Source organism: Hirsutella rhossiliensis (genome assembly GCF_020360975.1).
Source record: "Hirsutella rhossiliensis strain HR02 chromosome Unknown scaffold00002, whole genome shotgun sequence".
In the NCBI taxonomy this organism is placed as follows: Eukaryota; Fungi; Ascomycota; class Sordariomycetes; order Hypocreales; family Ophiocordycipitaceae; genus Hirsutella; species Hirsutella rhossiliensis.
In genome coordinates, this window is record NW_025408668.1 from 4,026,649 (window position 1) to 4,148,544 (window position 121,896).

At 53.8% G+C, this 121,896-nt stretch overlaps 28 protein-coding genes across 28 annotated transcripts; 16 read left to right on the forward strand and 12 right to left on the reverse strand.

The window, feature by feature from the left end:
* Nucleotides 1-24,142: 24,142 nt before the first annotated feature.
* HRG_02017 (uncharacterized protein) lies at nucleotides 24,143-25,933 on the reverse strand (the record flags this gene model as incomplete). The annotated part of the gene is made up of 2 exons (XM_044860488.1): nucleotides 24,143-24,252; nucleotides 25,486-25,933. The coding sequence occupies 2 exons, from the start codon at nucleotides 25,931-25,933 to the stop codon at nucleotides 24,143-24,145; spliced, it is 558 nt and encodes a 185-aa protein (XP_044724121.1).
* A 3,023-nt stretch (nucleotides 25,934-28,956) lies between these two features.
* HRG_02018 (necrosis inducing protein (NPP1) domain-containing protein) lies at nucleotides 28,957-29,732 on the forward strand (the record flags this gene model as incomplete). Its single annotated transcript, XM_044860489.1, has 2 exons — nucleotides 28,957-29,177; nucleotides 29,231-29,732. 2 exons carry the CDS (start codon nucleotides 28,957-28,959, stop codon nucleotides 29,730-29,732), a joined length of 723 nt encoding a protein of 240 aa, XP_044724122.1.
* A 6,516-nt stretch (nucleotides 29,733-36,248) lies between these two features.
* HRG_02019 (uncharacterized protein) lies at nucleotides 36,249-36,581 on the forward strand (the record flags this gene model as incomplete). Its single annotated transcript, XM_044860490.1, has 2 exons — nucleotides 36,249-36,415; nucleotides 36,503-36,581. The coding sequence occupies 2 exons, from the start codon at nucleotides 36,249-36,251 to the stop codon at nucleotides 36,579-36,581; spliced, it is 246 nt and encodes an 81-aa protein (XP_044724123.1).
* A 1,251-nt stretch (nucleotides 36,582-37,832) lies between these two features.
* HRG_02020 (uncharacterized protein) lies at nucleotides 37,833-38,987 on the forward strand (the record flags this gene model as incomplete). Its single annotated transcript, XM_044860491.1, has 1 exon — nucleotides 37,833-38,987. The coding sequence occupies one exon, from the start codon at nucleotides 37,833-37,835 to the stop codon at nucleotides 38,985-38,987; it is 1,155 nt and encodes a 384-aa protein (XP_044724124.1).
* A 10,414-nt stretch (nucleotides 38,988-49,401) lies between these two features.
* HRG_02021 (uncharacterized protein) lies at nucleotides 49,402-50,037 on the forward strand (the record flags this gene model as incomplete). The annotated part of the gene is made up of 1 exon (XM_044860492.1): nucleotides 49,402-50,037. The coding sequence occupies one exon, from the start codon at nucleotides 49,402-49,404 to the stop codon at nucleotides 50,035-50,037; it is 636 nt and encodes a 211-aa protein (XP_044724125.1).
* Nucleotides 50,038-50,284: 247 nt separating this feature from the next.
* HRG_02022 (peptidase of plants and bacteria domain-containing protein) lies at nucleotides 50,285-51,118 on the reverse strand (the record flags this gene model as incomplete). Its single annotated transcript, XM_044860493.1, has 1 exon — nucleotides 50,285-51,118. The coding sequence occupies one exon, from the start codon at nucleotides 51,116-51,118 to the stop codon at nucleotides 50,285-50,287; it is 834 nt and encodes a 277-aa protein (XP_044724126.1).
* A 1,014-nt stretch (nucleotides 51,119-52,132) lies between these two features.
* On the forward strand, nucleotides 52,133-55,599 carry HRG_02023 (protein STU1; the record flags this gene model as incomplete). Its single annotated transcript, XM_044860494.1, has 6 exons — nucleotides 52,133-52,600; nucleotides 52,675-52,793; nucleotides 52,863-53,759; nucleotides 53,817-54,108; nucleotides 54,209-54,249; nucleotides 54,300-55,599. The coding sequence occupies 6 exons, from the start codon at nucleotides 52,133-52,135 to the stop codon at nucleotides 55,597-55,599; spliced, it is 3,117 nt and encodes a 1,038-aa protein (XP_044724127.1).
* A 1,165-nt stretch (nucleotides 55,600-56,764) lies between these two features.
* On the reverse strand, nucleotides 56,765-60,662 carry HRG_02024 (rhoGAP domain-containing protein; the record flags this gene model as incomplete). The annotated part of the gene is made up of 6 exons (XM_044860495.1): nucleotides 56,765-56,911; nucleotides 56,964-57,097; nucleotides 57,157-58,956; nucleotides 59,019-60,293; nucleotides 60,482-60,512; nucleotides 60,585-60,662. 6 exons carry the CDS (start codon nucleotides 60,660-60,662, stop codon nucleotides 56,765-56,767), a joined length of 3,465 nt encoding a protein of 1,154 aa, XP_044724128.1.
* A 3,907-nt stretch (nucleotides 60,663-64,569) lies between these two features.
* On the reverse strand, nucleotides 64,570-65,263 carry HRG_02025 (uncharacterized protein; the record flags this gene model as incomplete). Its single annotated transcript, XM_044860496.1, has 2 exons — nucleotides 64,570-65,090; nucleotides 65,152-65,263. The coding sequence occupies 2 exons, from the start codon at nucleotides 65,261-65,263 to the stop codon at nucleotides 64,570-64,572; spliced, it is 633 nt and encodes a 210-aa protein (XP_044724129.1).
* Nucleotides 65,264-66,147: 884 nt separating this feature from the next.
* HRG_02026 (chromosome segregation during meiosis domain-containing protein) lies at nucleotides 66,148-68,519 on the forward strand (the record flags this gene model as incomplete). Its single annotated transcript, XM_044860497.1, has 2 exons — nucleotides 66,148-66,393; nucleotides 66,456-68,519. The coding sequence occupies 2 exons, from the start codon at nucleotides 66,148-66,150 to the stop codon at nucleotides 68,517-68,519; spliced, it is 2,310 nt and encodes a 769-aa protein (XP_044724130.1).
* An 835-nt stretch (nucleotides 68,520-69,354) lies between these two features.
* On the reverse strand, nucleotides 69,355-72,840 carry HRG_02027 (translation regulator (Cya5); the record flags this gene model as incomplete). Its single annotated transcript, XM_044860498.1, has 1 exon — nucleotides 69,355-72,840. The coding sequence occupies one exon, from the start codon at nucleotides 72,838-72,840 to the stop codon at nucleotides 69,355-69,357; it is 3,486 nt and encodes a 1,161-aa protein (XP_044724131.1).
* Nucleotides 72,841-73,765: 925 nt separating this feature from the next.
* Nucleotides 73,766-74,248, reverse strand: HRG_02028 (uncharacterized protein; the record flags this gene model as incomplete). Its single annotated transcript, XM_044860499.1, has 1 exon — nucleotides 73,766-74,248. The coding sequence occupies one exon, from the start codon at nucleotides 74,246-74,248 to the stop codon at nucleotides 73,766-73,768; it is 483 nt and encodes a 160-aa protein (XP_044724132.1).
* A 2,784-nt stretch (nucleotides 74,249-77,032) lies between these two features.
* Nucleotides 77,033-77,707, reverse strand: HRG_02029 (acetyltransferase (GNAT) domain-containing protein; the record flags this gene model as incomplete). The annotated part of the gene is made up of 1 exon (XM_044860500.1): nucleotides 77,033-77,707. One exon carries the CDS (start codon nucleotides 77,705-77,707, stop codon nucleotides 77,033-77,035), a length of 675 nt encoding a protein of 224 aa, XP_044724133.1.
* A 1,068-nt stretch (nucleotides 77,708-78,775) lies between these two features.
* On the reverse strand, nucleotides 78,776-80,623 carry HRG_02030 (FAD binding domain-containing protein; the record flags this gene model as incomplete). Its single annotated transcript, XM_044860501.1, has 3 exons — nucleotides 78,776-79,753; nucleotides 79,814-80,152; nucleotides 80,195-80,623. 3 exons carry the CDS (start codon nucleotides 80,621-80,623, stop codon nucleotides 78,776-78,778), a joined length of 1,746 nt encoding a protein of 581 aa, XP_044724134.1.
* A 757-nt stretch (nucleotides 80,624-81,380) lies between these two features.
* HRG_02031 (phosphatidylinositol 3- and 4-kinase domain-containing protein) lies at nucleotides 81,381-83,866 on the forward strand (the record flags this gene model as incomplete). The annotated part of the gene is made up of 6 exons (XM_044860502.1): nucleotides 81,381-82,039; nucleotides 82,100-82,664; nucleotides 82,728-82,885; nucleotides 82,987-83,296; nucleotides 83,351-83,628; nucleotides 83,686-83,866. 6 exons carry the CDS (start codon nucleotides 81,381-81,383, stop codon nucleotides 83,864-83,866), a joined length of 2,151 nt encoding a protein of 716 aa, XP_044724135.1.
* A 3,762-nt stretch (nucleotides 83,867-87,628) lies between these two features.
* HRG_02032 (methyltransferase domain-containing protein) lies at nucleotides 87,629-89,380 on the forward strand (the record flags this gene model as incomplete). The annotated part of the gene is made up of 11 exons (XM_044860503.1): nucleotides 87,629-87,639; nucleotides 87,695-87,806; nucleotides 87,882-88,043; nucleotides 88,330-88,415; nucleotides 88,478-88,530; nucleotides 88,594-88,659; nucleotides 88,732-88,890; nucleotides 88,954-89,047; nucleotides 89,103-89,172; nucleotides 89,269-89,282; nucleotides 89,347-89,380. 11 exons carry the CDS (start codon nucleotides 87,629-87,631, stop codon nucleotides 89,378-89,380), a joined length of 861 nt encoding a protein of 286 aa, XP_044724136.1.
* Nucleotides 89,381-91,175: 1,795 nt separating this feature from the next.
* On the forward strand, nucleotides 91,176-91,781 carry HRG_02033 (yqey-like protein; the record flags this gene model as incomplete). The annotated part of the gene is made up of 1 exon (XM_044860504.1): nucleotides 91,176-91,781. One exon carries the CDS (start codon nucleotides 91,176-91,178, stop codon nucleotides 91,779-91,781), a length of 606 nt encoding a protein of 201 aa, XP_044724137.1.
* A 487-nt stretch (nucleotides 91,782-92,268) lies between these two features.
* HRG_02034 (endoribonuclease l-PSP domain-containing protein) lies at nucleotides 92,269-92,710 on the forward strand (the record flags this gene model as incomplete). Its single annotated transcript, XM_044860505.1, has 2 exons — nucleotides 92,269-92,372; nucleotides 92,434-92,710. The coding sequence occupies 2 exons, from the start codon at nucleotides 92,269-92,271 to the stop codon at nucleotides 92,708-92,710; spliced, it is 381 nt and encodes a 126-aa protein (XP_044724138.1).
* A 105-nt stretch (nucleotides 92,711-92,815) lies between these two features.
* Nucleotides 92,816-93,886, reverse strand: HRG_02035 (sulfur transport domain-containing protein; the record flags this gene model as incomplete). Its single annotated transcript, XM_044860506.1, has 2 exons — nucleotides 92,816-93,659; nucleotides 93,741-93,886. 2 exons carry the CDS (start codon nucleotides 93,884-93,886, stop codon nucleotides 92,816-92,818), a joined length of 990 nt encoding a protein of 329 aa, XP_044724139.1.
* A 1,195-nt stretch (nucleotides 93,887-95,081) lies between these two features.
* Nucleotides 95,082-96,255, forward strand: HRG_02036 (zinc-binding dehydrogenase domain-containing protein; the record flags this gene model as incomplete). Its single annotated transcript, XM_044860507.1, has 2 exons — nucleotides 95,082-95,140; nucleotides 95,223-96,255. The coding sequence occupies 2 exons, from the start codon at nucleotides 95,082-95,084 to the stop codon at nucleotides 96,253-96,255; spliced, it is 1,092 nt and encodes a 363-aa protein (XP_044724140.1).
* A 294-nt stretch (nucleotides 96,256-96,549) lies between these two features.
* On the reverse strand, nucleotides 96,550-97,515 carry HRG_02037 (KRR1 small subunit processome component; the record flags this gene model as incomplete). Its single annotated transcript, XM_044860508.1, has 1 exon — nucleotides 96,550-97,515. One exon carries the CDS (start codon nucleotides 97,513-97,515, stop codon nucleotides 96,550-96,552), a length of 966 nt encoding a protein of 321 aa, XP_044724141.1.
* Nucleotides 97,516-97,917: 402 nt separating this feature from the next.
* Nucleotides 97,918-98,458, forward strand: HRG_02038 (ribosomal protein l11, RNA binding domain-containing protein; the record flags this gene model as incomplete). The annotated part of the gene is made up of 2 exons (XM_044860509.1): nucleotides 97,918-98,052; nucleotides 98,123-98,458. The coding sequence occupies 2 exons, from the start codon at nucleotides 97,918-97,920 to the stop codon at nucleotides 98,456-98,458; spliced, it is 471 nt and encodes a 156-aa protein (XP_044724142.1).
* A 2,319-nt stretch (nucleotides 98,459-100,777) lies between these two features.
* HRG_02039 (kinase) lies at nucleotides 100,778-104,744 on the forward strand (the record flags this gene model as incomplete). Its single annotated transcript, XM_044860510.1, has 7 exons — nucleotides 100,778-100,835; nucleotides 101,016-101,275; nucleotides 101,363-102,704; nucleotides 102,768-103,360; nucleotides 104,276-104,503; nucleotides 104,600-104,658; nucleotides 104,720-104,744. The coding sequence occupies 7 exons, from the start codon at nucleotides 100,778-100,780 to the stop codon at nucleotides 104,742-104,744; spliced, it is 2,565 nt and encodes an 854-aa protein (XP_044724143.1).
* Nucleotides 104,745-105,833: 1,089 nt separating this feature from the next.
* On the forward strand, nucleotides 105,834-107,260 carry HRG_02040 (glycosyl hydrolase family protein; the record flags this gene model as incomplete). The annotated part of the gene is made up of 3 exons (XM_044860511.1): nucleotides 105,834-106,014; nucleotides 106,120-106,937; nucleotides 107,123-107,260. 3 exons carry the CDS (start codon nucleotides 105,834-105,836, stop codon nucleotides 107,258-107,260), a joined length of 1,137 nt encoding a protein of 378 aa, XP_044724144.1.
* Nucleotides 107,261-108,463: 1,203 nt separating this feature from the next.
* Nucleotides 108,464-109,335, forward strand: HRG_02041 (ras family domain-containing protein; the record flags this gene model as incomplete). The annotated part of the gene is made up of 3 exons (XM_044860512.1): nucleotides 108,464-108,493; nucleotides 108,630-108,897; nucleotides 109,019-109,335. 3 exons carry the CDS (start codon nucleotides 108,464-108,466, stop codon nucleotides 109,333-109,335), a joined length of 615 nt encoding a protein of 204 aa, XP_044724145.1.
* A 665-nt stretch (nucleotides 109,336-110,000) lies between these two features.
* On the reverse strand, nucleotides 110,001-111,099 carry HRG_02042 (uncharacterized protein; the record flags this gene model as incomplete). The annotated part of the gene is made up of 3 exons (XM_044860513.1): nucleotides 110,001-110,025; nucleotides 110,072-110,615; nucleotides 110,676-111,099. 3 exons carry the CDS (start codon nucleotides 111,097-111,099, stop codon nucleotides 110,001-110,003), a joined length of 993 nt encoding a protein of 330 aa, XP_044724146.1.
* A 555-nt stretch (nucleotides 111,100-111,654) lies between these two features.
* Nucleotides 111,655-114,153, forward strand: HRG_02043 (ATPase family associated with various cellular activities (AAA) domain-containing protein; the record flags this gene model as incomplete). The annotated part of the gene is made up of 3 exons (XM_044860514.1): nucleotides 111,655-112,099; nucleotides 112,232-114,035; nucleotides 114,087-114,153. 3 exons carry the CDS (start codon nucleotides 111,655-111,657, stop codon nucleotides 114,151-114,153), a joined length of 2,316 nt encoding a protein of 771 aa, XP_044724147.1.
* Nucleotides 114,154-115,034: 881 nt separating this feature from the next.
* Nucleotides 115,035-117,927, reverse strand: HRG_02044 (component of IIS longevity pathway SMK-1 domain-containing protein; the record flags this gene model as incomplete). Its single annotated transcript, XM_044860515.1, has 6 exons — nucleotides 115,035-115,930; nucleotides 115,991-117,307; nucleotides 117,364-117,416; nucleotides 117,468-117,552; nucleotides 117,616-117,727; nucleotides 117,811-117,927. 6 exons carry the CDS (start codon nucleotides 117,925-117,927, stop codon nucleotides 115,035-115,037), a joined length of 2,580 nt encoding a protein of 859 aa, XP_044724148.1.
* Between the last annotated feature and the right edge of the window lie 3,969 nt (nucleotides 117,928-121,896).

The window sequence follows — 121,896 nt, forward strand, 5'->3', positions numbered from 1 at the left end:
ATAGTATATATATAAGCGTACGCCGCGCTATAAAGGTAAGGGCGCGCTCTCTTAACTATAGCCTTAGGTTAAAAGTCTAAGTAGGCGACTATTATATTAACCCCTATAGCTACCTTTACTATAAAGGTAGGCTATAGGTCTTAAGCGCGCCGGTAATAATAAAGGCTATAGCTAGGGCGGCCCCCTTAAAAGTTAAGGAGCGGGATAAGTTAAGAGGGTAGATTATATAAATAATCTATAACTTAAGCGTAATTAGCTATCTTAGCCGCGAGGGCATACTAGTAGCGTTTAGCTAGGACTTTTACTAGCTACTTATAATACTATACGTCTACTATTTTCTCTATAACTATAATATCTATAGCTACTTAAAGATATAGTAAGCGCTTAAAAGAGGGCTATTAAAGTTACTACTAGTCCTTAACTAGTTCTATATATATATATAGATAGACTTTATTATAGACCTCCCCTTTATAGTAAGCGGTAACTATAATCTCTAGGTAATTAAGGACCGTTTAAGTAAGGAGGTAGTATTAAAGCTAATACTATCTATAAAAGTAAAAGCTTATACTAAGCGCTTTCTTTAATACTACGCCCGCTTCTATTAATAGCTAGCCTCGATTACTAGTAATAAAGGTACTAATTAAACTAGCCGCTTTTAATAGTACCTTTATAAGCTACTCTAAGTTACTTAGTTACTAAGTATAGCCTACTACCTATAAATTAATAAGGGGCTTAAATGCCTTAACTAAGAAGTATAAGCTTACCTTTAAAGGGTAATAGCTTATAACTAAGTAGACTAAGATAAGTAGCTTCTTATAGCCTAAATAGCGCTTAATAATAAGTCGAACTTCTTTATTAATATATCCCCCTTCCTTATACTATATAGGTTTAAACCGCCGTTAGTATAGCCTATTACTATAGATATAAGCGCGGAGCGCTACCTAGCTAGCTCCTTAAAAGGTAGGGCGTCCGCCTTTATATAGAAGCTATAATAAGTTATAGAGTTTTTTTAAATACTTAATAGCGTTTATAGCCTAAGACTAAGAGCGGTAGGCTAATAAGTTAAGGGATCCTATAAATAGGTTCGCGGTAAGGGATAAGGTCTAGCTAGACCTCTATAACTATAGGTTAACGAGGCTAAAGAAAAGGCTTAACTAGCTATACGCTAAGTATATAGTAAAGAGGGTACTAAGTTTATAAACTATAAAGCTAGAGGGGCTGCCCTTTAATATCTATAATATAATTAACGTTAACCTCTTTTATTATATTATTATAGACCCCTTACTAAGCTAAGAGATAGTAGATCCCTAACTAGCTACTATCTTAGTTAAGGGGGAGGAGGAGTTTTTAGTAAAGGAGTTATAAGTAGCTTATTAAAAGAATATAGGCCGCGGTAAGAAGCGCGAAGTCCTCGTTAAGTAGCGCGGCTACTAAGACTTAATATAAGAGCTAGCTTTTAAGTTTAAGGGCGCGGTAGCTTTAAATAAGTTTAAGGCCCTTTATAAGCTAGTAAAGGAGAATAATAGCCTAGCGAGAGAAGCTACCCCCTTAGCGGTAAAGCGGCTAGTACCTTAAGATATAAAGGAGACTATACCTTACCTTTAAGGAAGCGGTAGGGTACTAAGCTTATAGCGGTCGCTATATTAATATAGGCTATAAGTATATATTATAGATACTATAACTATAAATAATAAGTAGGGCGTACTTAGGTTAGCGGTAGTATAAATAAATCGTATTAGCCTTTATAGGCGTACTTAAGGGCGTATAAACTAAGCTTAGTAGGCCTTTTTTTTAGTAGGGTCTTAACTACTAAACGGTTATCCTTATCCTCCTCCTTATCCTCCTCCTTATCCTCCTCCTTATCCTCCTCTTTATCCTCCTCCTTATCCTCCTCCTTATCCTCCTTCTTATCCTCCTCCTTAGTATAAAACGTAGCCCTAGCCTTAAGGGCGCGGATCTAGCCCTCTAAGCTACCTAGCTAAGCGGCGACGGCGGCGGCGGCGTTAAGGATAGCGGCGGCGGCGGCGGTGCTAGTAGTAGTAGAAGCAGCGGCGGTAGAGGTAGCGGGGGCGGCTAGGGCGGCGGCGACGGTGCCCTTAAGAGAGAGAGAGTTAGCGCCGTAGGGAGTATAGGAAAGGGAGCTTATATACTTAAGTATAAGGGCGGCGCGCTTAAGGAACCGTAAATTATAGTAGGCGGTAGTAGTAGTAGTTAAGGCGCGCTTAGCCTTATTTTAGTCCTTACCTAGCTCTATAGCGCTTTAAGCCGCGGTAGTATAGGTAAGGATAGGCGGCGTAACCTTATAGGCGCGGCTAGCCTAAGCGTATAGGAAGTAGCTACCTTAAGGGCGGCCGGCTTAGTCGGCGTAGGGGAAGGACTATAAGGTATACTATATATAAGAGGAACCTTAGGTAGTGCCCTAGGCTATAGCGCGCTTATATTAGTATAGGGAGTTAGTAATACTTATAAGAATAAAGGTAGAAGGGCTTATAAAGGAGGGCGGTAAGGACCTATACTTATTATTATTATCGTTATTATTATTATTATTATTATTATTATTATAGCGGCTAGTAGCGGAGAGTATGGTAGGGGTAGCGGCGGCGTAGGTAGTAAATTTAATAGCTAAGAAGCTAGGTAGTAGGTAGCGCGGAGCGGCGGTAGGCGCGACTAGGGCGGCGGGGGCAGTAGGTATAGTAGTAGGCGAGGTAAGGGCGCGATCGACGAAGTCGTCGATCTTAGCAGAGAAGTAAGATAAAGTAAGGGAGGATATATTAAATTATTTAAATAACTAGTAAGGGTATAAGTTAGCTTATATATAAGCGGTAGTATATAGCTAAGCGCTAAGAGACTTATAGTTATAGTTATAGCTATTACTATTAATATTAATAATAATAGTATAATTAAAAGGAAAAAGTAATAAGGGCGCGCTAGTAGGTTATTTATATCCTAGCTACGCGCTAAGGTATAAGATTAATATTATAAGGGACCGCTTATAAGAAAAGGGGTAGGGACCTTATATAAGGGTATTTACCCTTAATATAGGTCTAGGTATTAGCCTAGACCTTAGCTAATAGTATTATAAAGTAAGGTAGGCTATATATATAAATATATATTTAATAGTAATAAGCGCGGTATATAGTTAGATCCTATATAGCTTATTATTATAATATAATAAAAGGCACTTATAGTATAACCCTTTACCTACCCTATAATACCTATTATATTTAGCTTAGTTTATATAAGTAATTAATATTAAGGTATCCTTATTAATATTAATAGTTAGCTATTCTTTTTATAAAAGGGTAGTAATCTTATTACTACTATATAGTATATACTTATAAAGCTTTTAGAAATATAGTATCTACTTATAGCTTTATACTACCTTTATTAACTAGCTTATATACTTACTATAGTTAGTAGGTATAATTATAAGGATAAGTAGCTCTTATAAGGCTAGCGTAATTAAGTTCTATAACTATATAAGCTTCGCGCTATCTTCTTATACTATAGTTCCCGCCGCTTATAAGAGCGTCTCTTTAAAGTTAAGGAGGAATTCGCTAAAGGTCTACTTATTCTTTTACTTAAAGGTCTATAGCTTATCCTATGCTTTCTCTTACTCTTATACGTTACTAAATATATATATAAGGTATTAAAAGAAGTCCTATAGGTCGCGTTTACCCTTAAGACCGCTCTTATCTTAGAATCTAGAGATCCGCTATATCTAAGGCTTTAGTAGCGTATAAAGGAGTAAATACTATACTATATTATAATAGCTATTTAAGCTTTATTTCTTATTTATTATAAACTTTATTTATAGCTAGCTAAGGAAGAAGTAAAAGGACTTAAGCTTAATATCTTAAGTTAGCTAAGGAAGTAGCTTTTATATTAATAGTACTACCGCTATAATTAGTATTATAAAGGTTATAGGGGTTAACGCTAGTCTTATAAATAGCTCCCTTAGTATAGTAAGAACCTTATTCTTCTTACTAGCTATTATACTTTTAATTATTTCTAAGATAGCTATAATACTTTCTATCCGCTTAAAGGGTAGCTATTACGACTATAGCTATTAGGCCGCTAACGGTCGACCGCGTTAAGCACGTAATACGGTCTAACAGATAAATAGTTAGCACGACTACCTAATAAATATAGGATTAAGGGGATTATAGAAATCTAAGTAATCTAGGATTAACGAGATTACTATACTTTATATAATCTAACGTTAGGGATTATAGCTAGGACTATAATCTAAGGATAGTCTTTATAGGTATATATAGCTACCTACTTTTACTCCTTTAAATAGATAGCTCTCTAGCTTTTAATATAGATCTTTATTACGATTCTATCTTTAATTTTAATTACTTAGTTATAGTCTACGGTCTACGACCTCTAACTTATTACTAATATAATATACTTATTATTACTTAGACCACGCCCTATTATATCTATTAATATAAACCCCTTAATAGGTTTATCCCTTAGGAATAATACTAGTTATTATACGTTAAAAGCTCTTATTTAGTATAATACCGCGTTACTCTAAGTAATATTATAACTATTAATATACCTATATAGTAAGCTAGATTAACTAACTCTAGAGCTACTATATCGCCTTAGGATATAATATATAAGATTATTACCCTTTAATATAAGGTATAGTTACTTAGGAATAAAGGAGGTAATAGATAAGTTAAAGACCTTAGAAAAGTAGTTAAACGAAAATAGCTAGGACTATTTAACGGTACTTATAGCACGCTTTAAGACTTTCTTACCTAACTTAAGGCCTACTATTAGTTTTACCTTATTAAACTCTTAGACCTAGTTAAAAAGGTACTCTACGTAGGAAATTATTTATTTAAAACGGTACTTACTTAGTTTAGACCTATTATAAGGGACTTTCTTAATAACTAACTAGTATAATAAGATAACGAGATAAATAAAGTCTTTATTAGTTTCTAAGGATTTAAAGAAGCTATTATAAAGGTATTTAGAATAACTAATAAGGAATAAGAAGCCGAATAAAAACTTTAAGAACTCTAATAAAGGATCTTAGTATTAGATTATACTATAAAGTTCCGTTAAGTTACCTTAAAGCTTAATTAGGACGACGAACCCCTTATATTACGATTCTACGATAGGCTTAAAAAAGAAGTTAAGGACGAGCTTTATAAGGAAAATCGACCTAATAACCTCTTAGACTATATTACTATAGTAATACGAATCGACGATAGATAGTATATACGATACTAAGAAAAGAAATAAGGAAGAGGAAACTAAAACCCTTCTTATAAGAATAACTTTAACTAACGCGCTAACTATAAAAAGAAGCGCGAAACTCCTATTACCTATACTTATATAACTAACCTAGGTAGGATAGATCTAGATATAATATAGAAAAGTAAAGGAAAGTGTTTTAACTATAGGAAACTTAGATATTACTCTAAGGAATATAAATAACCTTATAAAGAAATAAAAGCTTACTATATACTAGCTTTAAAAGGTAAGAAATACTTAAACGCTATTAATAGATAGGAACTAAAGTATAAACTCCTTAGTTAGACTATATACTATAACTCTCGCGAAGAGAGATGCGAGAAGTATATATAAAATACGCGAAGGTGAAATTTAAAAGTATAGGGTCGGATAGGTAGGGCAGAGAGATTTAATTCTTACGGGGGCAGCAATAAAGGCAGGGGAGTAATTGTTTTATTTCCTTAATTGTCCTTCTTTCCTCTATCTAACGCCCCTCTTTATACCTATCTAGCATCTCAATTAACAAAGAAGATCCTACTTAAAGAAGCTATTAATATCCTTTCGACTACTAAGCTTTTTACCGGTTTTTTCCCCTCTTTTCTAGCCGTTGCCGGTATATCCGTCTTATCTTTCGCTACCTCTATAGGAAGCTATCGCTACTTCTGCTTCCCCTTATGCCCCTACCCTCCTTTCTGCACCTCTTTTTAGCTCCTTCTTTCTTCTTCTATACCGGGTGTTTTTAGCTTCCTTAGTCCCTCGTGCTAAGGGATATCTCCGAGAACTACGAAATCAAGCCACGCTTCGCGACATACCCCCTTAGCTATAGCCTGCCCCTTAAGGGCATAGCTAATACGGCTTCGGGCTAGTAAGCGTATAGAGGAGGTTCTTAGCTCTATACTTCTCCCTTTACTCGAGGAAAGCAGGGGCCCTTTCGGGTCCCTAGGCTCTTTTAGACCTACTTAAGGAAAAGGGGCCTAAAGAGGGGAAAGTCCTATAAGAAAAGGGGGAAAAACCTAATTAAAATAAGGGGCCCTCTAAAGGGAAAAGCCTCTTCCTTTTCTTCGGCTATAGACGTTACCTTCTCGTACGTGCTATTAGCTCCTCTCGTAGACTCTTAAGGCGGGCCTCTAAGGATAGCTTCTCTCGAACGTCTTCTAGCCTAATTTACTATAAGAAGACAGCTAGCTTCTACTTCGGTAGGGGCTTCGTAAGACCGTCGGCTTTTATCGATGCTGTTAGAACCTAACGGACGGAAATAAGTCCCCTTTAGACCTCTTAGCGTAACTAATGCTAGTAGATATCGATATACCGTAGCCGGGTCGATAACTTACTGTTTTCCGTAAGAATTCGTATAGTCTACGTGTTATCGCATTCTATAGCTAATAGGGTCGGAATTTATAGTCGTAACGATATTAGCAGCCGGCTAAGGAAAATCGCTTCTTTTAATACTTCTAAAAGAGCTAGTAGCTCTGCCTCCGTACTAGAAGTCGTAACGGTAGCCTGCTTCGAAGCTCTCTAAGCAATGGTTCCTCTAAAAAGGGATATAATATACCCTTATAAGCTCTTTCTATCTAAGGAATTATCTATAAAGGACGAATCGCTCGAATAGAAGAAGATTTCGGCAGCTAATTTCTTCCTTTCCTGCCCTCCTAGGCGTAGACTATATAATCTCGTTAAAAAGAGATAAAGGATAGCTCTGTCTACTACTTCTTAATACCTAGGGCTAGGATTCTAGTTATGCCTAGCTAGCCGGGAGACCGTAAAAGAGATATCCGGTCTAGTAGAAATAGCTAAAAAGCAGGAGCCTACCTTCTATTAATATTAGTGTTTCTCTTACTCCTAGCTTAAAAGGACGGATCAGGTAAAAGCTCTTCGTCTAATATAGGCGTAGAGGGAAGCTTCTTATCGAGGGAATTAAGGAGGAATTTATAAGCGACCTTATCGATATAGGCGTCCTAGGTAAGCTAGATAGTCCGTTAGGACCTATTCCGAAGGATTTATATCCCTAGGAACTACTTTAGCTCCCCTAGCTTAGTTATCTTATACCTTTATTATAGGCCTTATATAGCCTCCCTAGTAGTAACTTCTTCCTCTTTTAGGTACGCCTAGATAATATCGTCGACGTAGAAGAAGACCGTGATTTTACCCTTCTATATTATACACGGTTCCTAAGGGACTTTCTTAAAGCCTAGGGCTTCGAGGGAACCTATTAAATGCTATTGCTAAAGAAGGGGTAATCTTCGTAATCTATATAGAGCTTTCCTAAGCTATAGAACCTTTCCTAGCTATTAGAAGCCTAGTAGAAGGCGTATATAGATAACTTCTTCTTCCTTAAGTAGGCAGTTAATAAAAGCGTTAACTGTATCTATCTAATCGAGTTCGAGGTCGAATTCTACTACTATAGCTATAAGGGTCCGAAAAGACATCCCTGCTAAGGTAGTTGCCCTAGTAGGAAGATCCCCTTTTTCCTACTAGTTCCCGTAGATAACTAGCCGGGCTTTATACTTTTAAAGGAAGCTATATTTATTAGTCTTATAAATAAAGACCTACTTATAGCTAAGGACCTGTTTTCCTCTTGCCTTTTCCTTAAGGACTTCTTTAAAAGACCCTATCTCTTTATATAAGGCTAGGTGGTCTTTCTAGGCCTAGAAAAACTAGTCTCTAAAGGGGTGTTTTTCTAGCTGCTTTTAGTTTACTAGTAGGTCTAGGAGGTCTCTTTTATATACCTTCCTTACTAATATTAGCTTAAATAGCCGGCCTACTATAAACGCTCTATAGGAACCGTCTTCTATTAGCGTTAGATAGAAGTCGGAAAAACGATCGAAATAAGGGAGAGGTTAGTCTTCTTTAGTATCCGTATCGGGCCCTTTACCTTCCTTTGCTTCTCGAAGCAGGGATAAAAAGGCAGCCGGGTAATCCTTCGAGAGAGGTGCCTTTCCTACCCCCTTAGGGGTCGAGACGGGAAGACTAACAAAGAAAGCTGCTTCTAGATCTTCTTCTTATTCCGTAAGAGGAGGCGTAGGGGCAGGCGTATTCTAGCTCTACCGCTTTCTTATAGTCTCCTTCTTCGTCTAGATTATCTAATCTAGCAGCTTCCTCTTCTTCTTCGAAGTCGGTATTATCCTTAACTACTTCGACGTCGGTTTCTTCTTCTATTTCCTCGTCTAGGGCCTCTTCTTTAGACTATTAGGAAGGGGGAATTTAGATCTTCTAAATTAGCTAACGTTATAAGAGTAAGAGGGGCTATTAATCCCTCTTTCCGTCGAAGAAGCTAGATTCGTCGAAAATTATATCCCTAGTCGAAATAACCTTCTATAGAAGAGGAATCTAGATCCGGAAGATATTCGTAGAATTATACCTAACGAGGTAACTAATAAAGGCTCTAGGATTAAGCTTTCTTTTCTTCTTCCTTTTTAGCTATATATCGGTAGTTATTGCGTATACCTTATAGCCGTAGGCATAAAGGTAGGCTAGCGAGGCCCTCTTCTTCGTAAAGAGCTCGAGGGGGGATTTCTAGTCTATTCCTTAGGTCTTAAAAAGGGTCTCTAGGTCCCTATAGTCCCTTAGTCCCCTAGGGTCCCTTAGGGTCCGGTTCCGAAGGTAATAGGCGGTCTTAACGACTTCCCTCTAAAGGTCGTATAGAAGCCTTATAGTAAGTCTTATCGTACGGGCCCTTTCTATTATAGCACCCCCTAATCTTTCTGCCCCTCCGTTCTAGGCCTAGGTATTTAGTGCTAACGGTAGGGGTAAAATGCCCTTTTTTCGAAGCTAATTTAAGATATCCTTCGTAAATAGCTCTCCGTTAGACTATATCTTCTTTACCTCGTAGCTAAAGTAGGATTTTATCTAGTTAACGAAGTCCTAGAGGGCAGACTAGTTATACTTACTTAGGTAGGTCCGTAAGAAATAGGGGAAAACCATCCCTAAAAAAGCGTCTATAAAAAACATCACCCTAACGAAGCTTTCCTAGTCCTTAGAGACGTCGGTCTAGTCGACCTAAATTTCCTTACACGGCTGGTCCGGCCGTAAAGGCGTTCGTCTAGAAATTCGTCTCCTAGTCTTTCCTTAGCCGTAATATTCGCATTCGACGGTCTTTAAGCCCCTATTCGTACGCCCTATTATTGGCCTAGCTTATGCAAAGCTAGGGGCCCGGGTGACTAAGTCGTGCGTGCAAAGAATGCCGTCTCCTTAGGCCGGAAGAGGGTCCTTTAAACCTACCCTCCTTCGAGCAGGGAAAGCTAACTTCTTAAGAGATTCCTTCCTAAGGATAGGTCGGAATTCAAGAATAAATTAACCGAATTTCTCCTCGATAAGCCTAATAGTCTAATTCTTCTAGACTAGCCTCGTAGGCTTAGACGTCGTATCCTAGAAGATTCCTTCCTTTCGAAGAAGGCGGAAGGAAATCAGGCTCGTTAAAAATCGAGGGCAAAAAGCTACCCTTTTTCGTCGAAGAATTCGTATAAACCCGTTAGGTAATTTTATCGTGAAATTCACCCTTCCGTACCCCTCTATCCATACGGTTGATTCCCGGCAATAAGTATTCCTCCGTGCCTTCTTAAAGGACCGGAATCGTAAGAGTGTATTGCAGATATCGAGGAAGCACCGGAGTTAAGGATAGCTAATTTTCGTAGGGATAGTCAGAGGCTCTAACGGTTGGTCTTGGCCTTGTTAATCCGTAGGAAGACGAAGGCTGGATTTGCTATACTAACGATTTTTCCTCGAATTTACGGCTCGAATAAGGGCAGCGGCGTTAGTTGCTATTTCTTAGCAACCCGAATCTCGTCTATCTTCTTCTACAACGAGGGGTCCTCCTTAAGAGACTATTATACTATTTCTCGTAGCCTCTATAAAGGGTTAACTCCTTTAGGTCGGTTTTCCTCGAAGACCTGCTAGCAGTCTTCTAGCCGATAGGGCTTTTTACATGCTAGGTAGGTAGGTCGATTCCTCCTCGTACGTTTCTTCGAGGAATCCTCGTCCCGGTCTAAAAGGTCTGCTTAAAAACCTCCCCTTTTTAACCCTTATTGCTAATTTTAACGAAGAGGTTCGATTTCGACTAGTTCCCTAATTTTTCGACTAACGGACTAAAAGGTCTATTAGGGGACTAGTCGGGCCGGTCTAACTAACGGGACCGGGGCCGGGCCCGGAGTAAGAGGCGGAGCCGGGGCCGGGCCCGGAGTAAGAGGCGGAGCCGGGGCCGGGCCTACGGCAGCCGTTAAAGACAGTGTTAATGCTCTCGAGGGAGGAGGAGCCGAAGGAGCAACAGCCGCAACAGCAGCAGCGGGGGCCGCAGCAATAGGGGCTGCAGCAGCTATAGGTCGAGCCGTCTAGGTCGAGTGCTAGCCACGAAGGAATAAGACTACTTACTGTTGTACTCTAGCAGCCTCTTCGTCTAGTTCCCGGCTAGCTTCTCGAAAGATTATCGAGTAACCGTTACTAATAGGCTTTATTAGTAGAGATATATCCCGTAGCTACTAGCCGGAAAGAGCTTCTATAAGGAAGTATTAGTTAGCTTCCTCGAGGATTTCTTCCTACTTAGCTAGCTATAAAGAAGCTAGTAGGTTCCTAGCAGAAAAAGCTCCTAGGTAGGCCGTATAGGTCTTCCTAATACGGTCAGTTATATAACCTCTCGAGGGAGCTATTAAGGTCTCGAGCTTTAAAAGCCACTGCCTAGGAGTCTCTTCCTCTCGAAGAGAGATTAGCTTTGCGGCACTAATAGATTCCGTTATCGCTATACGAGCAGCCGTTAGTAGCTTCGTTTCGTAGAGGTATTCCTTTCGGTAACTCTCGTAGTCGCCTAAGGTAGCAGAAAAAGCTCTCTATTATATAGAGGTTAGCTTAGAGAAGAGGGAAGCTCCCTCTATAAAGTCCGTTGCCCTAGGACGAAGAGGGGGCTCGAGAGGGTCCTGCTTATTAGAGAAGACTAAATTATAGATAGTTCTATTTACACGAGCCCGTAGCTCCTTTACCTACTTATCCTAATCTTAGGGCTCTATAAGAATCGTCCTACGGACCGTAGGGACGGTAGAGGAGTCGGTTTTCGTTATCGTTGCGAAAAAGGGGGCAGAAAAGTCGGTTAAAAATCGGCTTTTCTAGTAAGAGGGGTAAAAGGGAGCTACGAGGGATATAAGAAGGGTGCCTTTTATAGCAGCCGGAAGGTATAGGAATACTATTCCTCCCGGGCTTATAACTCTCGCAAAGAGAGATACGAGAAGTATATATAAAATGCGCGAAGGTAAAATTTAGAAGTACGGGGTCGGATAGGCAGGGTAGAGAGATTTAATTCTTATGGGGGTAGCAATAAAGGCAGGGGAGTAATTATTTTATTTCCTTAATTGTCCTTCTTTCCTCTATCTAACGCCCCTTTTTATACCTATCTAGCATCTTAATTAATAAAGAAGATCCTACTTAAAGAAGCTACTAATATCCTTTCGACTACCGAGCTTTTTGCCGGTTTTTTCCCCTTTTTTCTAGCCGTTGCCGGCATATCCGTCTTATCTTTCGCTACCTCTATAGGAAGCTATCGCTACTTCTACGTCCCCTTATGCCCCTACCCTCCTTTCTATACCTCTTTTTAGCTCCTTCTTTCTTCTTCTATACCGGGTGTTTTTAGCTTCCTTAGTCCCTCGTGCTAAGGGATATCTCCGAGAACTACGAAATCAGGCCACGCTTCGCGATAATAACGACGAATATATAGTATACCTAAGCGATAAGAATAGTACTAGATAGTTCTTAAAGCTACTAAGGAAAACCCTTATAATAATATAATAAAAGGATCCTAAAATATAGAAATAAGTTAAATTTATAGAACTAGAATACCCTTATCTTAAAAGAATCTCCTAAGACTAAATTAAAAAGAATAGTAAACGATTCTAAGAAGATATATAAAATAAAAATCGATAATAATAATAGGCAGTCTATAAATAATATAATAAAAAAGATATAGATATAGCCCTTATACTTATAAAACTTAGATAGTAACCTAAAGAGGAATAATAAAGTATCGACGATATAAGCTTTAAAGAATAAGAAATAGCTAGAGAAATAAAAGATAAGAACGAACTTATACTACTACCCTTACTACTAAGGGAAAATACTACGATTAGAGAATATACTCTATACTTTAAAGAATTTAAAGAAATACTTAAAATTAGAACCTAATAAATACCTTAAATTCTTATAGAAAACTAATAAGCTATATTAATTTAATATTAACCGGTACTATATAAAGGAGACTATAATATAGCTATCGCTATAGTCGATACCTTTATAGCTTTATAATAAGAATAGTAACTATAAGGAGAATTTAAAGACGATCTATAAATACTACTTACTTATAAGTACTATAAGTATATTTTATAGATATTATACGTTTACTTAGATTATATAATATACTTTTAAATAAAGGCATAATATAATGCCTTCTTAGTTAGGTTTAAAGGATAAGTACTTTCGAAACCCTACCTAAGTATAGAAATAGACTACTAGAAAATCGATTAACGATACCTAAACAACTAAGTTATATTATTAGAACTTAATTATAGCACGCTACTTAAATGCCGCGATAATTACGGTTTATTAATAAGATGTCTTTTAAAGATATATAAAATCTATAAATACGCTAAAATAAAGGAATAGTATAACGCTACTTACTTTAAGGTATCTAAACTATTAATCTTCTAAAAACTTATATAATAAATTAAATATAATAAAGAAGATTATAATAAATATATATACCTAAACTATAGAGTTTATAAATATAAAAAAGCATAAGTATAGTATAAACGATATAACGGCGCACTAAAAGATTATTAGTAATATATATAAAGGCTATAAGCTATATTTAACTAAGGAAAAATCGATATAGAAATACTATACGAAAAATAAAAAGATATAGAATAAAAACTTAACCTTTAGTATAAAAATAAATATAATTATAAAGTATACTACGTAATTAACTATAAAGTAGTATAATATAAACGATATAGTATTAAGAAATAAGAAATCTTTAATTAGCTATAAGAAATTAGTCTCTTAAGCCTTAATATAATACTATACGATAAAAATATAAAGAAACGATATTAATAATAAATTAAAGAAGAATACCTAAATAAAACAAATAAGGACTAAGTAAAAAATAAGGTATACTATCTATAAAAGGGCTATAAACTAGCACGATATAATAAGATCTAAGGACCCTATATATAGTAACGGTAAGCTATAGCGACTAAATAGTATTAGATATCTAAATCGCGGGATATTATATATATATACTTTTAGACTATAGCGTAATAGGCAATTATATTTTACCTAGAGTCGTTAATCGTTACTAATTTATATAGAGATATAAGATAGATCTATATAAACTTATAAATATTAAAGGAGAGGCCTTAAACTATAATAACGGAATTATTAATATAGAGATTAATTACCTTGATATTAATATCTAGGGCTACGATAAACGAGTTAACTTTAATATTATAGATATTATAGAATATAAACTTATATTAGGACTTCTATAGCTATAAGAGAGCAACCTATTAATTAACTAGAAAACTAGCTAGCTATATTAAAACGAGGACGTAAGCTTCTAGGACTAGTAGATTTAGGAGAAAGTAAAATTTTACGATAATTTAGCTACTAAATAAGATAGAAGGGATAACTATTTAAGTAAATTATTATAGGCTTTAGCGATATAAAAGAAAATAGTAACCGAACTAGCGGATATAATAAAATCGACTAATAAGACCTACGTACTAACTAATATAGCTATATAACCTAGTATCCGATATAAATAAAATAAAGGATATAATATAAAGATCTAAAGAGTTATTACTACTTTAAGGAAAGACCTTAAATAAATTAATAAAGAGCTTAAGTTAAGAGAAACTAGCTCTTAAAAGAAAGAATAAAGCCTATAAGATAAAATAAAGAATATCCCTTAGGAATACTAGAAATATAATAAACTCTTTAAGAAAGAACTTAAGATAGGGTTACTTAAATATAGCTAATAGGACTATAAAATTTATCTTAAGGATAGAATAACGCCGACGTTCTATAAGATCTATAACTTAAACGAAAAGTAACTATAAACGCTACGCGACTACCTTAATAAGAATCTATAAAAAGGATATATATAAACGTTAATATCTAAAGTAAGCTACTAGTTATATTTATTTTAAAGAAAAATAGTAAGCTATAACTAGTTATCGACTATAAACGCTTAAATAATATTATAATAAAGGACCGAATACTATTACCGCTTATATTAAAACTATAAGATTAACTATATAGTAAAAAATAGTTTATAGCCCTCGACCTTAAAAGCGCCTATAACTTAATATATATAAAAAAGGGATATAAATAGATAATAGCCTTTAAAATAAAATTTAAATTATTTAAATATCTAGTAATACTATTTAAACTTATAAATATACTAGCTACCTTTTAATAGATAATTAATAATATCCTACGCGAATACTTAGATATCTTTATAGTAGTATACTTAGATAATATCCTAATTTTCTTAGATACCTTAGAAGAATATAAGGAATACGTTTATAAGGTACTCTATATACTTTAAAATATAAAGTTATTAGTTAAACTAAAGAAAAGTAAGTTCTATATATAAGAAGTAGACTTCCTCGGATATACGATCTTACTAAGAGAGATATAAATATAATAAGATAAGATTAACTTAGTTAAAGAATAGCTAACGCTAAAGAACGTTAAGGACGTATAAAGTTTCCTAGGATTTATAAATTACTACTAATAATTTATTAAAGATTTTAGAAAGATTATAGTACTACTATATAACTTAACGAAAAAGGAAAAAGAATTTATATAGGACGATAAAGCTAATAAAGCTTTCGATTATATTAAGACTACGATTACGTAAGAACTAGTCTTAACTACCTTTAATCTAAAATAATAAATTAAACTTAAAACTAATATATTAAACTTTACTTTAAGAGTATAAATCGGATAAAAAGATAATAAAGAAATACTATAACTAATTATATTTTACTTAAAAAAGCTATATAGCATAGAACTTAATTACCTTATCTATAATAAAGAATTCCTTATAATTATTTAAGCTTTTAAGGAATTTTAATACTACCTTCTTAAAAGTAAATATAAAGTTAAGGTCTATATAGATTATAAGAATATCTTATACTTTATAATAATATAATAGTTAAACGGACGATAGATCTAATAAGCCGAATACTTATTAGAATTCGACTACGAAATAATCTATAAAAAAGGAATAAAAAATAGTCGAGCTAATACTCTTAGTTAACGAAGTAACTACGATATAAAAGCACCTATAGTAAAAGGATAGCTCTTAGAAATTAACGAAAATAAGAACTACTAGTAATAATAGCTAAATATAATATTTAAAGTATAACCTAATAACTCGATATACTAAAAGATCCTAAAATAGATAAAAGAATATAAAGTACTAAACGGATATAATATAGGATATTTAAAAGTTCTAATATATAAAAATAAAATCTAGATACTACTAGAATTATAAGATAAAGTTATATAAGATATATATAAATATCTAATATATAGATATTAAGGAGTCTAAAGAATAATAAAACGGATTAAACGATAATATAACTTTTTATAGCTTAAAGAAGTAATATAATAAGTTATTAAAGAATATAAACTTTATATATAAAGTAAAGCTAAACGATATAAACTATATAGAGAATTATAACTACTACTAGTACTAGAAAAACTATAGGATTTAATAGCTTTCGACTATATTATAAAGCTACTACTATTAAAAGAACCTATAACTAACGTTAAGTATAATAGTATATTTATTATAACTAATAGATTAATAAAGTATAGATACTTTTTACTATATAAAAAAGTAAGTAATATAAAAGAGCTAGTATATATATTCCTATAAATAATTATTAGTAATTATAGACTACTAAATAAGATTATCTTTAATAAAGGAAGTATATTTATAGCTAAATCTTAGTAAGCTCTTATAGTATAATTAGGGACGAAATATAAGCTTAGTATAGCTTATTACCTATAAATAGATAGATAAATAGAACGACTTAACTAAACGCTTAAATTATATTTATAATACTATATTAGTTATAAATAAAATAATTAAGTTAAATAGCTATTAATAGCGTAACTAGCTTATAATAGCTTAGTTACGGAAATAACTAAGCTCTTACTAGTATACGCTAATTATAAATATAACCTAGAAGTATTTAAGGTTACTTAATAAGGACTATAAGTAAAACGAGCGATACTATAAGTAGATTAGCTACGAAAATTATATAAAGAAATATAATAAGAACTTTAATTCGTTAAAGAATAAATATCTACTTACTATAATTAGAAAAGATTATAGGGACTAATCTTTTAAGAGGGAAATATAGTCTACCTTATACGACGAAATATTAAAATAAAACAACTAAGTAATAAATTAGATTTTAAGAAACTTAGACCGTTTAAGGTCGTAGTTAACTTTTAAAATTTTAAAAGTTAACTACGAACTTTCGCTACTAATAATAATACGGATATACCTAATATTTTATATCTTATTATTAAAACTAGCGCTAAGAAACGCTAAACTATAGGAAAAAATCGAAGTCGACGACGATTAAGAATATAAAGTAGAATAAATACTAAATATAAGAAAATAAGGTTAGTAATAAGAATACCTTATTAAGTAGAAGGGATATAGACTAAAGGAAAATACCTAGGAACTACTTAAGCACTTAACCTACTATAGCTCTCTACTTTAATAATTTTACTAGAAGGTTTAGGAGGGATTAAAGGACTAAGATCTATAAACTCCTTACTAATACCGAACGAGGACTAATTCGCCTCGTTAGGAACGCCTAACGATTATAAGTTATTTACTACCTAATACTTATACGTATCGAGCGTAGGTAAAACGCTATCCTCGGTATCTACTTCTTAGATACTACGACGAAATAACTCGGAACTCTTTTCCTTTATATAATTCCGAATCTTCTAGATACGAGCTAAACGATTAATGGCGATAGATATTTACGACTAAAGATTCGCAAGCTATACCTAAAGCTCTAACAAGGCTTCCCTAGCTTCCTCCTCTTTAGAATATAGCCTACGCTACTCCGCTAATAATTTAGTTACTAAAAGAAATACGTTAGCTACTACGCGTAAAAAGAATTAGAAGATACCTATAAAAAGAGGCTACTAAAACACTATTATAATAAGGACGACTACTAGCAATATAATTATTATAGCGCGAAGAATTTTCGGCTATCCGATAATTCGTCTTCTTCGCCTTAAAGCATCGAGTATACGGTATATCGGTAGGATCTCTACTTAAGTCGATATATTTAGTAAGAGTAGCGCGCTTAAAGGCTTTTTAGGAACGAATTTTTAGTATACGACTAGATATACTATTAGTAGTATATCTTAAAAAGAGAAAAAAAAAGAACGATATACTTACGCATAACGTAATAAGGGTATATTTATATATAGCGGCTAAGGTAGCTATAGTAGGTCTTACGGATAAGACTAAAAGGAGGGGAGATATTATATTACGACTATAGCTACTAGGCCGCTAACGGTTAACCGCGTTAAGCACGTAATATAGTCTAATAGATAAATAGTTAGCACGACTACCTAATAGATATAAGATCGAGGGGATCGTAGAGATCTAAGTAATCTAGGATTAACGAGATTACTATACTTTATACGATCTAACGTTAGGGATTATAGCTAGGACTATAATCTAAGGATAGTCTCTATAAGTATATATAGCTACTTACTTTTACTCCTTTAGATAAATAGCTCTCTAGCTTTTAATATAGATCTTTATTACGATTCTATCTCTAATTTTAATTACTTAGTTATAGTCTATAGTCTATAACCTCCGACTTATTACTAATATAATATACTTATTATTACTTAGACCACGCCCTATTATATCTACTAATATAAACCCCTCGATAGGTTTATCCCTTAAGAATAATACTAGTCGTTATAGTAGTAGGGTACTCTTTTAAGGAAGTAGTACCCTTTTTAAGGAGATATCTATTAAATCTATTAGTTAATAGCTTATATTATTATAAAGTAAGTAAAGGTATATATATAAGTACTATTTATAGAATAATATTAATAAGCTATATAGAGCTCTTTTATATATAGCTAGCCTATATATTTATATATAGGATCTAGCCCTTTATATATAACTATATAGCTTAAGCTATAGCTTAAGCCTATAACCTATAATAGTTAAAAACTCTTATACTAGCTTAATTTACTATAAAAAGATAGCTAGCTTTTACTTTAATAAGGGCTTTATAAGACCGTTAGCTTTTATTATTACTATTAAAACCTAATAAATAAAAATAAGTCCCTTTTAGACTTCTTAGTATAACTAATACTAATAGATATTAATATATTATAGCTAGATTAATAGCTTACTATTTTCCTTTATAAGAATTTATATAGTCTATATATTATTATATTTTATAGCTAATAAGGTTAGAATTTATAGTTATAAAGATATAAGTAGCTAGCTAAGGAAAATCGCTTCTTTTAACGCTTTAAAAAGAGCTAGTAGCTTTACCTTTATACTTAAAGTTATAATAGTAGCTTATTTTAAAGCTTTCTAAGTAATAGTTCCTTTATAAAGGGATATAATATACCCTTATAAGCTCTTTCTATCTAAGGAATTATCTATAAAGGATAAATCGCTTAAATAAAGGAAGATTTTAGTAGCTAGTTTCCTTCCTTACCCTCCTAAGTATAGACTATATAATCTTATTAAATAGAGATAAAGGATAGCTTAGTCTATTACTTTTTAGTACCTAGGGCTAGGATTCTAGTTATACCTAGCTAGCTAAGAGACTATAAAAGAGATATCTAGTTTAGTAGAAATAGCTAAAAAAAAGAAAAAAGCAAGGAGCTTACCTTTTATTAGCATTAGTGTTTTTCTTACTCCTTAGCTTAAAAGGACGGATTAAGTAAAAGCTCTTTATTTAATATAAGTATAAAGGGAAGCTTCTTATTAAGGGATTTAGGGAGGAATTTATAAGCGACCTTATCGATATAAGCGTCTTAAGTAAGCTAAATAGTCTATTAAGACTTATTTTAAAAGATTTAAATCCTTAGGAACTACTTTAGCTCCCTTAGCTTAGTTATCTTATACCTTTATTATAGGCCTTTTATAGCCTCCTTAGTAGTTACTTCTTTCTCTTTTAAGTAGGCCTAGATAATATTATCGACGTAAAAAAAGACTATAATTTTACCCTTCTATATTATATATAGTTCCTAAGGGACTTTCTTAAAGCTTAGGGCTTTAAGGGAACCTAGTAAATACTATTACTAAAAAAGAGGTAATCTTTATAGTTTATATAAAGTATTCTTAAGCTATAGAACCTTTCTTAGTTATTAGAAACTAAGAGGAAGTTATATATAAATAACTTCTTCTTCCTTAAAAGGGTAGTTAATAAAGGCGTTAATAGTATCTATTTAATTAAGCTTAAGGTCGAATTCTACTACTATAGCTATAAGGGTCTAAAAAGATATCCTTACTAAGGTAGTTGCTTTAATAGGTAGATCCCCTTTTTCCTATTAATTCCTATAGATAACTAGCTAGGCCTTATACTTTTAAAGGAAGCTATATTTATTAGTCTTATATATAAAGACCTACTTATAGCTAAGGACCTATTTTCCTCTTACCTTTTCCTTAAGAACCTCTTTAAAAGACCTTATCTCTTTATATAAGGCTAGGTAGTCTTTTTAGGCTTAGAAAAACTAGTCTTTAAAAGGGTGTTTTTCTAGCTACTTTTAGTTTACTAGTAGGTCTAAGAGGTCTCTTTTATATACCTTCCTTACTAATAGCTATAGCTTAAAGAGCCGGCCTACTATAAATACTTTATAGGATCCGTCTTCTATAAGCGTTAGATAAAAATTAGAAAAACTATTAAAATAAAAGAGAGGTTAATATTCTTTATATTAGGCCCTATACCTTCCTTTACTTCTTAAAGTAAGGATAAAAAGGTAGCTAGGTAATCCTTTAAGAGAGAAAGAGGTACCTTTCCTACCCCTTTAAAGGTCTAAATAGGAAGACTAATAGAAAAAACTACTTCTAAATCTTCTTATTATATAGGAGGAGGCATAAGGAGGTAGGCGTATTCTAGCTCTACCGCTTTCTTATAGTCTCCTTCTTTATCTAGATTATTTAATCTAATAGCTTCTTCTTTTTCTTTTTTAAAGTTAGCGTTATCCTTAACTACTTTAATATTAGTTTCTTCCTTTATTTCCTTATCTAGGACCTCGTCTTAAGACTATTAAAAAGGGGGGATTTAGATCTTTTAAATTAGCTAACGTTATAAGAGTAAGAGGGGCTATTTATCCCTCTTTCTATTAAAGAAGCTAGATTCGTCGAAAATTATATCCTTAGTTAAAATAACCTTCTATAAAAGAGGAATCTAGATCTAAAAGATATTTATAGAATTATAACTAATAAGGTAACTAATAAAGGCTCTAAGATTAAGCTTTCTTTTCTTCTTCCTTTTTAGCTATATATTAGTAGTTATAGTATATACCTTATAGCTATAGGTATAAAGGTAGGTTAATAAGGCCCTCTTCTTTATAAAGAGCTTAAGGGGAGATTTCTAGTCTATTCCTTAGGTCTTAAAAAGGGTCTCTAGGTCCCTATAGTCCCTTAGGCCCCTAAGGTCCCTTAGGGTCTAGTTCTAAAGGTAATAAACGGTCTTAACGACTTCCTTTTAAAGGTCGTAGGGAAGCTTTATAATAAGTCTTATTATATAGGCCCTTTTTATTATAGTACCTCTTAATCTTTTTACCCCTCCGTTTTAGGCCTAGGTATTCGGTGCTAATAAAAGGGGTAAAATACCCTTTTTTCGAAGCTAGTTTAAGATATCTTTTATAAATAGCTCTTTATTAGACCGTATCTTCTTTACCTTATAGCTAAAGTAGGATTTTATTTAGTTAATAAAGTCTTAAAAGGTAGACTAGTTATACTTACTTAGGTAGGTCTATAGGAAATAAAGGGAAACTATCCCTAAAAAAGCGTCTATAAAAAATATTACCCTAACGAAGCTCTCTTAGTCCCTAGAGATATCGGTTTAGTCGACCTAAATTTCCTTATATAGCTAGTTTAGCTATAAAGGTATTTATCTAGAAATTCGTCTCTTAGTCTTTCCTTAGCTATAGTATTTATATTTAATAGTCTTTAAGCCCTTTATTTATACGCCTTATTATTAGCCTAGCTTATATAAAGCTAGGGGGCCTAGGTAACTAAGTCGTATATACTAAAGAAGGCCGTCTTCTTAGGCTGCTAGATAAGGGTCCTTAGAACCTACCCTTCTTTAAGTAGGGAAAGCTAACTTTTTAAGAGATTCCTTCCTAAGGATAGGTCGGAATTTAAGAATAAATTAACCGAATTTCTCCTTAATAAGCTTAATCGTTTAATTCTTTTAGACTAGCCTTATAGGCTTAAACGTTATATCCTAGAAGATTCCTTCCTCTTAAAGAAGGTAAAAGGAAATTAAGCTTATTAAAAATCGAGGGTAAAAAGCTACCCTTTTTCGTTAAAGAATTTATATAGACCTATTAAGTAATTTTATTATAAAATTCACCCTTCTATATCCCTCTATCTATACGGTTAATTCCCTAGTAATAAAGTATTCCCTTTTTGCCTTCTTAAAGGACCGGAATTATAAGAGTATATTATAGATATTAAGGGAAGTACTAGAGTTAAGGATAGCTAATTTTCGTAGGGGACAGTTAGAGGGTCTTAATAAGCGGTCTTACTAATCTATAGGGAATATAAATACTAGATTTACTATACTAACGATTTTTCCTTAAATTTATAGCTTAAATAAGGGCAGCGGCGTTATTAGTTACTATTTCTTAGTAACCTAAATCTTATCTATCTTCTTCTATAACGAGGGATCCTCCTTAAGAGACTATTATATTATTTCTTATAGCCTCTTCGAAGGGTTAAATCCTTTAGGTTAGTTTTCCTTAAAGACTTACTAGTATTATAATAACTAATAGCCTAGGGATTTATAGGCTAGGCAGCTGTTTTATCTTTTAGTCTTTTATTTCTTTAAGGAATCCTCGTCTTAGTCTAGAAGGTCTACTTAAAAACCCCCCCTTTTTACCCCTTATTACTAATTTTAATAAAGAGGTTCGATTTTAACTAGTTCCTTAATTTTTCGACTAATAGACTAAAAGGTCTATTAAGGGACTAGTTAGGTCGGACGGACTAATAGGGCTAGGGCCGGACCTAGAGTAAGATACAAAGCTAGGGCTAGGACTAAGGTAGCCGTTAAAGATAGTATTAATACTCTCGAGGGAGGAGGAGCTAGAGGGGCAGTAGTAGTAGCAGTAGTAGCGGGGGCCGTAGTAGGTCGAGCCGTCTAGGTTAAGTACTAGCTACGAAGGAATAAGACTACTTACTATTATACTTAAGCAGCCTCTTTATTTAGTTCCTAGCTAGCTTCTTATAAGATAGTTAAGTAACCGTTACTAATAGGCTTTATTAGTAGAGATATATCCTATAGCTATTAGCTAGAAAGAGCTTTTATTAAGAAGTATTAGTTAGCTTTCTTAAGGATTTCTTCTTACTTATCTAGCTATAAAGAAGCTAGTAAGTTCCTAGTAAAAAAGGCTCCTAAGTATACTATATAGGTCTTCTTAATATAGTTAGTTATATAGCCCCTTAAGGGAGCTATTAAGGTTTTAAGCTTTTAAAGCTACTACCTAAGGGTCTCTTCTTCTTAAAGAGAGATTAGCTTTATAGCACTAATAGATTCTATTATTACTATACGTATAGTAGTTAGTAGCTTCGTTTTATAAAGGGATTCCTTATAGTAACTCTTATAGTTACCTAAGGTAGTAGAAAAGGTTCTCTACTATATAGAGGTTAGCTTAGAGAAGAGGGAAGCTCCCTCTATAAATTCCGTTGCCTTAAGATAAAGAGGGGGCTTAAGAGGGTCCTACTTATTAAAGAAGACTAAATTATAAATAGTTTTATCTATATAAGCCTATAGCTCCTTTACCTACTTATCCTAATCTTAGGGCTTTATAAGAATCGTCTTATAGACTATAAGGGCGGTAGAAGAATCGTTTTTCGATATTATTATAAAGGAAGGGTAGAAAAGTTAGTCAAAAATTAGCTTTTTTAGTAAGAGGGGTAAAAGGAAGCTATAAGGGATATAAGAAAGGTACCTTTTATAGTAGCTAGAAGATATAAGAATTCTATTCCTCTTAGGCTTATAACTCTCGTAAAGAGAGATATAAGAAGTATATAAAAATATATAAAGGTAAAATTAAAAGTAAGGGGTCGGATAGGTAGGGTAGAGATATTTAATTCTTATAGGGGTAGTAATTATAGTAAGGGAGTAATTATTATATTGCCTTAATTATCCTTCTTTCTTTTATCTAACGCCCCTCTTTATATCCGTTTAGTATCTTAATTAATAAAGAAGATCCTACTTAAAGAAGCTACTAATGTCCTCTTAACTACTAAGCTTTTTACCGGTTTTCCCCCTCTTTTTTAGCCGTTGCTAGTATATCCGTCTTATCTCTCGCTACCTCTATAGGAAGCTATCGCCACTTCTACTTCCTCTCTTACCCCTACCCTCCTTTCTACACCTCCTTTTAGCTCCTTCTTCCTTCTTCTATACTAGTTGTTTTTCAGCTTCCTAGGTCCCTCTTGCTAAGGGATATCTCCGAGAACTGCGAAATCAGGCCACGCTTCGCGACAACCTTACGCCTATTATCATTCTTTATCGAGTATACTTGAATCCTATTATATTTAGTTAATGCTAGAAGTATCTTGCTCTTTAATCTCATGTCGTGGCTGCTAAGGTGTCACTGTTTATAGGCTTTTCCGTTCATCTTCTTGCAGCTCTGTCTGGTTAATCCAATAGATAGCCCTGTGTAGATCTTGACACTTGAGATGTGCCTTGACTTGCTTATCCGTCATGTCTGGGTTCTGCTTCATCATATTTTCAACAGGGTGGTGGGCAGAGTAAAGCTGCGTAACAGCCGGCCAAACATTCAACAAAAAGGAATAACCTGTCATCCGCGCGAATAGCATACTAACCAAAAGCATAAGTAGGGTATGAGTGCCAATGATTCCAATAACACCTGCAAGCCCTTTCCACCCAGTCGGCACGCTATATGCTTCCCAAAACTGCCTTTGTGATTTAGAGTAAGTATTAAACCTGGGTAGAGCATCATAGTAGGACATTTGGGCTAAAATTGTAAAGAGAGTTTGCACGGCAAAGGCGGCATTGCCTGTTTGATCGATTATATCCCAAAATATGTTGGTGTAGACCTGGTTGATAGAATTTCCGGCGTAGGACATTATGGCAACACCCTTCCAGCCTTGGTCTTCGTATAAACCCTTCCCAAGTGCGGCGTAAACTGGAATAAAGACCTGCGCGCCTTTTTTATAGTCGCTGGGTAGTAACTTTAACTCCATTCGACCCGTTTGTCTCGCCGAAGGGTTACAGTGCGTGCAATAGAGAGAGATAATGTCGCTTGTCAGGGCATTTCCAGTGCCTGGGTCAAACAGTGGTGTAGGCTCTTTGTATTTTTGGCTTGCAATCATGTTGGTGTGCCTTAGCTGAGGCTCGTCGACAAAATTGTGACAGGTTGTGGCCCTTAACGTCTGTGTTTTGTCTCTAGACGTCCACGTATTCCAGACGTTATCGGCAAACTGGACAAATTCGTCGAGAGGCCAGGGCTCCCAATACTCAGTGTCATCCAACTTGAATAACAAGGACCTATGCGAAAGGGTACCATCCAGCTCGGTTCCCTCAAGTTGTGGGAAACACAGAGACTGTACGCTATAGATATTGGTTTCGCCATAAGTCTTCACCATGGTGCAGCTGAAATCTCCCATACCAAGGCCAGCAGTGGAAGACTCTGTGTTGTTAGGGGCTTCAAACCCTGCAAAATATCCGCTGACAAACATGGTGGTGGTCGTAGGTCCCAGGGAATAGTTGACGGAAAGATTCCGTAATGTGGGACGAAGGCACACAACCTGAGAATTATATACTGGTCCTTGGCCGTTGAAGTACTTAAGAGCTTGACGATCTGCTATTGAAGCATACGGCAAAAAGGCTCTTAGTGATGGCCCTGTGTCCTGTACTCCTGGGGCAAATTTTGGACTACCGGCTAATTCTGCAAACCTCGGGAATATATTAGGCTGACTTCTCCAGTAGTCAACGCCAGTCGTCTCGTATGTTTTGTCGATGCCAGCAGGCACGGCCTCGTGTTTTGCTGCTGCCGGAACATCAACAGTACCAAAGTCGGCAAGCAGCAAAGTCGACGTAAAGTTTGATGCCAAAGATGTAGCAAGTACAAGGATTGCAAGAGCCCCGTAGCATAGCTGCTCAAGATCCCTAGGCCCAGATGCCAGCGGTTCCATCAGGTTGTGGGCACCACTGCTGACGCTGCGCATAATAGATAGGGCCGGCAGTTGGGGCAGGTAGACGCCGCGGTTCTCGATAATCATGGATGCCAGCATGGCCGTAATTAGCCCGCTCTGTAGGCTTATAGCAATACGGATAAAGATGGAGCTTATAGTGACTGTTCTGGTCGCCCAGCCACTAAGAACGATGGTGTTCCATAGTGAAGATGGCGGCTTGTAGTTTTTCATGGCGGCTTTTGAATCAACCCAAAAAAAAGACAAGAATCCAACAGAGGCAATAAGAAAGATGGTGCCGAGGCCGAGGATGCAACAGCCCCATAGGCCAATTGCCTGTATGGTAGTCCTTTGTGTGCGAGCAGCCATGGCTAGTTGAGTTGATCTCGTTGCTAACGATGAGATATTGCTAAAGACGAGACGACGGAAGCAGCTTTTCTGCTGATAAAAATCCACAGGCATCTGCTGCATCAAGGCTGGGTAGTCTATTAATGTCTATTGTCTATGACACCCAGCCCTCAGCTTGGGTGCCATCGAGTAAGCGGCCCCCAGCCGTGTTTTGCATCGAGACACTACTCCTTATTGCCATACAAGACCCTTCCGCGCCCTCGGCCGGTACATACCATAGCGTCTCCCGTGCCCTTGCAGCCTCAGCACCACCACTTCTTCGTTTCTCGAGGCACTGGCGGTCCCTAGAACGGACCAGTCTCTTGTACACCCTAGCAATGCTGCAAGGCAGCGGCGCAGCCGCCGCACAGCAGTGGCAGTGCCTTGAGGAAGTTGAGAAACGAAAGGCTCTTCCTTCCGCCCCCTTCCCCCGAGCGCACAGTCCACTAGACGGTCTGGGCCTCTTACGCCCCCCTGGGCCTCGATTTTCTCTGAGGAACGAAGACGCCAATAGTGGACGCCTCGCTCGTGCTACTGCTTGCTTCTGCCTGCACGTCTCCTGAGATGAGTATTCGAGACGACCTAGCCGTATGCTCAAGTGTGCATTTGCGCCACGGCAAGGCCAGATCTATAGGCTCCCAGCCAAGGCTACCGGGGATAGTTGCATTACTAGCTGCCAACTATTGCAGCCAGGTAGCATTGGCTCCCCCTATCAAGTTGCTAGACGAGCCGTTTGTGCCGCAAGGCCGCAGCTTAATGTGGTGCTAATGACGTATTATCGTCACACATCTGCACGCTTTAGGCAATGACTATATTCCGAGCTTCTATTCCTTGTGTTGATCACGGATTCTGGTCGACCGATGCATCCCGACAGGCGTCTAATAGTATGGGAATCTTGACATGCAGACGGACCTACCTATACCGTCCGACTCGGTGGCATGCGCTGCCCTGGCCACTCTTCTTCTCGCTCACTAAAAGCTGGCCGCTCTCGCAGGACCAGCGGCCTAAGAAGCAGTATTAAATAGCGTCTTCCAGGCCGGCTCGGTCAGTACGTGCGAAAATGAAGGCTATCAGAAAATCCAGTGAATGTTCCATGGACAGCTTGTCAGCTCACGAAAATAGAATTATTCAAGAGCATTCTCAGGCTAAACTAAGCACGCCGCTTCGCGTTGATATCATCTCGCCCGCGGGACAACCATCCTGTCACGCACCAGATTAGCATCCCGAAGTCTCGGCGGTGGGCGACCGTGGCGAAGCGTTTAGCAGATATGTATCACGGAGCAGACCCAGGATGCCAGGGAAGATCTATTTTGTGCAGTGAGAAGGGCAAACTACGAAGGTCGAACAGAGTCCAGACCAAGTAGGGGAGGCACGTAACCGTAGCCTGGTTGGTGCCCTGACAATATGGAAAGGCAACCCGTCAGGATTGGGCAGAGAGCTCTAGAAAACAAGATTTTAAGAAGGGGGTGAGACTCTTACTAGCGCTTACGAGTTCCGACAGTTTTCCTCATAATAGTCGACGCCATAATGAAACGACCAGGGCCAATGGGGCGGGAAGCAATCTTCCTCGACTGGCGCCTGAATAGGCTGTAGGGGCTTTTGGGGCCAGACGAACCGGGAACATGTTTAGCAGGGAAGTAGAGCGCGAGACGTTGGATCCTAGTAGTTGCCAGAGAAGGAGCTGTTGGCAGGCTATAGATTTGGAGAAGTTCCGAGCACCAGGGATCGTCTTCCCGCGCGACCCCATCGGACCGAATGGACAGGGATATCGTTTGCGTTGGTGAAGGATGCTTCTTCAGTCGTACAAGGACTCAGCTGTTCAGCGGAGCTGGCGATCCAGAAGGATGACATGGTGTGGAAACGAGCCTCGTTTCTAGTGCATTACAACCGGAATCAGGGAAAACGCCGGTCTTAAAACGGACCTTTGTTTCTCCAGTTCTAAAGGGGCTGCGGTCTATTGAAGTGGTTGGCTTCAAGGTGGGAACGTGGCCGGCGGCGCGTTGATGTCCTCTCGGAACCTTTCGTTCCTCGAGGCGACTCGCGCCTCGCAACGTCCCCTCTGCCAAAAGCGAGGTGGAGCATGCAGTGAGTGGTGGAACAGGCAGCAGTAGGCAGCAGCAGTAGGCAGCAGCAGTAGGCACACCCTGCTAAGAATATGACTGGTGACAGCAATTCAACCCGAGCTGCTGGCCAATTCCTTTCGCCAGGCACGCAACGTGGGCGAGCGGACGTCCGCAACCAGACACGGGCCGTCCCTAAAGCGTGGCAGAGGTTCAGAGTAGAGAAGAGGACACAGATGATGCAGGTCGGAATCTTGGTAATCGGAATCAACAATTCGTGAGGCAACCCAGTAAAACCTGACCGCCATACTGTACTGACCAGCAGTTCAATCGGCTCTCGCCTGTTCGCAGTCTCTCAACTTACGGGCAAGGCGTTCGCCCTAACGCAAACCTGCGTGCCTAGCTAGAATGAGCCAAAAGGAAGCAGAGCGAAGGCTAAGGCGGCCTCCTGTGCCCAGCCCATGGGCACCTATTATACCTCTCCATTGGATGACATGGTCGCCAAATGCTTTGTAGCAAATAGCTAGCTTTACGCGTCATCATCGCGCAAGGATGGCCAAGGGATCAATGGACAGGGCCACTTGCGGTAAGAAATTACGTCAATGTAGCTATGATAACTCGGACGGCAAAGATCAGGTTTGTGAGGAGGTTGAGAATCAGGAATAAAAAGGGCTGCTGGGCACCTTCGTTCTCTCCAGCTCATCGACACGCTATCGCCGTCTTCATCCATCACTGCAGATACAATCCAAACCGAGATTTCTTCACACATCGCTTATTTCCTGCAAGACACAGCACCGTCGGCCAGACAAAATGGTGAATTTCACCCATCTTGCCTTTGGCCTAGCTATGGCAGTTGCTCTTACGTCTGGCACTGCAGTCGAGCCCCGACTTGCCCATGATAAGGTCGTGGAATTCCCCCAGACAGTGCCGGACGATGTTACCGGCAAGCTTTACCTGAGGTATAAGCCATGGTTGTATATCGAGCACGGCTGCAAGCCTTTTCCAGCTGTTGATTCTCAGGGCAACGTTAAGTAAGTTTCCATGCATCGTTTTGTTGCTCTCTTCTAGACTAACGACTCCTAAGCGATGGCCTTGGTCAGTGCGACGGAAATGATAGCAATGAATGCGACTATGGCAAAGGCCAGGTCTATTCCCGCAGCGCTGAGAAAGACGGCATGTTCGCCATCATGTATTCTTGGTACTTTCCAAAGGACGTGCCCGTCGTTTGTTCAGGCCATCGTCACGACTGGGAGAACATAGTCATCTGGCTCTCTGAGAGAAGCGAGTCGGCTAAGTATATTGGCATCGCCATGTCGAAGCACGGCGATTACGTGCATTACCCCCAAGGCAGCCACGACGTTACCTGGGAAGGAGACAGACCCTTTATTAGTTATACTAGGGAATTGCTGTTTGACCACCACCCGTCAACCACAACTAAAAAGGGCGATGAGCAGCCATTGATTGCTTGGGAGAAGCTGACGAAGCTGGCTTGGGATGCTCTGCAAGCTTATAACTTTGGGGAAGCTAACTTGTCATTCAGTGACAAGAACTTTGATGGGTTGCTGACAAAATCTAAGATGCAATAGTATATACCTCAATAGTCTTTCTCTCTAGAGATATACAGATAACTTAAATTAGAACTGCAATGCCTCAGTTAATCTGTTACGGTGATTTCGTTTGACCAGACTGGACCGGATGTCGAGGTCGGATCACCTTGGTTAGGATTGTGTATTTTCTAGAAGAGTCACCACGAGATTTGCCACCGAGTCAATCCTTGTTTCCTGCTGGTGTCGCGTGTGGTTAACAGTAATAACGCTGTTTAAGTACCGCAAGCCTTCCTGGGGCTGAGCAGTATTGTTATCGAGGAAAATATCTTGATATACGATCTAAAGGTCCTCGTAGCCTATTTTAGTTTTAGATCTATTTCCAGCTGAGTGGGCCTCCTGCAGATCAGACTCCCCTTCTAGTCTCCTGATGTTGATATCCTTAAAAATATTCCCGTAGCTGGGCCGTACTAGGACCGGAGGCACCTGCTAGCTTCAATAATGACTACCTTACGCATCGACCGCTGGTTAGTATCTTAGCACTGCTAAATAGCCGCTCGCATTCATCAACCATTAGTAGAACAGCTAAAACATTGAATGCCATGCGTGCCAGAAGCATCAAAGGATTAGTTCTTACTAAGCCGGATAACATCCGTCTCAAGAAACTAATTGAGAAAGTCAATAGCAAGCAGGTCTATAGTGTAATATTAGGCTGTGGCCTGGTGTGTGGCTCCCGCCAACCTGTCGCCTCCCTTATATACGTAGCCAATTGAACTAACGGACGATTAGTTCAATCTCGTATCCTTTTGCCGTAACGGGCAGAAGGATTGCTCGGCGTCCCCGGGCTAACGTCAGTAGGAAGGCTACCCCTGGAGCCTCCGTTACCCCTGGAGCCTCCGTTACCCCTGGAGCCTCCGTTGGGGGCCCGATCCGTTACAGTCTGTTTTCTCCTTCCTTCTGCTTTCTCCTTCCTGAGATAGACAATGTTAAACTGAATAAAGCCGAAATTAAAGCCTGCATCTTGTAGTGCCTGTCTTAATACTCCTCTTACTCAAGTAGTAGTATAATATGCCAGTCTATCACATGGGGTATATCAGATCGTCACACCCAATCAAGGTTAAGGCGCTTACTGCCTACTGCCTGAGAGGCAGTAGAGACTAGGCGAGCTGCTGCCTGTAGACAGTAGTGCCACCCACTCTATCAGCCACCAAGAGTTCTTCAGTCCCCGATCTTTATGCCTGCTTTTGCTCATCCCTATTCTCCAGTGGATGGGAACTCAACTCGAATTTCACATACAATCGTTAGAGTTATCAGGTCGGTCATTTGGTTAACGCGTTTGGGGTTAGGTCGGTGCGGATCGAACCGAGTCGAGCCAGGGTCCGAGGCCTTCAGTGACCAGGGTCGTGCGTCGCGTCGAGCTAAATGGATGCGCGATGCTGCAGATGCTGCAGATCGTGAGGACGGTATTTGTTTTCTGTACGAAATACTACACTGTACACTTCACAAGCTGTCGGGCCATTCATTCATTCATTCATTCATACATGCTCAAGTAACCCGCGAAGGCGGCTTCGGCCCTTTTTCTTTTTCTAGCCGCGGCTGGGTGCGTCCTCAATGGCTGGGCTGCCGTCCGTGGAGTAGTATGTCGATCTGGTGGAGCAGCATCAGATGCTAGTATGCCGCGTGTGCCAGAGCGGCGCGAGGCCTGGAGACGGCATAGAGCGACGCTTTCACGGGCACGGCATGAAAGGCCAGCCGTTGGCGGATATCATAGGCTACTATGGTAGCATGGAGCTCGACAATCCATTGAATAGCTGTCTGCCAGTCGATGAGTTGGCGCTGGTGCAGAAGCTGCCACTACCAAGTATGTATGTGTGGCTATAGCTGCTGTGCTTGTCGCTTTCACACCATGTCGGCAAAAGTCGCTGAATGGAACTGGCAGACTGCCGGACACAGGTCACGAAGGCCGGCGATATGTCGCAGTTTAGCTGCAGACATGGCTGTTCGGCAACTTCGCGTGATACTAGATTGTTCGGGACAGCGAAAGCACGGGGGAGACTGCGCGGCTGATGATGGTGGCATACGTTACGTGGCTACTGCCGTGCGAGCGGATGCCTCGTCGCAAGTGTAAGCGTCCCGAGCCGCCCGAGGATCTGCTCGAGTTCATGTGGCGAGGCGAGTGCGGTCTCGACTGAGCGGCGTGCTGGCGGGCGTGACGCAGGCGGGGACCTCTCCCTTGAATCTCACCACCCACCATCCTGTCCGGGTCCGTTGTGATTGGTTGTTGCTTTGCATTTTTAGCCCTCCTATGTTGTGTCGTACGAGCTGCCTTCCCAGCCGCCCCCCAACCAGCCCAACGCCTCTTGTACAGTCCCCTCGCTCAGCTCCTCCGGTCTAGCCTATGCGGCCGTCATCTCCTCGGGGACCCGGTTGCCTACCAGGTCTCTCTTCTGCACCTCGGACACTAGTATGATGCCGTCTGGCGTCGGACACTGCGACAACTGTAAGTAGAAGCTGTATGGGTCGCACTGCGGGCGGGGGATTGGACAACGCGTCCGCCGACGTTTGTCGTCTTCGTCCCTCGCAAGCCCAGCTCTACGCGCCCCAGCCCTTCTGCCCCGGCTCATGTATCAAATGCTTAATCGACGACCAGGCCCACCCAAGAAACACATGAATTTGAAATTCTCTAAATGAAACCGAACAAAGACAGAGAAATCGTTTCTTGGGGAATTTCCCGTAGCGGAAGTGGCTTCAAGAATACGCCTCCTTTCCCGCGGCTTCCACGAAGCCGGAACTGGACGTCGAATGCCCCTGCTCAGAACTCACCAACCTCACCGGACACAGACGAAGAGATGCCCCTCCGTGGGGGAGAAAAGCAGAGAAACATATTTGACTGGTCGAGAGCCCCCATGGACTGTCATCGAAGCCAGGAGGCAACCGCAAGCCAACCCGAGAATGCCATCCGCGAAGTGCCTCTGGCGCAATCTCACGTGTGCCAATAAAGGAAAATACTGCAACTCTTCTCCATCCGTCAGATTGACCTGGTCACCGAAGCCTACGAACACATCACCTCATCTTGGCATCCGTGCTAGGTGAAATGTCGCATCCTGGGAGGAGCAATTATCATGGAGCTTCCAGCGTCACACCTTGGGTGTTCACTGTATAAAAGTGTCTGTTCGAGTCCAGAACCCGACGTCCAGCGTCCAGTGTTCAGGTCAAGCTTGTGGCCCCCGATCTTGCACCTTCAGCCAACACCCCTTACGCTCCTCGGAACTCGACACCAAATATCTCCATTAATCAAGGTCTCGATATTTGCTCCTCTATGTGTCTTGACACTTCTTGGCAGCGAACATGCCTCGCCGATAGATGCTGGCGGTCTCGCCAAGCACGATGGCCAACGCCTTGGCGTGGACAGCGTCGTGAGTGCCAACCGCCATGTCTGTGATAATAATCGCCTTGTCTCACATTGAAACCGGATCTGGGCCCGCGCCTTGGACGCTCATGTCTTGTCCACCGACTCAACCTGTGGTGAAGCGCGACGAGGAGGTTTAAGCCACTGCAAGATCGTCTCCGAAACCCGGTCCCGGTCGCCTTGAACACACAGTTCGGCACTCTGAACAGAAGGGATGAAGAAGAGCCTAGGCCAAGCAGCCTATTATCGAGAGTGTATTTCGCGGGTGCCTTGAGCGAACTACGCATGGCCTTGATCTAGAATTTACGGTCGGCGGCGATATAGAAAGAGAGTCTGGTAGACAGTCCGACGACAAAGACATATATTCTGACGGCTATCCACGAACTGCACGAGGAACGTAGCACGTGCGTTTTGGCTGATGGCCCGCGGCACGCCCTCCAGCCTGTCTCATTCCGACATTTGCCAAGCGGGCCAGGTAACTGGGGGCTGAAACAGACGAGTTATGCTTAAGCTGGGTGGCGAGACAGAATGGCATCATGCCAAGCGGTGTCTCAGTGGCCCGGCCTCGGTTGGAAAGGGGACATGGTGCTGTAGCGTTTGTGCGCCACTGGGCGTTGGTAAGATCTGGGCCAGGGAGCAGCATTTGTGCATGGGCTGGTACGCAAATGACGATGAGAGCTCCCGCCATGCCAAGATGAAATGAATTGGAGAGAAAGAGAGAGAGAACGTGGGCGAGGCTGATAGTTGTGCCTGTCGAGGGATCATCATGGCGATCCGGGTCGGCGGCTGCCTCAGTCAGGCCCGGCAGTGCGGATCGTCCAGATTATTAGCGACGACGCAGGCCAGTGGCCATTGATGCCGACGCGAGCAGTTTGCCCGTTTCTTGTCTGCCTGGCGATGTGAAATGGCAGTGTGCGTGTGAATGGCGGCATCACCAGCTTGCACTGGACGCCAAGTAAAGCCGCACTGTATTTGCAGGGGGCTCTGCGCCGCAAGTGGTGGGGAGGGGGGTGGTATGGAGTACCCCAGACACGGGCCAGCCCCTCGCCTGGGTCCCGTACCTGGTACCTGCATTTTCCAACAGGGGCCCGGGCCGGGGTGCATGCGGAGGCGGGCTTCTAGAAGGCGGGGAGAGAAGAAAAGAGAGGGGAAAGGAGGGAGATTCCCATATTGGTAACGTATGTACGTACACAGTAGTACAGTACGTATACAGTGCACTTCTTGCTTTCTTTTTTTTTTTCGTCTTCTCAACGTGAATGGATGGATGGCTCTCCCGTCTGTTTGCTCGTGTGACGAGTCGAAATGCGGAGTGACACCTCCATTTGGGGGCGGCCCTTGCGTGTCTCATGTAACGTGAGGCGCAAAATGAGGCTAAAGGCAACACAGTGTGAGACATGGCGACGGTGCTTCTTGTTGTTGTGGCATGGCATCAACAACCATGGAGACGAATTTCGTTTTGCTTCGCGTTTCTCGCGGCTTGTTCTTTTTGGGCCCGGGCTACTGCCCCAGCTTTGCCCCCTCTGGCAACAGGCCCCTCTTCCTTGCCCACGTGTGGGTGGGTAGAGGAGATGGATGCGATACAGGCACCAAAACAGGCTAATAAAGACTGACTGGCCCTCGCGCGCCGTGTTAGCCGATGGGCCGGCCCCTGTCTGTTCTGCTCCAGCTCGACCACCAACAATCCATGTGACATCTGCAGGACGGCGTCGTCATACATCCATGTATGCGGTGTGGGTGCATGTGCCGCTGCTGCACGAGGGCACCGTCTCGTCATGTCTTGGCATGGACAGATGGAGACGTCGTCGACGTGCCATCTGCCTACAGTGCAGTAATGCAGTAATGCAGTAAATGCTTGGATGGACTGGCGGCATCGTCTACTGTACAGTACATCGCAGACGTCGATGCAACCGAACTTGCAACGGAGGCCATGCCATATGGAGGTGGAGCCAGACCGCAAAATGGGCACCGGATCGGACGGCCGTCATTCATTCATGCACGCAAGGATCATCTGTCCAGGCGGGTCTCGGCCGGGTTTACCGTGTCGGCTTCCCGCCTTGAGGCAACCTCCGGAATCCGACCCCTGACGAAGACGACGGCGACAGGGGGAAGGGCAGGGCGGACGTCGGCGCCGACAACGGACCGTGGCATGAAAGAGACTCGTCGTGCCCGGAGATGAGAGAGTCGCTAATTACTAGTGGGTTGGCAGAGCTAGATGGACACAGACTTTGCCCTTTTGCTGCACAGGCAAAAGGCTTATCCCGTCGCACCCGGACTTCAAGCGGCGTCTTGACGAACAAATCTCGGTGGGCCCCAAAGCCCGTCGCCCGGCAAGGGAGTGGCGGCTGCAAAGGGGCCCTTTGTTTTAGTCGCGCATCTTGCTTTGCCTACTGTCGGCATGCTCGAGAGCTTGGATGTCTTTGTGTAAATACTGGACGCATCAATTACCAGTTCTGTCGGCGGAGACCGCGGTAGGTACAGTGTCTATGCACCGTGTCAGTCTGCACTGTCGCCGGCGCAATCTCCACCCCAGGACAGTGCCTTATGCATCAGCCGAACACTGTACGCGTGTCGGTGCAAAACAGGGGCATATCCAGCAACCCCAGGATCCATCCTCCTGTGGCGTCGCCGCGCCAGAAACCAGAAAATGGCTCACCTGGATTCTTGCGTGGGAGTGTCTCTGATTTGCGCCCGCGACGTGTTTTGGCCTGGCCAGAGCGACACCCTCTGGACCGGAGCCTGTGGAGAAACAAGGGGGCGTTTCTCCAAGGGAGCAACAGAAGCTACTTTTAGCCACCTCTGCAATTGATACTACGTGCCTAGCGACCTTGCCTGGGGTGGGTTCCAGTTGGCGAGGGAGCGCCGCCTGTGGGCAATCACTCAGAGGCTTGTGATGGTGACTGTGGCCAGGGTATAAAGCAGAGCCGTGGCCCCCGTCCGTCCGCCCTTTCGCTTGCCCCCCCTTTGCCTTTCTTTGCAACCTATTCCGCCTTTGTAAATTTGTCGATTCCTCTTTCTGCTTTCTCGTCCAGCCCGTCCGTGTTCAACTACAACCAACCCTCCTCGCGCACCAACACCACATCCACACAACTCTCGGGGCTCAGGACAAGGCACTTCTATTCTCCCCAACTAAACACCAAGCAACCGCCAATATGCCCGACTCGGCTTCCATCTCCTCCGCCTCCTCCACCTCGTCCACCTCGTCCGCTCCCGCAGCTGCTGCTCCTGCGAATGGCTTCGGCGACAAGAGTGGCATCAAGTTCCAGATCAAGACGGGCAATACCCGCTGGATCTGCACTCTGCAAGACCGCGGCTCATAGTACGTTTGCCCCCTGGCATGTCTCTGCCCATCTTTCTTCTCGCCTACTTCTCGACTTTACGCAGGTGCTAACAGCATCTTGTGCAGTGAGCGCATGAAGGCCGCCCGCGCCGCGTCGAGCTCGGTTTCGTCTTCCACCACGTCCTCTCCCCCCACGAGCCCTTAGACGCCAATGACAAAGCATGCACCACGACTTGGCTTGCAGGTGCGCGCCTGGCTGCTGCGACGATGGAGGCGGGGAACACGGAGACAAAAAGAAGGCTTGTTTTGGAGTTTGATGGCGCGTTGGGGCTCGCGGGCTCGGCGCTTGATTTTTCGGTGCATATGCGGGGGGGAGTTGGGAGCTTCAGCGGGCATCAAATAGCTCATAGCCACGGGCGGACATGGGTGTTTTTTTGCTTCAGCCATGGCATATTTAGCGACAGGTTAAAAAAGTAGGATGGCCGTCACATGTGCTTCCTTTTTGAGGTGCAGAGAGAATTTTTGCCTGGGCAAATGGCGCGTATAACAATGGCAAAGTTATAGTCTCAGAATATTTGGGTTGGAACGTTATTCTGGGATGCTGTGCTCCCGTGTGTCAGCGCCCGGGTGAAAGCAATGAGCATTCGCCAAGCCGGCCCGTCAGCAGCTGTGCTACCGGTGTTCTGTAATGGAATCCCGGGTCGTCCACGACCTCCGGGGCATCGCAAACCAGACGCTAAGAACGGCCGGGATGTGGGAGCCCCGGACCGGGCTCGGCCCCTTGTGCCCAAACTCCGGCCCCGTGTGCAAATTTTACTCCGCCGGCAATCTGGAGCGTCGGCCGAGACGGCACCGACGGAATGGAGCGCACTGCAAGTCTCCACCAACTTGCGTCGTCGCATTGACCAGGGGGCCTTTCCAGGGACGTCCGTGTTGTGTTGCCGGAATTGGCCAACAATGCTGCGGCCGCAGCCTACAGCGGGAGTGGGGAGTGATTGAGCGCCAAAGACGACGAGGCCAAAAGATGCAAGCACGGATATAGGCCCCCCCTTTCCCCCTGTTTAGTTTTTTATATGCCCTCGCTTCTCTAGTCTCTCTCCTCCTCTGTTGGGTTCGCCCCTGCCCGTTCTTTCTGCAGCCAAGTGTAATTATTACTTTTCTCGCTCACAAAGTCATTATTGAAAGTCATTATTTAAAAAAAGTCATTACTGGCTGATCATGTGACCACGGCACGCACGCGCGGCCCTGGCCCCCCCTCCCCCGCCGTCATCGCCTCTCCCAATCAGGCAACCCCTCCCTCGTTTCTCCAGCCGCAGTGTTTGAGGGCGGTGGCAATCATGACGACGACAACTCCTCGAGCCCTCGCCACGAACCTCTTGCTCTGACAGACATTTCCTTTTCTGGCCCATCAACAGGCCCATCAACCGGCCCGTCAACAGGCCCCATTCATCGAACCATGCCCATCGTCAACCACGTCGTCCTGGCCTCGGGCGCCGCCGTCGCCGTCTCCGTCGCCGTCGCCACCGCCGTCGCCATCTACGAGTCCCCCGAGCTGCGCCGCTACGCCGACGACGTCCGCCGCCGCATCGCCATTGCCCTGCATTCCATCGGCGACGGCATCGAGCCGCCGCACCGGGAGCCGCGCTTCAACCGGCCCGAGGACGCCGACGGCTTCATGCTCTCGCGCGGCGCCCAGCCCGGCGTCGACGCAGACGACGAGACGCGCCGCAGGCAGCGCGAGGAGCTGCTCTACTGGAACAGCCTGCGCCTGCGGGCAAAGGACGAGGACAAGTCTCAGGACGAGGCGCCCCTCGCTGCTGCCGCCACTGCTGCCGCCCATGTACAAAGGCCCTCCGCCGTCAGTCGGGGACCTTCTTTTGATGACTTTTTGCGGCAGGATGGTGATGCAGAGGACGGCACCTACGTCTTCAACAGCGGAGCCGACGCCAGACACACCCCGGCCGCCGGTCTTCGTCACCGTGGCGAGCCTGCACCGCGGGCGCTCGGCACATCGCTCTACGCCAACCCCTTTGCCGACGAAAACTGCATCGGCCTCGATGACATGTCCGAGATGGCGGCCAGCCACGTCCCCCCCGTCAAGGAAGAAGCCATGTCGGACATTTACAGCGCCACCACGCGCCAATCAGACGACTATCGCAGCGCCACCATGGAGCCCTCGCCCGTGCTCATCGACACCGCGCCCGCCCCGGCGGAGCCAGAACCCCAACCGGCTGAAACGCTGGAGCGCGTCCTGGCCGACGACGAGTACATGTCGGCCGGCCAGGAAGACCGAAACGAGGCCTACGCTTCGATCCAGGCGTGGGCCCAGGACTCGAGCCGCAACTTCTACTCCCCCCTGCCCGTGACCCCCGCCGCTCCCGCGTCCGAGCCCGAGCTCGTCAGCGACGGGCAGCTCACGCCGACGGACTCGGTGTCGCTGGCCGGTTCTGGCGAGGATATTGCCAACGAGGCGCAGTCGTCGCGGGCGGGAGAGACGGGGCGGCCTTACGATGTGTTGAGCGAGAGCGAGGGCATGCTGACGCCAGCCAGCTGGTCCGAGGTCGGCAGCGTCGTCAGCGAGAGCGAGGCCCACGGGCCCGTGCATGCATAGAGTGACGATTGCGGGCATTATACAGGACTCATAGCTGCTCATGGGACACGCACTCGGCGTTGGGGTTCTTTTACATTTTACTTGGCTATGGCGCCGCATGGCGTTGGAAACAGCAGGGCCTGCACCTGTTGATGTGCTTGGATATGGAACCCGGATGGTAGAGATGCACAGAGTAGTAAAGAGTGAATCTGTGTCGCCGTTTGCAGGCATTGGGCCACGATTCTAGCGAGAGATGGTTGCCCTAACCAGACCTACCTGCTTCGTATTTGCCAATACCATTACCTCCCTGACATTGGGCCACAACTTGGAGCCAGCATCGCCTCAACCATGACAGAAGTCCCCGGGCTGGTCCTCGGCGGCGTGAGCGTGCTAGCCAGCTTCGCAGGCGCCGTGGATATCCGGATACAAGCTCCTCGGCCACATCTTCACCCAGGACAACGGCCTTTGCTCCCTCGCCCAAGGCGTCGCCCTGATAAACAGCAATGTTCAACGTATGGGCGTCTTCCTCGGAAACGTCCTTGCCACAAGTCTCCAGGGATCCGCTCCGTCCCGCAGAAGCGTGTCAACCATGTTTTCTTTTGCAGCACGGAGGGAGCCTCTTGTCGTGAAGATATCGTGGGTGAAGCCGGGGCTCGCCTAAAAGGTCAGATGCCAGTACGAGAAGCCACGACAGCTTCCTTCGGCTCGTAAAGCGTAGTGGTAGACTCTGGACCAGCTATCTCAGGATACATCATGGCAACCGTTGACTCGATGTCATCGTTGCGACCCGTCTCCAGAAATTCGGTAGCCTCGTCGACTGATGCCAGCAGTTTGCCCAACGCCGGGTCCAGATTTAACCAGGGGAGCACCTGCAACGTCCAGCCGACATCCCGTACCCCATCTTTTCAACACGATACGCGTGCTACAACTCGCCACAAAGACCATGACACTGCTTCATCACCGCCCACTGTAAAGTCAATATCGAAATATCAGGGTTGTTTTCAATGGCCATCGCGATGCCTTCAGGTAGCTGTCTAATACCCATATGCGGCATCCTGCTCAACGTGTGATGATCTTTGGAGAATTCTCGATGCGACTGGCAAGGTGAGCGCGGGGTCTCGGGCTCTTACCGGTTTGCCATCGTTGATCGGTTACCGCTGTTCTATGTGACCAGGTGCGGCTGACTTGCATGAAGCCGGTTTGGCGCCTTGAGAATTGCATTAGCAGCCTAATAAGCGATATAAACCTGTATGTGAAAACAATCCATTCGGCTCTCCATATTGGTGCCTGGCGGCGGTGGGTAACGTGGAGGTCCGCAGTGTTGCGGAACCCCCTATTACGGGTTCATCACTCTGTGGTTATCCCTTTGACCTTTCGGTTCCGGGTCCGCGTTCGAGACGGCGGTGGTGTCTTGGTGATGCTGCACATAATCTTGAATTCGTTGTCGCTTTCAACGGCGGAGTCTCGTCGCGTTTATTGGGATGCCGTGCAACGATCGTTTCGTCTGGTGCCGGTTCCTACAAAGGCGTGGGGAATGCATGCACATATGCTCAAAATTGTATAGCCGTGGCTCGGTACGTCATGCAAGAGGAGCGGTTGGCTCGTTGGAAGACCCCTAAAACGGTATCTCGGCTCCGAAGTCATGGATATAATATCAGCAACTCATGTCTACTGATATTGGCCGGCCGGGCGATGTTAATCCGTTCTATACATGTACATAACGAGCAAGGTACATGCAAAGCCGCGCATTTCGAACTATATACGGCAAGGGGAGCAGCGGGTCAGATGCAATGACGATTCCAACCAAGGCAAGGATAGCATCCCCTCTCTGTGCAGGCCCCTCAGGCTCCGAGTTTGACACAGATATGCTTGCCAACCAAGATACATATTGTTCTGACCGGCGTTTCCGTACACGCAGGAAGACAGACAACAACCGGCTCCTGACCACCATCAGAGTCACGCTGATTGCTCACATAGTGGAAGCAAGCAGGCGAATGAGCCGTCCCTCTCACACTTGATCTCTCCCACTACTTCTAACACTCTGCGGAACATTACGCCTTCTTCTGCCAGCACCAACAATCCGGCCATGGCCATGACGGACCCAAATGGATACAGCCCCAGCTCAGCCCGGCATTCGAAAGCAGTTCAAGCATCCCGATGCCGTCCGTATTGCTTATATCCAGGTGTCATATAGCCATGGCCTTGCTAACCACCATCGTTTGTCATTGCCGCCTACCGGCAGAATCACATTGAGCCGACACGAAGTAGTGAAACGACCGTTCGCTTTTCACTCGGACAGCTCGCCATTGTCGCCCAGGCCCAAGGTTCAACTACTTGCAAGGATGCCAAGACCGGCTATCCGGTGGACATTCGCACGCTTGGCGGTAAGTTTCAATCGTTGTATGAAGGCTTCACGGCAAAATCAGAATATGCGAGAGTCTTGAAGGAAAACTGGGAAGCAGAGAACCCCAAATCCCCAAGGCACACGGATTTCCATATCTGTGGCCTGCAGCGGCTTTGCTCGCATCCTTTGGTCAACCAGTTCAATCGCACCCAGCATCGTCACATGAGTAGCTTCTCCCCTGGAAGGTGGCGGACGTGATATCTAGCTACGCATAAGCACCACAGCTTCTCCCCGATCATTATTCGCGCCCTCTGTATACAGCGCGGCGTAAACGATTCCGCTGGGATGTACCTCCAGATCTCATCTCGTTAAATATCGCAATTTCCTTGACTAACGTACGTATATTGAGAAATTAAGTGGGAAATAGGAGGAAACTATGTAGTGTCTTCACTTATGGAATACTGGTTCAAGCCAGCTATGTCTACATTCCTGCGCCATGGCCGTCCCGCTAACTATAGGTATAGCCATAAAGAGAGAGATACTGTGTCGGTCCAAGTCCACGAGGCTGCGGACGACTGTGCGCCATCTCTTCTTTATAATAATACGTGGTGAGACGGGCGTTGAACCCCAGTTACCGCTCCTTTCCCTACCGACCGCTGGAGCCTGCTCGCAACGCCCCTATCTTGTCCCCTAGACGAGAGAAGATTAGCTGTGGGGGAGGAACATGGGACGTGGCACGCCTTCTTTAAGCAAGGGGCATGTCTCGTGTCTTTTCCCCCGCCTCGGGGCTTGGCCGGAGACAATGCCATAGAACCGTCATGACTCGAGCCTGACCTTGGCGACCATGGGAGAGGTTCAATGACTCGTAGTCGAGCATAGGACGTCTTGCCGTCTTATACATAGTTGTGACGGTACAAGTGCACGAACAAGGTCGGGTGCGACTTGGGTAAAGTGATTGTCTACGAAGAGAGAAGGAGGTTCCTAAGGAAGACTCTGACTTTCGCTATTTACATGAATCAAAGTGAGACATTTCATAAAGTATGAAAGTCACATGATCGTTCCCTCACATGGGCCTCCCTTACTCCATCGCTTCTGATTCTTCCACGTCTTGCTGAGCCTGTAGGCGAGCATTTTGCACTTCTTGTTTCGTGGGTCTGGGTTTGTTTTTGCTGTGCTTCTCGAAGTCTCTGATGGCGATGTGAGCGTTGACGACGTTCTGTAGTGGTTCCCATGTTGCCTGCTCAAGGTCGAAGCCTCTCCATAGTATATGGTACTGGAAGCCTTTCTGTTTTGTGCGTTTCGAGTCCAGTATTGCTTCAATCGCCCAGAGTTTCTCCCTTGCATCTAGCGTTATTGGTGGGGCGGTGTGTTGTATTGGCCGGGGAGCGGGTCGTTTGGTGACGGTCGTAGGAGGTTGGCGTGGAATGAATTGTGAATTGAGTCTAATTCATGTGGCAACTTCAGTTGGTAGGAGTGAGGGTTGAGCACGCGCTCGATTCGAAAAGGGCCAATGAACTTATGATCTAGTTTGGGGATGGGTCTGGTCGAATCGATGTTGCGTGTGCTAAGTAGCACCATGTCTCCAACTCGGTACGCTGGCGCCGGTGATCTATTTGCGTTGGCGAACTGTTCTTGTGAGGCTTGAGCTGAGAGCAGGTTTGTCCGAAGTAGATCAGTGATTTCTTGCATCTTGGCGACAAATTCGTTCCCCGTTGCAGCGTTCTGCCAGGTCTTTGGATGCCGCGAGTGGTATTGCGCGAGGGGAACGAAAGCTCATTCGGGGGTGGTAGCCTGTGTTCGCAAAAAATGGAGACATTCCCGTTGAATCGCTAACAACGTTACGGGCTGCGAATTCGGCCAATGGGAGCCACTCGTCCCAGTCGTCCTGAGCAAAGCTAACATACTGGCGAAGGTATTGTTCGAGAAATGAGTTAGCGTTTTCCGTCTGGCCGTCAGTTTCGGGGTGATATGCTGTGGAGAGGCTGATATTGATCTGTAGGCGGTGGCAAACCGCTTTCCAGAATTCCGAGACAAACAGTGGTCCTCTATCAGATACGATTGAATCCGGTAGTCCATGGAGTTTCCAGACATCTCGTACGAAGAGCGTTGCCAAGTCATGTGCTTTCATGTCGGTCTTGCAAGGCGTGAAATGTCTGTCCTTTGACAGCCTATCGACTACCACCATGATTGCGTTGAATCCACGAGCTGTGCGCTGAATTGGGCCAATGAAGTCAACGGACAAGTCCTCCATCTTTGCAAGGGAACTGGGAGCGGTTTCAACGTCCCCTGGTACCGTAACCGGGAGGTCTTGTTCCTCAGGCATCCGTGGCAATTGCGTGTGAATTGTTTCGTATCGGCGCTAAGCCTTGGCCACCAATAAGAGCGTGAAATGAGTTCGTATAGCTTGTTTTTCCCGGGGTGGCCTGATTCGACGCTGTCGTGGGCGAGTTGAGTGAGAAGGGTCCGTAGTTCGCCTGCGGGTACGTATAGCCTCTCTCGGAAATATAATCGGCCTTCGTTTATCATGCATTCCGATAGAGAAACTTCCTTCGAGTGAGGAGTGCCATGGGGTTTGAGCATCTCGTCCCTGATTTTCATCCACCATTCGTCCTCCTCATAGCCCTTGTCTAGAAGTCTTGTGATTCTGTGGTTGATTGGTTCTGGCTGAATTTCGTCAAGAATGGCGGGACATAGTGCAATTTCTTGTTCCCAGGAGAGATTGGCAAAGAGTTCTGAGAGCTCGGGGTCAAGCTTTAGTTGTTCTTGTACGGAGGAGTCTACGTTGCAAGGCTTAAGCAGCGACTGTTGTTGGTACTGGATGCGGTCGTCATTTTCATCTTTCGGCAAGTCTTGTGATCTTCGTGTGAGTGAGTCAGGTTTTCCGTTCTCTTTCCCAGGCACTGACTTGATAGCGAATTGGAACTGTGATAGGAATTCGCTCCACCTGACTTGTCGTCTTGAAAGTTGCTTGGTTGTCATGAAATATCGAAGGTTGGCATGGTCAGTGATGACTGTAATCTGGTGGTGCGTGCCTTGGAGTTCGGGTCTCCAGCATTCGAAGCAGCGTACAATAGCCAAAAGTTCTTTGTCATAGATCTCGTAATTGCACTCAGCGGGTCGTACTTCTTGGACATGAAAGCCACTGGGTGTAGCACTCCTTGATCATCTTCCTGGGAGAGGATGCCCGAAGAGACAAAATCGGATGCGTCGCATTCGACAAACACTTCTCTTGCGGGGTCGAAGTGTCTGAGGATTGGCGCTGAAGTGAAGCTATTTTTGAGCATATCGAATGCTTCTTGGCACGATGAAGTCCAGTTCCATTTGACTAGTTTCCGTGTCAGGGCAACAAGTGGTCGTACGATGCGTGAAAATCCTTGATGAACCGTCTGTAGAAATTCGAGAATCCTAAGAAGGCTTGAACATCTTTGACGTTGATAGGGCCTCCCAGTTGATGAGACAGTCGACTTTCTCTGGGTCCATCCGTACTCCAGTGGTTGAGATGATCATGCCCAGATATTTAACTTCAGTAGTCTCAAATTCGCATTTCTTGACGTCAAGTTGTAGGCCTGCGGCTTCAAGTGCTTGAAGTACTGATTTGACGTGGAGTCTGTGGGTGGCGAGGTCGTCTGAGTAGATGAGAATGTCGTCGATGTAGGCTGTGCAATATCTATCAAGGAATGGGCGTAAGACTTCGTTGATTCGAGCTTGAAAGGTAGCTGGGGCGTTTGATAGTCCAAAGGCATCACCATGCTCTCGAAGAGACCATATCTTGTGTTGAACGCCGTCATCCACTCCTGACCCTCCTTGATGCGTATTCGATTGAACGCTGCGACGACATCGAGTTTGGTGAAATACTTGGCTTGGCTTAGCTGAGAAAGTGTCTCCTGGATTAACGGTAGCGGGTAGCGGTTCTTGATGGTTATCGCGTTAAGAGCTCGGTAGTCCACGCAAAAACGAAGGCCCTCCTGGCTTCTTTGCAAATAACACCGGCGAGGCCGCCGGTGAGGTGCTAGCGCGTATAAAACCCTTGTCAAGGTTTTCCTGAAGGAATTTCCGGAGGACGAGAAGTTCGTCTTGGGACATCCCGTACAGAGGTCCATGTGGTGGAGTCGTTCCAGGTTGAAGTTCAATTTCGTGGTCGCAGTCTCGGTGTGGGGGGAGTTTATCCGCCTCTGATTGGTCGAATGCCTTCAAGAATTCATGGTAGTGTTGTGGTACTTTTGTTGCAGGATCGATCAAAGTCTTGGGTTCGAGGGCTTTGTGAATGTCTTCGAGTGATGCCCTGAAAGGTACATATCGGCTGCTATTTTCCGGGAAGCTCGGAGTTCCTGTGTTTGTTGGTCCTTGGGGTTAAGGAGGTGATTCCGTCCTGTAGCTGGAGCTCTCGGTTCATCTTGTCCATGTCTGTGAGTGCAGAGTCGAATCGGACCCGTCGGCGTGTTTTAGGTTCTACGAAGGTGGAGGCTTCTGTGATGACCCCAAGTTCAGCCAGCCTTTTGTCGATCTCATACAGTGATAATGAGAATACGTCGACGTCGCGGTTTTTGGTCAGCATGTGGAATGCGGCTGCGCCGACTCTTCGGGGGATTGATGGGCGTGGCAGTATAGTCGTGGTTGCAGAACTTGACAAAGAGGGAGCTCCAGAAACAGGCAGTTGGTATTGTCCTTTCTCCATGCAGTATTTGCGGCAGTGATCAGAGTTGAAAGTGACCACATTCGTGCTCCAATTGACGATTGGGTTGTGATCTGTTAGCCAGGGTTTTCCAAGTATGACATTATACTTCCCAAGCTTCGTTACGTAAAAAAGCATCTTCTCCTTGTGTCCCTTGATGTCCATGTTGAGCTTCACCACATGAGTGATGTCGCCAGCCGAGGAGGGTCTTCCATCGACTACGTTCAGCCGGCGACGGTTTCGTAATTCATAAAGCGTGAGTTTGTTGGTGTGCGCGAAGGATTCGTCTATAAACCCCTTTCCGGTGGCACCTGAGTCAAGCATTGCTTCGGTTTTAATCGGAGGAATTGTCTTCGATTAGGTTACAAGGCAGTAGCAAATGAGCTTGGTTGGTGTCCAGAGAAGAGAGCAGTAGATCGCCCTTTTTCTTGCGTCTCCTGCGGCGACTTCCGTCGGAGACTACACTTTTTCCGTCCTCCATGGTGCGGTGTCGCAATTGAGGGAACGATGTTTGCCCGAGCTGCACCAATGGCAGAGTCCATGCGTTGTGCAATAGGCTCTGCGTGCCGCTCTCTGCTTCCTTTGGGGGTCTACGACCAGAGGCGACATCTTTGCCCCCCCGGGTGATGACGCTAAAATCCATTAAACCCCCGCCGTTAGAGGTCGTCGATTGTGGCGTGGTGGAGGGTTGTAAGGTTGCTTTGTGACTTGCTGAGTTGTCGGTGTTTTTCTTGAAGTAATTGGCATTGACTTGACGGCATTCGTTATCGCAGATACGGACAAGGTCCATAAATTGACTAAGTTCGGTAGGTGTATCTTTGCCCTTAGTGAGAGAAAGTCTCCAGATAACGTTGTCGTGGAGGGCACGTCGGAGGTGAGCAATGAGCGCCCCACTATCCCACTCGGTGAGCTTGGCGACGGCATACCATTCGGGGAGGAATGTCGTAAGGGATCTATGGCCTTGTTTCATGTCAAAGATTTTGAGTTGGGCGGTAGCTTTAGCGTCAATATCCCCGAAGGCTGACTGAAGGGTGCTTTTTATGGCATTGACATCGTCGAAGAGAACCACCCCATCTTTAATGTTGTAGCGGACTTGGTCATGTGCTTTGCCTTTAAGGCATGAGACGACATATCCCATACGTTGAGGTTCCGAGTTCCACCAATCTTTATTCATTTCGAGCTTCAACTCGAGGTGCTGGAGGAAATTCGGCAGAAGCGTGGGGTCCTCTCCGGTGAAGGCCTCAGGATCAGGGTGTTCTGGTGTGCGGTGTGAAGCTCCCTAGACTGAATGATCTTTAGGTATGCTTCATTTTCTGCCATAAGACGGGCGATCGTTGCGTCTCCATCACTTTTAGAAATGAGCGTGTTTTCTAGGCGGGTTTGGAGGTCCTCCATGTCCCTTATTGTCGTCGTGGTCGAGGCACGTAGTGAATCGATTACCGCTTGCATACTGTATGCGGCATTGCATACGAGGAAGACTTCTTTCATGAGACCGGCTGGGTTAGCAACAAAGGCATTTCGGAACGTTTCATTGGTATTGCTGGCGTTGAGGAGGGGCAGGGGGCACTCGATCGACGGGTGTGGGGCAGCGGTAGCCATTGGGTTGTTGACGGTGTGGTGGTTTAGGTGAGAATTTGGTTGCAGGGTGTTTTGGTGAGGTTTGAAAGCGACAAGTGCGGTTTAGAACTATCGAAATCAATAGTCACGTCGCGGACGGTGATCTATTGAGGAGGGGTAGTTGGTAGACAATATGTGACGGTACAAGTGCACGAACAAGGTCGGGTGCGACTTGGGTAAAGTGATTGTCTACGAAGAGAGAAGGAGGTTCCTAAGGAAGACTCTGACTTTCGCTATTTACATGAATCAAAGTGAGACATTTCATAAAGTATGAAAGTCACATGATCGTTCCCTCACAATAGTCGTCTAATCTATATTCAATTGCTAGCAACTACGTGCTATGGTGGGGCAGCATTAATCCCCCTCGAGGGCGTTTGACTACTTATACCTCCAGGCGCTTTCCTCTTCCAAGTCGTGCGAAGGATTATCAACCCCATTCGTTAGTCCCTCCCTTCCTGAGACTTTATATAAAAAGCAGCACTTTCATTCAGCAAAACACTCTTCACGGAAAGTCCGGCTAAACCATGCGCGCCCACGCTCTCTCCCGCCTCCTCCACTTGGCCCTGCCCCTTGCGGCTCTGGCTCAGCCTCTGGATTTCGAGGACGAAGGCCAAGTCGTCCGAGCGCCTGGAGTCATATCGATTCCGCTCATCAAGGCCGAACCGGAACAAGACACGGTAGCGCCTGGGACTACGAGGCAGCGCCGCCAAGTTGAAATCCAATCAGCCCGTAAGCTGTTTCGCCAGGCTTTGAAGCTTGACATCGGCAGGCCCCCCCAAAAAGTGTTCTGCGACATGGATACGAGCTTTAATTTGACAATGATGCTTGACACTCCCCCCAAGGCCACAATCGACCAACGAGCAGATCTGTTGCCTTTTACGCTTTTCAATCAAAGTCAAAGCCGGTCCCTCAGGCTTGTTGATGACCAGACCCGGCGGGTAGGCTATGCTGGCGGGCCCACGGCCCAGTATAAAAACTACGAGGACATAGCATCTGTTGAGTGTGAGTACTGTCTTTCTTTTCGTCTTGGTGTGAAGTTAAGCTAACGTGTACCGAATATTTTAGCTCGTCCCTTAGGACAGCTGTCCTTTGGCATCACAACTTTAGAAAATTCCGATAAGTATACAACAAGCGTGGTTGGTTTAGGCCCAGGCAGTCAGTTCGGGTCAGCCCTGAAAAAAAATGGCGTGGTCTTTAGCTGGGCCTTTGGTCTTGGCATGGGCGGTTACGTCGCGAAACCAGGCTCCATTCCATCCCCAGCTTTCATGAACCTCGGTGGCATTGACACTAAGAAGTTCTCTGGCCCTCTGAAGAAACTCAGCGGAAGCCACATTTATTCCAGGTTAGTTGAAGCGCCCTTTGCATCGATGGAGAGTGTAATATCTTATGCTGGTGCTTAGTTTTGTGGTGGCCCTCGACAAAGTCCTGGTGGGTAATGACACCATCTCGCCCACTCCAGTCTCCCGGAGAGAGCACGTTATCGATCCTGAAAGGGTTCTCTGCCTTTTCCATGATGACGTGTACAACGGAATTTTACGTGCATTTCCCGAGGCAGAACGATCAGAACAATCAGGAAACATCGGGTATACCGTTCACACCGTCGACTGCTCTTATCGAAAACAAGATTTGTCTGTTGACTTTGCATTTGAAGAAATCACCATCAAAGTCCCCTATGCAGATTTCATCCTGCAAACGGGGGACGAGTGCATCTTGGGTATGGGAATGAAAAGCAGCGGGTCTTCATGTACGTCCATCTCATCCCAGGACCATGACGCGTAAAGAGACAAGGGCTAATCAAAGCAATGGGTCGGCCAGATTTGGGTGCCCCCTTCATGTACGCTGCCTATGCCGTCTTTGACATGGAGAACCAAGTCATTCACCTGGCCGATGCCGCCAATTGTGGTTCTAACCTGGTGGCCATCAAGAAAGGCCCAAACGGCGTTCCCTCGGTGGATGGCGATTGCCCCCCCCGCACCTTTTCCACGCCCACTCCCGATGCTCCCGCAGCCAAAGCAACGCCGGATGAGGCGGCTCCCGCAGCCGAAGCAACGCCGCATGAGGCGGCTCCCGCAGCCGAAGCAACGCCGCATGAGGCGCAATCCGAAATACATATATCACTTGTGCAACAAGCCTCCAGTCCGCCACCCATCCAAGTTTTCAAGACCGCTGTCCAAGAGCACTGCAACAAGAATTCAGCTGATCCAAAGCAATGTATGTTAGCCTGCGCCGATTGTGTCCGTGGGTACGTGAGACGCTACCCTACCGCCGATAAATTCCCGCTCCACGGGAGTCTCTCCTGCGCGGACACATGGCAGTTCTGCTTCATGCGCAGCTTCGCGAACTGCCCCAAGCGTGCCATTGATTGCAAACGAGAGAATGGCGGCAAGGTGTCGCGGGATAACTTTGCTGCCATCGCTGAGTGTGTAAAGAGACGCTGAGGATTACCTTGTTGCCTGTTGGAGCTGGCCTTTATATTGTATAATATCTTGTCCACTGCATTCTGGGTAATAAAGCTGTTCTCCCCGTATCTAATAGCCATCGTAGTACTTGGATGCCTACAACACGGCATGTCTACTTAGGCAACCGTGGCCGCATGTGAAAGACGGGGACGCAAACTCGGCTCCCATTCGCAGTGACGGAAGGTCGACGACAGGTGCAATGGTGCGTCGGGCCAGTCGCCGTCGTTCAAGTATCAGGGAGATGGTCTTGGGCCTTGAGGCCGAGGCCGTACTCAGTCCACCGCTGTTGGACCGACATCTTGCTGAGGTGGTACCAAAAGGCAGCCTCGTCGTACCGGCACACGCGCAGTTTCTCATTGAGCCGCGGCACAAAGTCACCACCAAGGTTTGTGTCGAGATGGTCCAGAAAGTAGGCCGTCGTCTGGTAGCCAGCATCCCAGCCGCCGCCGCCGTCATGGTCCCTCGCCCAGTGAGGCGGGGCGAGGCCGCAGCGCAGACGCACCCAGTCGGCGACGCCTTCGACCAGGCCACCGGGGCAGGTTCCGAGGCCGTTGTGCTGGAAGCAGTGGACGAGCTCGTGGGTGACGACGCCGGCGACCTCGGCGGCGGCGCGGGAGGACGGGAGGCGGGCGAGGTAGGCGAGCGAGAGGTGCACCTCTTTGTGGTCGGCGTCGAGGTCGGAGCTGGCCGTGTAGGCGATGCCCGGCATTTCGCGCAGCACCAGCGTGACGGAGCGGGTTGGGGGCGGGTGAAAGGGGGTGACGTCGTCGTCGTCGTCGGCGGCGGCGGCATCGCTGTCAACGACGGTGGCGTGGTAGAGGAGGCGGGCGACATTGGCAATGGCATCGGTGACACAGGCAATGGGGTCAACGGCGGCGAGAAACACGCTGGTTCCCGGATGGGCGAGGTCGCGTATCTCGAGACGCAGCTTGGGCCGGCGAAGCAGTCGCCGTCGACGCTGACCATGGCCCTCGGTCGGCCGCCTGTCCTCGGCCGCCCCCGAGCAGGGACCGTCAATCTCCGGACGGTCGGCGGCGGGGCCGAGGACGGCAGTGGACATGGCGGGGACGAGGGGATTGGTCGGGGCGGGAGTTGTCGCCGGCGGGCGGGCCATTATATCGAGCTACGGAAGTGCACGTCGTGACTCGTGGACCAGCGCGGGAGAGAGGAGACAAGGACTCCCTCATCTCCGGTGGGAGTCTGATGCCAGGTCACCGAGCAAGGAAGAGTCCGACGAGGGAGCAAAGAAAGAAAAAGAAAGAGGCAAAAGGCAAGGCAAGCAAGAGACGAGTTGACTGGCTTGAAACGAGATAGCTTGATGGAGGTTGGTGATGACGACGGCTTACTCAGCCGATACAGGGGGCCCAAGCCTCGGTGGTGGAGCCCCTTTACCAGGGCTTGCCAGGGCAACCAAGCCCCACTGTACGTAAAAGGCATCCACCAATGAATGGATGCATGCATCGATACAGATACAACCTCGCCGTTATCTGGCAAAGTCTGGCAACACTTGACGCTTGAACGTTTTTTTCGTCTCCCGCACCTCGAGAAACAACCTTCCCCCCTCCACATCGTCACTGAACCATCATCATCCATCGTCCCTTTCTGCCGCCGCCTTTTGCCGATAGCTCTGCCGCTAGCTCTGCCGCTACCCCACGCCAGAAGCTCAGCGCAACAAGACGCGTAAAGCCGAGGGAGAGACAAAGGAGGCCGACTTCATCTCTCCAAATGCCAGCCTCGCCGCCCGCCCTGGCTCGTTGCCCAAGACTTTGACAGCCCTTTATTCCGCCTCGGTAAGCTTGCTCCCGCCTCCAACTCCAGCCGACGCGCCGCGGCTCTGGCCTCTGCCATCATGGCCCCCGTCTTGACCGTGCAGACGCCCCAGCCCGCGCCAGCCAATTGCTCCCTTCGGCCACGCCACAACTTGGCACCTCGGTCGCCCCGTTGACTGACCGTCTCAGCAGCAGCTTCCTGATACTTCTTTCTCCCCGCCAGGACGCACCAGCCGGCATATCGGCCGACGGCGGGACAACCAAGCAACAAGAAGCAGAGGAGGGGGCCAAAAGGGGGCGCAACAATGGCCGATACCAAGCTCACCGACCAGCACGTCACCGACCTGCTGACGGTCCTGCGCAGCGACTCGAGCCTCGACGCAAAAGTCAACCAAGTCACGGCCGTCAAGTCGCGCATCAAGCAACACAATGTCCCCGAGGCCGCCGTTCCCGACCTCTTCGACGCCTTGCGCGCCGCCTCCACCTCACAGCATGCCGCCCTCGTCAACGCCGGCTTCACCGCCCTCAACCACCTCCTCACCCGCCTCTCACGCCAGGAGCCTCGTCTGCTCGCCAAAGAGGCGCCTCGCACCTTGGCCCTCGTCGTCGACAGGCTGGGCGACCACAAGGACAAGTTCCGCACCCTCGCCTCCCAGGCCCTCACCACCTTCTTCGCCGCCGCCCCTGCCGATGTCGAGCGCGCCGTCAGGAACCAGGCCATGACCGGCAAGAATGCCAGGGCCAAGGACGCCGCCATGCACTGGCTTCTGCAGGTATGCCTCTTCCCCCTGCTGCCCCCGACGGCTTCCTTGGCGCAGCCGCGTGCTAAACCCTTGCGACTTGGTAGATGCACCAGGAACAAGGTCTTCAGTTCCGAAGCTACGTGCCCGTACTCATGGAGCTGCTCGAGGACGCAGACGGCATGGTTCGAGACGTTGCTAAGGGCACCGTCATCGAGCTCTTCAAGTGCGCTCCACCCCTCCCTCTTTGCCCAGCTCGCCCTCTCCCCTCAGCCACTGACACGCAGCGCGCCAGAACCGCGCCGAATACTGCCAAATCCGATCTCAAGCGCCAGCTCAAAAACTTCAAGGTTCGCCCTGCCATCGAACAGGCCATCGTCAAGGCGCTCGCGCCCGCCTCCGCGCGCCCAGACACCCCCTCCGACGCTGCGCCCCCGAGCCGGCCCAACCTGGCTGCCAGCGTCTCCTCCCTCTCGAGCGAACGTCCGACGACCCCGATGGTGGACACGCAGACCGAGCCCATCGAACCCACGTATGTCAACACCAACCGCGAGCTCGACGATATATTCCGCGGCATGGCATTGCACTTTGAGGGTAGGGAGACGGAACAGAACTGGATGAAGCGCGAGCAGGCAATGGGCACGCTTCGCAAGCTCAACGCCGGAAACGCACCGGCCGACTTCCACGATTCTTTTCTCACCGGGCTGCGGAGCATGCTCGACGGCATCATCAAGGCTGTCACCTCGCTGCGCACAAGCTTATCCAAGGAGGGATGTGGCCTGGTCCAAGACATTGCCATCACCTTTGGCCCTGCCATGGACAACATGGTCGAGCTGCTCATGCAGACGTTTGTCAAGCTGTCCGCGGGCACAAAAAAAATCAGCTCCCAGCTGGCGAACGTCACCGTCGACACCATCATCGGCCGCGTGACGTACAGTGCCCGCCTGATGCAGCACGTCTGGGGCGCTTGCCAGGACAAGAACGTGCAGCCAAGGATGTACGCCACCGGCTGGCTTAAGACGTTGATCAAGAAGGAGGCTCACCGCAAGAGCCTTGTCGAGCACACCGGCGGCGTTGATCTCATGGAAAAGTGCATCAAGAAGTGTCTCGGCGATGCGAACCCCGGTGTCAGGGAGAAGATGCGGTCCGCCTACTGGGCTTTTTGGGCCGTCTGGCCGGCCAGGGCTGATGCGTACGACGGGCCCTTATCCCATGATCTGCCACAAATCCTTGACTAACCGTGTTCCAGAATCATGGCCGACCTGGACCCAACTGCCCAGAAGCTCCTCAACAAGGACCCGAATAATCCCAACTCATCAAAGCAGGCAGCCGACCCACCTCGGCCCGGCCTCGGGCTCTCGAGAAGCGCCATGACGACGAGCAAGCCGAGCCTGCGCGAAGCCATGCTGGCACAGAGAAAGGCAGCCGTGGCTACACGGAACTTGCCCCCGCGGCCGGGCTCTGCCATGGCGCACCTCTCTCCTGTGCGCTCATCATCCAACTCCTCGATCCACTCCACTGCGGCACCCAAGCCCGCCGGTGTACGGGCTCGCCAGGAACCGACTGTCTCCGTCAACGCCGGAGGTATGTCGGTGGCTCCCATGCGGCCCGCGAGGCGAAGACCAGAGATGACCCGCCCAGCCACGGCCGGTCCCTACTCTGTCCGAGACCAACCAAGCAATGTAGAGACGGGCAGCCCGGAGAGTGTCAATTTCAAGTCATCCACGTCCAGGCTCAAGGAGGCCTCGCCGAGGAGGACCGCGCCGCGACCGCGCCCCGGACATGCTTCCCACGCGAGCGAGTCTGGTCCCATGTCCCCGGCAGCCCGCGCGGCGTCTAAGATTGCCTCTCCTCGCGGGAGCCCTGCGAGCCCGAGGGTACCGCACAAGGCAGTCGCGTCGCCCAGCCCCTTCAAGTCCCACGAGGACATTACGCTTGTCGTACCAGCCATGTCCAGCATAGAGTCGGCCACGTCACAGGAACCGGCGCCGATGGATGCTTCAGCAGAGCCACCCGCAGAGCCGGCAGCGGAGCCCCTTGCGGAACCACCCGCAGAGGCACAAGCTTCACCTGTGGGTGTCGCTGCAGAGGAAAACCTGCAGCCGGAATCCGAGTCCCCCCAACGTGCACTCAAGATATATGAGGATCCGTTCACCGATGAGCGGCAACAAACGCCGAAGCCTACATTAGCCGCGCCCGTCTTAGAAGACAAGCCTGTCAACGAGGATGCGGCCCAACTGCAAAAGACCAACGGTCATGAACCCACGGTAGAACAGGTCAGCTCTCCGGAAAAGACACGTCAGAATTCACGACTGGTGGACAGCGGCATTGCCAAGATTGAGGCCAAGGCCCTCGAGGTTCATGGCTTCAGGAAACTGCAATCCCTGATCCGCGACAGTAGGACCGTCTTCACCGACGACAGGTTTGAGGCGCTCCTGCTAGGTCTCTTCCAGTATTTGCAAGCCCCTCTCAGCGAGGTGCCGTCGGACAAGGCCCAAGACGTCAAGGCCCAGATCCTCACGACCATCAAGCTCCTGCTCAAGCAGGAGAGGGACAATTTCCAGCCCTTTGTCTCCCAGGGCCTCGAGTCCCTGCTCCAGACTCGCAGCGGCTACGACTCGAGGGCCCACATCGTCAGCGGTCTCGAGCTCCTGGCCGACGAGCTGGTGACCCTCGGCGACGGCTCCGAGATCATCGTCGTGCTCACCGGACGCCTGCAGGGCTGCGCGGACACGTCGCCCGAGGGCTGCCGCACCCTCAGCATGGGGCTCCACGTCCTCGAGGAGCTACTCGACAAGCGCGCCGGCCTGGTGCCATCGGACAGCGAGCTCGCGCAGCTCACGGCGCTGGCCGGTCGCGTCCTGGGCTCTGCCGACTCGGGCGTGCGCATGGACGCCGTCAAGCTCTGCGTCTCGCTGCATCAGCGCGTCGGCGACGCGGCCTTCTGGGAGGCCCTGCGCGGCGTCGACGAGGACCCCAAGAGCCTGATTACCTACTACATTGTCAAGAAGCAGCGCGAGCAGGCTTCTTGAGCGACACGGGGGGCCTGGCGCATCAAAGACAGAGAAGGCGTAGACGGCGCTGCACGGCGTTGGGCGAAGCAGTTAGGGGAGAGAAAAGTCAATTGCACGGCGCTTGGATGGATGGATCTTGTTTGTTTGGCTATGGAGTCTGCCCTGGACAGACAAGCGAGAGGCTTGTCCTCCCCTCCGTCATACATATTGTCTATTACCTTGTATTCGTGTCGTCTGTGGTCTAGGAACCACTTGTTGGATTGCCTCTTCACCTCGCTGCATTTGCTGTGCCCGCGCGTGTAAGAGCCCAGGAAGACCTATATGCCCATCCCTCCAACGAAGTGCTGTCAGTCATAACCAGTGCATGCCTGGCTACAGACGGTGTCGCCCGGTGCAGACGCATCATGATATCAGGCAAAGTGCCCAAGGGACACATTACACTCATGGATGCGACTTCGCTAACCATTCTGTTTCCGCATTTTCGACTACATGACGCTCATCAAAGGCGGTATCCACGGCCCCTCATTTCATACCTGGAACATAACCCCCTAAGCCCACCGCCCCCACCCCGACTCGAGGATCCCGTCCGCCGTCGTCCAACACTGGCTGCAGGCTCATGTATTCGCTCTCTTGCCACATAAACTCCGCGTCCGTGTCTCTCAAGGTGTAAGAGGAAGCAAGTGGAGATAAAAAGGACAAAGTCGAAGAGGTATAGTGCGGAAGAAGCAAGAATAGAGTGAGTAGAAGGTCAAAGGCTCATTTCCCATCCCACACGGGCGCGCGGCTGTCACGGGCATGCTGGCTGAGGTCGCCGCATGCGCCACCATGGTGGAAGCGCCTGAGCTGCCAAGACGCTGCCAGCCCCATGTACGGAGAATAGTCCGGCGGGGAGACGTCAAGGTTGGCAAGACGCTTGATCCCAAGACCCATCGCGTATCACACGAGTTTGTTCGGCACACTCCGCCGCTCCCGCAGCATCAAGGTCATTCAACCGATGTTCACAGGCCAGGGCAGCGCATACAGGAATGAGCTTTCGGTCCCCAAGTCGAGGGGTGACGGCTCAGACGTAGATCCCTCGGGCGGTTGCCCGGAGCGTACGCTCAAATATGCACACGCAGCCATGTCAAGCTGTGACGCCCGCCGCTTCTGGCGAGGGTCGTGAAGAGAAAGTGGAGTAGAATTTTCACGCGTCGTCAAAGATTCTGTGGCTGTTTTCAATGACAAACTGCACGGCAATGTTCTTTGCGTGCATGTCGGTCATTTCTCGTTCGATGCTGAGGTCGCGCATGATTGTAGGCGCGAATACGACCGCCAAGTTCTTGGGCGACATCTGAATGGCACGTCAGTTCAAAAGTCCGGGGCAAAGAAATAAGTCTTCTTACCAAGTTTTCGGGCTCGCGCTGGGCAACACGAGAGAGATGGAATATCAGAAATTCGAGGCAGTCACTGTGCCTTGGGGGCATCGAAAGAAACGTCTTGCGCAAGTGATCGCATCTTTCCGTTTCGTCGGCAATCGCTGCGGAAAACATGTCAGCGCCTCAGATGGCAAATGCCCTCAACTCGGATTCTGCTAACCATTGGATTCCAAAACGCGTTCGTAGACGTCAAACGTGAGGAGCGGAGTCGGCAGCCTCCGGAAGTACTGCTTCAATACGCTGGTGATTGCTGTAATATCCAGGTCGGGATCTGAGATGTCAAAGTTGTCGCTCTTGTCGAAGCCATCCTTGATCATGTTAACCTGCGAGTTGCCACCCGTCTTTCTGTAGATGCCCTCTTGGTCCATGCCCCTCAGCTCCACCTCTTCGATGCAGCGTGTCACAACCGTGGGAATCTGTCGTCGCTCGAATTCGGCTCGCTCGGCCAGCTCGGATCCAAAGAGCGTCGATGCCGGCTCAGCCACAGTCGCGGCGGAGACAGTGTTGGCCGAGGTCGACTTGGGCATCGTGTTCTTCTTGCCGAAAAAGCCAAAGCCTTGTCGCCCGGGATCCAGCTGCTGCTTGCCCGCGCCCATGCCGGCGCCGGCGCCCATGCCCATGCCCATGCCCATGCCTATGTTGTTGGGTCCGATGGGCGCAGGCGACTCCACCTGTGACACAGTCATGTTGTACGGCAAGCCAATGTTGTCCCCGACCAGGCCCTGATGTGGCATCCTCTCCCGGTCATTCTGCTGGAAAGCGACCACGGCTCTGTTGACGCCCTTGGCCACATTTTGCGCCATTGTCTTGGATCCCTTCTTCCAGTTAAACTTTTTAACCTGGCCCTTTCGAACCTGAACAACAGTCGGGCCAGCCTCGACGATTGTATCTTCATCGGGAACAAGTGTCATGCCCGTCGTCATGCTAGCAGTGTCGAGGTTGCTCGAGGAACCCCCGGCGCTCTGTTTGTGGCCGTAGATTCCGAGCCCGTTGGGCGACTTTGCCTCTGTGCCAATCTGAGACTTGAAGCGCTCTTGGATCTGGTGAGTGAGGTCGTTGTTCATCTCTGCAAGTTGCGCGTTCTTGGACGACAGCTGCTCAAACTCCATCAGAGCACGGTCTCGGTCCGCCATGGCCTGGTTCTTCTCCTCAACCAACCGGTCACGTTCCTCGTGGAGCACTTCGATGGAAGTGGACATGACCACCTTGACCTTTTCGAGTTTCTGGACGAATTCCTTGATGGCAGAATCTTCCAGCTCCCGAGGGTCAATGGGCGTCTTGGTCTCCTTGGCCCGTTCGACGTAGCCGGCCAAGACCTCGAGCTGGCGAATCATAATCTCAGTTTGAGTGTCGAGGACGGAGACCGTCTTTCTCTTTTCCACAAGCTTCTTGTTGAGGTTCATCAGATCTTTTTCCGTGTTGAACTGTCGCTCGAGCTCCGCGACTCGTTGCTCCGAGAACCTCAGCTGGCGCTTGAGCAGAGCGGGATCGTCCGCCGAGGTGAGCGACACGGGGCTGCTAATGTCAGGGTGTCCATGGTGCTCCTCACCCAGGGGAGATTTTGGCCACCTGGGCGAGACAGTCGCCCGAGTCGTCTCGCTGATGCTGCGGGTATGGCCGATTCGCTGCGGGTGCTGTCCGGTCTCTACACTGCTCGTGCGACCGTGCCGAACGACATTTGAGACGCGGCGCAGGATCGAAGACGAGCCTTCGTCTGTCCCGAGAATCCTGGCCATGTCCTCGTCCAAGCTGAAGTCACCTCCACTGCTCCACCTAGGCAGCTTCGGAGAGACCTTTGGCGAGGTTGGCTCCTCCTTGGAGCCGGCCGGTTCTTTGACAACTTGACTTTGGCCAATAGGGGCCATCGGTGCGGCCCGGGGGTGCATATAAGTGTCGCTCGCTGAGCCCTTTTGTTCTGAAGACGGGGCTGTCCCCTGGGATCGCCGACTTTCGTTGGATGCTGTCGGCAGAGTAATTAGCAACCACCCCCACGGCCTCTTCTTTCATGGGGCAAGTGCTCACCGTTTCTCGATGCTGTCGACGGAAGCTCCTTTCGAGCGATAACCTTAGACTTGTCCGATCTGGTAGTGCCTCTGGTAGTCGAGTCGTGCGAAGAGCTCATGTCATCATCGTCCTGCCATCTGGAGTCCTGCGACGCTCGTGGAGGCGGTGTATTCTCCTTGGCCCTTCTCAACTCGGACAGATTCGGCGGACCGTCATTGCGGGCAACACCATTGGATTTTTTGGTCGTGTTGTTTTCTTGCGGAGTCGAGGAAGAGTGCGAGCTGCTGCTTCGCGATGCCAGGTTCCTTTTGGCGCTGGGAGCATCTTGCAACTTGAAGTCGCTGGCCGATGCCGAGGACCTGATTAGATCTTGCTCCGACGCCTTGGAGAGTTTCCGAGAGAGTGGCTTGGTCTGGCTACCGTTGTGGCCAGTCGACGACTGGCGACCCTTGCCCTGAAACGCGATGTGAGGCGTTGAGGCCTGCGAGTCGCTTCGCTTTTCGGAGGAGCTTGTGGACTTGGGGACGCTGAAGTAGTCCTCCTTCTTTTTCCTTGACGCGTCTCCGGCGCTTTCGGACGTTGACCTAGGTGTCGCATGTGGGCCGGGACTCGGATCAAGAGCAACGGGAATGAAGAAGCTTTCGGGCGAGTCCCCCTGGCCAAGCTCGGCGGTCACTAGAATGGAGGAGTTGCGGTTTTTTCGATAGGTGCTCGCAGGTAAACTTAGCCCTTCGGACTTAGGAAGCGAATCGCGCTCGGGGGAGCGGGACGGCCGTGAGCTTCCCCGAGACGACGACTCGGTTTGCCTGTGAGTGGGGCGAGGGCGGGGAGAGATCTCGGTGGGGGTGTCGGAGTCAGGATCGGCGCGGTCGTTGGAGAAGGCGTTGGTCGGGAGAGCATTGGGCGGTAGCGCTGGGAGGGACTTTTCCACCATCATCGGTGACAGGTCCTTTTCCCGTAATTTGGCGGCGGCGGCAGCCTTTGACTTTTTCTTGCGCCTGGCCATGAGCGTCTCGTGGCATCCCATGCAAAAGATGCCTTGCGAGGTCCTCGCATATCGGAGGTTTTCAATCTTGCGTTTGCAGTTTCGGCATCGAAAGCAAGTTGCGCAAAATGCCTGGTCTCCCGTGAGGATTGCCACGTCTTCAATCTTGTTCCCGCAAGCATTGCAGCTGTATGTGCAGTTGTTGCAGATGAGGGAACCGTCGCCGAGGAGCAAGAGGTTGGCGTCGGAGTCGAGAAGAGTGCCGCACGTATTGCAGCGGAAGCAATCGAGGTGCCAGCGGTTACCAGCTGTCGGTGGCAGTGTCAGCCTCTTGGCACAAGATGCTTGCTTGCGAGGGGGGAAGCAGGGAATCATGAAAGCCATTCCTCATAGCATGAGGCCTGCCAGCTGGCGTGAGGGAGAAAAGGGTCGGGGCAGCGGGAATGAGTAGAGATAGCTCAGGGCGGCAGGATGGCCAAGCACGGGCGCAACATACAGAGCTCAAACGCTTTTCCTTCCTCGAGGATCTAGACGGCGATGAGGCATGTCAGTCTTGTCGGCCGCCGGTACGTGAAGGTTGTAGGGTATCGAGATCGAACCTCTCCGCACCCCTTGCAGGGGAACACATCGTCCGCCTCCATGGGTGTGTCTAAATATTCGTCCACGATGGCAGCCATGGCGGCGAGAGGCGGCAAAGGCAGCCGCTGGTCGTGACGGGACAAGGACAGAAGACTCGGCGAGCGACTCGAGAGCCGGCGAAGATTCGTACGACCAAGGGCGGGACCTGGCCGGTCATCGACAGCGTTTCAAAGCGAAGGGCGAGGTCCGATCGGCTCAGCGAACGGACGGGCGTGGCGACGCAGGCGAGTTGGAGTGAAGCAGCAGCAGCATTCATCAACAAGCCGAGATTGTCGGACCAGACTTTCTCTCGGTGCGCAAACGGGCTGTGGCCAGAGGGTGCGTGACGAAGGCACGATGGGGGAGGCGGGATTGGATAGGGAGGAAAAGGGCCAGCAACAAGGAGCGTATAGCACAAGCCAAGGCCGAGGACGAGCAGGACGCAATGGGTGGTTTAATCGGGGATGGGAAGAAAGGCGACGAGGCACACGAGGCCGACGTTGATGGATCGGAGGAGGTGATGGGCGGTTCGTTTCGACGGAGCGAATATTGTGAGGCGCCAGGTACGAAGTACCAGAGATGAAATTCTACGCGTAGGGGGAGCGGAGTGGCCGTACCGCCGGTACAGTATGCGAATGGGTCCGGTACCTGACTCTGTACTGTACCTGAGGGGGGGGTGGTTGGTAGTTGATAGCAGCCGTGACCTGAGGCGAGAGGATGAAAAGGGCAACGCAAGTGCAGAGGTGGATGCAGGGCGGGTACTGCAGATTGGCAGTACCTCACTATAGGAGAGGAGGGCAACTAGAACGGGCGCCTCGTCTCGACTGGCGAAACAGTCCGGGAGACCACGATGGTTTAGCAACACCAGCAATACGGGGGCTCGCGTTCACAATGCCCTAGAGGCCTGGAAGAGGGCCGGGAAGCGCACAGTCAAGCCAGAAGGCGAACTGTCCGCGGCCAACAGCTCGCGAAGCTCCCCAGGCCAGTCTCGGCGCGGCACTGTGCTGGCCATCATCAGGCGCAGGGGGACACGGCAGGTAGGTAAGTAAGTACCTAGCTAGGTACCTTAGGTAGGTACAGCACGCATCTGCACGGAGTATCTGTACAGCAGGTGGGATCGCGCTTGATGGAGGCACATGGCCTTACTGGACATGCTTAGCGTGTTCCATTCCGCCCAATTAATCAGCCCTCGACGGGAGGGGGGGATGAGACGCGGTTCCGTCCCTTGCCTCGTCGTCTGCTGCCCCTTATCCATCTCGCACCAGTTCGGACGAGCAGCCGCGTCGCGTTGGAATGCTGCGCCAGTCATCTTACGGATACGGAAATCTATGTGTATTGTGGCAGGTATTCGAATCCACGGTCAACGTGGCGGGCTGCGACTCGACAAGTGAAATGGCTCGGTGGGAAATGAGCTAATGGGGTTCATGATGACCTCTTGAGGCAAAGACCGAGCTTGCGTGTACATGCGAGGTACCTGTTCTGGAACGTCAGGTACCAGAGTGCAAGGTGCAAGGGCAACGGAAAAGCGCCACCCCTTGGCCAGTGCTGGCAACTCACCTTGACTCCCCTGACGAGGCGCCTCAGTTCAAGTACTACGGGGTACGGAGCGTGTAGTACTTTGCCGGGACGGGGACTCTACTGTACCGTACTCCACGGGGCGGCATAGCAGGCACGGCAGTCAGGTTCCCCATGCTCGTGCAGGCCCCCTACCGCCATGTACGTACTACTGTACAGTGCCGTGCCCACGGGCGAGGTGCATGTATGTACTTACCGCGTACAGGCCTCCTTGGGCGAGGCCTCCCTTGGGTACCTTGGGTACATAACTTACAGTAGTACCTAGGGAAAGTACCTAGGTAGGGATGCATCTCCCTCCCTCTTTTTGACAGCATCAACAACCCTGCAGGTGGTTGCGGGGAGGGAGACGGCGTCAGGTACCGCAGAGACCCCGGCCAACGACCTGTGGTGCAGCCTGGGTGAAGGGTTGCTACGGCAGCGCCTCTCGTCATCACCACTCTTTTCAATCAGCCGTGGGTTCCTGGATCAGGAACACGTCAAGTCAAGGTTCTCCGGACGGCACTGCGACTGTCGAGTCGGGGCATGTGCCCGCGCACGACTCGCGCCCGCTGAGGTGGGGAAGCCCGTGGCGGTGAGCTTGTCTTTACACTCCTTGAATATAACCTGTGCATGTTTGTGCGGCTGTTTGGTGTGCGCACAAGCTGGCCAAGCGTGCTTCACACAGTAATCGTCTCGCTACCCAAGAATCTTGACAGCAATACGGAGTAACTATACAGAGCTTGGTGATCGGCAAAACATCCACATGTCCCGCGCGGGCATCCGGGGATAAATGGGACTGATAAATACGGATATAGCAGTCGGGTTTCGCGAACCAGGCATTGGCAGGGGAAACAGGGGGAGCGTCCGAGAGGCACAGAAACGACGTGGCTTGCCGCCGTGTCTCTCTATCAAACAACTTGCGCGTGATGCTTCGAGTGCTTTCGCTCACAGACGGAGGGAGGGAGCCGACCAAAGCCTGTGCGCCTTGGCGGATGACAAATGCAAGGCAGTCGTTGGAAATGATGTTCAAGGGCATCTTCTCCGGTCAACCAGCCTGTGGATGGATGGATGTTACTCCAGTATGCCCTGATTTTTGCCCGTGATTTTCGCCCGCAGCCATACTGTATGTGCTTTGTACCGCGTACTGTATGGGCAAACGGGCAGACGAGAAAAGAGGCAGGCATGGAAGCTTGTCCGGCTCAAGGGGGCATGCGGGCGCGAGGATATAAGACGACGGGCCGCTCCACTTGGTTGCCGTTTCATCTTTGCTAGGCCCCTGCTGTGTCCTGACAGACGCTCAGATAATAACGGGATACCACTGTAATGTAATATGACACACGTCTATCTTCACACCCCAGAGATGGATGACTCCGCAGTCACGCCATGCCCGTGGGTTGGACCCTTTATGCTTTGCTGCCGACCGCCAGACTCGCCCTTGCTTGGGGCAGCAAGATAATAATATCTAATTACTTTAGACGCAGGTTCTGGACAGCGCATGACAAAAGGCGCCATGGTTCATCTGCGCTCGTCAAATCCAGCAGCCCGTCGCCTGATGATGCTGATGACGACGGCAACGGCGACGGCGACTCTCCCAACGTGCCGGCAGCAGCCATGGACCGGCTGGCGTGTAGGCCCGCTGTACAGTAATGTAACTTATACTCCGTCCCTCCCCAAGGGTCCGGGCTGCCGTTGGGAGCGACAGTCCGCGGCCCGTCATCATCCATCCATCTGCCTTGCATTCTGCGCCCCCGCGAACCCTAGCATGGGCACATGCCCCCTCTCTCTAACCTCTACGTCGAGCTCGTTTCGGCAGGGCTGCTCGTTCTCCACAAGGTTGTTGTTTACTCGCTGCGAGCTCCAAGCTCGGCCGGAGAGGGGACGAGAGGACGCCATGACTGGTTCCCTCGCTGTCTCGGGTGGGAATCCTTTGCAAAACCCAGCATGGGATGCCTCAGCCGCCGTTCCCCCTCGTGTCCGAAACACGCAATCGGTAAAGTGCCAGCCCAGCCTTGCTCCCCTGGGTGTCCCGGGTATGAGCGAGCAGGGCCAAGCCTCCAAACATATGTACAGTAGGTCACGTCGACGTTGCCATCTGCGGCATGCAAGGACACCCCTCGTCCAGGGCCATCTCTATCGAGGCTCGCTCTGCTTGCATCTGCTCTGCGTTCATGTTTGCTCATAGTGCATACGGATACCGTCGGCACAACATTTCATCTTGTCATTGGTTCATAGGGCATGCTGCGAATCACTTGCTCTCATCGGGTTTCGGCGAGCCAAGCTGGGGCCCTCGCGGCTTCTCATGGGAGGAGTGAGGCGTCTGCACATCTCAGCCATTCGCCTGTGACTGTACGGCCCGGCAGTCTCTGTCATGGGGACTTGGGTGCCGGCCTGCTGTCGCGGTTGTAGCCCGGCCTACTTGCCCTCTGCAACGATCTTCTTGACCTTGTCCAGCAACAGGGTGCTCTCGCGCCCGAGCTTCTTCTTGCCGTCTCTCCCCCTCGTCTTGGCCATGGCCTTTTTGAAGCGCTCCCGCTCGGCCAGCTTCCGCTCTCTGTCATCGCGCCGCTGCCGCAGCTCTTGTGCGCGCGTCTCGGCCTGCTGCCGCCGCTCCTCTGCCTTTTCCAGCTGCTTGTCGTAGTAGCCGGGACGCCGTGTCCTGCGGCGCTTGCCGTCGCTTGCGTCCGTCTGGGGGGCGTTTGCGCCGGCTTGTGCGTTTTGCTCGTCCTTGAGCATCAGCTCCCTCGTGGGGTGCATTGGCTGCTCGGGCTCTGCATCGCCGGCGCCGCTCTCGACATGGTCACTTTCCGGCGACTGGTCATGGGCGGCTGGGGCGACGGTGGACGAGGCAGAGGCGGGTTGGTCGCGCGCTTTGATCTTCGCGTAGGCCTTCTTGACCTTTGCCTTGTGGATCAAGTCCTTCTTGATCTTGGTCACTGGCAGGGTGCGTCAGGTAAGATCTGCCGAGGCCGCGGAGGGAGATGCATGCAGACAGACCTTTTCGTCGCCAGGGGCCGTCTGGCAGGTTATCCGGGCCAACCCTGAAGCCGCGCTTGGGCTTCTTGTCGGGGTCGGGCTCGGGGCCGTCGAGCTTCCGTTTGAGGGCCATGGTGGCGACGATTTTGCGATGGCAGCGGATGAATGGGAAAGTTTGCGCCCCCTCTAACGCCCCCCCTCGAGATCCCCACAGGTGGGTGGCGGCCGCCTAGGGGGGCCGCCTAGACCCCTTTCTGCATGCCCCAAAGAGGTCGCAGCAGCAGCAGACGCGGAGTGCCTGTAGCGGGCAGCCAAGGTTCCCACGCCAAGGTTCCCACGCCATGCTACGTATTGGGGGGGTACTTGGGACAGTTCCGCCGGCCGGTAAGAGGCGCAGCACGCACTGGCGAGGCGAGGCCAGGCCAGGCCGGCTGCTCAGGTGCTGCCCCGTGGACGCGGAAATGCATCGGCGCCTTGCCCACTCCGTCGACGGCCCAATGCTCAAAGGGCCGGCGCTGCAAAGGCCGCTGGGTTGGCGAGCGGCGCCTAACCCCCCGTGCCTGATGCTTCGCGGTTGCATCCAATCGCCTGCGACCCTGCCGCCCATGACGATGCCGTACATGGCGTACATACATGGCCGAGACCCCACTGGGAGGGGGCCCTTGTTTTATTTTCTAGATGCAACGCCATGGCCATATGCCATATGTAATCACCGTCCCGCTCCCTCCCGTGCGCGGCCGTCGCCCGTCGTCCGCCGTCTGGGCATGATTCACTGCCAAACCTCCTCCGACGGCTGGCCCTCAAGCCCCGTCACTGTCTGCGCAGCTGCCAAAGGACACGGCCACCTCTGTCCCTGCCGGCGAGCCGCACGAAGCCCGCACCCTTGCTCTCCGCCGCTCTCGCCCTTGTTGGAAGCCAGCCAGCGACGACCTCGCCTTCGTTCGACCCGTCGCCGGCACCTCCCCGATCCACGCCTCCTCCAGCCCACTCCGACACTCGTGGCCCGCGTCCTCCAGCATGCCCATCTACCAAGCCGACCTCGACCACGACCGGCCAGAGCCCGCCGCCCCAGTCGACTTCGAGCCGTCCCCCTCGCCCACGCTCGACCGCCTCTCCAGCGACAGTCTTCCTGCCGACTTGTGCGAGGGCCCTGTCCCCGACACTCCCAGGCGGGCAGACGACGAGAGCGCCACCTCGAACCGGTCCGAGCTCATCGAGAGACTTAAGAGAGGCGAGAGCCCAACCTGGATCCCGAATCGCCACGTACGCCGTGCCTCCCGCTCGCCATCCCCGGACCCTTCCCTCTTGCTGACCCTCTGCCGCAGCTCGAGTCCATTCTACAACATGGCAACTCTGCCGACGTCGGTAAAACGCCTCGCTCGCCCTCCAAGTCCCCCAGACTCCTCCCCCCGGCCCAGATCACGCCCGAAAAGAGCGCCCAAGCCCAAGGGGCCGCCGACGAGCAGTTGCGCGACGGACTCGCCATCGAGCGGCCGCGATCGGCACTGCACACGGGAGACTTTACCCATGACAACAGGTGTTCGTCCAGTCAGCCCAGCAGTCACACCATCGTGGCCGAGGTCGAGCATCGCATAGCCACCCAGAGCCCGTGGATCACGACATCTCCTCCCCGCGACTTTACCCCCTTCCACTACGACAGACGGGGGACCCTGCCGCCGGATGGCACCCCGAGCTTCAGGTCCGCCGCGTCCCCGCTGTCGTCGTCCGTCTCCTCCAGCTTCGCCTATCAGCCACCCACCAGCCCTCTGGTCCAGTCCGAGAGCAACGACGAGCTCGACTTTTCCATACTGCCTGGTAGCCTCGATATATCTCTGGCCCAGAAAGCCGCCAGGGGCCATGGCCTCGTCTCGTCGCACCATTCGTCCCCGTTCATGGCGGCTCCGGCTTGGTCTCAACTGCAGCGCCGGGATGGATCAACACCCTATCAAGCGCACCAGCCGCGCAGGTCTTTGACCTCGACCCCGAGCTTTCTGCTGCATGGCGCCTCGCCGCAGACCCCTGCCATACCGCGCTCGAGGCGGCCGTCCCTGGGCTCGGATGCGTCCCCTATCCAGCACGCCTCCATGGTCGGATCGTACGAGGAGAGCATACTACGCGGCCGCATGTCCACCACGCCCTCGAAGCCGTTTGACTTTCTCGCCCAGATCGGCGTACTGGGCAAGGGTAAGTGCAGGTCCAGCTTGCGTTGTCCTGCCCACGTCACACTACCGTTCCCTGCCGTCTATTACAGCTACGGCAGCACGCCCCACGGAAGGTCTCGCTCCGACGACGGACCAAGCCCTTACGTGGGACAGATTGACCTTGAAAACGGTTTGCCGAACCCGGACGAGGAGTCGCGATCTAAGAGGAAGGCTCAGAGCCGCTACCCGGACCGGCGGTCGGCGGAGAGCGGTCCAGATAGAATGACTGGCTCCGAGCCCGACCCGGAGCGCCGCCGAGCAGCCCGGTCCAAGCGCCGGTCTGGGTCCCCCAAGGCCCCCCCGGGGGGCAGCTACCGGATCCCAGAGAAGGGACAGGTCCAGATCGTTATCAAGAACCAGAATAAGACGGCCGTCAAGCTGTTCCTGGTGCCCTATGACCTGACCGGCATGGAGCCTGGTACCAAGACCTTTATCCGGCAGCGCAGCTACTCGGCGGGCCCCATCATCGACCACATTCCCAACCTCAGCGAGGGGGACAGCATGAGCCGGCCCATGTTGAGATACCTGGTCCATCTGCACATATGCTGCCCCACCAAGGGCCGCTTCTACCTGTACAAGAGCATCCGCGTCGTCTTCGCGAACCGGGTCCCCGAGGGCAAGGAGAAGCTCCGCAACGAGACGACGTGCCCGGAGCCCCGGTTCACGCCCTACAAGCCGATCCGCGTCATGCACCCGCCCGCCTCGGCGTCGGGCGGGCCGGGCGCCATGCTGGCGGCCGACAAGGCGCTGCGGCGGCGGAGCCTGGGCGTGTCGTTTGGCGCCTCGTCGCGCAGGGTCTTTGACATGGTCGATGGCCTCGAGGCCGGTGGCGGCGGCGGCGGCAACACGCTGCCCGTCGACCCCGTGCCCTTTCGCCTGCCCCTCCCCCCCCTGCGCGACCGTGGCGACAGCGATGTGAGCGAGTCGACGAGTGCCACAGGCGCTGCCGGCGTGCGGTCCCCGGGCTCGTCGCAGGCCAGCCGCCCGTCGGCCATGGACAGGGACGTGGCGGCCGCCGGCCTGGGGCCCTGGGGCGCTGCCCAGTACGAGAAGCTGAGCAAGGGCGACCTTGGCTACGGCGGCCTTGCGGGCGGCGGCGGCGTTCCCGGCGGTGCTGCGGCCGAGGGCCTGCTCTCGCAGCGGCTGCGATCGCTCGGCGTCAAGCCCCACGGTGCGAGAGACGACTGAGGGCGCGCCATGAAGCTGCGACGTCTGGCCTTGCTTGCTCCGTCACGCCACATCGCCACTCACCCTCGCCACTCGTAGCTCAATCTTCACCCCTCTTCTCTAGGGAACGTCGGGCCTTGTACATATCCGCCCACCCGTCCCTCCGTCCCTCACCTCATCGATATGCACGCACAGTCTCAGTTCCACCGGGGGTGAGTCCTTTAGAATCTCGGATCACGCAGACTCGTTTAACTGGACGAAGCGCCTTTTTTGGATTCTTTCCCTTTGTGCCCTCTGTTGTCTTTCTCCTTTTCTTGTCATCAAAATAGACTGGGGCCCGGATACGGCGGCGTTTGGGTTATTCGTCTTCAAGCGGGCAGGAAAAGGGGTCGGCGTCGACGCGGGGAGGGGATACATAAATACATGTACCTATTTCGATGCAGAAAGCGCATGTTCCATGTCACGCCTGGGGCAGAAGTGGTGTTGTTTAAATCTCGACCCTCTGTAGCGGCACCTTGGGTGGCGAAGGTGGTGTTCACCAGTTGGTCTATGCATGGCTGCGCAGAGGGGAGTAGCGCACATATGGCACAAGGAGAGCAACATGTGCCCTCAGTCACAGGAACCCTGGCGGCTTCCTGTCAGGAGCTGCCGCCGCGCTGTTCTACATGATTCATGTCGGGCCAGAAAAATACATGTATAGATACAGATAGATAGACAGGATATCTAGGGTGAGTATGCCAAGTAGCCATGGTGACCTGCCACCCCAGCCGATTCTCGAACACGCGCGAGCCGAAAGAGTCCATTCCCTTCCCGACGCCCTCCACTCCCCTTCTCGACCCATACTCTCCACCCAGGCTTACCCCTCGACCTTGACGACTGGCCACGTCGGGGTGTCGGGGGAGTCGGGCTTGGGCCCGTAGGCAGGCCCGTGGCCGTATGCCGGGTCGACCCGCCGCCCGCCCGGCTTTGCCATGGCCGCCATGCGGTCGCGCAGCTCCGTCTCGAGCAGCTTGAGCTCCTCGTAGGTAAAGGCCTTTGTCAGCACCACGTCGTGGTGCATGCCCGTGGCCACGTGGAAGGGGCTCATGACGGAGCGAATCATGCGCTTGGCTGGCGCGATGCGCAGCTGGTGCACCAGCGCCTTCTTCATGGCCCGGAGCTCCTTGAAGGAGAGCGGCTTGAGCATGTCCCGCATGGCCTTGTTCATGCTGGGTGACTCCCGCACCACCCACGCCGCCGGCAGGTACTTGAAGTGGTTGGTGATGAAGGCGTGGAACAGCCGCGGGTGGTCCTGCTCCACCACCTTGAGCTTCTGCGATACCTCGCCCGACCACGCCGCCAGCTTGCGCATGTTGAGCCATTCTTTCTGCAGAGTAAAGACGGTGTTCGACGACGCCTTCAGGAACCGTGAGTTCCTCATGCCGCGCTTCTCCCGCGCAGTCACCGAGTGGGGGTTCCAGCCGCGCCAGCCGGGCATGAGCATCGTCTCGCACCAGCGCATAGCCCGTTCCCATTGTCCCATCTCGCCCAGGTAGCGAACGATTTGGTTCCAGTTGGCCCGCGTCAGCTTGAAGTCGGCGCCCACCACCCGGTCCACGCACTTGGCCAGGCCGGGCCCGTCATCCACCTCCCTGTAGGCCTTGGTCACGACGCTCATCGGCCGGCAAAGTTCATACCAGTTGGCCGGGAAAACAGCGCCTTCGTTGGGATGCTTGTACCGGGCCACAGCGTTTTTCAGAGTCTGGTGCCACATGGCAATAGTCTTTGACACTTTGTCGTCCTGTAAGCAGCCCATCATCAGGGCGCCGGCCACCTTTGGAGGAAACGCCCCCCCCTTGTACTCGGGAAACAAGTCGGCGTAGATGCTGACGATCTCTTCGGCGCTGCGGAATTCACGCAGCTTGACCAGGACCATGACGGCGCGGTCGATGTTCTGCGTTTGTGCCTTCAGCTTGACCCTGTCGCCGACGACATGGGGTGGGGGGTTGCCGTGCCTGAGGTCGTCGTGATTATAGGTGGTTGTTGACGGGATTAAAGAACGGAGCAGCCAGATTAGTTCCTTGGCCATGTTTCGCGTGCGCTCAGACGATGGCGCTTTCTTGGCCGCAACTTCGAGGAGTGTAACTTGCACGTTAAAGGTTACGGGCTGATTTGCCTGCTGCATGAGCGACAGGATGCCGGGGAGGAGGTCCATTTCTCCGGAGCGGACGACCCCGGCAATGACAACTTCAAAGTGCTCGGGGCCCACGGGGAAGAGGCTGTCCTTTTTCGCGCTCTGCAGGAGGTGGAACGCCGCATGGATCTGGTTGACCTTGACCAGGGCTTGGAGGAGGGCCTCGTACGTGTTGTGGTCCCAGTCCAGCCCAAAAGTCTTCATGGCTTGGAGCAGGTCATAGAACTTGTTGAGCTTGCCCTGCGCGCCGTTGGCGAACAGAAGCTGGTTCCACGCGGCCGTGCCTGCGGTCTTGCGCGCCGATACCTCTCTGCAAATCTTTTCTGCCGCCACCAGTCGGTCGTTGTGGCAATAGGCCGATACCAGCGCCAGGGCCATTGCAGGCGACAGCCCAACCTTTTCCGATTGAGCTTGGTCGAAGAAGCTGAGGACTGACCGCAGATCGCCCCTTCTGGCCGCCATGGCCATGAGGTGAGCGAACGTGGACGAATTTGGGGAGGCGATGCGCCGGATCTCTTCGAGGCAGCGGAGCGCGCTTGCATCGTCGCCTGCTCTCGTGTGGCACTTGAGCAGAGTATTCCAAATCTCAATGTCTGGCATGACTCCGTATTTGTTCATCATGCCGCGAAGCTCTTGCTCGGCCCGCACAGCGTCGCCGGTGTGAGCGTAGACGGTCATGGTGCTCTTGAAGGCGCTGGGGGCCTTCAGCACCTCTGGACAGCGAGTCACATATCGCGCCCACAGGTATCTGACGGCCGCAGCATCGCCAGTTTGGGAATAAAACCGGATGTACTTTTCGTAGGCCCACTGGTCCAGATCACCCCAGGCTTTGTGCCAGTCGCGGTAAATCTCTTCCATGCCTGCCAGGTTGGCAGGGAAGTGAAGTTGGAGCATACCGCGCAGTAGTGAGACGGGCGGCTTCGCCTTGCGAAAGGCCCGGTATCTTTTATACAGGTCTGACAGAATCGTCAAGCTGCCTCTCGACTCCAATCTGCGGGCCCACCGATCGAGCATGCAAAGGATGTACTGTTCGTATAGTCGGTGGTCGTTCCAGAGATCCAGTATGACGGCGGCTAGTTTTGGTGCGCAGCCTTGCTTCAGGGATTCTTCCGCCATCTTCCATCGAAGGGTTCGTAGGTTGCGTCTCGACTTTGAGTAGAGGTTCATGGCACGCACGGGACCGGCTCCCTCCTGTTCGATATATCGCTCAAAAGAGAGATAGAGCTTGCCTAGGTCTGGGATTTTGCTGAGGTAAAGCAAGCGGTATTCTGGTGGGTTTGCGCTCGGGATCCCTGCGCCGTGCACTGCGCTGTATTCTGACCACATGTTCAACAGCGCCGGCCATTGCCGACTGGCAACGGTATTGGCAAGCACATACTCGAGGCCGCCTGTCAAGCCGAATTCTGCCAAACCAGTCTTGAACCAGTTGACGGCAGTCTCCACGTTGCTGGAGCGCATCATGGTAAGTATCGCTGCGGTTTGGGTTTCGTCGTTCCAAGACCCGATGGGCATCTGATGGAAGAGACGCGAGGCTCTACCGATTTCCACGACGCTGTCTGACCTGGAAAGATAGATGGCAACGGGACGGCGAAACAAGGATTGCTGAGACTCATCCAATCCGCGGTACAGGTCCCAAACGTCGAGATAGCGCCCTTCGTCGGGCCGCGATAGCAAATCGGCGAGGGCTGAGCAATATGACGATGGACTGGCTTCCACCACGCCACCTTGATTCTCTTGTTGTTCCCCGGCTGTACCTGCGTCTTCAGGTGGTGGAAAGGGGCTCTGAGTATGAGGATCGGCGACGGCAGTGGAGGAAGTAAAACAGCGTTTGCGGGCGGCAGGGCTCGAGCCGTTGCCGTCTTGCGGACGCGACAGCATTGGGGAGAGCCGGCGGAGGAGCGCACGCGTACCGCTCGGGTAGAGGAAGTCGAGGAGAAAAGCCGAGGCGACGAAGCCAGATTGCAAAGGCCTGGACGGCGAATCGGCGGCGGGGGAGTCGGCGGCGGGCCTCACGGGCAGAGGCCAGAGACTGGTGAGCTCGATGGCGGACGCGCCATGCTGCCAGAAGCCCGTGTGGAGCTGCCGGCAGCGCTTGGGCGAGCGGCCGGGGCGCGAAAGGAGGCGCTGGAGGCTGCATGATTCCAGGCTGGCTGCCGTTCTTTCCAGCATCTGGACCGCGGGGGTCTGGCTGGGGGTTCGGGCTCCCCAGCAGCTATTCGGAAGCGAGCGGGGGGGGGTTGGGCATGCTCCGGAGGCGGGCCGCGGAGAGCGGTGGGCGTGCCCAAGAGAGTTTCAGGCGAGAGCAAGGCCGAGGGCGTCGCCCCTAAGGGAGTGGGAGGGATCAAGGGTTATCGCGTCGAGGGCGAGCTGTCGAGCCGGTCTTTGCTTCCTATCCGCAGCAGCAGCGGCGAGAGCGTCATGGCAGTGGTCAAGAGAGGGCGTGAGCGGATGCCGAGCCGGTTCGTGTGGCTGGGAGGAGCGGCTACTGGGAAAGCAAGCTCATTTTTTCAGGCGGATGTCCGATGATGCTGGATAAAAAATCTCCATCCACTCGATAGCAGGGCCATGGCAGCTCGCAGAATCAGCACGTGCCGCGGTGGGGCGCCGCTACCGTAACGGGAGTGGCGAGGCGGCGGCTAGATTGAGCTTCCAGGCCGTCGTGCAGCAAGTTAATTGCTCCATTCTTTCACTCGTGTAATTCCCATCTAGAGACCGAGCCCACAGTTTCAAAGCTCCAAAGAGGGATTGCACAGTTAGTTTCCAATGCTCATACATCCTACGTGGTATTATTACAAGAAAAGAAAACTCTCGCCGTCCAGCACGAGCTCCCCTTCGATTCTCCCGGCCCTTGCGCGTCCAGTCTCGCCCGTCACGTCATACAACGTGGTGCTGACCCCTAGAAACGATTACGGGGAAAGTAACAAAGAAAGGTTACCGAGTAGCCCTCTGGGCTTTTTCCGTGCCCAAGTTGTTTGCATCGATGCTGCAGCGTCTTCGTAGTCGCTCCAATCGCACAAACCATCCATTCTGTAGCATCAGTCTTTCCATTCATCATGCTGACCATGCTGGTCCGGGTCCGGCCCCTCACTCAACGTCAATCTTTGGTTTTGTCAACCGAACTGTTGCCTGGCAGCAGCCGCAGCTCGTTCCTCAGGCTGGACAGGAGGTCGGCGGACCGATGCAGATCCCGCTCGACCCGCAAGCCGCGGCTGCGACTCCGTGTGCGAGTACTGCTCTGGGGCGTCGGCCGTGAACGAAAGGCGGTATGGCGATCGGACGGAGAGGCAACCCGCGAGGGGCAGTGCTCGCGGCGGGCGTGACGCAACTGGCTGCAGCGCAGAATCTGGCCCGTGGGAGAGGAGCTGCGAGAGACAAGGTCGAAGGGGGAGGTGGCACGCCGCGGGGACCGGCCTCGCAGAGTGCTCGACTCTTCGGTGCGGAGGGATCTAATGTCGCCTCGGTTGGTGCTACGGGAGCGTCTTCGTCCGCGGCCGGTGTCGTGGTCTGCCGTTGGGGGGGTCACGATGAGAGCGGGCTCCTGAGGAGCACTGCCAGCGGTTGCTGCCCGCGCGGCCATTTTGTCCAGATGGAAGCCAAGCCAGAGTCGAGAGGGGGTCGGGTCTCTGGAGAGGGGGAGAAGAGAGTAAGGTAGTGATTGTTAGGTAGGCAAGGTAGCACCCGTCAAGGCGTCGGCTGCCTGAGTCGAGCGGCAGATGGACGGATAGAGGAAGCGAGTATTCTCCTGTTATCCAGAATACAAGCAAGAGGCAGTGGAGAAGCCAGGGTATCGCTTGGTCTTTTGAAGGTTGGTAAGAAAGTCGTCGTTGCAGAATGGCAGAGAGAGGGAGGAAGATAAACGATGGGGGCGGCTAAAGTAGAAAGAAACTGATGAATACCGGGACAAGGTGCTACGTAATTGTCGTACCTCGATGTATCTCGGGTGTGTACATGCACATACCACAGTGGCTCAGGTATGTGGGTTGTTTGGGAGCTACCTACCTACCTATGTATAGCTTCACGGTCAAAGCAGGTAGGTACAGGTAGGTAACAAGACGGGTAATGCCGTTAGTTTTTGTTTGACCCATCACCGTTCCCGCGGCCAAGGCCGGCGCGCAAGCCCTAGAGTTTGGGCGGCAGCGTCTGGGCCTCGGCTCCCCATCGCCGGGGAGTCGGCCAAGCAGACAAGGGCCCTGTTCTCGGCCGCTTTTCGTACCGGTTCATCATGGCAGCCGGGCGGCTGGGCAGTGGGTGGCCAGAGAGAGGGATGGAGGCAAGGAGGCATGGGAGGCAAGGAGGCATGGGAGGATATGGGAGGATGGAAGGGTAGGCCAGCGTCTCATCGGTGGCGGCGCCCGTCAAACATGAACAAAACCATGTCTGTATCCGTAACATACGTGCATACTGTACGAAAGTAGGTAGGCCTAGTAGCCTGGTTCAGCAGAGTTAAGGTATGCTTGGAGCATGTACTCGGTATGCTTTGTACGTTGTACGTACGCAGGGTGGCGGGCGTGCATGTACAGTATGTGTGCGTCAAAGCTGTCGATGCGCGTTAGTAAGTTACTGCTCAGTACCTTTTCATGAGAGTTCGTCTCGACTGCCAAGCCTGCAGCAGTCTCTCTCCGTCATCAGCAGATCGCCTTCATCCATCGCCTTGATCGCCACTGCCATCGCCCATCACCACCAGCCCGGGCAAGAGATGGAGGCTGGCGGTGCCTCGGGTCCGCGCTGTGTATCCGTGCGAGTGCGGCAGCGTACCAATGGTTCACGTTTCATCGGTACGCGGACATGGGTAGATGATGCCCTCAGCCTGCGCGTAGATAGGGCTACCGGTATAGATATGCCTGTGGATGCGCCTCACCACGTTGCGGCTTGGCGCACAGGCCCGGACATGGATGACGGATCGACCTGAGGCATCGACTCGACTCCGTCTCTAGTCTGTTGACTTTTAGTCATAACAGCACGTGGGTGTGTTCCCCTCTTCTTGTCGCTCGCTGGCATGCCGTGATACCGGAGCAGCGAGCACAGCAGACGCTTGCAGACGGTCGCACGGCCCGTGTCTGATGTGTGATTTGTTTGTTACGGCACATCTCCGGCGGCAAACGCTTGCCGGCAGGGTGTCGTCGACCCGTCGCTGTCTGGCAATACGTCCATCCATCCATCCTCGCGGGACCGACCTCGACGTAACCAGGCAGGTGATGGGCGGATCGGTGGGTGTGTGGGGTTCGGGCCTGCGAGTCACGTCGATGCCCGATGAGACGGGGTCCAGACATTTGCCCATGTTAGCTTCGTTCCGCCGTGGCAGCAGGGAATGTCGTCGTCGGCGGAGAGGAGAGGAGAGGAGAGGAGAGGATAGGAGAGGAGGGGGAGTTGCTTTCTCAGATCCAGTCAACAAGGTGCTGTGCAGTTACGGATACGTCCAGCCTGTAATTAACTAATAATTACAGTAATTACAGTACATGTCAGTACACGTCAGTACCTCCCGCAATCCTCAAAATATCCTCCTACTCCTCCATCTCCACCTCCACCTCCACCTCCTCCTTTCCTCCTCCTTTCCTCCTCCTTTCCTCCTCCTTTCCTCCTCCATCGCCAACCTCATGGCAACCCACGGCGGCCTGCAACAGCGCGTTTCTCCATCCACAAAGACAAAAAGACCTGCCGTGCTGCGCTTGGACGCGCCACCTGCGGCCGGTCGCTGCGTCCATGGCCTGACGAAAAAGCAGAGTGTGTGCGACTCCGTGGGCGCGCCCAGACGGGTTCCCGGCATATCCCATCCAGCCTCCAGTCTCCCTTGGCTTGCTTGCTGATCGAGTCTTTTGTCCCGACGCCACCACACATGCTGCACTCTCGCCTAACCACGATCTAGTCGCTCCTCTACTGGATGTATTCTCGGCATCAACCCTCTGGTCCCCATCCATCCATACTCTGACTTGTCCATGTACTCACAAACCTTGGGCCAGGCAAACTCTCGTCCCACTCGCTAGTCCAAACCCCCATGGGGTGCTTGGCTTTAGACTTGCTTCCCCGGTTTTCAATGGCAGCGCCAGCGCTTATTTAGCTCGACAGGGCAAGTGTTCAAGCTCTATCCGTGCCTCTGGACAACACTTCATCGTGGATTCTTCGCCCTCACGGCCCAAGACATTGCTCGTCTGGACGCACACTAACCTAACCTTGATATATGCAATCGGCTCGGCCACTACCAGCCATGGCGCCTATACTTTATAATCCGTTTCAAATGATGCGCCCGCACGAGCCACCCCTTTTTCTGTTTCAACTCCTTCCTTGTCCGCCTTGCTTCTTCTCCTTTACGCCTCCAAGACGTGCCTCTTGTTGGTGACGACCGCCATCGTGACAAGTGTGCGCATCAGCTGTACCCCCTCAGCTTCTCCCACTCGTGCTCCGTCATGCCATACCACAGCTCGTCGTACCACTTCCTGTTGAACCACGCCACCTCCTTCTTCCTGCCCTCGAGCCGGAACCCCATGTCCTGGTACAGATGGGCCGCCCGCTCGTTGTACGAGTAGGTGGCAAGGTTGATGGTGTGCAGGCCTCCGTGCTTGAAACCCCAGTCGAGAACCCAGTTGATGGCCTCGCGCCCGTACCCCTTGTTGAGATAGCCGCTCCCGAGCGTGATGCCGATGGCCGCCGTCCGGTGGTGCGCCATGGCCGGCGCGATGCCGCCCCAGCCCAGGCACATGGTGCCGATGATTGTCGGCTGCTTTGTTCCGGCCTCGGTCTCGACCTTTGCCTGCGCCTTGGCCTCCTCGGCAGGGAGCAGACAGATGGCGACGCCCAGAAAGGCCTTGGCCTGCTGCTCGGCATACCAGTCCAGGTCCTTCTTTCCCTTGGGCCGCAGCAGGTCCGGCGACGACAGTGCCTGGATCACGGGGTCGTTCTCGACCTGGGGGATAAAGGCCTTGATGTGCTCGTCGGCCTCGTCAATTTTGACGTACTGCAGCCGCGCCGACTGGTAGGCGTTCTGGACCTCATGGACGACAGAGTCCATGGTCTCATTCGACGACACGGCGGATGGCGACATGATTCCGACTCGGTTATAAGGTGCTCCTATTCATGCCGAGTTTCGTTGCTCAATGGGTCAGACAGCGAGCGTCAATCAAAGCCGGGAGACTCTGGCTGCGCACGCCGGGGTTTTAACCAAGTCAAGTCAAGTTTTGGACTGTGTTGGCGTCCCTTCTGCCGCCTTTCTTCCTCGTAAAAGTCCCCCACTCGCCACGGATATACGAAGTATATCACTGCATCATGGGCTATAGTACCATACAGCATGAGGACAGGTGGCCCATCCCCGGCGCTGGGGGGGGGAGAAAAATTCTCTGCATCTTCCGTCCAGACTCCGGCGTGACGTCAAATCCGGACCGTCGGCAGACGCCCCGGGGAGCTGACTCATTTCGGCCGCGGGGCCGCGCGGGAAAAACAAACGGCCTCAGTCTCCCGGCGTGCCCCAGGGGGGCTGATCTCGGCACCCGTGGATAACAACTCGTATAGGCGAATAAATAGACGCTACTGACCGGGGTGGCGGCAAGGAAAGGGCCGCGAGGGAAAACGACAGCATGCTCCGCCGGGCCCAACGCTGAAGCCGACTTGTGGCGTGGCTACCAGCACCCAATGGAGCATGATATTCCGCGTTGCCGCACATGTCCTGTTCGGTCGATCCGGCAGCGGGTTCCTGCGGCACAGGACCACGATGCCAGGATTGAGCGTCTCGGGTGTTCAGAAGCCGATGGAGCGCCCATGCATGTACTTGTCTATTTCCGGGCTTAATATTTGTACTGTAATAGAAGAGGTGCAGAATACCTACGGATACTGATGACAGGAAAGAGTCAATAGCAAATATATTGCATGCTGCGTTCAGTCTAACGAGCGCCATCGTATGATCGTCAGCCCGTCTATACTCGACGCCCATGTCCCACTCCTCGGTGGATAATGAGCCCTAATTACGTACTTCTTCACACTTATTCCTGTCTTGCACACTCACGCTAACAAGACAAGTCTACAAAAAGAGAGAAGCGCGTGCAATCCACCCCTGACCCTGGCTTCTCCTCGCTGAAAACCCCAAGGGTGACGTCGCAGAGAGCGCGGCCCGTTCCCATCACCAAACCCTACAGAGCCCAGCGTCGTCCCAGTCCTCGCTGCCGACCCCCTTGCGCGCAATGAACAGGCCCATGGGGTCCTGGGCTTTCTTAATGGCGTACAGGCGCTCGTAGTTGACGCCCCAAAAGGACCGCTGAAAGCCCTTTTCGTACGCATCCGCCTCGTTCAGGTAGGCCCCCATGTCCGGTTCCAAGGCTCTCAGCCGCTCCACCGCCACGTTGGTCATCTTGTCCTGGATGCCCTTTTGCTCGGCCGCCGGCGTGGAGCTGTTCCAGTCGGCGCCAAAGGCAATGTGCGTCAGCGTCCTTCTCCACGCCGGGTTCAGGGCCGAGTCGACGGTGCTGCGGGCCACGGCTCCGCCGGCGACGACGTGCCCGGTGAATCCCACGCCGCCCATGCTCTCGTGGACATCTTTCAATGCGTCCCGCAGGCGTCCGGGGCCGTCGGGTCGGGCCAGGAAATCGCGCGACACCATCCGAGAGCCGAGCAAGAGGATCCCGCCCGTGGTATCCGCATCGCCCTTGAGCGCCGTGTTGATCCACTCGGAAAACTGCGGGACCACTCCCACGTTGTACACCGACCCGGGCAGGGCGTGTCGACGCAAGTCGGCCGCCAGCGGATTCATGGCCTTGCGGGCCTTGTCCGTCCGCGTGTCGTTGAGAAAGACGAAGCCACCGGAAAGAGTCAGCACCTCTGTGCCGTTTTGTGGCTGGGTTTTAGGCATGACAAAGTAGTACCCGCAGCCGCCGGCGTCGGAGATGACCGGCAGGCGAGCATGCAACTTCTCGATGAGCTCCCAGTAGGCCGACGTGCTTCCTTTGGGCAGCGCGAAGCCAAACTCGACAAAGACGGCCGCAACGCTGGGAAAGGTGCGCACAGAGACGCTCACCACCACGCCAAAAGTGCCGCCGCCGCCGCCTCGCAGCGCCCAGAACAGGTCTTGGTTCTGATGGTTGTTGGCAATCACCACGTCACCCTGCACTCGCTATTAGTCTTTTGAGCTGATTAGAGACAGCGACTAGGTCGCAGATCATACCTTGGCGTTGACAACGGTAAACTCGAGAGCATTATCCGAGCCCATGCCTTTCCAGTTCCCAAGTGGGCTGTGGCCACCGCCTTGGATGTAGCCGCCTGCCGCTCCGACCGTATGTGCCATGCCAGCGACCACGGTCAGGTTTCGCCTCGCTGCGGCAGTATACAGTTCCTTGAGGTCGACTCCAGCGCCAATGGTAACGGCAGAGCCCTGGTCCGGCTGGCCCTGGGGCGCGCCAGCAGGGAGAAAGCGGTCCGTGAAGCTGAGGCTCTTCAACTTGGTTGTCGAAATCTGCAGCGATTCTGGCGCGGTTGAACGGCCCATGAAGCAGTGCCCTGAGTTCTTGATGGCAAGACGGAGGTCGTGAGTGGCCGCGAAGCGCACCGCGGCCTGGATGTGCTCTGCCCTCTCCACCATGGCCGAGAAAAGCGACACACGGCCCTGACGGCAAGGGGAGCTCGTGGGGCTGTCGAAGAAGCAGTTCTCGTTGCGCTCCGGCCATGCCTCCCAGTTAGTCCATTGCACAGCACCAGGCTGAGAAGCACGCCAGACAGAGTTGGATGACAGGGCAGAGGAGGCATTGCAGGCGACGGCGTCAAAGGCCGGGCCGTGGCATGCGTAGGCTGCTGGACGGACGGAGACGAGGGTGCCGTCAATGGACGAGTTGAGGGCCTGCCATTCATGGTGAGAAGGCCAGCACGGTTCTTGGGGCCGGCAGCGACAACGGCGGCCATGGCTCTGCGTGGCCAGACCGTGCGATGCGGGCAGCAGAGCTGCGAGAGAGACGAAGAAGAGGTTCTGTAGAGCCACCATTTTTCTTGTAAACAAAGTCGATTTCTTGCTCCATCATCTGATAGCATCAAGACGGCCAAACCATCCGCACTCAGCCTCTGTTAAATACTCGCCAGAGGCCGCCGCCTGGAGCCCATGGCCAGAGCTGCTGCCTGGGCCCCCTCCTCAGCCGTCAGCGAGACGCCTGGCGATGCATCGTGCTGACGCGACGTTAACTGCGGCATCCCGGCGAATGCGAAATACGAGCAAATCACGGTGGCAGACACAGCCTCGCGCCGCTGTTCAACGCCTTGTCAGCGGGATGCTGGGTTTTGGCTCGAGATGGAAGAGGATCGTCGGTCTGCCGTAGCGCTGCTTACCTAAACCAGATCGGGACTGACCGGGAACCTGTCATCATCCAGGTTCCCGAATCTCGTTTGTTTCGTCACTCTTGTCTCAATCCCTAATTAATTACCTACCTACTGCACGAATACTGTACCTACCCTTCCATCGACCTATCGCCAAGACTGTCTGCCTACAGTAGACCGGGCCCAGTCCCTCTTCCTGGTCTGCCGAAGATCCGACCGTGGCATTCGTCTCCCCTATTGGCTGTCGCCTCGGCCCGCCACAAGGACAGCGCGCTCTTTTTCCCCTCCTCCATCCTTGCTCTTTTCTTCCCACTCGCTCGTGCTACGCGAACGGGCGCGGCTGAACTTGCCGCTTGCCATCGGAGCGTCCGCGACGGACGGGGTAATGGCTCGCCCGCTGCCGTGACCTCGCCTCACTCTTCACCGCGGCCATGCCTCGCGACCGGCCCGCCACGACAGGCTACGAACGCCTTACCCAGGCCGATCAGATCAGCGACGACTCCGACGATGACTTCCTCGCCGAATCCTCTGCCTCCCTCCAGCCCGCCTCCGCGCCCCGCCATGCGCCGATAACCCAGCCGTACCACCGCTCAGGCGTGTCGAGTCCGAGGCGCAATTCCTCGAGACCAAAGTTCCGACACCGCGGAGGGAGCAACGCTGGCGTCGACCTCAAAGCCATCAACGCGAGACTCGAACGCTGGGCCGATGAAATCGCCTCTCGCTTCAAGCGTGGCAGGGGCAAGAGCCAGCTGGGCGAGGAGGACCGCTTGGAGATCCACCACTCCGTCTTCCAACCTCCCGACGGCGTCCGCCCAATCTCTGCCGAGGCCATGGCCGAGCCACCGCCTGGCTTCATGACAAAGGCTGAGTTTGACGCCGTCGTCGAAAGCGTCCGCACCGCCATCCGCCAGGAAATACACCCAAGCATGATATCGCAGGGCAGCTCGGGCAGTTACTTTGCCCGGAATCCAGATGGCAAGATTGTGGGCGTCTTCAAGCCCAAGGATGAGGAGCCCTATGCCGCCGGGAACCCCAAGTGGAACAAGTGGATTCACAGGAATCTGTTTCCGTGCTGTTTTGGACGAGCTTGGTGAGTCCGCGCGCCTTGCCCCCAATGTCTTTCACAGAGATTGCTCACCCGGCTCTTCAGTCTTATCCCGAATTTGTCCTACGTCAGCGAAGCAGCTGCCTACGTCCTCGACTGCCAACTCCGAACCCATCTTGTCCCATACACGGACGTCGTGTGGCTCTCGTCCAAGTCGTTCCACTATCCATTTTGGGATCGCCGGAGGTTCTATCGAAAGAAGAAGCCTTTCCCGGCCAAGCCAGGCAGCTTCCAAGTCTTCCTCAAAGGCTTCAAGGACGCCAACGTCTTTCTGCGAGAGCACCCCTGGCCGGATCAGTACCTATCGGGCTTCAGAGCCAACGACACGCATAGGAACAAGAGGAAGCGATGGACGGAAAGCTGTCGGCCATCAACATCTGGCTCGCCCAACGACCAGGACTCTAGTGACGACGAGAGCCAGACTCCGAGGGACGAACCATCGGGTCCCCCTCGGTTCGTGTGGACCGAGCCGCTCAAGCAGTCGTTTCGCGAGGAGCTTGAGAAGCTGGTGATTTTGGATTACATCATGAGGAACACGGATCGGGGACTCGACAATTGGATGGTCAAGGTGGACTGGGAGGCAGGCAAGGTGTCTCTGGTGTCAGAGCCTGTACACCTGAACATGGAGCCCCCGACGGAGGCCAACGGGGCCCGGCCGGTCGATGCCTCTCAGGTGCCTCCCTCGGCCGCCCGGGCCTCGTACCCCTACAAAGCCCAGAAGCCCATGGACGCGTCGAGCCAGCGGTCGACCGGAAGCGAGCCCAAGATGTCCATCGGCGCCATCGACAACTCCCTATCGTGGCCGTGGAAGCACCCGGATGCTTGGCGAAGGTGAGTTTCTCCGTCTCAGCCTCGGCACAAGCGCGAAGGAGAAGGGGGAGGATTAGGGGGCGCATGATAATGAGTCGAGACGGTTACTGACGTTGTCGAAGCTTTCCCTTCGGCTGGCTCTTTCTGCCTGTTGATCTGATTGGCCGCCCCTTTTCGCAAAAGACGCGAGACCATTTCCTCCCGCTGCTCACCTCGACCGCCTGGTGGAGCCAGACGCAGATGGCCCTCAAGCGGGTCTTTCAAGTCGACGACGACTTTCAGGAGCGCATGTTTGCCAAGCAAATCGCCGTTATGAAGGGCCAAGCGTGGAACGTCGTCGAGGCCCTCAAGTCGTCGGACCACGGGCCGCTGGAGCTGACGCGCCGCGCCCGGGTGTGCGTCTGGGACGACCTCGTCGACGTGCCCGTGGCGGTGCCGATGCGGGCCACGTCGTCCGAGATTCGTCGCACGGCTCACATGCGCCAGTCCATGGACGAGGCGGACATAGCAAGCTCGGCGCCGGCGGACCATGGGCCCGCCGAGGATCTGCTTGGCTTCGCGAGCGCCCCCGTCGACATGCCCCGCTCGGGACGATTCGAACTGTCCAGCCCTGGTGGTGAAGGCACACAGTCGCCGCCCAACGAGTCGCCTCTAAACGGTGCCGACGCCGCCGACAAGCAGGGCAACGCGCCGCCGCTGGAGCCCAAGAGCACGGGTAGCTACCAGGGCCCCACGCGGAGCCTCAACGTCTACGAGCCCCCACGGCACGGTCTCCAACAACAACGGCGGTACTCGTTTGCGACGGCGGCCGCGCGCCGCAGCCGCAACGGCATGGCGCACCAGCATTATGGGGGCGACACGCACGACGCGCACGATAGCGACGACCTTGACGGAGATCTGGGCTATGCCGCCGCCGAGGGCCAGATGGGCAACCAGCGCAAGGTCATTGTGGAGCGCCTCGAGGCCGTCAAGAGCAGGAACCCTGTCTTTACCTGGTGCTGAGGAGCTTGGACGGATCCAGCTCACCTCAGACCTTTTCCTCCTGCTTCCATGTACCCCCTCTTGCGTGCCGGACGCGTCACTTACGAGCAAACAAACGGCCAACCACCACCTACCTCATGATCTTCTTTCCTCCCTGTCTTGGAACCCTCCCGTGTCTGGCATGCCATCGAGCCGCGCGAGGCGTGCGGGATGCCGTCCAGCTGACACGTATCGATGCTGCCAAGCTCGTGGTACTCGCCACGTCGACGGCGCTCACGGGAAATAGAATGGAGGGGCGCAGAGACAAGGTACGCCCTGGTGTACCGCGTCGCATCTCGCAGACGCCCGTGGCGGTCGGCCAATGGCGGGTCGGGCTTGGAAACGCCGCTGGATGTATTGCGCGAGCATCACTGATGTGATGTGTCACGTTTTATTTTTTGGCTGAGATCCCCCTTGGTAGGGAAGCAAGACTGGCATGCACACGCCTCACCCCTAACTCGGGGATTTCCTCTGCCTGACTGTTCTGGTATCTTTTTTTAGTTTGAGGAGATATACGAGGGACTTTGTACAAAGTCCCTGCCTGGATTCCACAGACGGCACATGCTTCTCTCAGCTAGACGAGGATTGCCAGGGGAATGAGGCCGCGGGGATGGAAAAGAGAAAATCGGGAGACACAAATCACAAGCAGAGAGAGTGCAGTCCTCCGGATTTAGGAGTGCACAAGGGGGATGAGAGGAAGAAAGGGGGGCGTCGGGTATACGGGACGGCGTAGAGGGTAGAGAGGCTTGCGTGCAGGAGTTCGTTCATATTTGGGGCCAGGCCGAGTTTTGTATCTTGAAGCCAAGGGAGAGAAAACACGCCCGTTTGCAATGAAGGAATGTGGTTGGTCCCGTGCTGCGCGCCTCGTCTCAGTCATCTCTCCCGAGCTCCCAACATCCCTCTCCCCTCGTGGGCCGAAAAGGGCCGTTCCGCGAGCCACATCTTCCGGGCCTCTGCCGCATGTGTGCTCTTCCAGGCGCCGCTGATTGATAAAAGGCCACGGAGCTTGCGTGTTGCACAGATACTTGCATCGTGCCGAGCCGCCCTCGTCCTCGCTCACATTCCAGTCTTGGCTTTGCACCAGAGCGCCCAGGTCCCGAGCAGCCGGCCGTGGGCTCGTCCCCCCACACACGCGCGGGTATCCCGAGAGCTTGGGTCGGCAAAAAAAGGGGCTGTACAAGGTTGACCCCTGTACGAAATGGCAAGTCGCCAACCTTCATCTTCAGCAATTCCCCTTTCGTCACCGGCCGAGTTGCATGTCTCGGCTCAGCTTGAAGCAACAGCGAGCAGACTACTCGTCTGCGTCGGCAACCTCTGTGCGCCTTGGTCTCCCCCGGCCGCACTCGCCGGCCAGCCGAGTGTGTGCCACGACGGTGGGCATGACTAGCCATGACCCCATATGGGCAGATAGCTGGTCTCGGCGTCTTCCACGCCCAGCAGTTCCTGCACCACCGGGGGAGCACCAGGCCTCTTCAACCCACAACTACTGACAAACGGCGGCTTCCGTCATGCCCTGTCGGTGCAGAAGCAACCCCAGACTTGCGGCTTCAAACATGTGAGAAAATCAAACAAATTACACAAAGATAGTCAGGGGTCAAAACGCACTTGCGGCTCGTCGCGGGGACCCTGGCAGCTTGACGCTACCCACCCCGGACTTCCAAAGATTGCCATGGCCCATCATGACCCGCCACATTGGTCAGAGTAAATTCCGTGGACGCTCGCTTCATTGTGCGCACGCAGCCGGCTTGGTGGCCTGGCAAGGCTCACCCGGCCACGCCGCCGGCTCGTCAGCTAATACTTGCGAGCTGCTGGGCAAGCGAAGCGGGCGACCTATAAATTCTTTTTATGCCGCCCGAGTTCCCGGCAGACGGCGTGGCAACCCTTGAGCCCTGACTAGGTACGCACATCATGTACCGGTCCCCGGTGTAACAACGTGGCTGTCTGCCTCACAGGTGCCACAACTGCTGGGGACCGTTTGTGCAAACGACGCCATGTGTGCCCTCTAGGCGTGAGCCCGGACATGAGATGCCGTGTCACGAAGCGGTGAGCAGGCCGTTTGTGGTCCAACGGCAGTGTAGCAACGAATCTTTCTGCTCTCCGGTAAGCCCCTCTCCATCCTTAAGCGACCAGGGCCATGAAGCATATCAGGGTTCTTGGCCTGTGGATCAGTTTCGTGGCTGCTTGGATGCAGCAGCCCTTTTTTACCGGCACATCCCCATTGCCCAGGCATGGCCAGAATGGAAACACACTCGGAGGGGCGAGAGAATAAAGCCGCTTCTCTTCAAACTCGGGCTGCCCATGGTCCGGCTGTGTTGCCGACTGGCCATGGATTGTTTTCTGTCTTGCAAGCCATGGATCCCATCTCGTGTAGTTTCGTGCCTTGCCTGGCAGTTCGTCCTTCGTCTTGAAGCATCTTGTTGCCCCCGCTTCTCCTGATGGCTGTCTCTCGATTCTTCGTTCCGGGTCCATGTCCCCGGTATCGAAAGCTTGCCGCGGACTTGTGTTCTTATCGCGTCCCGTCCCATCCCTCCCCTGGCAGGACTAGAATTCTGGTGTCCATGGTGATATTGCATGACGCCGTGCCACTTGATAGGCTTCTGACCATGCAAACACGAGCCGTCACGCGCCGCACGCCTTCTTTCCTAAAACAGGCCCGTGCATTCTTGTTTACGGCCCTGAATCCCCACCGCGTTTAGCCCCCAGGTTTGTATTTTGACGTGCGTTTCTTTAGGGCATCGATCTGTGCGTGAAGTCTTTTCACTCTCGGTGAGGGATCCTGGTGGCGTCATGATTGCAAAATGCTTGAAAACAAGGTCGCGCAGCAGCATGATCCCACTGCGTGGCTGGACTCTGGCTACAGATCGTCGTGTTCCTTTGTGTACTGAGCATAACACTGTCCCACCGTCTGATCTGGTAAACTATCATCGAAGAGAATGACATGTAGTGGCCACGCAGCCGGCTTGACCGGGCCTGGAGAAGCAATGCCCCATGCCGAATGCTGGAGTCGGCCTGACACGCCAATAATGTATGCGTTCAGGCCAGAGCCATGAATGAAATCTTCGAAAGCTTTTGGCAGCGACATCGAGAGGTTTAAGCCGAGAACTGGCCCCAGTGGCCAAGGCTGAAGGCATCCGCTGCAACGGCCCGTGCCCTTTCCTTTGTCTTTTCACCTATCGCAGCCTCGGGCGAGACTTTTCTGTGCGTCATTGCTCGTCCATTCTACTCAACCGTACAGTTTGTCCCTCGTCTTTCCTCGAGACACGGCCCCTTGACTCGGATGTTGGCTCGCGATTGAGGTGGCACAAGCAGGCTGCGTTAATAGGAGAGCAGCACGCACGGTAGCCGTCCAGCGAAGAAAGGTCCATGGAAACAGCGTCGCGAGCTGTTCCACACAAACAAAGTCGCCATATCAGCCTGCAGTGCTTGGTAAATAGTCGCACCTAGCCAGCATCGCAGGAGAGCCGTTGAGTTGCGTATTCTCTCCCCAGGGCTCAGTTCTGCCCCGTTAGCAGACTGTCGAGTCGTCCCGGGAGACTGGGAGGAGGAGGGGCTCCTATATGGGTGGACTGGGGCCACGCTCCAGGTACCGCAGACTGCCTAGCCTTGAATAGGACCAGAGCGGCTTCGACACGGCCATTGCCGAACCGTCCCGGCGTCCTTTCCGACCGACACTAGCCCACTGCTCTTTGTTGTAGTTGACTGTCGAGCAGGAGGCTATCTGACGTGCTTTTTTAGCAGCCCACGATGGATCCAGAGTCAGAAACGCCCCCTTGATCAACGCGTGCGTGGCAGGGCTAACGGCCCCTGAAGAGACGGAACAGTTCCCCTCGACGAGTCCTATGCGGAGACGGTCGATCTCTTGGGCCGAACATATCAAAAGTACGCCCTGACAAACGGTACCTACTTTGCACCCATCGACGAGGTAAGCCGCAGCCCATACCCCCGGGTGGAAGCACTGATGGACGCTCGCTCCTGAGCCCCTAACAAACCAGGGCAGGAGGAGATCTCGCGACTGGAGTTGATGCACTCTGTGCTCTGCAGAGTCTTCGACGACCGACTGATATTCCCACCGGTTGGCTCGCCGAGCAGAATACTAGAGTGCGGTTGCGGAGCTGGAGACTGGGCCGTCGACGTCGCGAGACGGTTCCCCGACTGCGAGGTGCGTTTGGCAATTTCGATTCCGACCGTCTGTGCCGACCACCATGTACAAAATTATACAATCCCCATGGCGACCAGCACTGCCGAGCGGGTTGGAAACCATCGACACGGGTTTCTGCCGTTTTCGAGTCCCAGAGACGCCAGTGTGAGGCCTCGGGGCCCCCTGGGAGAGGAATTCGCCTCTCTCGCCGCGACTGGGCGGCCAGCAAGCCCCGGCCCGCGAGGCACCTGTCGACATGGAACACTGGTTCTATACTGGCGGTCCTGGAGCTGACGGTAATGACTAGGTTCTGGGCATCGATCTCAGCCCACACATGATCCCAGACGATCTGCCGCCCAACCTCGAAATACAAATCGACGACCTCAATGGACGGTCAGCACTGAGCAGCACCGTCGACGACAGATAGGGACGACGTGCTGAGCGTAAAGTCGCAGGTTCACCTTTTCGCCGGACCAATTCGACGTCGTACACAGCCAGATGATGGCGGGTGGGATACACGCGAACCGATGGAGGAGCTATGTGCAGGACATCTTGCGCGTGCTCCGGCCAGGGGGATGGTGCCAGATGGTTGAGATATACTTCAACGCCCAGTCGGACAACGGAACACTGGAAAGAGGCGAGCAGTCCACGATGGCGCGACCGAGTGGCGAGGCGGTTGGAAAGGTGCTGACGGGAACGGAGCCTCTAGATCATGGGCTGTCCCGGTGGTCGAGCCAATATCTCAACACGCTGCACCCACATAAAGACCCCCGAGCGGCTCTGCAGCTTCCTGGCTGGATGAGGAGCGCCGGCTTCACCGAAGTCGAGTCGAGGCTGTTGACATTGCCCATGTGCGCCTGGCCGAGCGGTACTGTGCCCCCCGAGAGCCAACGGCGAGAGCGAGCCGAGTCTGACCCGAGGGCAAACGCAGAAACGCGGGAGCGCAATATCGGAGCAGCCAACAGCGAAAACGTGGCTCAACTGCTTCGTTCGCTGGCGCTGTACCCCTTCACCCGGCTGCGAGGGTAAGACATGGCGGCCCCAGGATATCGGTGGGCAGGCGGCTAAAGGTGGCACCAGCATGTCGATTGAAGACTTTGACAGTCTTGTTGAGCAGGCAAGGAGAGAAGCCCGCGATCCTTCGTTCAAGGTGCGAAAAAGCCGTCGTCGTCGTGCTGGGCCGTTGTCCAACAGCCTTTTCGTCCTCGTGACGTGACCACTGTGCTGACGCTCAGGCCTCTGGCAGGCATATTTTCCTCTGTGAGTAGCGGATCCAGGGATCCAGGAGGACGAGGTTCGGGAACGCTAACGCTGTCGACCAAAGCTACGTTTGTATCGGCCGCAAGCCTCAGCGATAGCACGTCCTCGCAGGCCACCCGCAGCGGGGAAAGGAGCCAGGGCGTGCGTTGCAGTTGCCGCTCAGGGCAGAGGCGCGTCTCGTCCGGCGAGCGACAGGCTGTGGACGTGGCGTCTGTCGTCGAGGCTAGGAGGGAGGGCAGGGGGCATGGCCGGATGACGGGTTCTTTGGTGGTTTGTTTTGTCGTGAGAAGCGAAGAGAGCGCCAGTTGCAGGATTGGAGAAAGAGGCTGACAGTGATAGATGGAGCGGCAGGAACTGGGTGTGTGGCACCTGCCTGCCTGCCTGCCTGCCTGCCTGCCTACGGGGAGTAGTCGTACCTTCCTTCACTTGAACATGGATGCCTTGTCTTGCCCAAGGTGGCTCTATTTTTTTTAGCTTGACGCCTCCTCATCAACCAACCGACCAAGACTCAGCGCCTCTCCCCTCTTCCTCGCACCATGCGTGCCGATGCAGCAGCCTGCGCAGACAGCAGCGATGCAGATGTCCGTTGCAAAAGGCCCTCACAGACGCGGAATCCTTGACGAGCGAGGCCACTGATTGGGCGGTTGGGCAGCGAGCGGCCGAGGCAGACGACGAGAAAGGCGCCAAAGGGGCCGTTGGCAGCGCAGAAAACAAGTCGCCTTCAGCCGCAGCAAGAAAGGGGCGGCGACGGCTGGGTATAGACAGAGGTGAGGTGTGCCGACTCGCCATTTCCCTTGTCTTACCTCGGCCACTTTCTTACATAGTCGCCGACTAGGGATCCATTGCTCGCTCGGTTTCCCCCCAGCTACGGCGACAGCAAGCCAATCTCTGACCCCCATGTCGTTGCAGAGAGAGCGGTCGTGTTGGTGGTAGCTCGACTCGCCAACCCCCGACGGGTCCGGCTCGTCCGCCACCATGAGTATATACGCACGCTCTTTCTATATGCTACCTAATTACGGAACCAACTAGCGGGGACGCAGCGTGATTACGTTTAGCGCCTGTCGTTACATCATGGCGGCAAGAGACGAGCGAGCTTGCCAACATGGACATCCGCAGGCGCGGACAACGGGGACGGGTCAACCCCTGTCGCCGCGCTCGCCGTTTCTGCCGCCGCTACGATCAGAGGGACTTTGGCCTTGACATGTGGCTCGACCATCAGCTCCGGCTCGCGCCGGGACCATGGCCTTTTGGTTGCCAATGGGTCTGGGCAGCCGGGTGGGCGGGCGTTGGTCGTTGCAAGCGTCAGATGATGCAACGACGACGGCAATGACAACCAGTGAGAACTGCAAGGGGCTCGGCAATGAATGCTTGGCAACCTGCAGGCGTACTATTCCTTGGATCAGCCCGAGGCTCAACTCGCCTTGAGCTCTTAAAGTTTGGGTGCTTGTGGGAGAAGAGATTCCCTCACCTGTTGAACCTGGCAAGCCGGGTTAGTAGACACTATGCTTGACACAAGTGAGAGATGCAAGATATAGTCAATTTGGCTTCGCTGTATGGAGCAACAAGGGCTGATGCATCGTCGCAGCAAGTTGCGGGCGGGAAGAAGCGATTCGCCGCTGCACGATCCACGGCAAGTAGAGCTTTCCAGGGTCGCACAGCGTTTCTGGGCGTGTTATTATTATGGAGCGAGTACCGTAGCTCGGATCTTTCCGCACATTGCTCCCCTGACATACCAATGCCCAGCCCGACTCTGGTTGGTCAATGCCGTGATCGAAGCCACTTTCTCCGCACTGTGCACGCTTTTGGCCTCACGCTTCCTCTTCTTCACTCGCTTCCGCGTCTCCCTACCACCCTCCTCATCGCCCCTTTGCGCTGCTGCGCATCGTAAATCGCATGGCGCAACCTCTTCGCGTGGCCCTCCTCGCGGGCCTGCGCTCGCCACAACCAGCCCGTCTCCTCCCGCGAGAAGCAGCTTGGCGATATGCCCTCGGAGCTCCCAACTTCTACACGACGGCCTCGCAAGACGCGCCTCCACTCCTCGAGAAGCTCAAGGGCGACCTCAAGTCGGCCATGCGGGCCAAAGACGCCCCCCGCCTCGCCGTGCTGCGCGCCATCATGTCCGCCAACCTCAACGCCTCCAAGACGGCCACCCCCATCCAGACGGACGTGCAGCTCGTGGCCCTGATGCGCAAGATCCAGAAAGGCGCCGAGGAAGCGGCCGCCGAGGCAAAGACCGCTGGGAGGGAGGACCTCGTCGACAAGGAGGTCCAGCAGATCCGCATACTCCAAGACTACCTGGCAAGCAGCGGCGTCGAGTCTCTGGGCGAGACTCAGCTCAAAGCCTTGGTACAGGATGCCGTCGCCGCGTCCCAGAGCGCTGGAACGGCGGCCAAGGCCCTCGTGGGCGACGTCATGAAACGCCTTTCTGGTGCCCTGGCTGGCAAGGATGTGGATAAGAAGCAGGTCATCGCGCTGGTGAAGGAGCTGGCCGGCCAGTGACGAAATGTGCGGCCGACCTGCCCTGTATGATACGTGTACGGGAAAGAAGTTCGTATGAATGCAAGCACCAGCACCTCTCTTTCTTCTCGTCTCACGGGCCGTCTGAGCGTCGATCTGGGAACCGAACTTCACTTGAGTCACATTGTGCTGCTCCCGACCGTCTCCCAGTCTTGGGGGCAGCACACATGCCGCGGCATCATTCACTTGCGGCGGTAGATGCGAATCAAAGCTTGCGCATCATCGATTGCCTGCCTGCGACGTTGGAACTGAAGGATGCCAGCCGGATGCGAAGCCGTAGCTCCCACGTGCTTCAGCCGCAACCCCGCCAAACAGCCATGCGCTCACTGCCGGCATGTGGGCTGCGAGCTCAGCCGACGGCAGACAAGAGCCCTCCGAAGTGACGGGCCCAATCTGCACAAGCCAAAGACCAACGCCGATTCCCCTTGTCATTCCGTGCAGGGCCTCTCACGGCGGCAGCTTTGCGGCAATGGCTCGCCGCAACATCAGTTCCGGCTCTGCCTTTGAAGCCGAGATTGGATACTCGCGGGCTGTTGCCGTCGATGGCTGGATCATGGTCTCGGGGACCACGGGGTGAGTTCTGACGGCGGCTCCTTTCCAGCCCTCTCGGGTACAGCCTCGCCAACTGGTCCAGATACAACTACCAGACCGGGGAGATTTCGCCAGACGTAGCCGAGCAAGCGGAGCAGACACTTGCCAACATCGACAAGGCCCTCAAGGAAGCAGGCTCCTGCATGGCCGACGTGGTCCGAGTGCGGTACATACTGCCCGACCGCACAGAATTTCCCAAGACGTGGCCGGTGCTTAGGAGGTGGTTCGGTGACGTGCAGCCTGCCGCGACAATGGTGCAGTCGGGATTGATGAAGGAGGAGATGAAGATTGAAATCGAGGTAACGGCCAGGAAACGCTGAGAAACAAGCGTTTGCGGGTAAATGGAAAGCTTGTGATGCAAAAGAATACTGACCGCATGCCGCTGGGATTTCTTGTTTTATTCGTGGCACAGCAGAGGAGATGGTCTAATATACAAGGGGTGTCACCATCGCTCCCGCCGCGAACATACTCACAATGGTGATGAAGCTCGATGTCGAAAGCAACGACATGCCGCTGATGCCGTGTCCGGACGTGCACCCGCCCGCCATGGCTGCCCCAATCGCCATCAACACGCCCCCTACCGTGGCCAACAACGGCGGCAACTCCAGCATAGGGCCGGCCGCCAGCGCCGGAACCGCCTGCAGGGTCCCCCACGCGCCGGCCGCGACGCTCGAGGCGAAGACGAGGTCCTGGTACCGGCCGAATTTCGCGTTGAGGTGCGATCCGCCGGCAAGCTCCAGGAATAGGCGGCCGGCCTCTTGAAAGGCGCCCGAGGCACCGAGCATGGCCCGCCGCGTGACGACGGACACCAGCTGCGCGAACCCAATGAGCAGACCCGCGACGGCGCCGGTGGGCTTCACGTTTGCGCTGGGCCGGGCGTGGCGGGCTGTGAGGGCCATAACGGCCAGGCAGACTGCCTCGAGGAGGAGCAGTGTTGTGGTTCTCGAGAGACGGAGCTGCTCGTGCACGGCGCGCGGCTCGGGGCTGACGTTTGCCTCGTGGCGCCAGCGCCGCACGACGCCGCCGAGAATCCCGTTCCAGGCAATGCCGCCCGCCACGGCTCCGCCGAGGGTGTAGAAGCCCGAGCGGAGGCCGGTCGCGAGCTGAGTGTACAGCGAGCCGGGGCAGGCCCCGGAGAGGGCGACGCCGGCACCGAGCAGCGCGCCGCCGAGGAAGTTGCCGTCGTAGCGGCCGAAGAGGCCCATGGGAGAGGAGCTCTTGGGCGGGAGCTTGATGTAGCCCAGCTTTTCCGCTATGGCGTAGATGACACTGCGAGAGTAGATGGCCTTGGTGTAAGTGACGGACCAACCAAGGAGATAGATCTGAGAAGAGTGGAAGGGGGCTCCTTACGCGCTGCTGGCTGTTGCCGCCATGAAGACCCGGGCCATGTGCCAGTCTTGGAACTTCATCTGGGCCACGACGAGCGAGGGATCGTGGAAGCCGGCCGCCGTCATGGCGGCCCCGAAAGCGAGGCCCGAGGCGACCGCCGCCGTCATGGTGTCCTGGCTACCCTATACCGCCGTGTGGTGTTTCTCCCCGAGGATGGACAGTACATGTATGTAAACACATTCAAAAGCTCTTGGTGGCAGATGGGGGAGACGATGTGAAGATGGCTTTACCGCCGAGAAGAATTACTAGTTATATATCTCCATGCGTGGCCAAGACGTCGGGCTCTAACCATCCAAGCTTCTCCACCAGATGAACCGGCCTAGTCTTGGGCTTCCGTGGCCGGTTTCGTGGGAAACCAGAAGCGACAAGGAAGGGAAATGGAAGGGGACGAGGAGCAAACCAGACGCCGACTCGACCCAACGCCGTTGCAGAAGACGAGCCATAGTTCCTGGAGGCCGTCTAGTCGCCGCCCCCGGGCAAGCGTTCGGCGACCTGGAGGAGGAAGGGGGGGGAGCTAGTTTGCAACGCCATCGTCGGATGCTGCGTGCCCGTGAAACCCTGAATCTGCGCGCGCGCTCTCTTGCTGGGGTGTGTACGTGTGGGAGGGTGTGTGCTCGGTTCGGCGACCATGGCGGGAGAGCGGGCGGGAGGGCGTTTGAGGCGCGAAGGATCTCGGGGACGGAAACCTGGTAAGGCTGCTGTCTAGACGGCGATGGAGGAGGGGGGGTGGGTTTGCATTCTTGTTTCTTTGCTTTTCCTTTGCTCTTGAATTGATCGAATCGATGGCGGCTGCCCATGTGGCTTACCCGTGCGTTGGCTTCGGCCGCCGTTGCTTACATGGCCATGAAGTGAATCCAGCGAGAACCATGTCTCGCGCTCTTCGTGCCCGAGTCTAAACAGCCGTTCGGGGACCACTTCGAGCGCCCCAGACGCGCCGTCCTGTCTCGTTTCCCCGGCGCCCTCCGAGGGAATTCCGTGCAGCCCCTTGGCCGAGCTCCCCGAGAGGCGGGCGCTCGTTGCCCTTTTGCAGCCTGGCCTCTTTTCAGACCCCCGGGCCGGTCCGGGGCCTGAATCCCGCAGAGCATCTCTCTCTGTCCTCCAAGGCGAGGTTCCATTCTGGGCATCAGCAGCGGGCGGGGCCGGAGCGCCGCGGCTTTCGGCTTTGCCACGGCGCCCCCGCACGCGGCGCGGGGAGAGCAGACAGCGAGGGAAACCGGGGCTTGTTGATTTGGTTTACTCCTTGACCAGTATCCGTAGATCTCTGCAACACCCCAGGCAAAACAACCACCTCCTCCACCCATCATGCCGCGAGTCCTCACCCTCAAGAAAGTCGAGGGCACGCCCGGCGACGTCTACTACCCGTGAGCAGCCCCCAGTCCGCTGCCGTGGAAAAGAGAGCACGTTGACCAAAGACCGGGCCACGGCGTGGGGCCCTACACGCAGGCTCCAGATCAAGCACGTCCCCAAGCCCGAGCCGGGCCCGCATGAGGTGCTGGTGCGGCTCAAGGCGGCGGCCCTGAACCACCGCGACCTCTTCATCCGCCGCCACCAGTACCCGGCCATCTCCTTTGCCCACGCGCTGCTGGCCGACGGCTGCGGCGTCGTCGAGCAGGTCGGCGCCGCCTGCACCCGCCGGCGGCTGCTCCACACGCCCGTTGTCCTGACCCCGATGCGCGGCTGGGCCTCGGACCCGGCCGGCCCGGAGCCCGGCGGCGCCGCCTTCACCGTCACCGGCGCCAGCAAGCTGACCGACGTGGGCACCGCGCAGGACTACGTTGCCGTGCACGAGGACGAGGTCGAGCCCGTCCCGCCGCACCTGTCCGCCGTCGAGGCCGCCGCCCTGCCGCTCGTCGGCCTGACCGCCTGGCGCGCCGTCGTCACCAAAGCCGGCTGCCGCGACGGCGGGCGCAACGTGCTCATCACCGGCATCGGCGGCGGCGTCGCCCTGCAGGCCCTCCAGTTCGCCGTCGCCCTGGGCTGCCGCGTCTACGTCACCTCGGGCGACGCCGCCAAGCTCGACCGCGCGCGCCAGCTCGGCGCCGTCGCCGGCGTCCTCTACTCCGACGACGCCTGGGACCGCCGGCTCCGGGCCATGCTGCCCGCCGACCGGCCCTTTCTCGACGCCGTCGTCGACGGGGCCGGCGCCCACGTCGTCGCCAAGTCGGTCAAGCTGCTGCGGCCCGGCGGCGTCATTGCGCAGTACGGCATGACGGCCGCGCCGCGCATGGACTGGCTCATGCAGGCGGTGCTGGCCAACGTCGAGCTCAAGGGCACCACCATGGGCTCCCGCAGCGAGTTTGCCGACATGGTGGCCTTTGTCCGCGACCACAAGCTGAAACCCGTCGTCAGCAGGACAGTCAGGGGGCTCGGCGACCTCGACGCCATCGACGGCTTGTTTGCCGACATGGAGACGGGCAGGCAGTTTGGCAAGCTGGTGATTGAGATTGACGACGACGAAGCGTCGTCCAAGCTGTAAAGGACTGGAGGCTTGGAGAAAGGAAGGGGGTCGACCGGATGAGTCTCACCGAGAGCTCATCAGCAAGGTGCTGGGCATAGCCTTTCAACTTGTATGCTCTATGCTTCATACTCTCGAAAATGATTCAATGCATTCGAGAAACCGTGTAGATTGAACTTAATTTTCAGGTCAGGAGCAATACCCGGGATATCAAAACGCCATTCCCCCCAAGTGCCAACCATGCAAGCTCCTGTGTATCGAGCTACCGTCTCGGTGTGCGTAACGGGTCCAAGTCCTCGATAAAACCGAGACCTCCTACTCGTCCGACTTCTTCCGCCGCTTCTTGGTCCTCCCCCCCTCTTCCGGCGGGACAAACTCGGCCTGGCGTTCCTTGGCCTTTTCCTCCTTGCGCTCCTTTTGCTTCTCCTTGCGCTCCTGCTGCGCCGCCCGCTCCTTGGCCTGCTTGCCGAGAAAGTACTCGCCGCTCTCAATCTGCATGTCGACCTTGCTCTTCTCAGGCGCCGGCGGGAAAGGCGTGTAGACCTTCTTCGCCTTGTCACTGATTCTGTGGGGCACGCGGCGCTTGCTCAGTGTCTTCCTCTTGAAGTTTGGCAAGAAGCGGTCCCAGCTCTCGTTGGCCAGCTCCGGGTCCTTGGCCAGCTCGCGCTTGATCATGAGCTCCTTGATGTGGTAGATGGGGTGCACGTTGGCCATGCAGTCCTCGACGACCCTCCGCACCTCCTTGAGACCCCTATACGGGCCCATGGCCGACACCGTGTTCCCGTGGACGAGAATGTACGTCTCCGTCAGGAGCTCGAGGGCCTTGAGCGTGGAGCCGTTGGGGCCGAGGATGCGCTGCCGCCGCTTGACGAAGCGATCCTTGCTGCCGACCAGGTTGCGGATCTTGACGACGTCGCACGCCACGCCGTCGTCGAGGATCTTGACAGCCTGCGGGGCGGGCACGCTTCGGGCGAGCAGCTTGATGAGGTCGCGGGCATTCAAGAGGGCGGCCGGGTCGAACGTCTTGCGGGTCGTCTTGACCGTCATGCTACCTTCGACCAAGTCGAGGGTGCAGGCGATGCCATGTTTCTCGAGGGCCTTTGTGACGAGCGGCCACGCCTCCTTCAAGTAGACTTCGCGGTACTTGGGGAATAGCGTTGCAAAGGACGACTCCTCGGTGAAGGTGCCGCCGAGGTTATCCTTGTGGGTGAACGCCTCAACCTTCCACTTGTCCACATCGTCTGTATCCCAGGGCTTGTCGTTTTGGTGAGTCGACGGCATCGTCGGGATTCCGCCCGTCGTCGCGGCAGCCGCCGGGGGGTTGCAAGGATGAGGGAGGATTTAAGTTACAAAGATCTGCAAAGTGACGGCGCAAATGCAAAGAGTATGCGTCCGCGAAATCAAGTTTCAAGGACTCTCCGGGAGACGTTAAAAGTCATGGGCGAGGCAGCGCTTGGATGCTTGACGGTTGACGATGCTTCACGGGCCGCTGGAAAATTTACGTCCGCAGCCCAGCAGCGGAAAAATAAAAGCGGGGCCGGGCGGAGGGTAAGTACATTCACCCCCGACGTGGGGCTGGAAAAGATGCCGCCAGTGAAATCTTTGGCTTCTTGCAGCAGCAACAGCTCCAATCTCGCGACAACTTCAAGACGCCCAATCTGCTGCGCCTGCACCTTTGCCACCATGTCCAAGGCCAAGGGCGCCGGCACCGCCAACCAAATCGTCAAGCTCATTGTGGGAGCCGGGCAAGCGAGCCCAAGCCCGCCAGTCGGCCCTGCGCTGGGGAGCAAGGGCGTCAAGTCCATGGACTTTTGCAAGGCACGACTCCCTGCCAAAGCTTCCTCTCCCGCGGGGCGGCTGACGCTGACGTATTCCCGAAACCGCGCAGGAGTTCAATGCCCGGACCGCGCAGTTCACGCCGGGGACGCCGATGCCGTGCCGGGTGGTTGTTCGCCCTGACCGGTCGTTCCACTTCGACATCCGGACGCCGCAGACGTCGTGGCTACTGCTCAACGCCGTCGACGCTCCCATGAGCAAGAAGGGACGCAGAAAAGGGGCGATGAATCCCGGCAAGGAGACGGTCGGCACGCTCAGCCTCAAGCACATCTACGAGATTGCCAAGATCAAGCATTCGGAGCTGCGGCTCTCGGGCCTGTCCCTCGAGGGCCTCTGCAGGTCCATTATATATCAGTGCAAGTCGATTGGCGTCGACGTTGTTGCCTGAGACGAGAGGCACGGCACAGGGCTGAAGGTGTTGGACCACCCACGGCTTGCGGGCCATGCGTGTGCACAAACAGGGCCGGAACAATGGAACAACAGCGCTTGTTTTGACGTCTACGCCGGCCTTGCGACGGGTGTCTTGGGTCGGAGGTGTCAGCTTGATGCACGGTGGCAGAGCGACTGACTGTCTGTCTGGTGGAGAAGACACGGGCGGTCGTTTATGCTGCGAAGCAAGGGCATGGCGGGGGGCTTACGAATGGCCGCCATAAGACGGTTGTGCTCCTGAGTCAGGCAAGACGGCAAGGGGACGGACCGCCGAGTGAGTCAAACGGGTCAAAGTTGGTCTGGACAGCGGTGGTGGTTTGGAATTACGTTTGCATGTGGAGCAAGCCGTCGATGCGTGATTCTTGTCGATTTTATGTGGCGACGGTGGAGTTGCTAAGGGGATATCCTGCGAGGCATGGAACCTGGGCTGGGCGTATGGACGTGCATGTTGTATGTAGATTGAAACGGTCCGATGCGCTCCTCGGCAGAGCATGATAGGGTTTGTGCCACCTGCTGTGCATAGCCGGCGGTCAATTATCGACTCACTGTGTCGGCATGATAGCAAGCTGAATAGGATTCGAGAGCTGGGAGCACCCGCTTGCTCGGCCGATATCTTGTCTCGTTGAGCAGCAGCAGGCAGACACAATAACCGGTTGGCTTAAGGGACGGTACCGGTCCGTAGACGCGCTGGGTGCCTACCATTGTACCATTGGCTGAACAGTGAGTCGGCGAGTCTCTGCGGTGTCCTGGTACATGCCTCGTGTTTGATGACCTGCTACAACCCACAAGGATTCCAAAACGGCTGCACGTACTCCGTACAGTACAGTACACTACTGAGTACGGATACACTCAGCTTGGATGTTTGCCCGGGGGCGAGGCCGAGGAGTGTGCATCGGCCAAGAGCGGAAAAAGGCGGGTACCTGAGCGGAGGTACCTTCTGGAGCTTGCGCAATCCCGCTCCACCCCAGCTGGAGGCGGTCGGCCGGAATCGGCGGGCTGCGAGTGGACGCACGCATGCCCGTAACAAGTGCGGCGGCGGACAGGCAGCTCCAGGAGCCTGTTTGTTGAAGCAGCAAACTTGGACCAGGATTTATAAAAAGCCTCAAATGTTTCGGTCGAATGGTGGTTGGTGGGAGGTGGGAGGTACCGTGATCGGGAAGATGGATGGAAGAGCATGTGATTGATGAACGGACTCGGCATCAAAAGCTTTTTGTTTCCACGATTCACTACGGGCATGGCTTGCTGGGAGGCTTATCTGGCCACCCAATGAGTACGCAGGTTCGTCGAGAAGAATAAGAAAAATAATTTTCTTCTTATCCTCCACCAACCCCCCCTCGCTCCCCCCAAACGAGCCAGCAAGCCGACGGACTGTGAGCAGCAGCTCGGCCAACGTTATCATGCCTCAACATGTACTGTAGCGAGCTCGGGACAAGGTTGCTTGCGGACTCGGGAGCGAGCGAATCAACCAGCAACAGGGGGGGGAGACGAGGAGGGCAGCGCCATGCCCAAGGCGGCGGCGTCTGCGGCTTGGAGGCCCGTTTGTGGTGATGCGCCGAGTACATTGTCGATACCTCGCTGGTATCGGTTTAATCTCCCACGCCCAGGCAAGACACGTTTGGAGCCTGATGCGGATAGGTACTTGATTGTCTGGGACGACGTCTTCGATGTGGCACGTGCTTGAATCTGCATGTCGACGAGACCAAGAAGCTCGACGGACATGGATTAGAAGAGAGCCAGCCGTTGGGAGGTCCTGTTGAGGCACCGGCCCGGGGCGGCGGGTCAGTGGAACGCAGGTTCCTTGGGGTGCTGTAGGTGCTACAGCTACAGCATGCGATGTGTTGGTCAACCACTGCACCGCAGAGCCGGCCAGGTACTGTACGGTACGGAGTACCTCGACTTGGACAATGATGGATGGATTCTAGCGCTTCCATGCGCTGCACTCCGCTGCACCGCCAGCATCGTCCGCCCCACCTCACCATCGGCCTGCACCATCGGCCTGCATCCAAGCATCGTCCCCACCGCCCTCTCCTCTTCCTCCGCCTCTTTTCTGAGCCCTCTCTCCAGGGGCCGGCCGCCCTTCCTCCACCCACCTTGGCAAGTCGGAGCAAACAGGCAGACACATCATTAGCTCCACCTACAACAGCGTCCCTCTTTCAACATCCTCTTTGTTTTCCCCTTCCCCTTCTCCTTCCCCTCCTCTCGCCCGCCGTCATTCGCGCGCATTCGCTTCCTCGCCGCCCTCCAACAGCAGAGAGCATCCTTCAGCACTCTTCTCTCCATGGCTACTCCGTCGCCCAGCGAGGACGAGCGGCTTCGCCAGATTCCACACGCTGCCGGTATGTCGATCCCCGTCCCGTCATCCAATCCTTTTCCCCGGCCCTTCCGCGCTAGACATCCTCTTTGTGCCCATTCCCCATATCCTCCCCGCGCCGCATCTCGCCTTGTCGCCGCCGGCGGAGGCTACCCGCTCTGTGGCACAATTGCCTCGATTCTGACTCGTCTTTTGCGCCCGACAGCATCGCAGTCCCCCCCCTATGCGCCCGGCGACGAGGGCAAGCCTCGCCCCGATGTCCCCGCTGTTCGCTTCTCCTCGGCCATCGAGGAAATCTCGCCTTCCACCACGAGGGCCCAGCCCCCGGCCGCCTTAGACGATGGCTCCCCCAAAGTGTCACCCGACCAGCTTAGGGCTTTGACCAAGTCGCTGCACGGAGGCCCTCTGCAGGAACGCCGTATCAACACTTTTCAATTCGAGGCCTTTTCCTTGCCGCCGTCGAGAGTATTTCGACCCCTATCCCCCCCGCCTTTTCTGCCGCGCCGCGCAACGCATCGCTTACTGACCCGAGGCCTCCCTGCCCCCGTTCAGGTCCCCTCGCGAGAAGACGAGTCGTCCGAATGCACCAGACACCCGACTCCCAACTCCAGTCGCCAATCACCCCATAGCAGCCCGCGACTCTCCGCCCTGGCCTCTCCTCCCCTGACCCCGGCCGGCTCAGAGCCCTCGGCGACGGGGGAGAGGCACCTCGGCGGCAAGGGCTCGGGAGACAGAGCCATCAACGCCCACGAACCCCCGGCAATCACCCCGCAACCGACCTCCTCTCACGACAGGTCGCTCGCTGTCGCAGACCGCAGGCCCCTCAACACCCATCGGCCGGCGTCCTCGGACCAAATCTTGCGAAGGGCTTCATCCGCCGACAGCCACAAGGCGCATAGGAGAGGCCTATTTAGCGTCGGCCCCGGCTCCACGCCCGCGTCCAGGGACTCAAGCCCCTCCCGCAGCTCGGCATCGCATTTTTACTCCAAGCCCGTCACCCCCGGCGGCGACGCAAACGATCCCTACGCAAAGGGCCGCCGACCTCCGCAGCAGCAGCACCCCAACCGACATTCCATCGACCCCCGGTTCGTCTTTTCCCGCAAGAAGAAGCATGGGTCGCCCGGCGGATCCAGGTCCAGCCTGACAGAGAAGCGCGGCTCGGGCCTGTTCGGGGTCAAGGGCGGCGGCGACGGCCATGTCAGCGACGGGGGCCACGGGGGCCACGGGAGCGGCCAGCAACACGGTTCCATGGCTGACTTGAAGCGCTTCTTCCGGAAATCGACAAGCAACGGCAGCAAGAAGAGAGACGCGTCCCCGGCATCCATCAAGGCCGGCACCAAGACCCCGCCAGGCTTGCGCTCCGGCCAACAGCTTCCCTTTGGCGACGATCATGGTCTCACGTCCAAATACGGCAAGCTCGGCAAGGTGCTTGGCTCGGGCGCCGGGGGTTCGGTCCGGCTGATGAGGCGCAAGGACGACGGGACCGTCTTTGCCGTCAAGGAGTTCAGGGCCCGGCACACGTACGAGACGGAAAAGGAGTACAACAAAAAGGTGACGGCCGAGTTTTGCGTCGGCTCGACGCTCCACCATGGCAACATCATTGAGACGCTGGACATTTTGCAGGAAAAGGGCCGTTGGTTCGAAGTCATGGAGTATGCGCCGTACGACCTGTTTGCTATTGTCATGACGGGCAAGATGTCGCGAGAGGAAATACGGTGCTGCTTTCTGCAGATCTTGAACGGCGTCACATACCTGCACAGCGTGGGGCTGGCGCACCGCGACCTCAAGCTCGACAACGTCGTCGTGAGCGACAGGGGCATCATGAAGATTATTGACTTTGGCAGCGCTCATGTCTTCAAGTATCCGTTTGAAAACGGCACTGTCCCCGCAAAAGGTCCGTACCCCCCTGATAGCCTCTGCGCCGAGTTCGCTCCTACTCACTCGTCTCACGTTTTAGGCATCGTCGGCTCGGACCCGTACCTGGCCCCGGAAGTGTACGACACTAAGGAGTACGACGCGCCGGCTGCTGACATTTGGTCGCTGGCCATCATCTTTTGCTGCATGACTCTTCGCCGCTTCCCGTGGAAGATTCCGCGTATGACGGACAACTCGTACAAGCTCTTTGCCGCCGACCCGTCCCCCGGCCACGATCCGAACCGACTGCTCAGGGCGTCGGATCACTCTGCCGTCAGCTCGTCTCGAGATTCAGGGGCTGAGGACGAAGGCAAAGAGAAGAGCCATCAGCATTCGCATCGCCGTTCTAGCCATCACAAGCGAGAGGACTCCGAGGCGGCGCCGAATCCTGGCGATGGCCAGACTCAGCAGACGTCAAGCACCGGGGCCGATAAAAGGGAGGCGATCCGTGGTCCCTGGCGCATCCTGCGCCTGTTGCCACGGGAGAGCCGGCGCATCACTTATCGGATGCTGGACCTCGACCCAAAGGCCCGCGCGGGCATGGATGAGATACTGCAGGAGCCGTGGGTGGCGGACACGGTCATCTGCCAGCAGTTTGACAATGGCGAGGTGATTTCGGCCGAAGACCACACCCACGTGCTTGAGCCGCCCGCTTCGCAGCAAGCGCAACAGAAAGCTTAACGCCTGGAATAGACGTGTACAACTAGGATGCCTTGATTATTTGTTTTCTTTTTACAACATATGGGCGTTTGGGGGAAAATAGAAAGGCCCGGCCTCTTGACGTGCCGGGCCGGGTAGAGTGGGAGAGGATCGGGTCGCATGACGATAAGGGGTCATTGATCGTTGCATGATAATCAGGTTAAAGAGTATATACAGGGAAGCCTCGGCAAGCGCGGCTCGAGGTGAAAGAGTTAGGGTCATGAATAGAAGTCGGACAGCGAATTTGTGGCATCGCCAGAAGATGCATTGCCAGGGAATAAGGAAAATGCCGGGGAGCATTAGGTACGCTGGTAAGAAGGCAGAGACGTGGGGACCAGCACGCATGGCCTCATAGGCCTGGTGCAATAGAAGCTGGAGAAAACAGAGAAGTCTCGTCATGTCATAGGCGATGTGAAATGATGTCCTAAGGGACGCGGGATTAATAGTAGAGCTGTCGACGGACGGGGTGGAGTTGGCGGAGGACGGAATCGGGAAAATCAGGCGCCGAGATCCCGAGGCCAGCTTCCCCCGGACGGAAAAAAATTGCTGACTTTCTGGAAGCTGTTGGAAGACAGCTCCACTAGCTACGACTCTTGCAACGGCAACCTCGTCTATATCCTCACCCGTCTAGCCCCCTTCACCCGTCTCGATTGTTTCTTTCCTCGGTGCTTAGACTCCTCGCTTGATCTCGATACACGTCTTTCACAATGGTACGTGCGCCTGCGACGCTGGCCAGGCCGATTTAAGCCCGCCTTTTTGCAAATCTCGAGGCTGCGCGGAAAGCCCACGATGATGGCACCGCGGGACCCGGTCGACGAACGCTCTTTGGCTAACTTGATGGGCAAATCTCAGGCCACGTCGATTCGCTCCATTCGCAGCCTCGCCCCGTTGCTGGACCGGGTGCTGGTGCAGCGCCTCAAGGCCGACACCAAGACGGCCAGCGGCATCTTCCTGCCTGAGTCGAGCGTGGAGAAGCTCAACGAGGCAAAGGTCGTGGCCGTCGGGCCCGGCGCCATGGACAAGAAGGGCAACCGTCTGCCCATGGGCGTTTCCGCCGGCGACCGCGTCTTGATTCCCCAAGTAAGTCGGGTCTTCTTTGGATTACCTTCCGCCCGCGCGGGAGGAAGGGGGTACTTGCTTTGCCGTGGACGTCGTGCTAACACGGGGTGCGATTAGTTTGGCGGTTCGCCCGTCAAGGCTGGCGATGAGGAGTATCAGCTGTTCCGTGACAGCGAGTAAGTGCACCGACAAAAGCCGACGGGCTTGGAAGAAGAGATGACTGACGCCGCGCCGCAGGATCCTGGCCAAGATCAACGAGTAAGATACCCAGCAAAAAGGAAAAAAGCGTCGAGCAACGACTGTACCATATTGTACCATACGGCAAGACGGTCGAGGAACGGGAGATGCGAAGACAAATCTCTCGCGCGGGCTGAGAATGTCGTATACGCGCACCGGCGGAATATGGGGGTGTTGCATGTGTACGAGATAGTTTCCCGGTCTCGTGGGTTCATGTTCAATCTCCACTCGTCGTCTCTGCCTACGTCCGATGTGACCGCTTTGCCTCGTCCTAGTCTATGCTCACGTCTCGCCACAAGATGCCGAAATGACACCTCGACTCTGTGTACTCGCTTGGAAATGAAGAGGTTGCGCGGTTGGTCAACAGCAAATCAGTCGGCTCCCTTTGATGGAGGGCTTGTCGTGGATATAAGTTACAGAGTCAAAGACCTGCGCGCAATGGCAACCTCACGCCATGTCTCCGACTACCAGGACACGCTTCCATTCAACTTGAGAAATATCATGACCAAGTTACCCGCTCCTACCCCGTTTGCGCGAGGTGGCCTGCCCCGACGGCCCAAAGCGTTTCAAGTTCGGGCCCCCCTATCCCTGTGGCGGGCTTGATTTCCAGAGACGGCGGCTTGGAGCCAGCTGATTCGTTGGTTGGTGCAGCCTGGGAAAAGGAGCCTGAAGCAGAGCTGCAAGGTCGGCGCTTGAGCCTCCAATTTGAATGGCCTTGGGATAGACCAACCATTACGTGCCATGCGAGACGATGAACCTGCAGCTTTGGGGGCCAGTTCCCATCCCATTTTCGTCCCTTCCCTCCCATGTTTACTCTCCTCTTTTCTTCGCTGTTGCTGTCATTCTTTGCTGCATGGGAGGGTGTGTTTTGTCGCTCTTTGTCTTCGCTCGTTCTTTCGATTCACTTCTACATCGATTCACTTGGCTTTTTGTTCCAGCACGCCGTTGACGGCTCTCGATTTCCCGTGTGGACTCACTCTTCTGCACAACTCAAGCGAGGTCGACTCTTCGCGAGACAACACACCAACAACAGGCTTCCTTCTCTCTTCTCCCCGACTCCCGCTGTGCGGGCCGTCATTGTGTGTCACTGTTTCGGGTCCTTGCATCCCCCAGGATGAAGCTTCCTGTCGTCGTCGGGGGCCTGCTCGGCTCCGTCGCCAGCGCCCACACGCTCTTCACCACGCTCTTCGTCAACGGCAAAAACCAGGGCGACGGCACCTGCGTGCGCATGCCCCATGACAGCGCCACGGCCAACGGGCCCGTCTACCCCATCACGGGCGACGACATGGCGTGTGGTAAGTTCCCCTCTTTTTTTGTGCGTCTTCTGCCCGTGAAAAGACTAGGAATGGCTAGAGACACCCACGAGTCGGGCCAAGGGCAGACTGACATGGTTCTTGCAGGCCGCAACGGCGGAGAGCCGGTTGCATTCACCTGCCCGGCGCCACGAGAGGCGACCTTGACCTTTGAGTTCCGCGTGTACTCGAGCGGCAAGAAAGCGGGTGCCATCGCCGACGACCACAAAGGGCCATGCGCCGTCTACGTCAAAAAGGTCAACGACATGTACGCGGACAAGGCCGCGGGTCCGGGCTGGTTCAAGATCTGGGAGGACGGGTACGACGCGGCCACGGGCAAGTGGTGTGTCGACAAGCTCATCGACCACAAGGGGCTCTTGTCGGTGCAGCTGCCAGGCGGACTACCGGCCGGCTACTACCTCGTGCGACCCGAGATCCTCGCCCTTCACAACGTGCACGCGGGCGACGCCCAGTTCTACCTCGGCTGCGCCCAGGTCTTTGTCGACGAGGGGCCGCGACGGGCGCTCGAGATTCCGCGGGAGTACGAGGCCAGCATCCCCGGCCACGTCGACGCGGCCGACGCGGGACTCAGGTACAGCATCTACCGCAAGCCGCTCCCAGCATACCCAATGCCCGGCCCCAAGGTGTACGTCCCCACAGTGGGGGCCCGGGGTGGCGCGGCGGCCAAGATGGCCATGGTCAAGCTGGCGCAGAAGCAGGGCGTCGTGCCGAGCGAATGCCTGATCAAGAACGCAAACTGGTGCGGCAAGCGACTGGCGGCGCACTCGGACCAGCGCGGCTGCTGGGCGGCCGTCGACGAGTGCTACCGCCAGAGCCAGACGTGCTGGGACGGCGCGCCGCCGAGCGGAGACGCCAATTGCGACGTGTGGCAGGCCTACTGCCGGGAGGCCGAGTCGGGCTGCCAGGCGGGCCGGTTCAAGGGGCCGCCGAGGTTTACAGGCCGGGAGAAGATGGCCAAGGTGCCGGGGGAGATTCCCGCGCCGTGGAACAATGTGTTTCGGGGCGATGGCGGAGAGGCGTCTTCGGGGGCTTCCAAGGCGATGCCCGAGACGACGAAGCAGACACGTTCTCCCCCGTCTCCCACTCCCAGCGCTGGGGCGGGGCTGTCGAAGCAGTCCCAGGGCGGACGCTGCGGCGGCTCGGAGGGTCGGACGTGCCAGGGCACTTCGTTTGGCGACTGCTGCTCGAGCAGAGGGTGGTGCGGACGGTCAGCTCAGCACTGCGGTGATGGATGCCAGAGGGAGTTTGGGGGATGCCGTGCCAAGTGAGCGGGGCGTGCCGTTTCGTTGCTATTCGGCTCGCATGCTGGACCGCCGCTGCGTGACGTTGTTTCGCTTGGGTGGAGCTTTTGGCGGCAACACCCGATATCAAGGTAATTCATGCCCGTGTTAATCTTTCAAATGAGAAGAACGAACGGGTCTATCGGTGGATGCAGTTGTTCAGGGGCGAGCTGCGGTCAATATACGTATGCCTAGCCATTATGTACGGAGCTGTGTCAAATCATGCGCTGCTCCTGCAATGTAATGCGCCATCTCCCCACCCCTTTGATGTAAATGGAGGCGCCGCCACCCCCCTTGAGAGAGTGTAATGGCCATGGAGACCAAGGCGAAAACGTAATGTCCATACCTCGCGGTTTGATACGGCAATATGCGTGCATACCAGTCTTACCTAGGGCTTGGCTCACGCGCTGGAGCTTCTCTCCCCCTTTTCCACGAGGAGCCATAGGTGTGAGGCATCGGACACGGCTTTGCAGACGACAGAGAGGCGAGAAACGACGACGATGAAAGGGAGACAAGGGCAAGACGTCGTCCGAAAGCCTCATTGTGTCCGGGAGCAGGTGACCTGGGTGCACTGTGTGCGCACAGTACACCTGCGGTGCGGGCAGGGAGTGCAGCGGGTGCCTCTACAGTATTACGTGCCCCTGACTGCTGCCGCCGCACTGCCCCGTCTTCTTCTTCCAGGTACCTAAAGTGCTTGAGGTACTTCAACAAGATTCAAGCCACCGGAGAAGCACTGCAAGCCGGCAGGTATATCTGAGGTACCGGCCCACTCCAAGGTACCGCACGGCATTGCTCTCGTGCGTGCCAACTCGTGATTGACGCTCCAGTGTCATCACACGCGGAAAAGCCGCCGCCACGCAACCCCCAAAAGAACGTCGCCTCTTCCATCATCCACAGCCAACAACCGTGCTTCATCGTCGCCGCCGCCGCCGCCGCCGCCGCCAGCAAACCTTTGCTCCCACCTCTCGTCACGCCCGGAAACCCTCTCTCGACCTTGACTTTCCCCTCTTGTTCCACCTCTCACCTGTCCTCCACCGCCCGCCCCCGCGCCTCACGCACGCACACCTCCCCCGGGCTCGGCTCTGCGATCCGACAAAACCAGTTGCCTCCGCACACGCCTTGACGTTGCCGTCGCTCGTCCGTCGCCCATCATGCCGAGCACTCGCAACTATGACTTCCTCGTACGCCTTCCCTCGCCGTCCCCGCCCCTCCCGGCCTGCCCCACGCCCCTCTGGCCCCCTTGCGCTGGCATCGTCGACGCTCCAGACAGCGACGACATGACAATGGCTGACGTCTCTCTTCTCCTGCTGCGACCAGATCAAACTGCTGCTAATAGGCGACTCGGGCGTTGGCAAATCATGCTGCCTGCTGCGCTTCAGCGAGGACTCGTTTACGCCCTCCTTCATCACCACCATCGGCATCGACTTCAAGATCCGCACCATTGACCTCGATGGCAAGCGCGTCAAGCTGCAGATCTGGGATACCGCCGGCCAGGAGCGCTTCCGCACCATCACCACCGCCTACTACCGCGGCGCCATGGGCATCCTCCTCGTCTACGACGTCACCGACGAGCGCTCCTTTAACAGTGCGTCTCCTCTCCCTCTTTCACCCGGTCGCTGTCGGCAGTCAGTCGGCTACCAGAGCTGCCCTCGGAACGCGAGGCCGTGTTGTGCCCCACGGCTAACCGCCATCTGACTCGCTCGCAGACATTCGCACCTGGTTCCAAAACGTCGAGCAACATGCCACCGAGGGCGTCAACAAGATTCTCATCGGCAACAAGTGTGACTGGGAGGAGAAGCGCGTCGTCTCCCAAGAACAGGGCCAGGCTCTCGCTGACGAGCTCGGCATTCCCTTCCTCGAAGTCTCGGCGAAGAGCAACATTAACATCGACAAGGCCTTTTACAGCCTCGCAGCCGACATCAAGAAGCGCCTCATCGACAACTCCAAAAACGAACAGTCGACAAGCTCAGGCGTCAACGTCAGCGACAAGGGCGAGGGCGGCTTTGGAAGCAAATGCTGCTAGTTGACGACGGGCTGCCTACGTGTGCTTGCTCAAACCTGCCCTTGGAGGACGGATGATGTCTCTGCGCGAGCGTGAAAAGGAGGAGCGAGTCCGGCGAAGGCGAGCCCGGCGAAAGTGAGCGAGCGATGGCAAGACAACATTGATAAAGCATCGATGATTGATTGCCTTGTCCCGAGGCATCAGAAAAGTCACTGGGCCGCACGACCAAGGCCACTTCCACCCGTCCGTTGGCCCTGGCCTCCCTCTTTTCTCCCTAACCTTTAGAGAGCAAATATGGTCTGGAGTTTTATGGTTGTTCATCTGGTTTTTAATGCATGCTCCCGTCGTTGTACGCCATGCCTATGGCTGGCGGACTTGGACAGTTTTGATACCGTGGGACGAAGCGAGAGGGCACGAGGCATGTGCACGTGCGGCCCGGGAGGGGTTTCGTGACGGGAAGTGGAGGATTGCTTCAGTACATGGCGCGCCAGGATTGCGCGCATGGGCGCATATCTACAGAGGCGGACGAGGGAGGGCGATGATGCCTTGCAGGACAGACATTTTGCTCTTCTTTTTTTTCTCTTTTTTTTGTCGACGGGCAAGATTTATTGACAGTACGGGCGGCTACCAGTTAATTATTGACGCATGGACTACATTCCGCGACGCTGTGCTTCCGTGACCCGTCGTCAATGTTTGCTGGTTCCAGAGCCGCTGAAAGCGGCGTGCCTCGGCGTCAGTGGCGCAAACGACAACGAACCGGCTCTTCTGCTTTTCGAGCGTGGCGCCGGGCGAGGTTCTGCGCGGCACGAGCGAGGCGGACTCGTCGTGGGCTGCCTCGAGGTGTTGGAGCTTGGAGACGCGCCACGGGCACCCCCTCGCAGCGCCGTCGACGTCTATGAAGCGGGAGAGGACGCGGGCGTCGAGGGTGGGCGGGTAGACGTGCAGCAAAACGGCGGGGGGCCTGTGACTGGGGGCGGCAAGGGGGGCGAGGCGGGCGAGGAGCTGGGCGGACCAAGACTTCTTCGTCTGGACGCGCTTGCGCTCGACAGTGAAGGCGGGCCGGGAGGCGGGGACGAGGGTGAAGCCGGCAAGCTCGGCTGCCGGATGGGCGCCGGCGGGGGAGCGGAGAAAAGGCGGGACGCAGCTCTCCCACAGGCCCGTGGGCGACAGCAGCTTGTGGCGGCTCAGGCGGTGCAGGCGGAGGATCGTGTCGCAGTAGGCGACGGCGGGGGCGGCCGAGGCGAAGGAGACGTGGTAGCAGCCGAGGGGCTCGAGGGTGTGGCGGTCGCGCTGTTGCTGGACTGTCGGGGGCGGAAGTCAGCGATCCATCTTGATGCCTCAAAAGGTCGGGTTTGGGGGACCTTTTCTGATGACGCGCTGCCAGCTCGAGTCGCAGTCGGAGCCGAGGCGGTAGAAGTCGCTTGGCTTGAGGTTGGGGCTCAGGCCGTGGAGGATGAGCATGGTGCGCGGGTCCTTGGAGTCGCCGTCGTCGTCCTTCTTGGCAAGGTCTGCCAGAGCTTGGCCCAGGGCCGAGGGCTGCGTCAAAGACACGGCGTCGTCTTGTGAGAAGGCGTCGCGGACAGCTGGTTCAGAGACGTCTAGCTGCGGGCGCGTCCTCTTGCCGAGCTGCGCATCCGGAGCCTCGGCCTCATCGTGGCCGTTTCCATTTCTCTGGTGTCGGTGTTGTTGCCGCCATGGAGTCAAGGACAATGGCCGCCGCGGGATCCTGCAGGCCGTGAGGGGAGCTGTTGAACGCAGCGTCGCCGGTGCGCGGGACGGGAGCATGCGGGCGGCGGCGGCGGCGGCGATGAGAGCGAGGGGCGCATTGAGAGGAGGAGGTCAGAGTTGCTTCGAGGAAGAGAAGCTTTGAGGTCTTGGAAGCTTTGCAGGCGCATGGTCCGTGCGCTGGCGGACCCCTGGCCTGAGACGTCATTCCCGTACCGATGCATTTCTTGTGCCTGAATTGCAGAACGGCCTCCGATCATCAGGAAAAGCAAAACCCTCATTACTCCGGGCAGCATTCTTATTCAACGGGAATCAGGTTCGAAGCAAAGTTCTTATTGTTGCCGGCCATTTTGAGCTGTTGTTGGTCTTAGTTTACGCGGCGAAGTCCACACCCCACGTCCTGGCAGTGTATTTTTTTCAGAGGCGTTTTTCCTCGTCCCATCCAACTGCAACTCTCGCCCGCAACCCTCTTTTTCGACACGTCTTCCGCACAGAGGAGAGAGCATAACAGACCAAGTCCAAGAGGAGACAAGGGGAAAGAGAGCGCCCCGGCCGACCGGGCGGCCCCCCGACCCCTATCCGGCCCCGGCGAATGGATCGCCTCCTCGAGCAACCATGGTCAAGAAGAGCATCGAGGCCAAGGTGCGGCCGCTGGCCAACCCGAGCCTGGAAAAGGCCAGCCTGTTGGGCGCCGCGCGCATCTACATCAGCAAAGAGTCGCTGCTGGCCCTGACAAATGGCCTCGACCACGGCCGGCCCTGCGTCGTCGACAAGCTCGACCCGCCGTCGCCCGCGCTGCCGCGCCGCCACGCCGCCCTCTGGCTGCTGCCGGACAAGAACGTCGGCCCAAACGTTGTCATGATGACCCGGGCCTACCAGGAAGCCTCGGGATTCCGCATCGGCGACCAGGTCCGCATTGCCCTGGCTGAGGATCCGCTGCCGGATGCCGACGAGGTTCTGGTTACCCATGTGGCCGGCGGCGGCGGCGATGACCAGCAGCAGCAGCAAACAGAATCAAAGCATACCCCTGGTTGGGAGTTTTCTCTCAGTCTCTCCATGGGTGAGTTGTGGAACTCGAGTCTGCGTGTTGTCTTGGCTGTATCCTCGCCCCTTTCCCGGGATGGCTTCCTACGGACATCCATATATAGAATCATCTCCCAAGAAACGTGAGCTGACGAGTACATGAACAAAGACCGCGCCGAGCACGTCTTCCCCGGCATGCTCTTCGAGGGCGTCAACATCAACAAGCTCCGCCGCTCATTCAAGGTCCTCTCGGTAAACTCCAAGACGACCAACCTCGCCAAGTTCCAGCTCGCCTCGACAACGGTGCGCATCCTCCAGCCCGGCGAGCAGGACGCGCAATCCGCCGCCGCCTCCGGTTCCGGGACCGGAATCGCCGGCGACCTGGTCGTCAGTGGCGTACCCGGGCTCGCGACCCAGGTCGACGCCCTCAACCGCTTCCTCCGGGGCTTCGGCCGCCCCTTTTGGGTCAGGGGCGAGCGCGAGTCGTGCGCCTTCGTCGTCCACGGCGGGCGCGGCACCGGCAAGACGATGATTCTGCGCCGCGTCGAGAAGACGCGCTGGGGCAAGGCGTACTGGGTCCGGCCGTCGGATAAGCTGTCGACGCTGCGCGAGACGTTTCGTCAGGCGCGCGCCCTGCAGCCCAGCATGGTGCTCGTCGACGGGCTCGAGGACCTGCTTGCCAAGGAGCGCCCCAACCGCGAGGCCGTCATCGAAGCCCTGGCCGACGAGCTCGACAGCCTCGCCGACGAGGCCGCCCGCAACGGCGCCCTGCCGCGCGTCGTCGTCGTCGCCACGTGCCTCGACTACATGACCGATGTGCCCGCCAAGCTCCAGAAGCGCTCCCGCCTCCGCGACAACGTCGCCCTGCCCATCCCCCGCGCCCCTGAGCGCCTAGAGATCCTCAACTACCTCGACCCGCCCCTCCGGCCCGAGCACAGGGAGCAGTGCCTCGCCAGCATCGCCGGCAAGACGCACGCCTTCAACGGCGACGACCTGGCCAACCTGGTCCTCAACGCCAAGCGCATCCTCGGCGACCGGCTGGACCGTCAAGGGGTCGCTGCCGCCTCACCAAACCTACTACTCCCATCATCCTCGTCCACCTCGGACCCATCGCCTCCGCAGCAGCAGCAACAGCAACAGCAGCAGCACTTCCTCACCCCCGACGACATGGACCGCGCCCTGCGCGTCACGCGCCCCACGGCCATGCACGACATCAACCTCAAGCCGCCCACCATCCACTGGCAGGACGTGGGCGGGCAGGAGAGCCTCAAGCGCGTGCTGGCGCGCATGATCAAGAACGCAAAGGACACCAACCCGGCCTCGCGCCACGTCCTGCGCCACCCGCCCAAGGGCCTGCTGCTCTACGGCCCGCCCGGCTGCTCCAAGACGCTCTCGGCCCAGGCCATGGCCACCGAGTCGGGCTTCAACTTCTTCGCCGTAAAGGGCGCCGAGCTGCTCAACATGTACGTCGGCGAGTCGGAGCGCGCCGTGCGCACCTTGTTCGAGCGCGCCCGCGCCGCCTCGCCCTCCATCATCTTCTTTGACGAGATTGACTCCATCGGCGGCCAGCGAGGCGGCGGCGGCGGCGCCACCTCGTCGGCCCGCGCCAGCTCGGGCGCCGTCAACATGCTCACCACGCTCCTCACCGAGATGGACGGCTTCGAGGCCCTCACCGGCGTCCTCGTCCTCGCCGCCACCAACCGGCCCGAGGCCATAGATCCGGCCCTCCTGCGGCCCGGCCGCTTCGACCAGGTCCTCTACGTCGGCCCGCCCGACCTGCCCGCCCGCGAGGCCGTCTTCGCCGTCCACCTGCGCGGCCTGGCCCTCGCCGACGACGTCGACGTGCCCGCCCTCGCCCGCCTCGCCGACGGCTACTCGGGCGCCGAGATCAAGGCCATCTGCAACGAGGCCGGCCTCGCCGTCCTGGACCGCCATGATGATGACGACGACGGGAAGGCAGCCGGCGCGACGAGGTTGGAAATCGCCATGGCGGATCTGGTGGCTGCGCTGGATAAGACGCCCAGGAACGTTACGCAGGACATGATTGACGGCTACGAGGCGTGGCGGAGGCAGTTTAGAAGAGTACCATAGAAACGTGCAAACCCAGGCAAGACAAGGTCAGGCATAGTGGGCGAATCACGGAATGGCCATATGTGGAAGAGTAGAACCAGGGGAAAAGGGGGAACGGGGGAAAAGTAGAAACGCCTTACGATCGGACGAGTTTCTTCGTCCTCGCTGGCGCGCGCTCACACAACTCGACGTTGTCGCCCGCGTGGCCAGACAAGACGACAAGGCGCCCGTGTGTATCAACAACCGTCGTGCAAAGCCGACCTTCTTTTCTTCTGCTCGCCCTCGCTGCCGCCGCCAACTGTGATCCAGCGCGCGCCGTCGCACCACGACCACGAGGTGCGCAGCACGCGGGGGCTTCTCGCATCTCATTTCCATACAAGTCCATTCCGACTCATCATGCATGACACACGACATGGCGGGCAGCATACGGCCTCGCTCGATTCCCATCCGCTGCTCCTCCACCGCTCCCCCCCCCGCGATGTCCCTCGCCAGGGCAGAGACGATTGACAGCGCTCAGGCAGCCAGATTCAGTCAGCCCTGGCACTCGACCAATCTCGCCTCTCCATCCGAGTCCCATGAGCAGCATGCCTTCGATAACTTTGTCCCCCACTCCATGCGATCCTTCGTGCCGTTCTATTCCTCTTCGGCTTGCCCCATCCAGTTTCCCCTGAAAAAAAAATAGGCATATCTTCAACAATTGGGGAGGTGATCAAGTCGGAGACGCAACCCTGCAAGCAATGAATTGTAAAACGCCACCATCCGGCCCACCTCCTTCACGAACACAGACCGTGCCGTCCAAGGTCACGGTCTCTCTTGCCCCCGTCTTTACACGGGGGAAAAGTGGAAAAGACAGGTTCCGTACGCCGCCGCCAGGAAGGGGGAGAATATGAAAACGCCTCATCTCAAGACTCCTCGTCAGGCCCGTCTCCAACCCCAGTCTTGACCGTCGGGGAGAAACTGATGGAAATCTTCTTGGGCGGGCCGTTGCCCGAGTTGGGTGTCAGACTCCTGCGTCGCGCTGCCGTTCGTGGCGTGACACTTGTGCTGGATTCCGACGAGCTGCTGTTCCGGCGTTTGTTGTGCATCAACTTCCCTAGTTGGTCTTCTTCGTCCTCCTCCCGTCGGCGCTTCTCGGATACCCGCTCCAGAGGCGGCGGCACGAAAGGCGAAGCCCCGGTTTCTTGGTCCGCCGATGCGTCTGATCCAGGCCCCGACCCAGGCTTATCGTCCATTGCTTTCGTTTTGGCCTCTGGGTTGGCGTTCTCGTCGCTATCCTCATCTGAGGGATAGTCAACCAATGGTCTCGATGACGTGGTAGACCCGTTGGTTGACGACGCCTTTTCGACGCCTTCGCCGTGGTGTTCATCGTCTTCGTCTTCGGGATCCGACGTGTTCCAGTACTCTTCTTCGGCGGGATCCATGGTGATGTGCTCCATGAGCCTCGTGCTCGGCGGCGGCTTCTTGCTCATTTCTCCCTCGCCCTCGAGAAGGTAGTCAACGTTGGCTGTGTAGCCCTGGGTTTGGTCATATCGCAAGACAATGTCGCGAAATGTAGGCAGATAGCTCAAGCTGACCAGGCGCTCCCGATAGTTGGCCACGAGGTGCTTGACCAATTCCTTGATGTTCTCCTTCTTGATATGCTCGAAAAGCTCCATCGATGCAGAGCTGAGAAGATTGTCGCGCGGCAGCGTTTCAATGACGACGTCGAGGATGGGGCCGAGGATCTGCTTGTCCATCAAATGTTTCATGTAGAATTCTTCCTGAAGACCGACAAGATACCGAATGAACCGGATCGAAACTAGTGTTGGGACAACGTGTTAGTACTCTTGGACAAGCGCGAGGGAGGGGCACCGCTCACCCAAACGTAGATACTTCTCGGAGCTTCTGAGAAGTTGACAGACTCGGGCGGCAATGTTGTTGTTCAAAACGAAATACCTGCTGAATCGGTGATGCTGGCGAACGAAGAAGCACAGAATATCGACGAGATAGGTAAACATGGAGGCTTGCTGCGCCGTAAAGTTCATGTCTGTACGGTTCTCCAGGTCGACGAGGGGTTGGAAGAGCTTCAGCGCGGACCGCTCGTAGAACCGCGTCAGGAACAGCTCCTGCTGGGGGTCCAGCGACGGCTGCGGTCTCAGCCGCCCCGTGAATTCGCCATTGACCTTGGGGAAGTGCTCTGGTGCCTGAGCCACCATGCCCTGATCCAGCAGCACCTTGAGCGCCTCGGAGATCTGAGACTTGACGCCCAAGTCGACCTCGACGAGGAGGAGCTCGATCAGGGAGTCGGTCAGCCCTGACTGGTTCTCGTGCATCTGGCGGTAAATAGTTTGCCGAATCATGTGGGGATCATGATCGATGATGGAAATCATAATGTCCGTAGCTCCGACTCGCACCGCAACATCGTTGTGCCTCAGACCGAAGTGGATAACCTGAAGCAGCCCATGGGCGATAAAGTTGTTGTACAGCGTCTGGCGAGCGGGCGGCTGTATGTTCTTGGCAATCGCGCAGCACTGCTGGATAAAGAGGACGGCCTCTTTCCTCTTCTTTTGGTCTCGCCTGCGGGCGTTGAAGATGCCAAAGAGCTCGCTCAAAAAGGCCGAGTTGGACTGCAAGTGCTGGACGATGTCGACTTGGTTGAAGAAGATCAGGGAGTTGAGGACCGAAAACGTGGGGTCGTCGAGGATTCGGGCAAGGACAACGTCTTTTAGGTACTGCAGGCGGTAGGTCTGGTGAATCTTTTGGCGCGTCTGCTCGTCCTCGATGGGGACCACCTCCTTGTAGCGGCCTTGGTTGTCGAGCCAGTGGCGGTGGTTGGCCTTGTGGCTTGGAAAGTCCGGGTCGTACTCCAATGCGCCGACAACGCCCAGGACGCACTCGTCGGACACGGCATGCTCGATGATGGTGGTGTCGTTGAGGAGGAGAATGGTCTTCATGATGTTGCACAGGCGATGCAGGTCGGGAAGGCTCTCGAGGTCCTCGGCCATCTCGACGAGAGGGATGAGCTTGCCGATGTAATCCTCGGCCATGATGGCCTTGGCCAGAGCGTCGCGACCGTTTGCAGTCGACGTCATGATTCGCATGCTCGACTCCATCTCGGCCAGGTTTCCCAGGTCGGCGGCGGGCAGGCTGACGGGGGCGGGGACCTCCATGGCGAGGTCGTCGGAGAGGCCGTCTTCTGCGAAGGACTCGTCAGTTACGTCAAGGCGGGGCAAGGGAAACAGCGACGCATACCAACAATGGCCGTATTGTTCTGGAGCGCTTGTTGAACATTACTGACGAATCGCCTGAAGACATGTCAGCCGCTGTCCAGCCAACCAAAGGTCGTCGAGACGAACCATATCAAGGCGCAGCCCTCGGCCTCTTGGAAACTGAGGGCCATGTCGACGCCACTGCCGGGCTCTTGCCACACGATGAGAGTCTCTGTTGGGTCCGGGTCAGCAAAAAGCTTCGAGACATGAGCTAGGATGGGGCACTGCGGCTTGCCTTGCTGCTTCTGAAATCCATCCTCCTTATGGATCTTTGTTTCCAGTAGCAGGCGCTCGGGTTGATCCTCGGACTCTACGATGACGCGAGGGTCCTTGCGGCCTTCTTCAGTCTGTATGCGGCGTGCGCAGCCGTCAGTCACCATGTCGGCCGGCAAAGGGATAAGGTCAATAGGTCGGGGGGAAGGAGACGTACAGTCGCAAAGGTCGCGGTGCAGAAGCCGGTGCCGCGATCAAACCAGTCATTGTTGCGAAGCTCGTAGACCTTGACGCGCCTCTTGTCCGTCGCCTGATGAGGCACCGGCTGTGCCATCATCGCCGGCTCGGAGTCGCCCTCGGTGGCGAGCTGGCCGTAGGCGACCAAGTCGGGGGCAATTTCGAGATGCTGCTGGAGGGAGAGTTCGGGCGCCAACGTCTGGTTGTGGCTGAGGATGGTAAGCGCCGCCACGGTTCCTCGGATTCGCGCCCGTGTCGGGGGCGCGCGCGCTGTTGTGCGAGAATGTAGCTTGGCAGGACGCGAAGGCGGACAGGAGAGAGCTGGCACAGGCCGGGGAGGGGAGGTCGAGCGTCGCGCGGCGACGGCGGAGACGAGGCCCGACGACAAGGGAGACAACGCAGCGACGACCAGCCAGCGCGAGCACGTCAGCGCGCCATGCAAGAGGCTCTCGGGCGGAGATCGGTGGGGTTCGGATCAACGAAGGGCCACGGCGCAGCCAAACGAGAGGACGGCGACGGCAGCGCGAATGACGACGGCGCGCACGGGAGACGGAGGAGGATCACGGGAGGGGAGGGGAAGACGGCGGGCCGGGGGTGGCGTAGGTGGATGCACCCGGGGGGAGGGGGGGCGAAAAAGTGATGATATTCTGGGGCTATTGAAAGAGAGCGAGAGAGGGTTGGATGACAGGTGGTGTTGGAGTGGGAAAAGCGCGTGACCTGCGGCGCTTGATTTTGGGGGAGGGGGGGGGGGGGGTGGAAGGTTTCGGGCTCAAGCCTGCCTGCCTGGCACCTGGGAAAAGTCGGGGGAGGGGAAGGGGACGAACCCAAGATACAAAGCGTGAATGTACCGATTGAGCATCGGGTACTCCTGGGTCTCCGCAGGCCGCCGGCCTGCCCAGAAGTTTCTCAGTACATGGACATGCTGTAGTTACAGGTCTAGGGTGCCTGCGGAAGTGGGAAGAGAGGAGCCGCTGGAGCACGCGGAAATGGGCTTGTCAGGTACCGCGCAAGACAGATCAGGCACGAATGCACAAGCATCATGGCAGGTGCTAGGCAGCTTTGGGCGCTTACCTAAGTGGGTAGATGAGGTGCGCGTCCTGGCTGTGGCTGGTGCGCCTATTGGAGCCCAAGACCTGTGGCTAGGCACGTGACACATTCTCTTGGATCTGATCTGCCATGCCGACCAACAGTCGATCTCGTACATCTACAGCAAGTCACACACTCGCCGAGGCTACCTACTGTCACGGGCGCCCGCTCCGCGTGGAGCGATGGGGTAGCTCAGGAGCGGCATGAGTCGAGGAGCAGGCATCAACGGGTTGATATCGCGGAAGACACTGGAGCTTCCCGTCCCATTCCCTTCTTCCGTCGCCGCTCATCTCAGGACACCGTCCCCAGTTCGTATGGCTTCTGCTTCTCGGACTCACACGCTTCCGTCATCCACCTCCCTTCGCCAGACACCAGGCTCCATCGTCTCGCGCCAGAGTTTGAGCGACGCGAGGCATATCGCTCAAAAGTCGACGAGAAAGCCGTGTCAGGCCACGGGTCGTGATAGAGTGGCCCAGGCTTATCATTCCAGGCACCATCATTCATCACCGCCATCAGTCCGCCCACTCTGTCTTCGCCGATACCCCAGTCCCACGCGATGGCCACCTCCGTCGCCCTGGGTCAACCAGGCTGGATACAAGGCGTCCGTACACCTCGCGCATGGTGATGCTCCCCGCTTGCGATGGTGTTTGGACACCTGGCCCGCCGGACCAGCATTCTGTTTGTCCAGGCATACAGTCGCCAAGCCTCGGCCTCTCTCGGGGAATTCGTTGTTCCCCCGCAAGCTGTCGAGTGGCACGAAGTGCACACTAGAGCAATTCCGATAGGAACTCTGACGAGCGTCCAGACAGTTGTACACCATGTCAGCTAGGGGTGTAGCAGTCGGCACTATCGGTAACACGGCGTTATCGCTTCGCCCCGGTATCGTCAGGGGATGAAGCGACTGATGGATGCTTGATATGATCCCGAATGTCGATCATTCAGTAGAAATGACATGGCACGTGGGACGGCAAGACTGTCGGTGACCGGTGACACCGTCTGGGCTCGACTCCACCCGTGCAGAGCGGCACGTCTGATGCGCAGCCTGCGCTCCAGCCCAGCCAGTGGCTTGCAGCCGCGCCTTTGCGACGGCCAAGCAGCGGTCGGTGCTCGAGGCTAACCAACTCTATGATGTCGCCTGTCCCACGGTGGCGCTGGAATCAACCCAGCCAGGACGCCGCAGACTATAAACGGATGGTCCCACGGGATGTCGAAGAGAGAAAGACGGACGACGATATTGATGGCTATTGGTTTTACATCTTTTTCCCTCGACGAGAGGTAGAGGGGCTGGCTCGTCTCGTCTGTATCCAAGCTCGTCTAGCTTCGACGTGAGCTCCAGGCCAAGTGGCTGCAGGGCCTATCGCGGGCTAAAAAGCCGACTCAGTCAGGATCCGACGCCGGTGGAAGTTGGGTTCAAAGGCTTGATAAGGCTGCTGGGCCACGAGGGTGAGCTGTCTAGACGGTTTGATTCGCAGATGCAGGTTGGCGGCCGGACGAGAAAAGAGATAAAAAGAATCACGGAGAATGCACCAGACAGCGAGGGGTGAAAGAGGCTTGTCTGCTCGTGTCGCGGGCAGGGGGGGCTGAAACAGACCGATGGGCGCATGGAGCACGTTTTTGTGTTGACAACAGACAAGGAGCACCGGTAAGCCAGGGTTGCATCGGGGGGCATCTGGCCCTTGGGTCGACGGATTCACGCGGCCATTTCTATGCATGTACTGTATGGGTGAAGGTTGGACTATCAAGGTTCATCACCACTAGCCCTCTTCCAAATGCTTACCGATCGCTAGAGTAGGTGCTTTGCTCGTGAAGAGTCGGTCGCAAAGTAGTTGTGTGTATTCGTAGGCACGAAGAGTATGAACAAGTCGCCGTGCAAGGATGCGGAGATCTGGCGATCTGGGATCCTCCGAGGCGATGCACGCCGCGCCACCGCCTGCCTGCACCCAACAAGGCAGCTCCAGCACGATATTATCAAGAACCAACTACATCAGGACGGACGAGGTTCGGCCATGATCGAGCACGCCCATTTGACGGCATCGTATCAGGAGCGGGCTCGAGGGTAGATTATCTCTTCCCCACCCACCCACTTGCACGGATGTCTTAGAATGGATGCACACGGTCATGGGAGCAAGCGGCTGGCACCCATGCGGCTGAAGAGAGATACAGATAGAGCAGGCGCCTCAACAGCCAGGCCGATACGCGAACCCAGAGGGGGTATCCATCTCGCCATCCGAGGGCTGCGAGCAGCGCCGAGATGGAGCACTGCGAGACACGGCAGGCTGGTCTGGTGGTGCCTTGCAGGAGGATACGTCTTTGGCATGCTGCCGGCCTATCCGAGGGAGTAGGATCAAGGCGTGAGAGTCGGCGTGGCTCCCGAGATGTTGTCGAGGTCGACCTGTTCTGGTGAGACGGAGAGCCGCTGGAGAGGCCCTCCCAAGGGCTGCTAGTGCCCGTCTAACCCGCCAGGAGGCGCTATTATTATAGAGCCAACGGCTGCGGGCCGCCCCAAGCGGGGGGATCGGATGGATGGTGCGGCCCCCCTTTGCTAGGTACAGTACCTACGCTACGGTACGTGTGCACCACTGTAACTTTGCGGCCTCGCAGCGACCGAGCCGAGAGTCCAACAGTCGTCCAACAGAAGACGGCATATTTGTAGGCCCGACGAGATGCAGCGACTGATCCGACGGCCGGGAGCGATCGAGACAACAAAGAGAGACAGGGCGTGTTCTTGTCCAACTTGACCGGCTGGTTCATTTCGCTTGCATTTCGTCATGTCAAGACTCAAAACGGCTTGAGTACTGGCGCCATTACCAGTCGGTCAACGAGGCAATGGCAATATTGACTGCACTCTTCCATTATTGTGATGACTTATACACAAATCCCGTCCAGGTCTGCTCTCGGGTCCGGCTGGCCCGACGCCCGTGCTGTGCTGAACCGAGACGAGCTGGAGGCATGGGGGCGTCGTGCGGACAGAGGGGGAGCC